Genomic DNA, 144,179 nt, shown 5'->3' on the forward strand with positions numbered 1-144,179 from the left:
AAGACCATGCAGCTACCCAGAAAACATGTCCACGTTAGCACGATGTGGGCCCAATCTGGGTGACAATATTAACGCCACATAGACTGCCCACATTGGGCCGATGCGCCTTTGCTCATCGGCTCCACATTGGCCCAGTATTGGCAGTCCATATCTGATGAGGGCAGCCCTCACTTTGCCTGAATATATATATATATATATATATATATATATATATATATATATATATATATATACATATACATACAAACCCCCTACAATTTTTTCCATGACATACCAAGTTAATACGATATCTGAGTGAGAGTGACAAACAAAATCAATGGGGGTCTCCATGGAGGTTAGGGCCCATGGGCATGAGCCCTGAGTGCCCAGTCGATAATTCGACCATGATTACTACATGTTTAGAATCTAAAACATTATAGCTTCTTCTTCGATGAGGTTTAACAGCGGTTGGCGGCAAGGTAGCCTAGTGGTTAGAGCGGTGGACTAGTAACCGGAAGGTTGCAAGTTCAAACCCCCGAGCTGACAAGGTACAAATCTGTCCTTCTGCCCCTGAACAGGCAGTTAACCCACTGTTCCTAGGCCGTCATTGAAAATAAGAATTTGTTCTTAACTGACTTGCCTGGTAAAATAAAATAAATAACCGCCACCTACTAGACTGGAGTACAACTCCCTTATACTTTGCTTGAAAAAATAAATAAATACACAAATACCCTACCATCTAACACTACACTCACAAACAAATCTAAAAACAACACCACCCTACTCCACTATTTAAATCTATTTAGTCCTACCTCAGGCCAACAACCTGAAAGGATGGGACACCACCACTTAACACACCTTGTAACTCTTCTGATGTCAAGTCTCGCACACCCATATACCTCTCTGCAGCTGCCACTACATCCTCAATCTTCCATCCCTGCAGTACAGTTGATAACCATTGCTATAAATGCTAAAATCCAATCTTACTGAAACATATATCACTTGTTGGCCTATCCCTCTGTACTGGTACAGATCTACTACTGACACCACTCCACTCAGATCCCTAACCCTTGTCCCTTGACCCATCTTCCTCTACTTTTTCACTGCCTCAGCATACGACAACTTTTGCACCACTCTAAACCTGGAAACCTCAACCTGCCTCTTTCTCAAGGGACATATCTGATCCCCACCCCCATGGGCACCCCTACAATTAACATATACCACTTCCTTCCCCAATGCTACCTATTCCTTTGTCTTATGCCCTTCTGAACACTTCTGACACCTAGGAACCTCACTCCTACAGACTTTTACCACATGCACATAAGCTTGACACCTTTAACAACCGATTCCACAGCACCCAACACTGTTTTCACCCACCCTGAAACCACAAATGGATCAGCCTAAAGGCAAGGGTCCACTTTTTCAAAAACAATTCACTCCTACTGTCACAGACTCATCTTTATCCTGACCCTCATTGCAAGCCTCGGGCTCCAAGAACACCATACCTACCCCCTCCGATACTTCGCCCTCATTCACTTCAGCTCATTATGTCTTCAGCTCACTATGCTTACACTTTCTGCCATTCATCTTTAACAAACCATCTCCCCTTTTGTCCGCCATTTTTAACCGACTCAAGCTCACCGTCTTCCTCCCTCTCTATTAGACCTCCTCTGCCTCTCTTTTTCCCTCAAGTCCTCCTCCGTATTCCAAGTATATGTCTCCTTATGATAATACTGCAATTCTCCTGTCATACATCTTGTTCTTGCATTCTCAAGGGACGCCATTTAACCGGCTGTCACAATCTCCGTACAATCAGCACGAACCCCTCGGGATGTAACGCTCAACAGTGTATTCCACTTATAATGCACTGCATCGTCTTGATGTTATTTCTTTATTAAAAACTATCGCAACGCTTATCAATTTCAAACAAGCGCATTCTTCCAAACAACATCTCGTGTTGATAGCTCACCGAATGTGATTCAGCCTGCCTTCTCTGTGAAAATTATTCCTGCTGATGGAACAAGACCGTACTACTCTAACCTTCAACAGTAAGTTGAGACCCCCGACTGGTCGCCTATGTCGACTTATGGCTAGGGCCGGCTCTGCAGGTAACTAGTATCTGCACTGTAAAACCAGAAGTTCTGGCTGCTTCAGTTAAGAAACTGAAATAGCTTAAGTGAGCAGTACTACCTTCATATGAGTAATACAAGTGCAGTTTGTTTTAGTACAGTGTACTTACATTTAACACCCCCACTAAGCCAGGCCTCCAATCATTTCCCGGTGTGCCTTGGCTCTTTAAATTAATTGTAGAGTTACCAACCATGACTGAATTTGCTGGTGACAGAGACATTGTTGTTGAATTAATTTATTAGTGAGTGAGTTCCTAGGTGAATATTATCATTGAAACATTTTATATATTGTAAGGCCTAATGCAGTGGCCTGAAACTCATAGTATGAAGGTCACATCAGGCCTTGCAAGAAGTGTTGCAAAATTCCACAAGATTTCCAGTAATCTTCCAACCAGGAGTTCTGGAAAACCTGGGAAATGTTTCAGAATTTTGCCACCCTAAATCTAAATGGAATCTAGCCAGTGTTACGCTAACCAACAGTTGACATTTGAATTCACCCACAACCCACATACAGTTGAAGTCAGAAGTTTGCATACACCTTAGCCAAATACATTTCAACTCAGTTTTTCACAATTCCTGACATTGAATCCTAGTAAAAATCCCCTGTCTTAGGTCAGTTAGGGTCACCACTTTATTTTAAGAATGTGGAATGTCAAAATAATAGTAGAGAGAATTTTTTATTTCAGCTTTTTTATTTCTTTCATCACATTCCCAGTGGGTCAGAAGTTTACATACACTCAGTTAGTATCTGGTAGCATTGCCTTTAAATTGTTTAACTTGGGTCAAACATTTTGGGTAGCATTCCACAAGCTTCCCACAATAAGTTGGGTGAATTTTGGCCCATTTCTCCTGACAGAGCTGGTGTAACTGAGTCAGATTTGTAGGCCTCCTTGCTCGCACACGCTTTTTCAGTTCTGCCCACAAATATTCTATAGGATTGAGGTCAGGGCTTCGTGATGGCCACTCCAATACCTTGAAGTTGTTGTCCTTAAGCCATTTTTGCCACAACTTTGGAAGTATGCTTGGGGTCATTATCTATTTGGAAGACCCATTTGCGACCAAGCTTTAACTTCCTGACAGATGTTTTGAGATGTTGCTTCAATATATCCACATAATTTCCCTCCCTCATCATGTCATCTATTTTGTGAAGTGCACCAGTCCCTCCTGCAGCAATGCACCCCCACAATATGATGCTGCCCCCCCGTGCTTCACGGTTGGGATGGTGTTCTTCGGCTTGCAAGCATCCCTCTTTTTCCACCAAACATAACGATGGTCTTTATGACCAAACAGTTCTATTTTTGTTTCATCAGATCAGAGGACATTTCTCCAAAAAGTACGATCTTTGTCCCCATGTGCAGTTGCAAACCGTAGTCTGGCTTTTTAATGGCGGTTTTGGAGCAGTGGCTTCTTCCTTGCTGAGCGGCTTTTTCAGGTTATGTCGATATAGGACTCGTTTTACTGTGGATATAGATACTTTTGTACCTGTATCCTCCAGCATCTTCACAAGATCCTTTGCTGTTGTTCTGGGATTGATTTGCACTTTTCGCACCGAAGTACGTTCATCTCTAGGAGACAGAACGTGTCTCCTTCCTGAGCGGTATGACGGCTGCGTGGTCCCATAGTGTTTATACTTGCGTACTATTGTTTGTACAGATGAACGTGGTACCTTCAGGTGTTTGGAAATTCCTCCCAAGGGTGAACCAGACTTGTGGAGGTCTACAATTGTTTTCTGAGGTCTTGGCTGATTTCTTTTGATTTTCCTTGGATGTCTCACAAAGAGGCACTGTGTTTGAAGGTAGGCCTTGAAATACATCCACAATCCTCCAATTGACCCCAATGATGTCAATTAGCCTATCAGAAGCTTCTCAAGCCATTACATCATTTCTGGAATTTTCCAAGCTGTTTAAAGGAACAGTCGATATAGTGTATGTAAACTTCTGGCCCACTGGAATTGGGATACAGTGAGTTATAAGTGAAATAATCTGTCTGTTAACAATTGTTGGAAAATTACTTGTGTCATGCACAAAGTAGATTTCCTTGCCAAAACTATAATTTGTTAACAAGGAATTTGTGGAGTGGTTGAAAAATGAGTTTGAATGACTCCAACCTAAGTGTATGTAAACTTCCGACTTCAACTGTATATAATGACTGCCAGAGTTAGGAACTGTAGGAGGAGACACTAAGCCATTTAAACTGGAATGACAATTTCAGCAACGGTGCAAAAATGAAATGATTGGATTAGTTTAGAAATGTTTTATTTATCTTTGTGTAGCATAACATTTAATCCATCAATCACTCAATGTACATGCAAAAACACAGATATTAAAAACTATTCCAAAACATCAACCTTCAATGGATCATGCTGGGGAAAAAGTGCATTTGTTATCATTAAAAAATGTATTTGGTGTGACTTTCATTTAGTTTTGAGTCAGAACCATATTTAAGTAATAATGACCATTCATTGACTTTGATTACAACTTACCAGAAGTATTTGAGTTAAAAATGCCTTGGGGTTTACAGTGTGCAACAAATTATATTTAAGAAAGTAACCTATCCAAAGCGCTCATCTCAATTGTTGAACTTAATTTGCTGTCCAATAGGTGGTGACACGTTGTGTTATAGTGACCCTGCCACTGTGACTTTATGATCCAGCAGTGGCTTCCATCAAAGGTGAGACTTAAAAGAAACAGCTTTTGGTACTTTCTGTCCCCAACAGGCATCCTTCTGTTGATCTCGTCATGTCCTTGCAGACTTGATTTCTGTTCTATCATCCCTTGTGGTCACCGGTCAAAACCACAGAATGTTTTAGCCTGGTGGTCCAGTCCACCATGCACACAGTCCCTAAAAGGAATGCCCTTAAACTTTGTGTCCTTTCTACACAAGATACTATGTTCTCATACACAAAGCACTTTACCAAACTATTACAGTAGGGGAGAGTGGGGTATGTTGAGCCATTTTTTTTACTTTCAGCATCACTACATCAAGTGGAATATAGTATCCTTTCTAACAAAGATATATTTATTTCAGGATGTTGTGTATCCCTGGAAATCATCTGAATTAATGTAAACATAATAGTTTGAAAACTGCATTTGAGTGTGTGTGTGTTATGTTGACAGTCCAACAATAATTATGTCCTCCATTTAACTTGTGTATAATTTGGCTTCCAGCAAGGCTACTGTATGTGCAGTCGACAAAATTAAAATGGTGGCTTAAGTTATTAAACTGAGCTATTTTAATAATTGTCAGGAATTCAAGGTTGTCGGAGAGGCGTGGATTAACACGATGCACAAAGCCTTCATATCCACTCTGATCTGATCCCTCACTCTCTATCATTTGCTCTCTCTCCCCGATGCCATCATATCTCTCTCTCTCTCTCTCTCTCTCTTCTCTCTCTCTCTCTCTCTTCTCTCTTCTCCCCCCAAAGGCTCAGGCTCCTCTGGCCGGTACCCTGTCGTTTCTTCCTTGTGCGGCAGCGGGATATGAAGCATCACCATGGGTTTCATGGAATTCTACCTTGAGATTGACCCCGTGACCCTGAACCTCATCATCTTGGTGGCCAGCTATGTCATCCTCCTTCTCGTTTTCCTCATCTCCTGCATCCTGTACGACTGTCAGGGGAAGGACCCCACCAAGGAGTACGCCCCCGCGCCCCCTGCGCCACCCAGCCAGTCACCCATACGCCTGGTGATCATGCAGAACTCTCCTACCTCGTCTCGCTGTGAGCGGCAGAGCAGCAAGAGTCAGACCCAGAACCAGAACAACACGGCTCCTCCAGAACCCAGCAGGAACGACTACGAGCCACCAGCGCTGACTCCCACCCCCGAGCTGGGGAGGGAAAAGAGAAGCACCCTGGTCTGACAAGGAGAGGGGAATGAGGTGGTGGGTCCATGACTGAAGAGAAGATAGATACTAAGTACTGGAAATAGACAATGAGGAGGAGAGAGAGAGGAGAGATTTGGTTGTATAGACAAGGACTGGACTGGACTGGATGTCATTAATTGCTGCTGTTTTGTATTTTCCTTTTGATATCGCTGAGGGGAAAGCTAAGAAGGTAAGCAGGCAGTTGTTGTTGGTGTGTGTGTGTGTGTGTGTGTCCCTTTTGCCCTCAGAACAGCCTCAATTTGTCGGGCATGGACTACAAGGTGTTGAAAGCGTTCCACAGGGATGCTGGCCTATGTTGACTCCAATGCTTTCCATAGTTGTGTCAAGTTGGCTGGATGTCCTTCGGGTGGTGGACCATTCTAGATACACACGGGAAACTCTTGAGAATGAAAAACTCAGCAGTGTTGCAGTTCTTGACACACTCAAACCAGTGCGCCTGGCACCTACTACCATACCCCGTTAAAGGGTACTTAAATCTTTTGTCTTGCCCGTTTAACCCTCTGAATGGCACACATACACAATCCATGTCTCAATTGTCTCAAGGTTTAAAAATCCTTCTTAAACCTGTCTCCTCCCCTTCATCTACACTGATTGAACTGACATCAATAAGGGATCATAGCTTTCACCTGGACTCACCTGTTCAGTCTATGTCATGGAAAGAGCAGGTGTTGTTCCTAATGTTTTTTTTACACTCAGTGTAGTTCAAAGTTGGCATTGGTGAATGCAAGTAACAAAAAATGTGTCAATCCCTAATGCATATGTTTTACACTGGGTTCCCCTGTCAAATCAATCAATATATCCAGGCTGTTACCACAGTGTGTGAGTCATCAATGTGATTGGTTAATTGAACACATTTGTTTAATGGAAGGAGACATGCATGGAAACATTAGCCCAATTCCTTTTGTGGGATGTTTGGAAGAACATGCAAATAGAATAGTGATATGAGACAGTAAAGTGCTTTTAACCTTAAGTCTTGCATGCAGGTGTGCCCTGGCATGTAGGGAAGCTGCAGTAAGGGAATCCCCCACCCACATGTATGCTCACAGACATGGAGACAGATAAACAGACAAACAAACTCACGCACACACACACACACACACACACACACGCACGCACACAATTTGGCATGCAAAATTTGATAAATGATGAATGATCGGATAGACACACAATGAATGCATAACAGCAATCCAAGAAGAGGCAGACAGTGAGACACTGGGGGACCACTCCCCTATGATAAGAACATTCAGTGACCACCAGACCCTACTATCATCCCCAACCCCCACTACTATAACAAGTCTCAGTCTCTAAGCCGTCTGCTTCTGTTGAAACCTGTCCATCCTTGGCCCTCCAAATCCTGCTTTATCCCGCAGGCACAAACCCCATCAGCAAAATGAATGTAGCCTGAGAGCACAAAGCCTCCCAGTCAATGAATGAATGCATGTCTGGCTTCACTCTGTCAATGATTGAAGTATATTAGGTTTTAACATATGAGCGTGATGTAAAAGCACTGTGAAACATTGGCTATTGTAAAAGAGTTAAAGCCAGACGCACTTTCATCCAGAGTGACTCATGATAGGTGCATTCATATAAGGAGGCTAAAAAACAGACCCACCGGATGTGTTCCAAATGGCACCCTATTCCCTACATAGTGCACTACCTTTGACCAGAGCTCTGGTCAAAAGTAGTGCACTATATATGGAATAGGGTACAGCTCTGATCAAAAGTAGTGCACTATATAAGGAATATGGTGTATTGAGACACATACACATTTATGGTAAACATTTTTATGAGGGGCTTTCCAAAAAGGCAACCTTGCATATTTAAATAATCTGTTTTAGTGATCAAAGGAGTGAAGCTATTTCAAAGAGGAGCACTTTGAAAGCCTCAGTTCTGCGATAATTGTGTCATGTTGAATTGTACGTTTCCTCCATGTTATGTCCCTAAGCCATCAGCAGTAACGTCTGGTGCCCGCTGGGACAGATGTGGACACTTTAGCATATAGATAGTTTTACTTACACAAATGCATGTGCTACCAGGGACCCCTGTGGCAGTTTAAAATAGAGATGTAGTGTGGATTACATAAAATAAAGAGCATGACTAGAAGAGACATGACTAGAAGAGAGACGCCTTAATAAAAACATTTCAATTTGAACTACTACCCCATCTAGTGTCCGTTTAAAAGCCTAACATTGGGCTTTTCTTGTAGTGTCCAGTGTTACATCTGATGTTCCGTAGTTGCTTGCCCTGCCTTGTCCATATTCCCCATCGCTGATCCCTTGTAGGTGGCAGCCAGCTGGAGAATTCGCTTGAACCCTGCAGCTTGTCAGAGCTCAACTTAGCCAATAGCCATCATATTTGCCTTAACTGCAACAGGTGTAGGATCTTAATTTGATCACCCTGTTTTGCAGGAAATGTAAACTTGTAGTGTATTCAAGATTTTAAAAGGCTTCTAAGTTTGTAATGTCCACTTAAAAATGTCAGACTTGATTTGCCCTAACTACAAAAATGCAATTCTGCAGCTTAACAAAACGTTGGACTAATTACACAATAGCACTTGCATTGTAGCCTGTTTTGACATTTTTATTATGAAATTGCACTTATCCAGCCTACATGCTTGTAAATACCCTTTGCTATGTTAATATGTGATCTTGTCTGAATGTTTTATGACTGCTGCAGAATGTCATTAATGCTTTCTGAATCTGAAAAATCTCCTTTACTTATAATCCACCCAATAGTACACATTTTCTGTTGCTGCGGGATTATTTTCCTGCTGTTAGAAATTACTCAAATGAATATCCTACACCTGTAGTTACAGTAGCTAACATGCATAAAGTAAGGTTTAGGGCTAGTGTTTGGGTTAGCTCGCTAGTTAGTTTCGATGCTGTAATAGCTTGCTATATCATCTCTACTAATGCATCAACTGAAGCTATACATCAGTTGAAGGTAATGTCTCCTCTCGCTGTCTTTCCCCAGGGCAGCAGACCAGTGTGCAGTCATCACCACTCAGAAACCAGAAGATCTCGGACATTATGGAATCACTCTTCTCTCCTGTTCACCCCATCGCTACACCGTTGGGCATGAATATGTCAAAGGGCCAGACAACGATGCCCTGCCACACCTCACTAAGAAGGAACCACCTTGAGATCAGAATCTACAGTACACGTATAATGAAGGAACTATGAACTCACAGAGAACTGCAATACCTACAATACCGTTCTCTTCGTCCACTGGAAAACGACATATTCCATGCACCTTTTCTGCTGTAATTCTTGAAAAATAATTATAGTGTCTAGCTTCTTGGACAAAACAGTGTCTACATTGTAATTGATATGCTGCACTTGAATGACAATGACTGTTTAGGACTAGGTGTACAACTCTTTCAATGAATGCCAGGCCCCTTGGCAGCTAGCTACTGTACTAAATGGAAATTTAGCTGACACTTTAATCCAAAACAGATTAAAGTTAATACATATTCAGAATATGTGGTCAATTGTGGGAATCAAACCGTCAACTCAAACCAATCAACCAACGAACCAACCAACGAAACAATCAACTGACTAACCAACCATTCAACCAACTAACTAACTAACCAAACATCAGAACCATTCAATTGGCTTGTTCGACATCGCAGCTGACAGTGCAGGTGACTGCCGACTGACTGATCTACAAACCACCTTGCATCACAAACAACTACTCATTATAATTTGTAGATCAGTCGGACAGTTACAATTTATCCAGGATACATTATGGTTTCGCAAAGATTGTCTATTATATTCACGATTGTCGATCGACCGCTCTAACAATAGAAATACATGTCCTCAAAGATGAAAGGCAGGTGGGAGGAAGCTAGATAAGGTGGGACCATTCTGGCCAATGAGAGGGCAGATATGCGTGTGAACAACAGGCCATAGAGCTAGATAGAGGACTCATATTTGTATCTGTGGTGTTATAGCGTCTGTGACAGCATGGGCAGCACCATTGAAACTATGTCCATTTCAAGGTAGTCCACTTTCTTATTCATCGGCTGATTGCTCCCAACTCATAGGAATCCCCACATAGTTGACAACTTTAAAATGGTGGAAGCCCTCAATGGCAATATGCATTTTAAGACAGGTTATGTCCATCATGAGCCATCCATCTGTCTCTATCACAACAGGCATAACTCCAAAATAAAGTTTTTTTTTTGTTGAAATGCCAGTTGCGTCCACTTATATCAGTGTATTTGAGACAATTGAACCATTATGAAACTTCTATTAGATCAAATAAGCCTCAGGTAGAAAATTAGCAATTCAATTCGACACTCTCTCATTGACCTCCATACAAACATTTCTAAATTCGTGGGCTTATTTTTCGTAGACAGCTTCGCCTCTTTCTCTCTGGCCATTGTCACTACATGACTATCCTCCTCTGCTGGGCCACAACAAGCCTCAGTCATGTCAAGTCATTTGCTCTGCCATGAGATTGCCACGACTTTGAGTCGCAACAGCTTCCATGTAGTCCAGCTACTTTATGGAATCTGGGGGAGTCTTTGAGCCACAATGGTACATCAGTTTCCGGTTAGACCAGCTACTTCCTTAAAACTGGTGGGGAGGGATATAGAGACTGACATTGACTGGAGCAGGATGTGATGTGACTGTCCTCCGCTCAGCCACATCAAGACTCAGTCACATCAAGTCATCCACTCTGCCACGACTTTGAAAAGAACCAAGTCAGAGAGTCCTGCCACCGAGGGACTCGACATGCTAAAAAAGCCTCTTACGTAAAACATTTTTTTATTTGAAATACTATGGCCTTCTCAGCTCGGTTCCCATCAAGACCAACCAATGACATGACCAATCACAGCACCCCATTTGCAATGTGAATTGTAGCAAATTATATTTCCCACGGGTTTGAGGAATTAGTCAGACTCAACTCCACAGAGTATTATAAAGCGAGGGCTATGTATTCCTTCTGATATCTGCTCTGCTTTTGTCCTCTCTGCAGGGTTACAAACATTTACTCTTCTAAACAGACCAATTTGTTTTGGTCATAGTCTGGGCTTGACATCAGTGGTAGTGGTACTAATAAGGTGTGGACATCAGTTAAGTGACTTAGTCTTGTACGGGAGATGTGTGTGGCACACAAGAGGGAGGATTTAAAATCAAATTTGACTTGAGCCAATGTTCAAGTGAACTTGGTAGCCTGGGTCGTATTCATTTGGTATGAAATGGAAGCAAACAGGGAGGGACTACCTGGACTTTTTCAATAAGAAACGGTATTAGCTACATGTACACTAATGAATAAAACCCAGGTTTTGGGAAGGCGTTATACATATCATGTAAATTACTAACTGTTGCTCTCAAAATACAGAATATAATTTATCAAATGTAATTTTTGTGGTACATTATTACTATAGTGCATGAATATATAGCACATTAAAAGTATCACAATAGTATGACTCGTCCAAGACCCTCTAAATAATATTGTATAAAAAAAAAAGAATAACTAAACTAGTTCCTGTGTTTGTGTAGGCTACATAAGGGAGAAAAAGAAATACATTCTACTGCGTCAGAATTTCAAAATGACTATACCAAACCAGCATTATACAGTACATATAACACACACACACACAGAGTACAGTAGTAGGCTATGCTATGGGAGTGGAAGAGAGACTTTTGGAAACAGTATGACATCTGATACTTTAAAAAAACAAGATCAGCTTTAGAGACATTTCTTTCTATGCTTTTTTCCCAAAATGTATGACATGCAGATGGTTATTGAATCCTATCTTGTCTTGTTGCTTTTTTTCTCGCCAGATGTCATAACGTGAAACCACCGAATTGAACCAAGAGGTAGATTGGTTCCAAATCGACCCGCCTTTTTTCATCACCCAAAGGAACACATAACTAGCAGATGATATCAACTGTTTTATTGTGATCATGAGAAACATAATCAAAAAGACAGCATGTAAGTGCCCTGGGGAACCCATCATCTGGGGAACAAATGCACACACAAAAACAAAAATCACACAAAAGGAACAAATGAACATGAGATTTAACATACAGTACAAGTCAAAAGTTTAGACACACCTCATTAAAGGGTTTTCTTATTTTCTACATTGTAGAATAATAGTAAAGACATCAAAACTATGAAATAACACAATAATAACACATAATAACACATATAAATTCTTCAAAGTAGCCACCCTTCACCTTGATGACAGCTTTGCACACTCTTGGCATTCTCTCAACCAGCTTCACCTTGACTGCTTTTCCAACAGTCTTGAAGGAGTTCCCACATATGTTGAGCTCTTGTTGGCTGCCTTTCCTTCACTCTGCGGTCCAACTCATCCCAAACCATCTCAATTGGGATGAGGTCAGATGATTGTGGAGGCCAGGTCCTCTGATGCAGCACTCCATCACTCTCTTTCTTGGTCAAATAGCCCTTACACAACCTGGAGGTGTGTTGGGTCATTGTCCTGTTTAAAAACAAATGATTGTCCCACTAATCCCAAACCAGATGGGATGGCGTATCGCTATAGAATGCTGTGGTAGCCATGCTGGTTAAGTGTGCCTTGAACTCTAAATAAATCACTGACAGTGTCACCAGCAAAGCACCCCCACACCTCCTCCTCCATGCTTCACGGTGGGAACCACACATGGTGGAGATCATCCGTTCACCTACTCTGCGTCTCACAAAGACATGGAGGTTGGAACCAAAAATCTAGTTGAATAGTTGATGTTGAGATGTGTCTGTGACTTGAACTCTGAAGCATTTATTTGGGCTGAAATTTCTGAGGTGCAGTTAACTCTGGGTCTTCCTTTCCTGTTGGTGGTCCTCATAAGATCCAGTTTTTATTTAACTAGGCAAGTCAGTTATGAACAAATTATTTTTTTACATTGACAGCCTACCCCAGCCAAACCCTAACCGGGCAACGACGCTGGGTCAATTGTGTGCCGCCCTATGGGACTCACAATCATGGCTGTGCTACAGCCCGGGTCAAACCAGGGTCTGTAGTGACGCCTCTAGCACTGAGATGCAGTGCCTTAGACTGCTGCGCCACTCAAGAGTCCCAGTTTTATCATAGTGCTTGTTGGTTTTTGAGACAATGTGGAAAATTGTAAAAAATAATAATAATTTAAAAAAAACTCTTGAATGAGTAGGTGTATCCAAACTTTTGACTGGTACTGTGAGTGTTTGTTTTTGGGACATTACATTATTCTATATCAAAACTACATACAAGTAAGAATTTAAAGACATCCAGATATCAATATTTTCTTAGACTACAGCAAATGAACAGTCCAACAAAACATACAAGACAAAATGGCCTGTCGGTTTCATTTGTAATGTGGTCTTTAGTAATGTCCAGGCAAAGTATCTAAAAAACTGCTTTTGTTAAAAGTGAACAAGTTCTTAATATACATAGTTTATTTTTAAAATACACAAGAAATACATATGTTGGGAAAAATACTGTACAAAAACATGAATATCTTTGTATAAACAATAAAACCTTTAATATATCAATATATCCTTTGTATACTGAAATGTTTTGGTCTGTAGTAAAGATAAAGTGATTAGGGTATATTCCACCGTACTGTATAGGCAACACCATTCAGTCGCCCCAACGTACTGTGTGACTTATCAGAGGAGGCTGCTGAGGGGAGGAAGGCTCATAATGGCAGAAACCGAGCAAATGGAAAGGCATCAAACACCTGCAGACCATGTGTTTGATACCATTCCACTGATTCCACTCCAGTCATTACCACGAGCACGTTCTCCCCAATTAAGGTGCCACCAACCTCCTGTGTTTGTTATATACTGTAGTACATCTGTTACATTCATCTCGTTGGGTCACAGATAGCATCTGTGCAGTGTCCATAATAGGACAGTCTCAGTAGGACTTCTTTCAATCTGAGCAGGACTGAGAGGCTGTCTTAATACGGACACTGACAGAGAAAAGTCATGCTCGGGAAGAGTAAAAGAAAATGATAACATCTATTGTCTATTGCATGGATGCTGATAATGTTCAAATTTGAATGCTTGAAGAGGAAATAAAAACATGCCAGATTATATGTAAATAATACAAGTAATTACAAATTAAATAAAGAGGGTCGTTCCATGCGTGTCTGTGACAGTAAGCTTGGTAGATAGGAGACCAAGACCCTACTGCTTTATGGGCTTATTGCTTTAGCTTCTGACAGTTCGTCTGTACAACACGGTGAAACAACGATCTGGTGACAGGTAACTTGAAACAACCTGTGTTAACAAAGTTATAAATCACACTGTCAAAACCTACAAGCTCTCACAGTCTACGTCACAATAAGACGTTCATACATGTTTCTCAATCGTCATATTTCTAAGTTGTTCCAAACGTCAAATTTCAAAGTGTTTAAGGTTAAGTTTAGGCATTAACTCTGAATGGTTAAGGATAGGTTAGGGATAAAACAAAAATATAAAAACATCTATCGCTGGATTCAAACATGCAACCTTTGGAATCAGAGGCAGATGCTTACACCCATCCGCAACATCTTAGCAAAACCAAAACCTACTTGTTAGTAACAGGGCTCAATGTTGCCCCTTGGCTGTTTTCCACATCATCTCCCGACGTCCTCAGACATAGACGTCAAATACTGACTTGTATCACGGGTGACCTGCCTGGTCATAACACTGCCATATGAACGAAATGAACAAATGACAAAGCTGACATCATAGAATGCTAGCCTGGATGCCAGTCTGTCTCTGTGTTAGCTAACATGCTGTTGCCTAATGAGAAACAGTTGGGTACCCAGGCTAGCGGCATGTAGGCATTAGAGAGGTTTCAAAGTGTGAGCAGTGCAGTCATTCTTTACATCAAGATTCTACACGTTACAAACAGCTTATCTCTGTCAAAGCATAAGAAAGGGGGAGGTGGATTAAAAAGAAAGCTGGATGAAGTGGGACAGGTAACGACAGCGGAGACATCTCAGCTGACAACCTATATTTACAGTATGGAAACCATAGACAACCATGGCAACCACAGACACAAGATCATCAACAGACGATAACAGATGTTATGGATCAAGAGGGAGTTGGATAAGGGTAGGTAACATAACATTCAACATACATATTCATAAAAAAATTAAATGCCACAGTAAACGCTGTGGACAATATGTACAAACCACCGTGTAAGGAAAACAAATAAAATACATTAGCCATGTGTGGATAAATTTATATAAGAAAGAAAATAATCAAATTAAAAAACACATAGCCCAGAAATAAAGGAAACACATTCCGTTTGATACTCACACTTTACACAACGTTAGCCGCTTTCACTCTAAAGTGCCAATCAGAGACAGACATGGGTGAGATAAATGGGGGGATTGATTGGGTGGTTGTCTCAGACAGCTGTAAGCTCAGCCTCTCAGCCTCATATTTTGTGTGTGTGTGTGTGTGTGTGTGTGGTTGCTATCTGTGTTTGAGTGTATTCTGTCTCAGTCCCATTACAGAGGTCCGTGTGTGGCCTGGTACTTGACCACTATGTTTTTGGTGCGCCCCAGCTCTCTCCTCAGGTCGCCCACCTCCATCCTCAGTGCTGAATTCTCTTTCTCCAGGAAACCCGCTCGGATGGCGATCTGGTTCTCTTTGAGCCGACGGGCGTCCCGTGACCTCTTGGCAGCCACGTTGTTCTTCTTACGCCTCACCCAATACCGGTCATCCTGCTCGAGAGGTGCAAGGGAAGAGAGCGGGGAGTTAGAAGAGGGGAAATGTCCCACTGGGCAAAAACTGATTGAATCAATGTTGTTTCCACATAATTTCAACCCAAAAAGTCTGTGATGAAGTTGAATCAACATGGAAAACAAATTGGATTTGCAAAAAGTCATCAACTTAAGGACATTTTGTCCTTTTTCACCCAACTTTGAACTTAAATCCAATGACGGTGAATTGTTTAGTTGATTTTACGTTTAATGTGAATTTGTTGACAACTCGACCAAATGTAAATCAAAACTAGATATCGAACGGACTTCCGTGCCCAGTGGCACAGTTAATTATAAACTCCTGAGAGCTCATTTATAAACGTTGCGTATGTACAAAAAAACATTAATGTACCAGTTTTCACACAAAAAGTTGCCATTTATACAAACTGAACTTAAAGTGAGAATGTGCTTAGCTTCCCACAAACTTTAGAATATGCAAAATTTTTAGTGGTTAACGTATTGCATTGCAAGCAGGCAAGAAGCCTGGTATTTTATGCAAATGTGGGATATGATGACATACTTACTCATAACAAAAATATAATAACAGGATTCAATAATATACCGTTAGTGAGAACAGCAAAGATGCATTTGTTGCATCCTAAAGTAGTTAGAAACAGGCATCTATAGTACATTTGGAAACTATTCAGACCCCTTCGCTTTTAACATTTTGTTACGTTACAGACTAATTATAAAATGATTAAAACATTTTGTTTTCTTATCAATCTACACACAATACCCCATAATGACAAAGCATTTTTAGAAATGTTTGCAAATGTATTAAAAATTAAAAACAGAAATAGCTAGCTTATTTACATAAGTATTCAGACTCAACATTTTGCTCAGGTACATCCAGTTGCCATTGATGATCCTTGAGATATTTCTACAACTTGATTGGTGTACATCTGTGGTAAATTCAATTGATTGGACATGATTTGGAAAGGCACAGAACCTGTCTATATAAGGTCCCACAGTTGACAGTCAAGTCAAAGCAAAGACTAAGCTATGAGATCGAAGGAATTGTCCTTAAGCTCAGAGACAGGATTGTGTTGAGGCAAAGATCTGGGGAAGGATACCAAATCATTTCTGCAGCATTGAATGTCCCCAAGAACACAGTGGCCTCCATCATGCTTAAATGGAAGAAGTTTGTAAGCACCAACACTTTTCCTTGAGCTGGCAGCCCGGCCAAACTGAGCAATCGGGGGAGAAGGGCCTTGGTCAGGGAGGTGACCACGAACCAGATGGTCACTCTGAAAGACCTCCAGAGTTCCTCTGTGGAGATGGGAGAACCTTCCAGAAGGACAACCATCTCTGCAGCACTCCACCAATAATGCCTTTATGGCAGATGGAAGCCACTCCTCAGTAAAAGGCACGACAGCCCGCTTCAAGTTTGCAACAAAAGGCGCCTAAAGGACTCAGACCATGAGAAACAAGATTCTCTGGTCTGAAACCATGATTGAACTCTTTGGCCTGAATGCCAAGTATCACGTCTGGAGGAAACCTGGCACCATCCCTATGGTGAAGCATGGTGGTGGCAGCATCATGCTGTGGGGAAGTTTTTCAGTGACAGGGACTGGGAGTCTAGTCAGGATTGAGGGGAAGATGAACGGATTAAAGTACAGAGAGATCCTTGATGAAAATCTGCTCCAGGGCTCTCAACCTCAGACTGGGGTGAAGGTTCACCTTCCAACAGGACAATGACCTTAAGTACACAGCCAAGACGAAGCAGGAATGGTTCCGGGACAAGTCTCTGAATGTCCTTGAGTGTCCCAGCCAGAGCCCGGACTTGAACACGATTGAATATCTCTGGAGAGACCTGAATATAGTTGTGCAGCGATGCTCCACATACAACCTGACAGAGCTTGAGAGGATCTACAGAGAAGAATGGGAGATATTCCCCAACTATAAGTGCGGCAAGCTTGAAGCGTCAAACCCATGAAGACTCAAAGCTGTAATCGCTACCAAAGCTGCTTCAACAAGTTACGGGTATGAATACTATGTAAATGTGAACTCATTTTTTTTATACATTTGCATTGTGTGTAGATTGAGGAGGGAAAAATAACTATTGAATCCATTTTATAATAAGGCTGTAACGTTAAAAAAATGTGGAAAATGTCAAGGGGTCTGAATACTTTGAAGGCCCTGTATTTCCTTTCTATGATCATTGCAGAATAAATCATTTTTCTGACTATGATGGTTTCATACTTGCCAAGTAGCTTATAGGCCTAGAACGTCCCATCTCTCATTTAATTGTACCCACTTTAAAAAGGTTAAATATAATAAATTCCTCACCACATTTTCTGGCCATGATGGGTTCATATTCTTGAAGAAGCTTTAACCTACAACAACTGACCCTGGCATCTCTCATTTCATTTGGCCTATTAGACTATTGTTAAGTATTTTGCTCTATGCATCCAAAAGGGAGCGCAGTTATTAATATACAGTAGAATTTAACAGACAGTTCATATACAGTAGAATTTGACAGTTAATATTTTGCTTTGAAGTGCGTAGGCTATTTTTCTTTTCGAGTAGACATACTAGACAATGTATAAAAATGTGCGGCCAGTGCAGTATATTTAGGATTGGGAAAAAGTTAACGCAAAACATCACCGATTTCAAATGATCCGTTTACAGTTCCACAGCCATTTCCAATAGTTTTTCCTCTTTCAGAAACAGCAAATGTTACTGTAAAAATGTAAAACATTCTACCAACACCTCCAGAGACATTTGATCAAGTTGGCCATTGCTATTTCCTTTAGAAAGTAACTTGGCCTAATTCCAGTCATTCCAAAGTATGCAGTAAATAAGGGCATTACTGTCACCATAAAAGGTGGAGTTTTAATGCTCATTCATTTGTGCATAGTTTCAGCACTGATTTTTAACGGGCAACATGTACTTGCTTTGATACCATATTTATATTAGAGCATTTTACTCACCAAGAGCTGCCTGTAAGATAATGCCAAATTCATGGCAACCCCTTTACAGCGTTGCTTAGGATAACTGTTTTGGTACACAGCAACAAGCCAAAGGAAAGTTGGCTAAAGCTACCAATCCAGTTAACCCGCTTATATGAAATATGTGAGGTTTTTTAAAATTATAATATTGGTCATCTGGGGTCTTATGTATAACCGGTGTGTATGTATGTTATGTGCAAAGTTTATAAATCTCAATATTTGTGTGCAGTCTTTTTAGAAATGGCACAGGCAGATATTTAGTGTGAAATGTACACACCGGTTATACATAAGACCCCAGATGACCAATATTATAATTTTAAAAAACCTCACATATTTCATATAAGCGGGTTAACTGGATTGGTAGCTTTAGCCAACTTTCCTTTGGCTTGTTGCTGTGTACCAAAACAGTTATCCTAAGCAACGCTGTAAAGGGGTTGCCATGAATTTGGCATTATCTTACAGGCAGCTCTTGGTGAGTAAAATGCTCTAATATAAATATGGTATCAAAGCAAGTACTGGGCAATGACACACAGTACAATACCGTAAAATTTAACAATGAAAAAACGCAGTGGAACTGGCTTTGAGGTCCAGAGTTGAGTTTGAGGGATCTTTAAAGTATATTTTAAAATGGATTCTTTGGGATATTTACCTGGTACCAAAACAGGTCAAACACTGTAAAGGGGTTACATTTGGCAGTAGCTTACAGGCAGCTCGTAGCAAGTCAAATTATGCATTTCATATTACAGTACACCTACTGTAATATAAATACAGTATCACAGTACAAGGACATCATAAAATTGGCTGTATTATACTGTAAAAAAAACGTAATGCCACTGTAATCAGAATAAATTATGAATGGATGAATGAATTAAAGAAGGAAGGGGTTTGTATTTTACTATAATTACAAGGGATTGGTGCAAGCAGGCTGGCTGCTTGATAAAGTGTTTACACATTACAGAATATTTTGTGTTTTATATCACTTGACCTTCTAGGGGCCTTAAAGGCTTCCAAACTGGCCAAAACTAAAAGGCAAAACACAGCAAAATGCTGAACAATTCAAGGTTTAATACTTACTGCCACTCTAATCTGTCATCTATACATTTTCAATAGAGGGAGCATTATAACATGTGAGCTAAATTGGTACAGCATTCTCACTCCCGGGTGCAACAATTATAGCCTCTTAAAAGGCACACCTCAAAATACGTTAATGAGCCAGAAACAACAATACCATGCACCCACTAGTGGTCAAAAGGTCCAAAGATACAGTACGTTCACTCTGTGAAAAATCACTCCGTGAAATTAAACACATCCATTTGCTAACATAATGCTCTCCCATTAGAAAATGACCCCTCCTCTCTCTCTGGCAGCTAGTGGAGTTTTCCCCATAACCTTTGTATGCCTGCACAATCAGCTTTCAGTCAATGTACTAAAACCATGCATGGATCCACCTTTATGTGAACAAACTTAAAAAGGCAAATCCCCTAAGTCTTTCACACTCACACACCTTGTTTTCATATGGCTTTAGTGTTGTGAAACCAGACTATAATCAGTATTAATGGCTCTCCGTCTACATGCCATTCATTCACTGTGATTATCTATAAATAATAGATGAGTCAGCGTTATGACCAACTCTACCTGTTACATAATCAGGGATAGCACAGCGCTAAGTAATCTGATAGATTAGATGACACACACACCTTCATGTCATCAGGGAATAACACCTTGCGAGCCTTCTTGAACATGGGCTGTGGTTTGAGCTCCTCGGGGGCAAACTTGCATTTTCGGGGGTCGAACATCTCCTGTCCCGGTACACTGGACAGGGCCAGGTCAGCAGGGTCGGGCTCATAACTCATCGGCACCTGGATGGACTCTGGGTCGATGGGGCTGGGAGTGTTTCTGGATGGCAGGGCTAGAGAAGGGGAGGAAGACAACAGGATGTTAGAGACATGGAAATAGGCTAGAGAAATGTATTTGATAGAATTATAGAAATGACCTCTGCATACGTTTTGGGTTGGTGTGTTGGTGCACTATTTTCAAGACATTCATGAAAAGTGACAAATTGAAAGTAATGCATTTTTATTCCCAGCACCACAAACAATTGCACTGTTATTATAATGTATCCAATAGTAGTGGCAAACAGTGGCCACCATGGGGCGCAAGACACAAAGCTAACACTCACAACCTACACCAAAATTTGCCATTGTGTGAAACATACCAGTGTGAGTACCTACATTTCCCCTCTTTTCCCTCCAATTCCCATCCAAAAATAAACTCTGAACCAACTACTGGACAGAAGCACATCGGTTCTAAAATGGGTATGTGGACAGGGCTCATATTATAAATCTCTATCCACTTGTCTCTTACACAAACATTATGCATGTATGTATATTTGCATTGAGTGGAGACTGGAGGCCAGCTGGTGGGAGATGGAAGAGAGAGAAAGATAGTGCCAGAGGCCCTGCTCCTTTTCAAATGACATCTGAACCTCATTCTCAAATCAAAGTTTATTGGTCAAGTGCCCAGGATACAGAAAAGCCCTACAGATCTGAACCTGATGTGACGACTAGGCCCTTCTCTAACTGAGCTGAGGTATAATAGTTGTATATGTATTGCACTTGCATTCAAATTCACATTTAATTTATAATCACACTAACAAGTGTCCAGGAGGTGTACTTGTACTTCAAGCTGCCTTGCGCTACAGAAACAGGAGACAGCCTCCTGCCTCTATGGGCTGTTCTGGTTTACTCTACAGAAACAGGAGACAGCCTCCTGCCTCTATGGGCTGTTCTGGTTTACTCTACAGAAACAGGAGACAGCCTCCTGCCTCTATGGGCTGTTCTGGTTTACTCTACAGAAACAGGAGACAGCCTCCTGCCTCTATGGGCTGTTCTGGTTTACTCTACAGAAACAGGAGACAGCCTCCTGCCTCTATGGGCTGTTCTGGTTTACTCTACAGAAACAGGAGACAGCCTCCTGCCTCTCTGGGCTGTTCTGGTTTACTCTACAGAAACAGGAGACAGCCTCCTGCCTCTCTGGGCTGTTCTGGTTTACTCTACAGAAACAGGAGACAGCCTCCTGCCTCTCTGGGTTGTTCTGGCTCAGACAGGGCTTACTTGGTCAAGACTTTCTTATCTACTTAACTAACCGCTACCTCAGGCTCAACTGCTACCAGAGAGAGTCGGCTGGTGGACGAGATTAATCACACTGATTCGGTCTGAGATTTACAGTATCATAGATCTATACCGGGATGTACAGAGACAGATTTGGCCTCCAGTGCAGATAAAGATTTCACTTCAATCAAGAGAAGACAACATTTGCTTCTTAGAAGTGAGCAAAGCACCTGCTAATCAGAAGTGCCTGAGACGAGTGACTAAGGAACAGAACATTACACTAATTAGCTAAAGGGATGCACTGAGAGAGATTTGACGTCCAGGTGAAGATTTCACTTCAATCAAGAGAAGGCAATCTGCTTCTCAGAAAAGTGTCTTGGGCTACGTGTGTAAACACAGCCTAATTCAGATCTTTTATTTGCATACCTGATATTTAAAAATAAAAAAATGGATTCAGATCTTTTAAATATTTTCAAATACCCCAACAGTTTAAGGAATTGTTTACACAGCCACCCTAAGAACCAAATTCATCTTTTTTTCTGACTATCAACACTCAGTTTTACATGTGACCAATATCAGATTTGCACATTCACACTGATCTATCCTCTGAAGTAGCACACAGATGCAATGCTCATTTCCTGTCATTGTCCTTTAAATTCTAGGGTGGTTGTCATGGTAATGGAAGGTAATGTGCAAAACAAATACTTCAGAGTAAAGAAATCTAACCTGAGCATCCAGACTGAAATCAGGACGAGAGCCACATAGGCTGCGTTTACACAGGCAGCCCAATTCTGATCGGTCAGATTGGTCAGATCAGGTCTTTACCCAATAATTGGGCAAAATATCAAAAGTGGGCTGCGTGTGTAAACGCAGCCATATAGATGTTTAAGTACTTCTCTTCTCTCAGAAGAGAAGTACTTAAAATGAGTGACTTAAAAATAGAACATTGCACAATTAAGCCTTGTTCAAACTGCAGGCCTTAATGCTCAAATCGGTTTGGTTTTTGAAATCTGTTTTGGAATATGACTGTCCAAACAGCAAGTTACAAGTGACCAAATCGGATCCGTGTGTGTTCAGACAGCAGTCATTTGCTGACATGGCTACACTCTTTGTCATAGTAATATCGGGTGTGCGCGCAGAGGTGTAGGCTGATTGGTGGTGGTGCTGAAGGTGACAACAATGTCTGCTTTGAATGTTCAAAATCATAGTGTAAGAACACTTTTAAAGCCTTGAAGGATAAGATAATCCAACTTTTAAAACAAGTCATTTTTGGCTAGCCACAGCAGTCAACTATCTATCTAGGTGGCTGTTGAGCTTTCTAGCACATTCACTAATTTGTTTGTAAACAATTAACACGCTAGTTAGCTACCACGTGTTCTTGTCAAACTGTCAGAGTAGCTAGCAAGCAACAAGATATGCTAAATAACAATCTAAAAACCATTCGAGGGCAAATAAATCAGATTTGACCGCTCAGACACAAGTTTCTCAGCCAGGAATCAGAATTGTATCCGATTTCAAACCACACCCCCAAACATCTTCCCGCAGTGGTGGTAGGGGTTGGAAGAGAGTAGTCTGACTGGCCTACATGCCGTTTACATTCTGTGGTTGGTTATTGTTGGTCCATATGTCGTATAGGTTAGATCAGTGGTTCCCAACTCCGGTCCTCAAATATCCCCAACAGTACACATTTTTATTGTAGCCCCAGACAAGCACACCTGATTGAACTTGTCAACTGATCATCAGGCCCTCAATGAGTTGAATCAGGTGAGTTTGTCTGGGGCTACAACCAAAATGTATGCTGTTGGGAACTGGAGTTGGGAACCACTGCATTAGATTCTACAATGTGTGTTAGATGGGTTCACGTGAGGTACCCCTGCTCATACTTCTGATCATGTCCCAGTTCAGGTAAGTAGAGCACAGTATGTACCTAAAACACAGATATTACACAGAGACAAGCCCAAGTCCAGGCAGCCTGAAGCGGTGTGTCTGCATTCTGTGTGCAACACACTTACGGGTCACACCATCACAACATCTGTTGAACTTCACACCTTTTCCATTCTGGGTTTGTGGCCTCTTCTAAGGAACCTAATAAAGCATTCCTACACTCTATTCGTACTGGGCCTGCATTTTAATGGGGACACAGACACGAAGGACTGTGACGGATACATGAGTCATCTTTTTCCTTCTCGTCTATTTTTATGTTGACATAATTTGTTCTGAATTTTGACACCCTCAGAATGCATTGGTTGGCTCATCCCAACCCATGGCCAAGTATGAAATGAACAGACAGCTCTACACTGCATCTATTGATTTACTCGTCGATTACGAGGTGACAATAAAATATGCTGCTGGACCCCTCGAGGTGACAATTAACACGGTTTAGAACTGCAATAGCAACTCTCATAAAAGTTGTCCTCTGTGACTCAGCTGGTAGAGCATGGTACTTGCAACACCATGGTTGTGGGTTCGATTCCCACGGGGGACCAGTGTGAACATGCAAATGGATCCACTCACTACTGTAAGTTGCTCTGGATAAGAGCGTCTGCTAAAATAGTGTACATCTAACACCTTATTAACATGGTGACTAGCAGGTGTATTGTATTTTCACTTCAAATGATTGAGATTAGTATGATCGCAGGGCTTAGGGGGAATATTTTCCCTAGTGACAAAAGGCAGGGAAAGGATGAATTGTATGGTGTACTGTAGGCGTGCACATTCTTGCCCCTGCTCCTCCTGGTTTCCCTGTGTGTTTTGGTATGTATGCAAGGTGTGCATGTGTGTGTTTTACACACCTGTTCTGGTGAGACTACGGAGACAGTTCTGTGCGCCCATGCTTGTGTGTACCAACGTCGATGCGCTGGCATGGTTGCTAAGGTCGATCACCGAGGGCGACGGTGTGGTCGGGGCTTGTGACCTACTTGACGTCTGGTGCTGGGACTGTGATTGGTGCTGGTTGCGGTGGACGGCGGTGGCGAGATCAGACGGAATGCCATTTTCCGACAGGAACTCGTCCAGATCCATGTACTCCAGCTGGAAATTGTCCTCATCGTAGGGGAGAGTCTTGTTCCACAGCGTGGGGCCAAGGAAGGCTGACTGTGGGGCACTCCTCTCCTCATCCAAATTCTTCTCCTTCTCACGCTCCTTCCCAAACCCTAGAGAGAACACTGTTAGTACCAAGAAATTTTTTTAAAACAATGCTGCTCTATCACAAGGCTTGTATTATATTGAATATGCAGCATATTTATTTCAGTTTATTGTATCTGTAATTTGGGAGAATAAAGTATCCGCTGTGGCAAGGCTATTCAACTCTTCCCTTGTGAGGTCTGGAGCCTTCTGGTTTTTTGTTCTACCTGATAATTAATTGCACACACCTGGGGTTCCAGGTCTAAATCAGTTCGTGATTAGAGGGGAACAATAAAAAAAAAAGCAAAAGCAGTGGAACTGGCTTTGGAGTCCAGAGTTAACATTTTGAGGGCTCTATGGTATCCACCAGCTCATTTTCAGGGTTAGCTGGTTTGGATAACTGTTTTTTGAGGAGCAAAAAAGCTAGTATCTGGAAGTGAATCCCTGTACCTGCTTTAATAATGTTACTTCATAACAATATCTATCACCCAAAGTATCATGCTTGCAATCAATGAATCCATTGTACCAACATACATCACTGACAGCCACTGTGTTAGCGATATGATTAATTACATTCATTTAGGAGTAATAAAGTGAAGGGATAGTTAATTGCTAGCTAATTAACTTGTCAAGTGTTTGTCAGCTGACTAATATCTGAAAACATAGCTACTGTAGTGGTGGGGATGGTTTGGCCAAATACAGATATGCACACCTTGGAATTTCCTCAGAAAATGATTCCAAGTATGTAACCAGGTAAAGACAATGAAGCAAATCATTATCAATTTGATCGAACATTTCTAAAAATCCATGTATAGCCTAGGCCAGGGGTATTCAACTCTTACCCTATGAGGTCCAGAGCCTGCTGATTTTCTGTTCTACCTGATAATTAATTGCACCCACCTGGTGTCCCAGGTCTAAATCAGTCCCTGATTAGAGGGGAACAATGAAAAAACGCAGTGGAACTAGCTTTGAGGTCCAGAGTTGAGTTTGAGGGATCTTTTAGGTATATTTTAAATGCATTCTTTGGGATATTTACCTGAAGCCAAAACAGGTCAAACACTGTAAAGGGGTTACATTTGGCAGTAGCTTACAGGCAGCTCATGGCAAGTCAAATTATGCATTTCATATTACAGTACACCTACTGTAATATAAATACATCTAATTTATTGGTCACATACACATAATTAACAGATGTCATTGCAGGTATAGGGACATTCTAGAAATACGTTATCAAAGCAAGTACTGTGTAATGACATAGAGTACAATACTGTAAAATATTCTGTATTATACTATAAAAAGGTCAATACTACCGTAATCGGAATTCATAAATGGATGAATGAATGGAATTCATTGAGGGGAGGGATTGTTTGTATTTCACAGTATTTTATTGTAATTACATGGGATTGATGCAAGCAGGTTGTCTGCTAGGTCAAGTATTTACACATTACAGTAGGTATATTAATGAATATTTGGTGTTTATATCATTTGTACTTATAGAGACTTTAAAGGCTTCCAAACTGGCAGTGGCTAAAGGGCAAAACAGACCAAAAGGACATAGCAAAATGCTCAACCATTTGAGGGTTAAAACTAGATGCCACTCCAATCTGTCTCCTAGACAAATTTACAGGGCACTATAACCACATTACACACTCATCTTCTGCACATCTATCACTTCAGTGTTTAATTGCTATATTGTAATTTTTTTACCACTATGGCCTATTTATTGCCTTACCTCCCTTATCCTACCTCATTTGCACACACTGTATATAGACTTTTTTAAATTGAATGTATTGACTGAATGTTTGTTTATTCCATGTATTGTTATTCCTGTGTTGCTGTTTGTGTCCCACTGCTTTGCTTTATCTTGGCCAGGTCACAGTTGTAAATGAGAACTTGTTCTCAACTAGCCTACCTGGTTAAATAAAGGTGAAATATATATATATATATATATATATTTTTTTTTAAATAGGAGTTCAAATTGTACAGCATTCTCACACACAGGTGCAACAGATATGGCCTCTTACAAGGAACGCCTAAAAATATGTTAATGAGCCAGAAACAACAACACCATACACCCAATAGTAGTCAAAAGGTTTTTGGCACTCCAAAAATACTGTACTGTACTGTATTCTGTGTGGTGGAATTACAGTACCATTCGAAATACAGCAATTCTTTGCCCAGGCCACAACATTTTCTCACAATTAACTATAATTTACAGTATGCTGCAGTAAAAAGTTTGGGTATTTTACTGTTGATAATACCCCAAATAACCGTATAATTTACAGTTTTCTGTTACTTTGTAGATACAAGTAACTTATCCTATAAATAAACTACACAATAATACATAAATAAACAATGGAATTTAAAAGAAAATTATATTTCTATACATATTAGAATAATTTCAATTTAAGATAATTTGTTCTATAGACTTGGAACATAATATAATAATTAAAAATACTTATTTCTTACCTTCATTTTGGTGTTCATGTTTGAGGAAGGGTAGCTTCATGGGGTTCTCCAATAGAGACTTCAGTACGCAGTGATTCGACGCAGGTAGAAAACTTGGATTCACGTTGAGATGCCTGGACATGATTTTATCCATCACTTCTTCCTTTAGCTGTAAAAGAAAATGCACTAAACCTGGTCCTGGGATATAATTATGCAGATAGGCTAATACAAAATATGAAACAAAACAAATAAATCTAAATCACAAGAATAGGTCGATTTAACCTGTTCAATTAGCCTAACTGGAGACAAAAATTAACTCAGTGGTCAGATTGCGTGCAAAGCTGGTTCCAGTGCCACCGGCTATTCCAAAATCGTCTGTCGTCTGCAGCAGAAGACTGATAGCGTTCAAGAAGACAGATAGCGTTCACCCATTCCATTCATACCATATGTGAGAACCGAGGTATGTGACGTCAAACCCTGAGAGATACCGCCCCTCTTTCCTCGGGTGTGTGCGTGCGCGCGCGCGCTCGGGTGTGTGTGTGTGTGTGTTTCCCGACCAATTCATCATTACAATGAATGAGGCCAGTGTCAAAAAGTGATTAAACGCCACTCAGAAGTTCATTCCGGTCTTTATTCGGTCTGTCGTGAAAGTTACCTATGTGCTACTACAGTATATTATAATATATCTAGTCTTGTGCCCTGTGGCCTATAATTTATCATAATGTTTAACAGGGTTCAAAGAAGCAGACATTGCAGGGCTATTCATCACCAGAATGCGCACAGAGAGTAATAGGCCTATTGGCATAATATCCGAGTTTGTGTGTAGAAAATCTAATTAAACTGTTATAACATTATGTAGGCATAAATTGGCCCTTGTTTCATAATAGGTGCAAGGTGCCATCAGTTTTGAATCCCTTGTTCTCTATGAGAAACGCATCCTCATATGTGAAACACATGACAGATTCGCTTTAAATTAGGCTATGATTTGTTCCCACATACATACAAGAACAAGTGCATTTTGAGACTATTTAAAAGCGCTTTCGTCATGTTTCAAACGAGGAACTGTGAGAGCGCATTTTTTTTATATACAGAGCGCTTTTTTCGTCGGTCACGCTTTGAACGCACGGAACAAACCCTGTTCACCCGAGAACAGAGGGGAATGATTGGTCACGTGCGTGGGCGCGGTTGACCTACTTTTGCCCAATAGCAGAGCGAGATATCCTGCGCTCGCTGCTCACCCCCTCCCTAACCGGTTCTCACAACCCCTCATGTGCCTTTGCCCAGGGAGAAAAACAACTCAATCTCACACAGTACTGGGGAAGAAAAAAGGGTCCATACTCCTTGAAATAAGCCGTTTAGGGCTACAAATGAACAACTGCAGGATCTTCAACCTGAGTGTTGTCTTCTGCTGCCAGAATCCTCAACCGCACCAGATCAACTGATCTCATCACAGCAGTAGTGGTACATGGGTAAAATTACTGAGGAAACCAAGCCAGAAAAAATGACATATTACAAACTTTTTTGTGGTAATTGCTTGTTTGCTCTATAACCTGGTAATTCATCTGCCTTGCAATCGTGATATATAGGCCTAATGCCGAGAAAATTAGAAGACACAGTGTCAGAATAATTTCAAACACACCTTTGTTTCTAAACAAAAGCGGAGAACAACTGTCCCATGAAGTCCACAAAGCATTTTGCACGTAACAAATAGTTACATGACCTACAGCATGGTCAAGCAAGTTAATGTTTCCAACATTTTCAGACTACTAAACAACTATTGATTTAGAACCATGGAAAGTTATCAAATGTTGCAAAGAAAACAGGAGCTGCTTCCATTATTTCAGCACCATTTCATCTTCAACATCATCAAATCACCTATGTCTAATACAGTGACAACTAAAATATATAAAAAACAATGTAGTCCAATCAACATAAGCTAAATATGATGTGACTGTTCATGGTACTGATTTCTGTCTGTCTGTGTGTGTTTGTGTGTGTGTTCGTGCAAGTAGAAAAAAAACATGTTGACACCCTACTTGTAGAGAAATGCCAATGCCATCCGCCTCTCTTTCATGTTGACAAAACGATCTATGAATCTGTTATACAGTACATGCTTTTATGTTTTGTTTTCCTAGGCTACCTGGCAAAAAATCTTGCTCGCTAGCCTAACTTCCTGTCATGGGCAACGTTAGCTAGTTAACATTAGCCTTCTACATCTAGCTACGTATTGAACTTCCATCCTCTCAGGCCAGGGGCACAATGTATGAATGTATGGTTAGATCAGAATCGGCGTTATAATCATTGGTCAGTATGGACAATGAAGTAAAACAACAATTCCGAATCCCTAACTCCATCCATGGAAATTTAGGAAAGAGACAATTTTAGCTAGCTAGCTATCCACCGGAGGAGATGCAACAATTCAAGTTGTTTCTGTCAAATCCGTATTGCTCTTGATATGATGTGATTGGAGTGAAGCCAAATTCAAACTGGCTTCCCATTATACTTTTTTTTTTGGTGCGCCAGGACCATTCACAGTTGAGCTCACTAAGTTTAGCTCAAGTTGGCTATTATTTAGGCTATTATTGGCTATTATGATTGGCTTTTATACTTTTTTTTATCAAGTGAGGCCAAATGCTGGCAAGCTTCACTTGAAATCAATGCTACGGGCACTGTTTTGCTCGCTTGGATGCTTTCTCAAGTGAAATACATTCAGACTCTTGTGAATTGAAAGAACATTATAAAACACAGAGAGACAAAAGATAAATGACTTTTTTAAAAAATGTATTGGCCCATTTTTTGGGGAAGTCTTGCTTCCCTTGCCATCCATGAATACACCCTACTGCATCACAGCAATCCTTATTCCTGGTGGAATTACACTTAGGCAGAAGAGGCAATTGTCTCAGTCCTGGACATAATGCAAATAATAAATCAAATAAATCTGCTTGAGGCCCATGCTCCACTCAATGCATAATGAATAAATAATTACCAAAACACCCATCAAAATCTGTCTGTTTAAAGCAGCAAATCAGCAGTAGAAACAATAACAAAGCGGGCTTCCCGCTCTTGGTTCAGTAAAAAGCTGAGGGTCAAAAGAAACGTAACCACTCAAATTCATAGACAAAGCTATGGATGCAAGGACTAACCATCCATGATATCAACATTATAGTTTTAACCATGTAATGAGGTGTTTGTTTACATTGACTTTGTTTCCAAACATTGGAGTAAAACAAGCTTATATTTTGGTTACTGTGGGGTATGACAGTTGAACTAAGCTTATAAGGCATTTATAAGTTATATTCTTCAAGAATCAATGGGTACATCATTATTAACAACAATTTATGTAACAACTACTGATTGCCTTTTTAAGCTAAAGATGTCAGTTTTTTTGCATGACTCTAAATCCACCGCAGCTGCCAATGTCGGCCTTGTTATTTGTCAGACCAGGAGACATCCTGAAAATGGGTCTTCTCATGAAGACGCCTTTATGGAAATATGAGACTCTCATGAACACTGTAGTGTTCTCCGTGTCACGGGACTTGTCTGAAGGTAACCCGGAAAATGAATGGAAGTGAATAGAGAATTTCCAGGTAAAAAACCAATTCCACGATAATTAAAAAATATAAATAATTCCTGAGCTTTCTTATCTCTTAGATATAAGACAGACACTTCCAAACATACTTCCTTTTGATAAAATGTTGGACTATCTGTTTTTCCATGTATGAATCTGGTAACACAATAAATATTTATTTTGTAAAAAAGACAGGTGCTACTGATAATACGATAGTTGAGGACATGTATGTGTAGCCCATGTATCTGATGCTATCTGGCCAAAAAGATGATGGCATGTCATACTTCTTTTGACCAGGCAGCATCAGATACAGTGGGGCAAAAAAGTATTTAGTCAGCCACCAATTGTGCAAGTTCTCCCACTTAAAAAGATGAGAGAGGCCTGTAATTTTATTCATAGGTACACTTCAGCTATGACAGACAAATTAGAAAAATCCAGAAAATCATATTGTATTTAGTCACCTACAAACAAGCAAGATTTCTGGCTCTCACAGACCTGTAACTTCTTCTTTAAGAGGCTCCTCTGTCCTCCACCACGTTACCTGTATTAATGGCACCTGTTTGAACTTGTTATCAGTATAAAAGACACCTGTCCACAACCTCAAACAGTCACACTCCAAACTCCACTATGACCAAAGAGCTGTCAAAGGACACCAGTGTACTATGATAAGTGTACTATGATAAAAAAATTACAGACCTCTACATGCTTTGTAAGTAGGGAAACCTGCAAAATCGGCAGTGTATCAAATACTTGTACTCCCCACTGTATACACAGAGTTAAAAAAGGGCTAAAAGTAAAACAAATTGACCTGTAGATGTTTTTCAAATCCTGATATATATACTGTATTTATTTTCAGTTCATAGCAACTACACATTTTCTTATTGTGCAAGCTATAGTCCTCTAATGGAACACTTGCAGACACATGCACAGATAGGGTTCAACCAGTGCCTGAGATCTTGCCAGTGATGATGTCAATCAAATTTCTCAGGAGTCATTGTCACTACTCTTGCTTAAAATGTGTGGCAAGTGTTCGGTATAGGCCTATCGCCTGTGCAAAAAAATAATTCACTACAGATGCAGTTGAAATATTATAAGGAATTACATATTTTTTGTGTGGGTGGGGTGGAGGGGGTCATTTTTAGCACCTTCCCCTCACAAAGATCTTTGCATGGCGCTGAACACTTGAAACAGTGAGTGGGCGATTCACTGCATGTACAATATTCCCCTGAGCTCTCAGTCTCTCTCTTGCTCTTTCTATTGTCCCGCCCTGACCTTAGTTATCTATGTTTTATGTATTATTTTGGTCCTGTCTAGGGTTTTTGTATATCTATGGGGGTTTTGTATGTCTAGGTAATGTAGGTCTATGGTGGCCTGAATTGGTTGCAAATCAGAGGCAGCTGTTTATCGTTGTCTCTGATTGGGGATCCTATTTAGGTTGCCATTTTGGTTTTGTAGGCTATTGTCTATGTGTTGTTTCTGGTCAGCACTTGGTTGATATAGCGTCATGGTTGTTTAGTGGTGTGTCTTTATTAAAATAATTATGTGTTCATATCACGCTGCGCCTTGGTCTCATCAATACGACGACCGTGACATCTCTTCTTTCTTTCTCTCTCCTTCTCTCTCTTTCTTTCTCATCTCTCTCCCCCCAGAATGCAAATTCAGAGAGTTGGACGGATGTAATTTTTAAGCAGACTAGAAATCATTTCAGACAGAGAGCCCTTTCACATGATTTTGTTTTAATCAATCATAAGATGTGGCAATTTAGAACAATGCAATCTATTAGGAATGTTCTATATGTCCTTAAGGTCAAAACGGTCTTGTTTTTATGACATCTTCCTAGTACACACACTCTAATCCACTATATTGTGCCTGTACCAATAACAGATTGAAAATAAGATTAGCATGAACAGAATGACCTAAATCAGCCAGTTTGTTATGTACTCCAAGATCTTGATCCTACTTTGCCCTGCACACACACACTTTAGGCCCCTCAAACTCATCTCTGGAATCGACACCAGTCCCACTGCATTTTTTCATTGTTCCCCGCTAAACAGGGACTGATTTAGATCTGGGACACCAGATGGGTGCAATTAATTACCAGGTAGAACAGAAAACCATCAGTCTCTGGACCTTGTAAGGTCAGAGTTCAATAGCCCTGCTCTAGGCTATCTGATAACCCTTTGTTGTGCAATGAAATTAACTGAAAACACCGATTGTGGTTTGACACAGATTTGGCTTCTTTATTTGACAATAAAACATAGCTGGCTGAAGGCCAGCTCTCAAACTACATTTGGTTCTGAGATGCCGAGATTAATTTTGTTTTATAGTTATTTTTACCAACCTTCTCTGTCTCCGAGGAAACTATTTGATCACTACCTTCATTCACTGCTATTTATGGTTCATTTTTTAATAACAGCAACTTTGTCAAGAGAATGAAAATGTTGTGCCAGTAATATAACAAAAGGCTGAAACCGCAGCAGTCTGGCATAAAATGTGTCCCAAATGGCACTCAGGTTCCTTTATAGTCCACTACTTCTGACCAGGCCCTGTAGGGTGAAATTCTGACCAGGCCCCATAGGGTGACATTCTGACCAGGCCCCATAGGGTGACATTCTGACCAGGCCCCGTAGGGTGACATTCTGACCAGGCCCCGTAGGGTGACATTCTGACCAGGCCCCGTAGGGTGAAATACTGACCATGCCCCGTAGGGTGACATTCTGACCAGGCCCCGTAGGGTGACATTCTGACCAGGCCCCATAGGGTGACATTTGGGAGGCAACTCTGACTCTGGTTTTAGTGGAATCTCTAGGAAAGCAAGACCAGATGTGTCTCCTCCCAACTAAAGCAGTCAGTCGTCAGTCAGTCAGTCAGTAGCCCGAACACCGTCACTATAGAACTATGGGGCTGTCGGAAGACTGATCACAGGTAGCACACACTTATACACACACACTTGTTTTTTCTATCCTCGTGGGAATCTAACATTTATTTACTATTTTCCCTAACCATAATCTTAACCCGTAACCCTAAACCACTTACCCTAATTCTAACTCTAACTCTAACCCTAATTTTAAAATAGCCTTTGTCCTTGTGGAACCGTGGGAAAGGGATCATTTTCCTTCTTTTACTATCCTTGTGGGGACTTTTAGGGATTTTAGGCCCCCACAGGGATAAAAGAACAAGACCACACACACACATTCTCTCTCTTTCTCTCTCATTCAAAGTTCTGTGTTGCATAGAGCCTTGACGAGGAGTAATTCTTCAACATTTTATTTGATTAACTTCATTTACAAAAGTCACCTAGACAACAAACAAACCACAATTGCTTTAAAGTCCCAGTTAAATGTGGATGATCATTGGAAAGATCTGTATCTACTATGAAGTGCAGGTAGCACACAAGTAATGATATGCAGAACACTGGTAATGGTTGGTTAGACATGAACACAACACACTTGGGGCTCCCAAGTGGCGCAGCGGTTTAAGGCACAGCAGCTCAGTGCTAGAGGCGTCACTACAGACCCAGGTTTGATTCCAGGCTGTATCACAACCTGCCGTGATTGTCCCATAGGGTTGATGCACAATTGGCCCAGCATCGTTAAGGTTTGGCCGGGGTAGGCCGTCATTGTAAATAAGAATTGGTTCTTAACTGACTTGCCGAAGTTAAATAAATAAAACACTTGGGCTGCATTTACACAGGCAGCCCAATGATGATATTTTGCCTAATTATTGGCAAAATATCTAATTGGTTAAAAGAATTAGGCTGCCAGTGTAAACACAGCCTTAAAGATCTTTAACATACTGTTTTATTGATTGCATAATGAGTTGAAAGCAATTCAGGACTCTGAATGGACATGTTATTGCAGAATTTTGAGCAACTGGATAAAGATAGCAACGCTGGGCTCAATTAGTGAGTTAAAGAGTTAAAGAACAGGTTAACTTACAACAGCAAATATGATGATGTTCGATAACTACCCTTGCTATTATATGCTTTCGTTCCTTAATTCTTATTAAAACATGAGTTAGGCTGAGCTTTCAACAGCAAACACTGGTCTATTGTGACTCAGAGACAATTCTGAGTTCGGGAATGTTGACCTCTCGGAATGGCATTTAAAGGTGCAGCTCAAGGAGCAAACAGAAGAAAAAAAACGAAAGCAAAGATAAAGTCACTTCACCGACCTTTTCTGCTTTGGAAAACAAAAATACTAATTCTGAACCTGGTTTCAAAGGATGAAAAGGGGTTGTGACATTGTTTGAGATGAAAAGAGTTAATAGGAAAAGAGAAAGAATAACATAAATAATAGAGAGGAAGGTGGAGAGGCAATTCCAGTAACTCCGTAAAAAAAACACAGAGTGAGATAATAAAGAATCATCATTCAACTCCATTGAACCGGGAAGCTAGGCTTGTGCAATTCATTTGAACATAATTCACTTACATCTAGTTTCGCTGTAAAAAAAAAACAAGTTTCCAACCGCATATTCACCAGAACAGCTAATGTAATGCCATTTAATGAAACACTATGTATAGCTAGTTATATGATTTTAAGGACACAAGGTGTTTGTTGGGGCACCTAAAGGGTTCCAGCTAGTTGTCTCTGTATCCACCTCTATGGTTCTTCAGAGTCTCCATTTGTACAGGAGGACAGGCTGAATGACAGGTGTTTCAGAGCTGCCTGAGGGGTATAGTACGAAGCAGGTTGGAGGAGTTAGCGAGGTAACTTTGGTCAACTCTGATTTCAACTCGCGATAACCGTTGATACAAAAGTGGCTCACCTTTTAGCCAGGTACATTTCTAAGGCAAGGAATCCTTCAGAACTCACAGCTAACTCCACTTACCCTGCATGAAATGATTGAGCCACGAGTTGAGAACCAATTAAATCAGATTCCCTCCCTCTTGCAAAGATTGCATCATCATCCCCTTCATTTGAGGAAGATGACTGATTACATATTTTATTAATCAAATATTTTTCTGTGTAAATGTCATTATTTACACATTTTTTTTTCCATTTTTTTTATTATTTTCACATTGTACTTTTAGTAATGGCATAATGCATTTTAAACTTCACACACAGTAACAGTTTTGTATGACTTAGCTAATAAAATTATTTTATTGATAGGAGAGGGGAAAGGGGGCTTGTGGTTGTGGATTGATGAGCACACCAAAGCACACCCGAGTCAGCATTAAAGATCAATTATAAAATAAAGACAGCACTTCTAAAAGCCTATTTCCCCACATAGCCTACGTATTTTTCACAATAACTTTTCTTTCAATTTGATTTCGGCAGAAATTCAAATGTGGCACTGACTCGCTCATGGATTGATGTTTCAGCATTGTCTCAATGAAGAGTTCTGCATTCAACTAACCATGTGTGACATGCATGCGCAGTTACAAGCCTGCTAGAGCTAGCGGCAGGCAGACGAGCAATATCAAATCACATTTTATTGGTCACATACACATATTTAGCAGATGTTATTGCAGGTGTAGCGAAATGCTTGTATCCACCGTGGTAGTACGGATGAAGCCTGAGCTGTAATGTGAAGCTAACTGAAGCTGGTTAACAACCCGGAGTAGATCTAGCTTGCTTCGTAGGATTCCCTTCAGGTGTGTTCTTTTCTTCTCTTGGGGAGGTGCCACTACAGAACGTTGAGATGTAAATATAATGTACAGAGATGCCTGCCAGGCCTGTCTATTCTCCAACTCCAAGACACACATGATATCTAGTCTATGCATTGCAATACACGTCTATATAAAGATTCTGTAATGTTATACCCTATTGAATCTGCCCCCCTTTTCTCTCAGGCATCCTCATAGCCAGGCTACAGGTCATTGGATGAGTCCACGATGTTGTCTGCGCCACATAACTGGCACAAGGCAGCAATAGGGCACAGAGCAACACATCACTCTCAGGTCATCACCCCTGAGCCCTGTTCTATTGAAGGGATCAACCTGCTTAACATCTATGAGCTTCTAACCCTAAATAACATCAGTTTAGTGAGTGTTAGTGTGCACTGCTCATGTGGGCTGTGTAATGTTGTGGGTTAGATACTATAGGTACGGGTTGTTTGACATGGACAGACAGAAGGACACATTCAGAATTACAGAATGCATAGGTGTCATTGAACAATGGTAAAAATACACAGGTGTCATTGGACAATGTTAATGAATAATGTTGGTCAGACATAATACTGGTGCACACAAGCCTGGGCATCTGACAGTTCCTGTAATCAACAAAGCAACTGTTAGGTAAGACAACAAGTAGACTAAAGCGGACACAGACTTAGAATACTAAGGTCAGGGCGTGACAGGAATAGAAACGGGGTGTGACTTTGTCGAACCTTGTCACAACATTGATAGGTATTGATTAATTATGTAGCTGGGGTTCAATAGATTATTTTAATGATGTACGTTTCTTTGTTGTTTGTTGTTGTTAACCCTCAAGCTCCCAACATAATTCACGTACATTGATTACCAACGGGGGTCATTTTTACCCCAATAAGAAACTATTGGAAGAAGCAACAATCATGGCAAAATATCCTTAAACATGATTCATTTTAAGTAAATAAAAAAATTACCAAGACACTGTTATTTTATCAAAATTACAGTTAATTTGCTTATTCTTTCAAACGAAAATATGCAGAAAAAGAATGCAAGGTTATTTTGCATTTTGTACGGGATCATCAGAATCACCTTTATTCTCTGGACCCAGTTATAACCATAGGTGAATACATAAGGTGCTCCATCTCTGGAGGTGATCTGTCTATCTGGTCAAAATCATTAATACAGGTCCCCTCCACCGTCTGATGATATGTACTGTACAACTTGATATTGTGACTCCAGAGAAACCGGTTTTCAAATTATGACTTTTTTTTAGATTTGCCCTAGTTTTACCCTAAAAAACTACTTTTTTTGAAAATACACACCAATACAGCCCTCTTTATAGATTCAGAGCCTATCTGAGCTAAAGTAATTTTGAACACAGTCCCCTCCCCCATTTCACAGTTGGATTCAGGAGGCGGGATTATTAAGGGGTTAGGGTGACATCACCTTAACTCTCATTTTAATACACCAATGATAACATGACATTCTCTTACCTAATTTAAATAAGTACCGCCTTGTAAAGAACATCGGAGAAGGCGTGTTTGTGGAGGGGTGTGGTTTCGCTACTGTTATTTTCACTGTCATTTTCCTGTTTTATTTATTTACTTACTTACTTATCTATTGTTTACCTAATACCTATTTTTTACTAACAAATTGCGCTGTTGGTTAGGGCTTCTTAATAACTTCTTTGGGATAGGGGGCAGTATTTTCACGTCCGGATGAAAAGCGTGCCCAAGGTAAACTGCCTGTCACTCAGGCCCAGAAGCTAGGATATGCATATAATTGGTAGATTTAGATAGAAACCACTCTAAAGTTTCTAAAACTGTTAAACTGCTCAGCCCCCTGTACTCCTTGTTCACCCATGACTGCGTGGCCATGCACACCTCCAACTCAATCATCAAGTTTGCAGACGACACAACAATGGTAGGCTTGATTACCGACAACAACGAGACAGCCTACAGGGAGGAGGTGAGGGCCCTCGGAGTGTGGTGTCAGGAAAATAACCTCTCACTCAATGTCAGCAAAAAAAGAGATGATCGTGGACTTCAGGAAACAGCACCCCCCTATCCACATCGATGGGACAGCTGTGGAGAAGGTGGAAAGTTTTAAGTTCCTCTGTGTACATATCACTGACAAACTGAAATTGTCCACGCACACAGACAGTGTGGTGAAGAAGGCGCAACAGCACCTCTTCAACCTCAGGGGGCTGAAAAAATGTGGCTTGTCACCGAAAACCCTCACTAACTTTTACAGGTGCACAATTGAGAGAATCCTGTCGGGCTGTATCATTGCCTGGTACGGCAACTGCCGGCAAGGGTCTCCAGAGGGTGGTGCGGTCTGCACAATGCATAACCAGGGGCAGACTACCTGCCTTCCAGGACACCTACACCACCCGATGCCACAGGAATGCAAAAAAGATCATCAAGGACAATAACCACTCGAGCCACTGCCTGTTCAACCTGCTTCCATCCAGAAGGCGAGGTCAGTACAGGTGCATCAAAGCTGGGACAGAGTGATAGAAGCTATTTTTCAATCTCAAGGCCATCAGATTGTTAAACAGTCACCACTAGCACAGAGAGGCAGATGCCTACCATCAGACTTGATATCATTGGCCACTTTAATAAATGGAACACTAGTCACTTTAATAATGCAACTTTAAAAATGTTTACATATCTCGCATTACTCATCTCATATGTACAGTTGAAGTCTGAGGTTTACATACACTTAGGTTGGAGTCATTAAACCTAGTTTTCAACCACTCCACAAATGTCTTGTTAACACACCATAGTTTTGGCAAGTTGTTTAGGACATCTACTTTGTGCATGACACAACTAATATTTCCAACAATTGTTTACAGACAGATTATTTCACTTATAATTCTTTGTATCACAAGTCTAGTGGGTCAGAAGTTTACATACACTAAATTGACTGTGGCTTTAAACAGCTTGGAGAATCCCAGAAAATAATGTCATGGCTTCAGAAGCTTCTGAAATACCTGTGGATGTATTTCAAGGCCTACCTTCAAACTCCGTGCCTCTTTGCTTGACATCATGGGAAAATCAAAAGAAATCAGCCAAGACCTCAGAAAACAATTGTAGTCCTCCACAACTCTGGTTCATCCTTGGGAGCAATTTCCAAACGCCTGAAGGTACCACGTTCATCTGTACAAACAATAGCACGCAAGTACAAACACTATGGGACCACGCAGCCGTCATACCACTCAGGAAGGAGACACGTTCTGTCTCCTAGAGATTAACGTACTTCGGTGCGAAAAGTGCAAATCAATCCCAGAACAACAGCAAAGGACCTTGTGAAGATGCTGGAGGATACAGGTACAAAAGTATCTATATCCACAGTAAAAAGAGTCCTATATCGACAAAACCTGAAAGGCCGCTCAGCAAAGAAGAAGCCACTGCTCCAAAACCACCATTAAAAGACCAGACTACGGTTTGCAACTGCACATGGGGACAAAGATCGTACTTTTTGGAGAAATTTCCTCTGGTCTGATGAAACTAAAATAAAACTGTTTGGCCATAATGACCATCGTTATGTTTGGAGGAAAAAGGGGAGGCTTGCAAGCCGAAGAACACCACCACCGTGCTTCACGGTTGGGGTGGCAGCATCATGTTGTAGGGGTGCATTGCTGCAGGAAGGACTGGATGCACTTCACAAAATAGATGGTATAATGAGGTAGGAAAAGTACATGGATATATTGAAGCAACATCTCAAGACATCAGTCAGGAAGTTAAAGCTTGGTCGCAAATGGGTCTTCCAAATAGACAATGACCCCAAAGCATACTTCCAAAGTTGTGGCAAAATGGCTTAAGGACAACAAAGTTAAGGTATTGGAGTGGCCATCACAAAGCCCTGACCTCAATCCTATAGAACATTTGTGGGCAGACTCCGTTACACCAGCTCTGTCAGGATGAATGGGCCAAAATTAACCCAACTTATTGTGGAAAGCTTGTGGAAGGCTACCCGAAAAGTTTGACCCAAGTTAAACAATTTATAGGCAATGCTCCCAAATACTAATTGAGTGTATGTATACTTCTGACCCACTGGGAATGTGATGAAAGAAATAAAAGCTGAAATAAATCATTCTCTCTACTATTCTGACATTTCACATATTTAAAATAAAGTGGTGATCCTAACTGACCTAAGACAGGGAATTTTTACTTGGATTAAATGTCAGGAATTGTGAAAAACTGAGTAGAAATGTATTTGGCTAAGGTGTATGTAAACTTCCGACTTCAACTGTATATAATGTATACTGTATCCTTCACTATCTATTCTTTACTATTTGTTGCATCTTAGCCGATCTGTCACTGCTCATCCATATATTTTATACTTATATATTCTTATCCCATCCCTTTACTAGATTTTGTGTATTACGTAGGTTTTGTTGTGGAATTTGTTAGATATTACCTGTTAGATTCTGCTGCACTGTCGGTTCTAGAAGCATATGCATTTTGCTACAGTCGCAATAACATCTGCTAACCATGTGTACGTGACCAATACAATTTGATTGGAACTGATTGAACTTGGCTTTCTGGCTTTTATTTCTGTATCTGCAGCTGGTTCTAACATAGAGAACCAGGAGAGTGAGTCCCTCGTGCCCAGAGACAGAGCACAAGCTCTGGCCTCGGAAAGAGTAGTGAGAGGAGTCTGGCCACATGAAGTAGGGAGGGCTGAATACTAGCTTTGTCAGGGGACTTTGCCCCTAACATCCTGGGGCAGTGGACTGAATTCATTTGACTGTTTCTGAGAAATAAAGCATCAAATAAAGCATTAAAGCTGCTTACAACAAACACCTCAGAATGTCATAGAGAGATTCATTAAGAAAATAAGGGAGAGAGGGAGAGGAGAAAGGGGGGATGTGAAATGACCAATAGAGGATCATTGTGCTAGGCTCAGGTTAAGGAGATAATTGTGAAGTGTATGTGTGTGTGTGTGTGCACATGTTTGTGTGTAGTGACTGTAAGTACGTCACTCATTGACTGCTTAATCCAATATTACAGCTAATAACCCTGCTGGCTCCTCCGGGCCCTTACCAATCCCCAGTCCCTCTGCTCCTCATCACTCCTTCCCCTTCCAACTGCCTCTCCTGTGAGGGGAATCAGCTAGGCCTAATTGCCTTCCCTCTCACTCTGCTCCAGCCCTGGATAGCTCCTCTCCTCGGTCACCCTAGTGTCACTCTGGCCTCCACAGGCGGCATGGCCCATAATGGGTCTGAGTAATGTGCTTCTCCAGAAGAATATGAACAGCTGCCATACTTACAAAGTTAGAACACACATACACAGAATGAGTCTGATGAAAATGTGAGCTGTGAGCATCCCCTCCCCTCCTCGGTCACACTCTGCCCAGGCTGCAGGACACTTTTCAGTCAGCATGTTGCTAATACACTTGCATACACACGCAGACACACACACACAGCATGTTGCTAATACACTTGTATACACACGCACAGCCACACACACACAGCATGCTGCCTGACACATACTCAACATGCTGCTTGTACACACACACACTCTCTCCACTTTCTTGTCGGGTTGCCAAGAAAAACAATGCCAAAAGGTGATTACAATATTTCAGCTGAGGGAGGAGAAGTGACACAGTAGGTGTAACACATAAAGCCAGCCGTGTGTTTTGTTGTTATTAGTGTCAATATTTAATTCTGACTCTATTAAGGAGGTGCGGCATGGACCATATTAAAGGGGTGCAGCAGGATCTAACATGGGAGTGTGTAAAGTTCATCTTTGAGTGTTTAATGATGACGATGTCGGTGTTAGGATGGACACAAAGCTATTAAAATAGAAGGACTACACCTGAGCACTTGTGAGGGAAAAAGAGGCAGAGAACTGAAAGAAAAAGACCTAGGGATAGAGACAGAAAGAGATGGAGAGGGAAATATACAGACATATATACAAATACAGAGGGACAGAGAAGATAGATGACTACCTGTAGGCGACAGCTCCTCTGTGTGTTAAAGCTCCTGGGGAGTTTGGGTCCCTGCCCTTGCATTCTACCTCTGCGTTTGGAGGAGTGGTGCCCCATCCATCAACATCACTCTGGGACAAAAGAGCTAAAGCTGCCAAGTGACAACTCACTCACAGCTTAGATGATAATTGTTGCAATGATTACTATACTGAGCGCAGATTCATGACTGTCATGCTTGCAACATTACTACAAAGGAAACTGCTTTTGTATCTCAAATACTTTTTATTGTGCTCCTAAATGTCTTTGTGTGCACCTAAATTGTTCTACATAGGTGCACATGTGCTCCTTGTAAAAAAACGTCAGCGTAGAGCCCTGTGGGGTTAGGATTAGGGGTAAGCCTCGTGTGTAAACATTTGCATAAGACTGATAGATGGAGGAGCCTTTTTTGGGCAAGGACCCATGTACACACATATGTAAGCAGTGTGTGTGTTTGGCTACAGGAGACAGGAAGTAGTTGTGGCTGGCATGCAAAGACTCATCAGGATCACTAACCACCACAAGGGATTGGGGTAACACTGCAGCGCACAGTGGACATTGGCTGGTGATATCCAATAAACTTATACATGATTAGTCAACAAAGTTACTTGAATAACAAATTTGACAGACAGGGACTGGCTGGCGTGCCAAAACTCATGATTACTACGCTACTAAGTAACCAGCATAGGATCGTACAGAACTAACCTGTATCGTCTGGGATGCTATATGACCTTGTAAAGGAGTATCCTCCATTCTAAATCTAACCCTAGCCCTAGGTTCTTCTTGCACCTGAAATCTATCACATTATATCATTAATAACAGATGGTAGAAGTCAAGGACTGACAGGATCGACAACCCATTTAGAGGGAGAAGATATTGTAGTTTATTTGCATCATGTACTTTGTGATAGTACAAGACAAATATACAGTATCCACATTAACAACTTTAGTCATTCAAATAATTTCATGTTTTAATACCAAAAGGTATTGTATGAAATATATTGTAATCTTCAAAAATTCCAATGTGAAATGAAATTGGTCAATATCTTGATAAATGCTTCAGCCTGTGGAGTGATCAGAAAGGGTTGTTTCATGTGATTTGAGATTGACAGGATGTATATAATCAGTCATGATCAGAATAATGCAAATTAACTTTTTATCGGGAGGATTTTTGTTAATTTTGATAGTTGATAGTTGATAGTTTTGAAAAAAATCGATCCATGGGCAAGTCTGTACCACATTTTAATTTGTGCCAAAATCTAAATAAAATAAAAGTTATCTTGCAAATTCAGTAGGTTATTGTGTGAAATAGACTTTAAGAAGTGCAGTCTTTATTTTCTTGCTTTGGTGTGTTTATTAATGTACAAGCACTTTTACCCCTCAACCCAATCGATAAAATCATTTGATAAAGTCAAACAAAAGCGTGAACTTTCAAATGCATCCTGTCATTACTAAATGGGTAATGTGATAGGTATTTTAATATGACTATTTTTATCCAAATAACAAATATATTTGATTAATAAAATGTTTCAGAGAGGGAGGGCAATCTGATTCCATTGGTCCTCAACTCGCGGCTCAGTACTATCAATCAGAGCAAGTGGAGTTAGCTGTCGGTTAGATTGCCGCAGAGCAGGTAAGTTCTGAAAGATTCGTTGGAAATTTACCTGGCTAAAAGGTGAGCCACTTTCGTATGACCGGTTATCCAGAGTTGAACTCAGAGTTCACCAAAGTTAGCTCGCTAACTCCTCAAACCTGCTTCGTAGTAAGGGGCTCAGGTCAACTCCATTCAATTACAACCTTTGCGCAAACAGCACTGTGTGATTAGGTTGAGTGTGTGTGTGCGCGCATGTGTTTAGAAGGGCTAGGTAAGTAGGTCAATCCAATATCAGGCGACCCAAAAAGTGTGTGTGTGTCTCAGAAAGACCATCTGGTTGAAACCTAAGGTAAGATGGTTTTCTCTCAGCAATACATACTGTAACAAGCAACACTGACCCCAGGGAAAATGACTAAGATTTGGATCTGGGGAAAGGAGGAGATTGTCCAAAGGTGCAAACACACACACACACACACACTTAGATAAACGTCTGTTGTTTTTGTAACGCTAGATCCATTGAAACAGAAGCTCATGTCTTGCTTTACCATGGGTTACACAACCACAACAGGGATGATCATTTTCATCAACTGTTCAGCCAAAGTAAAACATTTCACGTTCTAGATGGAAATAATCAATTGGGCAACATTTTATCAGGTAAAAATTAAAGCCTGCCTCCTTATCCTTCAATGGAGATGTTTCAGTATACAGTGCATTCAGAAAGTATTCAGACCCATTGACTTTTTCCATATTTTGTTACATTACAGCCTTATTCTAAAATTGATTAAATAGTTTGTTTCCCTCAATCTACACACAATACACCATAATGACCAAGCAAACACAGGTTTTTAGAAATGTGTAAAAAACAGAAATATCACATTTACATAAGTATTCAGAACCTTTACTCAGTATTTTGTTGAAGCACCTTTGGCAGTGATTACAGACTTGAGTCTTTTTGGGTATGATGCTACAAGCTTGGCACACCTGTATTCGGAGAGTTTCTCCCATTCTTCTCTGCAGATCCACTGAAGCTCTGTCATGTTGGACAGCTATTTGCAGGTCTCTCCAGAGATGTTCGATCGGGTTCAAGTTGGGGCTCTGGCTTGGTCACTCAAGGACATTCAGAGACTTGTCCCGAAGCCACTGCTTTGTTGTCTTGGCTGTGTGCTAAGGGTCATTGTCCTGTTGGAAGGTGAACCTTCGCCCCAGTCTGAGGACCTGAGTGCTCTGAGCAGGTTTTCATCAAGGATCTCTACGTACTTTGTGCCATTCATCTTGCCCTCAATCCTGACTAGTCTCCCAGTCCCCGCCGCTGAAAAACATCCCCACAACATGATGCTGCTGCCATCACCATGCTTCACCTTAGGGCTGATGCCAGGTTTCCTCCAGATGTGATGCTTGACATTCAGGCCAAAGAGTTCAATCTTGGTTTCATCAGACCAGAGAATCTTGTTTCTCATGGTCTGAGAGTCCTTTTAGGTGCCTTTTGGCAACTCCAATCGGGCTGTCATGTGCCTGTTACTGAGGAGTAGCTTCCGTCTGGCCACTCTACCATAAAGGCCTGACTAAGGCCCTTTTTGGTACCCTTCCACAGATCTATGCCTTGACACAATCCTGACTCGGAGCTCTACAGTCAATTCTTCAAACTCATGGCTTGGTTTTTGCTCTGACATGCACTGTCAACTGTGGGACCTTATATAGACAGGTGTGAGCCTTTCAAAATAAATTCCAATCAATTTAATTTTCCTCAGGTGGACTCCAATGAAATCATTATATAAATAATACATTTGCAAATATTTCAAAAAATCTATTTTCGCTTTGTCATTATGGGGTATTGTTTGTAGATTGATGAGGATTTCTTTTAAATACATTTTTTAATATGCCCTCAATGCTCATCACTAAGCTAAGGACCCTGGGGCGAAACACCTCCCTCTGCAACTGGATCCTAGACTTCCTGACGGGCCGCCCCCAGGTGGTAAGGGTAGGTAACAACACATCCGCCACTCTGATCCTCAACACGGGGGCACCTCAGATGTGCGTGCTCAGTCCCCTCCTGTACTTCCTGTTCACTCATGACTACATGGCCAGGCACAACTCCAACACCATCATTACGTTTGCTGATGATACAACAGTGGTAGGCCTGATCACCGACAACGATGAGACAGCCTATAAGGAGGTGGTCAGCGACTTGACCGTGTGGTTCAAGGACAACAACCTTTCCCTGAACGTGATCAAGACAAAGGAGTTGATTGTGGACTACAGGAAAAAGAGGACCAAGCACGCCCCCATTCACATCAACAGGGCTGTAGTGGAGCAGGTTGAGAGCTTCAAGTTCCTTGGCGTCCACATCAACAACAAACTAACATGGTCCAAGCACACCAAGACAGTCATGAAGAGAGCACAACAAAATCTATTCCCCCTCAGGAGATCCTCAAAAGATTTTACAGCTGAACCATCGAGAGCATCCTGACGGGTTGCATCACTGCCTGGTATGGCAACTGCTTGGCCTCTGACCGCAAGGCACTACAGAGGGTAGTGCATACGGCTCAGTACATCACCGGGTTCAAGCTTCCTGCCATCCAGGACCTCTATACCAGGCGGTGTCAGAGGAAGGCCTTAAAAATCGTCAAAGACTCCAGCCACCCTAGTCATAGGTACGGCAAGCGGTACCGGAGAACTCTCTGTTATTATCTATGCATAGACACTTTAACAACCCTACCCGCATGTACATAATTATCTCAATTACCTCGACACCGGTGCCCCCGCACATTGACTCTGTACCAGTTCCCCCTGTACTTAGCCCCGCTATTGTTATTCACTGCTGCTCTTTAATTATCTCTATTTTTTTTATAGGTATTTTCTTAAAACTGCATCGTTGGTTAAGGGCTTGTAAGTAAGCATTTCACTGTAAGGTCTACTACACCTGTTGTATCCGGCGCATGTGACAAATCACATTTGATTTGATTTGATTTAATAAGGCCGTAACGTAACAAAATCTGGAAAAAGTCAAGGGGTCTGAATACTTTCCGAATGCACTGGAAGTGCCTAAATGATCTTTTATCTACTGTACTTAGATTTTTGTTTATGCATACATGTGTATAAAGATGTAGGATCTTAATTTGAGCCAGTTTGATACAGAAGGAAAATAATCCTGCAACAACAGGAAATGTGAATTATTGTGTGGATTATAATTAATGCACATTTTTGTAGAGGTTGATACTTTTTTCGAAATGGAAAATCAAGTCTGAAATTTCAAAGTGGAAATAACAAAGTTCAGAAGCCTTTTAAAACATCAAATACACTACAAGTTATATGTTTCCTGCATTGCAGAAAAGTTATCTTTCAACAGGGTGATCTAATGAAGACCATACACCTTTAGATGACAATGTATAATAACTGATACCAATAATGTATAGATGTTGTATAAATAACTTTTTTGCCCGCTTTGAGGACAATACAGTGCCACTGGCCCGCAACCAAAACAGGCGGACCCTCCTTCACTGCAGCCGAGGTGAGTAAAACATTTAAACGTGTTAACCCTCGCAAGGCTGCAGGCCCAGACGGCATCCCCAGCCGCGCCCTCAGAGCATGCGCAGACCAGCTGGCTGGTGTGTTTACGGACATATTCAATCAATCCCTATCCCAGTCTGCTGTTCCCACATGATTCAAAAGGGCCACCATTGTCCCTGTTCCCAAGAAAGCTAAGGTAACTGAGCTAAACGACTACCGCCCCGTAGCACTCACTTTCGTCATCATGATTTGCTTTGAGAGACTAGTCAAGGACCATATCACCTCCACCATACCTGACACCCTAGACCCACTCCAATTTGCTTACCACCCAAATAGGTCCACAGACGATGCAATCTCAACCACACTGCACACGGCCCTAACCCATCTGGACAAGAGGAATACCTATGTGAAAATGCTGTTCATCGACTACAGCTCAGCACCCTCCAGTGCCCTCCAAAATCGTCATCAAGCTCGAGACCCTGGGTCTCGACCCCACCCTGTGCAACTGGGTACTGGACTTCCTGACGGGCCACCCCCAGGTGGTGAGGGTAGGTAACAACATCTCCACCCCGCTGATCCTCATCACTGGGGCCCCACAAGGGTGCGTTCTGAGCCCTCTCCTGTACTCCCTGTTCACCACTGACTGCGTGGCCACGCACGCCTCCAACTCAATCATCAAGTTTGCGGACTACACAACAGTGGTAGGCTTGATTACCAACAACGACGAGACGGCCTACAGGGAGGAGGTGAGGGCCCTCGGAGTGTGGTGTCAGGAAAATAACCTCACACTCAACGTCAACAAAACTAAGGAGATGATTGTGGACTTCAGGAAACAGCAGAGGGAACACCCCCTATCCACATCGATGGGACAGTAGTGGAGAGGGTAGTAAGTTTTAAGTTCCTCAGCGTACACATCACAGCCAAACTGAATCGGTCCACCCACACAGACAGCATCGTCAACCTCAGGAGGCTGAAGAAATTCGGCTTGTCACCAAAAGCACTCACAAACTTCTACAGATGCACAATCGAGAGCATCCTGTCGGGCTGTATCACCGCCTGGTACGGCAACTGCTCCGTCCACAACCGTAAGGCTCTCCAGAGGGTAGTGAGGTCTGCACAACGCATCACCGGGGGCAAACTACCTGCCCTCCAGGACACCTACACCACCCGATGTCACAGGAAGGCCATAAAGATCATCAAGGACAACAACCACCCGAGCCACTGCCTGTTCACCCCGCTATCATCTAGAAGGCGAGGTCAGTACAGGTGCATCAAAGCAGGGACCGAGAGACTGAAAAACAGCTTCTATCTCAAGACCATCAGACTGTTAAACAGCCACCACTAACATTGAGTGGCTGCTGCCAACACACTGACACAACTCCAGCCACTTTAATAATGGGAATTGATGTAAAATATATCACTAGCCACTTTAAACAATGCTACTTAATATAATGTTTACATACCCTACATTATTTATCTCATATGTATATGTACATACTGTACTCTGTATCATCTACTGCATCTTTATGTAATACATGTATCACTAGCCACTTTAAACTATGCCACTTTGTTTACATACTCATCTCATATGTATATACTGTACTCGATACCATCTACTGCATCTTGCCTATGCCGCTCTGTACCATCACTCATTCATATATCTTTATGTACATATTCTTTATCCCCTTACACGTGTGTATAAGGTAGTAGTTTTGGAATTGTTAGTTAGATTACTCGTTGGTTATTACTGCATTGTCGGAACTAGAAGCACAAGCATTTCGCTACACTCGCATTAACATCTGCTAACCATGTGTATGTGACAAATACATTTGATTTGATTTGATTTGTAATGCATTATAGATGACTCAAGTACTGTACCATGTTGGTCTATGCCTGCTTTTAGTGTCATAAAACTCTATTAGAGTGGTCCACAATGTGGTTATTAAAATCACTCATACATTTTTTTTAACCCTAACTAACACGTGGGGTCGCCCAATATTAGATTGTCCTAGTTATTGACCTACTTACCTACCCCTATACAACACACATACACAGACCCCTTGACTTTTCCCATATTTTGTTACACGCTTACATAACACAAAATGAACACAATAGATTTTCGATTATGCCAATGTCCTCTTAAAAATGATCAAACACCAGAAAGGACTTCCTTTCACATAACTGAATTTCCTTTCACATAAGCACTGAATATCGTTAACGCCCTCAGAAGGCAGACAGATGATAAAAGGAATGAAAAATGGTAGAAGTGTAACGAAACAGTCTAGCAGCCTCTATTCCTACCATACATTTTCTAGTTCACTGACTCATTAATCAAGGACAGTACATTTGTATTTGTTTTGTTTAATCTGAAATTCACCTGTGATTACCAGAAATAACAACTGAGAGAAAGACTATGTCCCAATGGGCACCCTATTCACTATGTTGTGCACTATATAGGGATTAGGGTGCCATTTGGGACTCACAAGAGAAAGACTCGGCCAAAGCTAAAGTGATGAAACACCGGCTTGGGTAGAATGCTGTGTTTTGTTCAGATGATCGTTTACACACCCCAGATTCACCATGACCCATTGGCCTCAGGTGAGAGGACAGAGATTGTTAAAGGAACAATATTGTATCTGTCTCATTATGCTGTCTGTGAGAGCATGACCCCATCTCCATTTTTCATTTTCTTATTCTACTACTTCTATGAGTTGGTAAACAACCTGAAAGGGTGCAGTGTGTTGTTTGAACAAGTAAAACAATTATGGAATGTCTGCACACAAGTATAATTCATTGGCTGATACCTCCTGATGACCTAGATGGAAGTACGTGATCCTTCCTTAACCCATAGGATGTCCCACTCAGTTGACTACTTCAAAATGGTGAACGTCCTCAATGGTGCTGCCCATGCTTAAACAAGCTTTGGGGCACTGGAGTCTTCTAAGGGTGAGAGTTAGATCACCTAGCTGATTGGCTGCTTCACCTTTGACTGGGAAAGTTCAAGAGGGGTCAAGTGCCTTGTTGCAAACAGGATGCCTGTATTGACACTGGAAGTCTATGGGTATCTGCTAGCATAGAAAAGCATGCTAGCAGATAGCTCAATGACTGGAAGTCTATGGGTTAACGCTAGTTAGCATTGGCTCGTGAAATTTTTTATAGGTAATTGTCAGAGGCGGTCTCATATTGTTACATCACCAACATTTTGAGAATAAAGGTGCTAACATGGCGTCCATTCTAAAACCTGGCCAAACTCTTAATATACTGCATGGCTCTGCTTCTCCCTGCTCATAACCTGGCAACACATGGCGCTGGAATAGAACTGAATGAAACAATCGGAAACAGTTTACTCTTATATGGTTCCTGATACAGTTACTGTATATTGTACTTCCTGAATAATCTTGTTAGTGATGATGCAAATATTTAATTTGTTTGGGATAGAAGCTGTTTTTCAGTCTCTCGGCCCCAGCTTTGACGCACCAGTACTGACCTCGCCTTCTGGATGATAGCGGAGTGAACAGGCCGTGGCTCGGGTGGTTGATGTCAATGTACACGCCGAGGAACTTGAAGCTTTCCACTTCCTCCACTGAGCTTCCCGTCGATGTGGTTAGGGGCGTGTTCCATTTGCCATTTCCTGTTTTGTTGACATTGAGTGAGAGGTTATTTTCCTGCCACCACTCTCCCAGGGCCCTCACCTCCTCCCTGTAGGGTGTTGCGTCTTTTGTTGGTAATCAGACCTACTACTGTTGTTCCATCAGCAAACTTGATTGAGTTGGAAGCGTGCGTGGCCACGAAGTCATGGGTGAACAGGGAGTACAGGAAAGGGCTGAGCAAGCACCCTTGTGGGGCTTCTGTGCTGAGGATCAGCAAAGTGTAGGTGTTGTTCCTACCTTCACCGCCTGGGGGTGCCCCGTCAGGTAGTGCAGGACCCAGTTGCACAGGGCGTGGTCGAGACCCAGGATCACAAGTTTAATGATGAGTTTGGAGGTTACTATGGTGTTGAATGCTGAGCTGTAGTCAAGGAACAGCAGTACCGGAGTGCCAAGTCTTGGACAAAAAGGCTTCTCAACAGTTTTTACCCCCAAGCCATAAAACTCCTGAACATCTAACCAAATGGTTACCCGGACTACTTGCATTGTGTACCCCCCCCCCCAACCCCTCTTTTACACTGCTGCTACTCTCTGTTTATCTTATATGCATAGTCACTTTAACTATACATTCATGTACATACTACCTCAATAAGCCTGACTAACAGGTGTCTGTATATAGCCTTGCTACTCTTTTTCAAATGGCTTTTTACTGTTGTTTTATTTCTTTACTTATCTACACACACACACACACCTTTTTTTCACACCATTGGTTAGAGCCTGTAAGTAAGCATTTGGCATACGTGACAAATAAACTTTGATTTGATTTTGTCCAGATGGGATAGTGCAGTGTGCAGTGTGATGGCGATAGCATCGTCTGTGGACCTAATGGGGCGGTAAGCAAATTGAAGTGGGCCTAGGGTGACAGGTGGGGTGATATGATACTTGACTAGTCTCTCAAAGCACTTCATGATGACAGAAGTGAGTGCTATGTGGCAATAGTCATTTAGTTCAGTTAGCTTAGTTTTCTTGGGAACAGGAACAATGGTGGCCATCTTGAAAATTGTGAGGACAACACACTCGGATAGACAGCGATTGATTTAAATACAGTTTAAGTCGGAAGTTTACATACACCTTAGCCAAATTGCTGGGATAATTACTTGTGTCATGCACAAAATAGATTTCCTAACCGACTTGCCAAAACTATAGTTTGTTAACAAGAAATTTGTGGAGTGGTTGAAAAACGAGTTTTAATGACTCCAACCTAAGTGTATGAAAACTTCCGACTTCAACTATGTCCGTAAACACACCAGCCGTCTGGTCTGCGCATGCTTTGAGGATGTGGATAGGGAAGTAATCTGGGTCAGCGAAGGTTAACATGTTTAAATCTTTTACTCACGTCAGCCACGGAGAAGGGGGGGTGCAGTCCTTGTTAGCGGCTGCGACGGTGACACTGTATTATCCTCAAAACGAGCAAAGAAGGTGTTTAGTTTGTCTGGAAGCGTAACGTCGGTGTCCGTGATGTGGCTGGATTTCTTTATGTAGTCTGTGGTTTCCTGTAGACCCTGCCACATACGTCTCGTGTCTAAACCATTGAATTGTGACTCTACCTTGTCCCTGTAATGGCATTTTGCTTGCCTTGCGGAGGGAATAGCTACACTGTTTATATTCAGACATATTCCCAGACCTCTCTCCATGGTCAAATGCGGTGGATCGTGCTTTCAATACTGCGCGAATGCCACCATCCATTCACCGGTTCTGGTTAGGGTAGGTTCGCCATGAAACACTATCAGAAAGACTCACCCTCTGTTAATAGATAGTGAGAAAGTTCTAAAAAGAAAACATCACTCATCAGTGACTTGATAAGCTGACTTAGCTAACGTGGCCTGCCTGCTCAGTGTGCTTGCTAGCTACTACTATCTAGCTTAATTGACAAACACAGAGACGGAACATCGCTAGCTATCTAGCTAGTGATTTTGAGCACTGTTAAACAGCGTATAGCAGCTTGTGCTTTACTTACGAACGTTTGACAGCTTGTTGATGAAGTTGTAGACACGTTCTCAGAAATCAGTCCTGAGCGCAGTCTGCAGCAGCTGACTAGACGATACTGTCTGCAGTGCACTGACTTGTTTTAATGTATGTTTTGTAACATGAGAAATACTGCACCCAACACCTTATTTAGAGGTAAAATTGTGTGACTAAGACTTCCTCTGCAAAAAAAATATATATATATATATATATATTTTTCAGTTCTGCCCACAAATGTTCTATAAGATTGAGGTCAGGGCTTTGTGATGGCCACTCCAATACCTTGACTTTGTTGTCCTAAAGCCATTTTGCCACAACTTTGGAAGTATACTTGGGGTCATTGTCCATTTGGAAAACGCATTTGCGACCAAGCTTTAACTTCCTGACTGATGTCTTGAGATGTTGCTTCAACATATCCACATAATTTTCATTTCTCATGATGCCATCCATTTTGTGAACTGCTGCAGCCCCTCCTGCAGCAAAGCACCACAACAACATGATGCTGCCACCCCCGTGCTTCACGGTTGGGATGGTGTTCTTCGGCTTGCAAGCCTCCCCTTTTTCCTCCAAACATAACAATGGTCATTATGGCCAAACAGTTCTATTTTAGTTTAATCAGACCAGAGGACATTTCAAAAAGTACCATCTTTGTCCCCATGTGCAGTTGCAAATCGTAGTCTGGCTTTTTATGGTGGTTTTGGAGCAGTGGCTTCTTCCTTGCTGAGCGGCCTTTCAGGTTATGTCAATATAGGACTTGTTTTACTGTGGATATAAATACTTTTGTACCGGTTTCCTCCAGCATCACCACAAGGTCCTTTGCTGTTGTTCTGGGACCAAAGTACATTCATCTCTAGGAGACAGAACACGTCTCCTTCCTGAGTTGTATGACGGCTGTGTGGTCCCATGGTGTTCATACTTGCATACTATTGTTTGTACAGATGAAGGTGGTACCTTCAGGCGTTGGAAATTCCTCCCAAGGATGAACCAGACTTGTGGAGGACTACAATTATTAGTTCTTGGCTGATTTCTTTGGTTTGACATCATGGGGAAATCAAGGAGGCACTGAGTTTGAAAGTAGGCCTTGAATTACATCCACAGGTACACCTCAAATTTACCCAAATGATGCCAAATAGCCTATCAGAAGCTTCTAAAGCCATGACATCATTTTCTGGAATTTTCCAAGCTGTTTAAATGCACAGTCAACTTAGTGTATGTAAACTTCTGACCCACTGGAATTGTGATACAGTGAATTATAAGTTAAATAATCTGTCTGTAAACAATTGCTGGAAAAATTACTTGTATTTTGCACAAAGTAGATGTCCTAACCGACTTACCATAACTATAGTTTGTTAACAAGAAATTTGTGGAGTGGTTGAAAACTGATTTTTAATGACTCCAACCTAAGTGTATGTAAACTTCTGACTTCAACTGTGTGTATACAACCATCCCAGATCTACATATTTTGCTGTGAAGAGAATCATTAGATCACTTGTTTTGGTACTACCCATATCTATCTTGTTTTTGGTTGCAGGTCCAGGAATGGCAGAAAAACTGAAACATTTACTAGGAGGACTGCAAATAGCACTGCTGGGTGATTTGAAGTCATTGTCATTCAATCAATAATATAATAATACTCAGCAAAGGTGTTTATCTTTCAATCTGTAGAAACTATGAGAAAAGAAAGGTTCAGCACCTCCCGAGTGGCGCAGCGGTCTAAGGCATCACTACAGACCCAGGTTCGATCCCAGTCTGTGTCGCAGCCGGCTGCGACCGGGAGACCAATGAGGTGGTGCACAATTGGCCTAGCGTCGTCTGAGTTAGGGGAGGGTTTGGCCGGCCGTGATGTCCTAGTCCCATCGCACACTAGACACCTGTGGCGGGCCGGGTGCACGCACGCTGACTTCAGTCACCAGTTGTACGCTGTTCCCTCCGACACATTGGTGCGGCTGGCTTCTGGGTTAAGCGGGCAGTTTGTCAAGAAGCAGTGCGGCTTGACAGGGCCGTGTTTTGTAGGACGCATGGCTCTCGACCTTTGCCTTTCCCGAGTCTGTTGAAGCGATGGGACAAGACTGTAACTACCAATTGGATATCACGAAAAAGGGCAAAAAAAAATAATTTTAGGTTCAGCACAGTAGAAAATATATGGCAGATAGAAATCTAAACTGGATGGTCTTCAGAGATAGATAGGAGGGGTTGAGTAGCTCAAGGCTGGGACTAAAAACCAACAAAAGATAACTAATGTAAAATATACTGTCAGTGAAATGTATGTAGTATGTTTAAGTATTATTTTCCATTAGTTTACTCCAATTACAGGAGGGGTGCTTGAGTTAGGGGGAAATAACATAAAAATATAAAGATATGGGGGATTGCAGACAATTACATTGACAGAAGCCAATCTATCTGCAATATTAAAGCTGATGTTTAAAAAAATATATTTTATAAAAAATAAACCACTGCACTAAATTACTATCGCCCCATAGCAATCACATCTGTCATTATTGTCAGTGCTTTGAAAGGCTAATCAAGGGCCATTACCTCCACCATACCTGACACCCAAGAGGAACATTATGTGAGAATACTATTCATCGACGGCAGCTCAGCTTTTAACACCATAGTGCGCTAAGCTCAGGCCCTTGGGTCTGAACTCCTCCCTGTGCAACTGGTTCCTAGAATTCCTGGTTCCTAGAATTCCTGACGAGCCGACCCCAGGTGGTGAGGGTAGGCAACAACACCTCCGCCACACTGATCCTCAACACGGGGGGCCCCCCCATGTGTGTGTGCTCAGCCACCTCCTATACTCCCTATATTCCATTTTGATACTGCTACATTGCTATTTGGGTTGTTAATTGGATTCGTCCTTCCATTCTTTTTTGTATTTTTCTTTACAATGTATTTCTTTACATTGTAATTGCTTGAGATTTGACTACATTGCTAGGAGTTAGCAACATAAGCATTTCGCTGCACAGCTATTACACCTGCTAAACTGTGTACGTGACCAATAAACTTTTATTTGATTTACTCCCCAACACTGATGGTTAGCTACTGACTTGATCACAGGTGTATGTATGATGAAGTTTTGTATTGACTAAGGTCTTATTGTACATTTCTAGATACACTTGTACAAACATATCTATAGGAAGTAGAACATTGCATTGCATTTCATGTTGCATGAAAGATCAGTCTGTCCGTCCACTAGACGATGACTACAGAGAAAACTTGAGTAAATATGGATGGAACACAACTCCACTGGACAGAGGCTGAACATCGAGGTTGCTTAACACTCAGTCCCTGGTTCATTCAACTCCACTGGACAGAGGCTGAACATCGAGGTTGCTTAACACTCAGTCCCTGGTCCATTCAACTCCACTGGACAGAGGCTGAACATCGAGGTTGCTTAACACTCAGTCCCTGGTCCATTCAACTCCACTGGACAGAGGCTGAACATCTTGAGGTTGCTTAACACTCAGTCCCTGGTCCATTCAACTCCACTGGACAGAGGCTGAACATCTTGAGGTTGCTTAACACTCAGTCCCTGGTCCATTCAACTCCACTGGACAGAGGCTGAACATCTTGAGGTTGCTTAACACTCAGTCCCTGGTCCATTCAACTCCACTGGACAGAGGCTGAACATCTTGAGGTTGCTTAACACTCAGTCCCTGGTCCATTCAACTCCACTGGACAGAGGCTGAACATCTTGAGGTTGCTTAACACTCAGTCCCTGGTCCATTCAACTCCACTGGACAGAGGCTGAACATCGAGGTTGCTTAACACTCAGTCCCTGGTCCATTCAACTCCACTGGACAGAGGCTGAACATCGAGGTTGCTTAACACTCAGTCCCTGGTCCATTCAACTCCACTGGACAGAGGCTGAACATCGAGGTTGCTTAACACTCAGTCCCTGGTCCATTCAACTCCACTGGACAGAGGCTGAACATCGAGGTTGCTTAACACTCAGTCCCTGGTCCATTCAACTCCACTGGACAGAGGCTGAACATCGAGGTTGCTTAACACTCAGTCCCTGGTCCATTCAACTCCACTGGACAGAGGCTGAACATCTTGAGGTTGCTTAACACTCAGTCCCTGGTCCATTCAACTCCACTGGACAGAGGCTGAACATCTTGAGGTTGCTTAACACTCAGTCCCTGGTCCATTCAACTCCACTGGACAGAGGCTGAACATCTTGAGGTTGCTTAACACTCAGTCCCTGGTCCATTCAACTCCACTGGACAGAGGCTGAACATCGAGGTTGCTTAGCTGCTGTATTGTCTTTAATTCTGCTGTCTGATACTCCAGTGCAAGGATTTCATTCATTTCCTTACAGGCTGCTCCACTAAAAAAACAACTATTGAGATTATTTATAGTAACTACAGAGGTGGGTTGGTGTCGGTTTTCCAGTTGGTTTTGGTTGGCTTGGTAACTATGGAGGTTGGCTTGGTGTATGATGAGCTGATTGGTTTTGGTTATCCGGTTGGTTTTACTTGGCTTAGCAACTAGGTGGTTTGATGTCGGTTATGCGGTTGGTTTTGGTTGGCATAGTAACTATTGAGGTGATTTGGTTGGTTTGGTGCCTGTTATCCAGTTAGTTTAGGTTGGTTTCAAAACTACGGTGGTAATTGTTGAGCTGATTGGATTTGCATGCTAGGCCAGGGATAGAGACGATATGCAGGCATGCAGCAAGTCGACTCGCAGCAAGTCGACTCGTAACACGACGAGTCAAGATGATAGATCACTTACAGCCCACCTCGAGGATGGCTCTAACAGTTCGTGTGAGTTCTTTAGCCTCTGCAGCTAGCATAGCCGTCGTCCACTGGGACTTCTTCCCCACGCGGGCTCCCAGGGGTTGAGAGGAAGCGTCGGGCTTCATGTCACCAGAGCTGCAGAGAAACAGACAGGTATAGAGTTAACCTTTCAAGCTTACAGCACTTTTACACAGTTTTTACCATGGCTGTATTCATTAATCTAGCAAGAGAAAACTCTATGGATATTGGCTTTCACCTGGAATTGTCAATTTATGTCTGACATAAAATAATGATGAGATAATAAGGATATGGATAGGCTAGATAGGATGAAGTCAGAAGTGATGCAGGAAAATACTGTACTCTTACTTAGGGATGTTATTGTAAAGAGTAGATGACATAGGCTGTACTACAGTTGGTTGGGAATATGGTGGCATGATGGCAAGTGATGACACGTCATAGCTAATATTTCATAACGGAGTAGAGCCTTGTCTCAAGTTAAGCAGTTGGTTACAACTATGAGCGTTGTGGAGACCAAACAAAACTAGCATAGTTGTATTGTGGGAGCATCTACTCTCCTTATTTGACCTAGATATTCTGTGTGTATGTATTGATGTGGAGGCTACGTGTGCCTTTTTTAAATTGATGTAGTTCTGTTCTTGAGCTGTTCTTGTCTACTAATGTTCTGTTTTATGTCATGTTTCATGTTTTGTGTGGAAGAGAAGCTGCTGCTTTTGCAACAGCTAATGTGGATCCTAATAAAATACCCCCTCCCAAAAAAAAGAATACCATAGTCTGAATTCAATAGTGTTGCTAGAAAATTCCACAATATTGCTGACCTTGGCACCTAAATTGCTGGAAATTATGATGCTGCTGTAAAAATAGTTATTGCCACAGTTAATGGGGGATATCAATATTAGAGAAAGAGAAAGTAATTGTCTGACAGTGACTGATTAAGTAATTATAATTATCTTTGTTATCCATTACCGAGGTGTAAACAACATGTCAACCTACATTTCATCTGTTACAACTACTGCCCTACAAACGACCAGGAACACCTGCAGTTTTAGGAAGAAAACATATTGTCAAAAGTGTTTATCTAACAAATGGTCTGGTTACCTAAGACAGAAGGTTACTTTAAAGTCCAATGCAGCCATTTATGAATCGCTGAGCTGACTAGGTGAAAAATCTATTTAGAAGGACATTTAACTCTAATTGTTCCTGTAAGATAAGAGAGTCTGTTAAATGACTAAAATAGTCTGAGTAGGGAAGGGTATACTGGCTGTTGTTGGCAGAGAGGTTTGGAAATCTCCTTTCTTATTGGTCTATTAACTCATTTACTCCATCCCACCAAAACAGCCAGAAATTTCAGGCGGTCTTTTCAAACAACTATTATCATCATTTTCACAATTTCACAGTGTAATTCCAACCTCAGTGTGGAAATGTATATAAAACAGGAAAATCACATTTTTGACTGCACTGGATCTGTAACATAAAAACGAAAGTTAATCCTTAACCCCTTAACCTACCTAAACTTAGCCACATTTGCTAAGAAAATGTTTACCACAAATGATAACACAAAAATATGTATGATACTCTACGACTGCTAATATGTATGATACTGTACAACCACTGGACCATTTGTAACATATCATTCAAAATGGAGGGACATAAAAAAATAACTATAATATCATGCAAATGGGTACGAGACAGCATTGTTGTCACAAATCCATGTGAGACTGACTGGACAGCTATATTGAGGTTTTCCAGTGACCTACAGATTGACAATAGAACACTGGGTAGGGGGTAGCACAGGGGGTCTTTGTAAAAAGTGTTTCAAACTGACACAGACTACTGCATGTTACGTAGTCAGACTTACAAAACAGGACATTGTCTAGGTCTTCAGAGGGCCAGAACTAATCATCACCCCACGGTGTTTGCTAATAACTGCACAAACTGCAGCTCAATACCCAAGTGGAAAGTAAATATATTTAAATATACTTATATCATCCTTGAATATATTTAAGTATATAGAATGTTCATAATATACTTTAGTATATTTAAAATAATCTAAATTGGAAAACATTACATTTAATACATACATTTAATGTCAACTTTAGTGTTTTATTAGCTTTTAAGTATATTAAAATATGCCCATTAGAGCATTAAGCGGCACCTCACTTGCGATTGGTCAATAAAAAATGTATAATTAATGGTTTATGTTTTAAATGCTCATAAAAGTGTGGTAAATGTGTAGATTTTTCTGTTTCAAAAATATATTGTTCAAAACAAGCTGTTCAGTTACTTACTACTCTGCCCCTAAGTGACTGTCAGCAGTGGCAGCTCCGCCTCCGTGGGTGAACAGGCCGTGCGAACATTGCTTGGATTGTGTTGCCAGCTGTTTGCTATGAGGGTGAATAGTCCAAATGAAATCACAGGAATTGAGGAACTCCTCAGCATGTTGCATCGAAGGACAGAGCGATACAGTAGCTGGAACCTTTATCGTGGATCTGGTAGGGATTTTTTGGGATTGTTTCCCACTGTTAGGGTCCTGTGTGGCTCAGGTGGTAGAGCATGGCACTTACAACACCAGGGTTGTGGGTTGGATTCCCACGGGGGACCAGGATCAAAAAGTATGAAAATGTATGCACTCTGGATAAGTGTCTGCTAAATGACTAAAATGTTGTTTATCAGGTTCTACTGTAAGTGACATGGCGACATGTGTCGACTACAACAGCATAAAAGCAGGTGTTTTACAAAGCATGATCAAATGAATGAGCCAGCTACAGTAATATTGAGAAATAGTTTGGTCAATTTTCTTGGGTCACATAAACCTTTGATAAGCAGCTAGCTATTGCTAGCTAGTTAACACCCATGTCAATATCCGCAGCATCGGTATGTTTGTTGCGTTCTCCCAGGTTCACTCGTTCGTTCATGATCTTGGCTGCAGGTTTTAAATAGTATCATCTAATCCAGTGGTTCCCAAACTTTGTATTGTCCCCTACCCCTTCAAACATTCAACCTCCACATGCATACCCCCTCTAGCACCAGGGTCAGCGCACTCTCAAATGTAATTTTTTGCCATCATTGTAAGCCTGCCACACACACATTATACGATACATTTATTAAACAAAATAATGAGTGTAAGTTTGTCACAACCCAGCTCGTGGGAAGTGACAAAGAGCTGTTATAGGACCAGTGTACAAATAATAAATCAATAATTTGTCTTTTTTTAACCATCTTACATATAAAACCTAATTTGTTCATCAAAAATTGTGAATAACTCACCACAGGTTAATGAGAAGGGTGTGCTTGAAAGGATGCACATAACTCTGCAATGTTGGGTTGTATTGGAGAGAGTCTGTCTTAAATAATTTTCCACACACAGTCTGGGCCTGTATTTAGTTTTCATGCTAGTGAGGGCTGAGAATCCACTCTCGCATAGGTACGTGATGCAAATGGCATCAGTATCTTAACAGCGCAATTTGCCAAAGCAGGATCCTCTGAGCGCAGCCCAATCCATAAATCTGTCAATGGCTTCTGATTCATTTCAATTTTCACAGAACCACTTGTGGCAATTTTGATGGACTGGAGGCAGGGCATGAAGGGATAATGAATCCAGTTGTTTGTGTCATCCATGTCTGGAGAGTACCTGTGTATTGCCCACCCAACTCACTCAGGTGCTTCGCTATATCACATTTGACATTTTCCATAACCTTGAGTTCATTTGCACACAAAAAAAATCATACAATGATGGAAAGACCTGTGTGTTGTCCTTGTTAATGCAGACAGAGAAGAGCTCCAACTTCTTAATCATAGCCTCAATTTTGTCCCGCTCATTGAATATAGTCACGGAGAGTTCCTGTAATCCTAGATTCAGATCATTCAGGCGAGAAAAAACATCACCCAGATAAGGCATTCGTGTGAGAAACTCATCATCATGCAAGCGGTCAGACAAGTGAAAATTATGGTCAGTAAAGAAAACTTTAAGCTCGTCTCTCAATTAAAAAAAACGTGTCAATATTTTGCCCCTTGATAACCAGCGCACTTCTGTATGTTTTAAAAGCGTGACATGGTCGCTGCCCATATCAGTGCAGAAAATACATGAGAGTTCAGGGGCCTTGCTTTAACAAAGTTACCCATTTTCTCTGCAGTGTCCAAAACATATTTAGAGCTGTCAGGCATTCCCTTGGCAGCAAGAGACTTTCAGTGGATGCTGCAGTGTACCCAATTGGCATCGTGAGCAACTGCTTGCACACACGTTACCACTCCACCATGTCTCCCTGTCATGGCTTTTGCACCATCAGTACAGATACCAACATGAGCAGCAGCTACATACAGACCGTTAGTGGAATTCCTGTGAAAGAGTAATGGTTAATGTGATTGGATGTTAATTATTTGACTAGGCTACCTGTATTTGACATTGTGTTGTTATTTTGCTGAACCCAAGATGGTTTCATTTTATTTTTGGCAGTGAAATGAGGCTACTCAGGCAAGGAAAAAAACCTCACCCAAATGTATAGCCCCGTTAGAAAATATATATATTTTCCATATATAGGGTCTTTTTTTTTATACATGTATTTAATAAAAAATGTTAATCACATTTTTATTTGGCGGAACCCCGACGGCATTGCGCATACCCCAGTTTGGGAATACCTGATCTAATCTGTTCAAAACAGCAGCAGCATGTGCAGCAGTGGTCATTCGGTTATTGAGATGCAAAAGTGAAATAGGTGTATTTATGCTGCTGTTCAAATGCACAGATTGCTTTACATATCTTCTCAAATAAACTTCTGCTAGTTCGAAAACTTGTCTTCTTCAATTCAGGGAAAAATAAACATCCTCTCACTGTCAACTGCGTTTATTTTCAGCAAACTTAACATGTGTAAATATTTGTATGAACATAAGATTCAACAACGGAGACAAACTGAACAAGTTCCACAGACATGCGACTAACAGATATTAAATAATGTGTCCCTGAACAAAGGGAGGGGGGGGTCAAAATCAAGTAACAGTCAGTATCTGGTGTGGCCACCAGCTGCATTAAGTGCCTCTCCTCCTCATGGACTGCACCAGATTTGCCAGTTATTGCTGTGAGATGTTACCCCACTCTTCCACCACGGCACCTGCAAGTTCCCGGACATTTCTGGGGGGGGAATGGCCCTAGCCCTCACCCTCCGATCCAACAGGTCCCAGACCTGCTCAATGGGATTGAGATCCGGGCTCTTCGCTGGCCATGACAGAACACTGACATTCCTGTCTTGCAGGAAATCACGCACAGAATGAGCAGTAAGGCTGGTGGCATTGTCATGCTGGAGGGTCATGTCAGGGTGAGCCTGCAGGAAGGGTACCACATGAGGGACGAGGATGTCTTCCCTATAACGCACATCTTTGAGATTGCCTGCAATGACAACAAGCTCAGTCTGATGATGCTGTGACACACCGCCCCAGACCATGACGGACCCTCCACCTCCAAATTGATCCCGCTTCAGAGTACAGGCCTCGGTGTAATGCTCATTCCTTCGACGATAAACGCGAATCCGACCATCACCCCTGGTGAGACAAAACAGCGACTCGTCATTGAAGACCACTTTTTGCCAGCGACGGTGGGTTTGTGCCCATAGGCAATGTTGTTGCCGCTGATGTCCTCCTCTCGATACCCCTAAACAATGAGGAACATTGGGTGGAAACCATGTGCTTTCGTGGTACCGCCGTTGTGATACCCGGACCACACCATTGACCGAACCACTTGGGAGCACTGTTGCCACAGTAAATGCTTGGGGAGGAGGGCCCTGAGAACACACACCTTCTCCCGGCCTCCAGCTAGGGTCACGAGATCTGCCTCTTGCCCCTCACCGCGCAATAATCCGCTTTCACCGTGCTCTCCTTCGATCCAGCACGGTGTCTGTGCCAGGACGACTGACGCTGCCCAGAAGCACCAATATGCTAAAAAAAAACGCTTCTGGCCCGGACCCTTTCCTTTATGCCTCGGAAACTGTTGCGTCACCCCTGCGAAGGACTTTTGTTTGTCCTCGAAACAGGCCTGTAAGGACTCCATAGCCAAACAACTCTGTTGGTAAAACTGTCCCTCTCAGGAATCCAAGATTACATCAACTAGAGGTGGCCCTGAGCCTCCATACTTTTCCACACAGCCAGGATAGAACAGCGGGACAGACACAGCACAAAATCAGCCATAGCATGGCTTTCATCGAGAAGCTCTGGAGCCGGCTTCCCCCACCTCCATGGTCTTATTCAGCTCCTGTAGCAAAACGATATGATACATCTGCAGCATTGTGACCACATTCAACGACCAGGCCGTCACACCGTCACCCTGGTACACTTTGTCCAGCTGATCCGCCGAGAACCGGCACTGTTTATTTGGAAGCACAGTGCTAGGATTTGTTAGCCTCTGGAGCTAAGTAACTCGCTAGCTTTCCATCCATTGGCAGTGTGAAAATGAGCCCGGCCTCCTCTATACCCTCTACATTTATGAACTCACCATAACCTGATAGTATCAGTCTGGCTGAATAAGGGGAATCCCAGGTCGCCTTTAGCTCATCGGCAAAATCTTTAAACAGGTAAGTGACGCTTCACAGCTGCAAGGACAGGAGGTAAATACATTCCCCCAAACCTGCCGGAACGCCGCTGCGGGGGAGAAGATGGCCAATCCACCCCCAGGTGATCTGCTGCACTATGACACAGCTCCATCAAAGGTGAATTAACCATCAATAGTTCACTCTCCCCCGCCGAATGCAAAAAAAACATTGTTTCACAAGTGAAAGTCCACATCACATGTGAAGTGATCCAAAAAACACATGGTTTCAAATGATTTCACATGAACAAAACATGTGGAAATATCATGTAAAATCAAGCGTTTTTTTCGTAAGGGTGTATACACTGTGAATGAATGAGATTATCTGAAAGATAGCCCACTATTGAAGAAAGAAGCAGAAGAAGCAGACATGATTCACTAGAAATGTACACAATGCACATTCTTACCTACAGCTCTTCACGGGACCATGGTTTTCAATGAGGAAGTCTTGAACATTCTAAATGGGAAGGAATGTAAACGTATTAAAAACGTATAAACGTATTATTTTAGTTGATATATGCGTCTCAAATGACACTCCAATTTCCTATGGTACACTACTTTTGACCAGGGCATATACATAGGGCTCTGGTCAAAAGGGGTGCACTATATTTTTTATTTTATCTTTATTTAACTAGGCAAGTCAGTTAAGAACAAATTCTTATTTGTAGGGAATAGGGCGCCATTTGGGACACATTAGACACTACCACTTTTCTGAACACTACAACCGTATTTATCAGACATGGGTTCAAATACTATTAAAGTATTTAAATTACTTTCACATACATTTCAAAGTAGATATTTGGATTTTAATATTTTGAAATACAGTTGGAAAATATTGGCATGTATTTGAAAATAATCAAATACACAGACAAGTGTATTTTCAAATACACATATTAAAATACTCCCATGCATTTAAATCCAGGTCAGTTTGGTTCAAGGGGTATTTGCTATGTTTTTGGAAATAAGTATTTGAAAATATTTTAAAGTAGTATTTATAGGAAATTATTTGAAAAAAATTGTTCAAATAGAAGTAGTTGATTCAGCTACAATTTTTGAAAATACTCAAATACACTAGAAAATACGTATTTGAACCCAGGTCTGCTATTTATAAACTTGTCATTATTCAGAGATGTAAATGCTAATTTCAGTTTGTCTTTATATTTCTGTATTTTCTTTCTGAGGATGTGAATGATATGAATTCAAATCTGTTTCTCCTTCTCAAATCGGTTTCTCTTCACACATTGTAAACTAGATATGAAGTAATGGTCTTCGAGAGAGAGTTAGTGTTGACATTCAGTAATCACAGTACACACACATACAGTACCTCCACGAAGTTGAGCAGTTTTCCCATGGACACCTCAAAGCCCTTTTTGTCCCCTTTGTTCTTACGTAGTTGACACTCCAGAACGGCCACTCTCTTCTTCAGCTCCTCCACCTCATCCTATCAGGAAGGACATCACACTAGGTCATCAGCAGGGGTTCTACTGAATGGCCTGCATCTGGATGGGTTTTCATTCAGAAATTGAAAGATTGTCTGTATTTTTATTTTATTTTTTATTATTGTGATTAAATCGCATTGTCTGAAAGCGTTCAAAATACACTGAAAATGTCCAAAATACATACAGCTAAAAACAACAATGCGATGTCAAATCAAGTTGACAGTGAGGTTAAAGTGTGATTATCAATATACCAAATTTTATAACAAACTTTAAATTACAGCTCAATTTGAGCTAAATCAGAATTTGTGATTCGTCTTGATTAATCACAGCAAATCCTGGGATTAACAGCCCTAATTTTCAATAAAATTACATATTTTCAATAAAGTGTCATTCATTGATGATAGTTAAATTATTTATAAACTATATCAAAAGTTTGTATTGACTTTTCTGTGACTGCCAAAAGTGTGATACGTTTCATGTAGGCTACGTGCCAAAAGTGTGATACGTTTCATGTAGGCTACGTGCCAAAAGTGTGATACGTTTCATGTAGGCTACGTGCCAAAAGTGTGATACGTTTCATGTAGGCTACGTGCCAAAAGTGTGATACGTTTCATGTAGGCTACGTGCCAAAAGTGTGATACGTTTCATGTAGGCTACGTGCCAAAAGTGTGATACGTTTCATGTAGGCTACGTGCCAAAAGTGTGATACGTTTCATGTAGGCTACGTGCCAAAAGTGTGATACGTTTCATGTAGGCTACGTGCCAAAAGTGTGATACGTTTCATGTAGGCTACGTGCCAAAAGTGTGATACGTTTCATGTAGGCTACGTGCCAAAAGTGTGATACGTTTCATGTAGGCTACGTGCCAAAAGTGTGATACGTTTCATGTAGGCTACGTGCCAAAAGTGTGATACGTTTCATGTAGGCTACGTGCCAAAAGTGTGATACGTTTCATGTAGGCTACGTGCCAAAAGTGTGATACGTTTCATGTAGGCTACGTGCCAAAAGTGTGATACGTTTCATGTAGGCTACGTGCCAAAAGTGTGATACGTTTCATGTAGGCTACGTGCCAAAAGTGTGATACGTTTCATGTAGGCTACGTGCCAAAAGTGTGATACGTTTCATGTAGGCTACGTGCCAAAAGTGTAACTGGTGATATAATTATGGTCCAGGTAAAGGTCTCCCGAACAGGATGGAGAAAACCTGGAACGGGATCACAGACCAGAGGATTGGGGATCTGGTGCAGACTCACACAGTATGGAAGGGTGAGGAGTGACAGGAGGGAGAGGGAAAGCAAGGGAGAGAAGTTAAGAATGATGAGATGGGTCTACATTTATTTTACTCACACAGTGAAGGAGTAAATCCTGCCGACTTGGACAGGAAGAGGGGGGAAATCAGGAGCAGACTTTTCTCAGCACAGGGGAGAGGGAGGAACCTGGAACGGACTCACACAGGGAGGAAAGGAAGGAACCAGGAGCAGGGTCCAGCAGGGTTTGGGTGGACTCGACACACTGGATGACAGGATGGACAGAAGGAAATACAGACAAATGGAAGGAAGGAAGAGGAAGGAAATACATCCTTTGAAGACAGGGGAAGAGAGAGAGTGTGAGAGAAACAGAGAAAAAGACACATACAGAGAGACAGATACAGATAGAGAGAACAGGGTATAGTAAGGCCCCTCAGATCTAGCAGAGCTCCCTGTGGTTGAGACCTTACACCAATATAATAATACATGCTTTTGAGGAATAGACTGTTAATTATTCCAACAGGGGAATGTAGTGTAGTCTGTTACGTCAGTCTGGGCATGGGTTTTATGCTCAACAGAGAAAGAGGAAAGAGAGATGGGGGTCTCAAATCCGAGAATGGCGGTTGACAGGTTTAATGGCAATTCTGCTTCTCAAAAGTAGTCTCTGGTCCAAAGTAGTGCGCTATGGGGGAAAATAGATATGTTAAAAAGTGTGTAGGCTATAGTAGCTCTGGTCTAAAGAAGTGCACTACATGGAGAATAGTTGCTCTGGTTAAAAGCAGTGGTGGAAAAAGAACCCAATTGTCATACTTGAGTAAAAGTATAGATACCTTGATAGAAGGTTACTCCAGTAAAAGTTACCCAGTAAAATACTATTTAAGTAAAAGTCTAAAAGTATTTGGTTGTAAATATACTTACCCTCTTGAAGCTAGGGGGCACTATTTTTATGTTTGGAAAAATAACGTTCCCAAAGTAAACGGCCTATTTCTCAGGACTAGATGCTAGAATATGCATATCATTGACAGCTTAGGATAGAAAACACTCTAAAGTTTCCAAAACTGTAAAAATACTGTCAGTGAGTATAACAAAACTGATATTGCAGGCGAAAGGCTGAGAAAAATCCAATCAGGAAGTGACTCTTATTTTGAAACCCCTGTGTTCCTATGCGTCCCTATTGCCCATTGAAAGGGATATCAACCAGATTCCTTTTTCTATAGCTTCCCTAAGGTGTCAGCCTTTAGACATAGTTTCAGGCTTTTATTTTGAAGAATGAGCGTGAACGACCACATTGCGTAAGTGGACAGGTGGGGACTCTGAGTGATTTGTGCGCAAAAGAGAGAGGCGGCCATTGTTATTCCCGGTCCTAGTGAAAAGCCAACTGTCCCGGTTGATATATTATCGAATAGATATTTGAAAAACACCTTTAGGATTGATTATGAAAAACGTTTGACATGTTTCTGTGTACATTATGAATATAATTTGGAATTTTTGTCTGCATTGTCGTGACCGCTCTTTCCGGTGGATTCCTGGGCATAACGCAACAAACTAACGGAGGTATTTGCATATAAAAAATATCTTTATGGAACAAAAGGAACATTTGTTGTCTAACTGGGAGTCTCGTGAGTGAAAACATCCGAAGATCAAAGGTAAACGATTAATTTGATTGCTTTTCTGATTTTCGTGACCAAGTTACCTGATGCTAAGTGTACTTATTGTTTTGTTATGCTATCGATAAACTTACACAAATGCTTGTATTGCTTTCGCTGTAAAGCATAATTTCAAAATCCGAGACGACAGAGTGATTAACAAAAGGCTAAGCTGTGTTTCGCTATATTTCACTTGTGATTTCATGAATATGAATATTTTCTAGTAATATTATTTGACTGTTGCGCTATGCTATTCAGCGTTGCTGATGACAAATATACCGGATCCGGGATGGGTGGTTCTAAGAGTTAAATATCAACAGTAAATGTAATTGATCAAATATACTTAAGTATCAAAAGTAAATGTATAAATCATTTCAAATTCCTTATATTAAACAAAGCAGACAGCACCATTTCTTGTTTAAAAAATTTACTCAGACATAATTTACAAATTATGCATTTGTGTTTCGTGAGTCCGCCAGATCATAGGCAGTAGGAATGACCACATGTTCTCTTGATAAGTGTGTGCATTGAGTAAAAGGTACATTTTCTTTAGGAATGTAGTGAAGTAAAAGTTGGCAAAATATAAATGGTAAAGTACAGATACTTAAGTACTTTACTCCACTGGTCAAAAGTAGTGCAATACACGGGGAATAGTGTCTCTGGTCAAAAGTAATGCAATAGGGATTATAGGGTATGATTTGAGAACCATTTTGTTACCTTAGCCTGGCCGGGCTGCTGCTGTTCGTTCCTCTGGGCCTTGAGCTCGGCTATCTCAGCCTCCAGGAGATGGATCACCTCCTCATAATCCATCTCCATCCCCCTGGCCTGCTTCTGGGCTGCTACAGCCAGGTGGATCCGGCTCCGCAGAGCACGGCTCTCATCTGTCCCAGACTTTACCTCCTACCAGGGAGAGTGACGAGGAGAGGAGAGTCAAACAGGCACAGGAATATGCTGTAGGTAAAAGTTCAGTGCACTTTGAACTTGTGTTGGAACATTTTACTGCTTGAATGAATGAGAAGGATTCTACATTATTTATTTAGAAACTGTGCTTTGCTTTAATTTGTCTCTTAAATTATTTTGTCCTATTTCAGAGGCATTTTAGCTTTCTTTTGTAATTCTGTGCTAGAGGATAAAAGTGTTCTGAGGTGTGTGACACTGACACCCACAAACAGGTCTCCAGTGGTGGAAAATGTACTGATTGTCATACTTCAGTAAAAGTAAAAGATACCTTTATAGAAAATTACTCAAGTAAAAGTCACCCAATAAAATACTACTTGAGTAAAAGTCTAAAAGTATCTGGTTTAAAATGTACTTAAATACAGTGGTGGAAATGTGTTGATACTTGAGTAAAAGTACAAAATAAATGCTATACATCAAAATCCTTATATTAAGCAAACCAGGCGCCACAATTGTCCTAATTTTTTTTTACGGACAGGCGGGCACACTCCCACACTTTTGGGTGTTATCCCTGATGTATGGAGTAAAAAGTACCTTATTTTCTTTAGGAATGTAGTGGAGTAAAAAGTAAAAGTTGTGAAAAATATAAATAGCAAAGTAATGTACAGATATCCCGAAAAACTACTTATGTAGTGCTCCAAAGTATTTTTACTTCAGTACTTTACACCACTGCAGGTCTCCCTCACTCATCACCAGCTAGAGCAGAGTCAACACGCTAGAGCAGAGTCAACACGATAGAGTAATCAACACACTAGAGTCAACGCGCTAGAGTGGTGTTAACGCGCTAGAGCAGAGTCAACACGCTAGGACAGAGTCAACACGCTAGGGCAGAGTCAACACCTGCCCAGGGACTGCGGTTGAAAATTAGCCGGTTGGCTAAAACCGGCACTTTTACTGAAATGTTGATTAATGTGCACTGTCCCTGTAAAAATAAAAATAAACTCAAACTCAAACACGCTAGGGCAGAGTCAACACGCTAGCGCAGAGTCAACACGCTAGAGTACAGTCAACGCGCTAGAGTACAGTCAACACGCTAGAGTACAGTCAACACGCTAGAGTACAGTCAACACACTAGAGTGGTGTTAACAGGCTATATCCGAGTCAACACGATAATCAACACACTAGTGTTAACACGCTAGAGTGGTGTTAAGACACTAGAGTAAACATGCTAGTGACACATGATGGATGATGGGACTACCTTGGAGAGAGAGACAACCTGACAGACTAACCTACATAATTACATAAGGTTATGTAATGCTCTACATAGAAAATTCCCAGTAGTTTTTCCTGACCACTTGACCTGAAAGAACTCCTAGCCGTACCTGATACTATGATAATACGGTAGATAATTGACACAGAAGGCTCACATGTGTTGTGGCCAATCTATACAAGCTGTAGCGGAATATTGAGTTGCAGTTCATGGTTAACAAAAAACGTGGGATGGTGATGCCTCTGAAGACTTAAAAAAAACACTGTTTCGTAAGCCTAGTGGCATAACATGCATTAGTCTGTCAGTTAGTTCAAAGTTCAAACCCTCTAGCCAATGTTCTATTATCAATATGTAGGTATGTGGAAAACCTCAATATAGCCGTCCAGTTATAAAGTCTCAGATGGATTTATTTATTTTCTTCCACAAACTATTTCTCTGTGTGATTGTGTGTGCCTGTGGTCAATGCTGATCCCTGCTGTTGGCTAAAAATAAACACCTAACTCTCTGTGACCTAGATCTCCCCTGGTGTTCCCTACATGGAACACGTGTGCACACACACACACACACACCAGTAAATGGGCACATACACATGCACACATTCATTGACTTGCCCCACACACACACACACACCAGACCATCTGTTCCTGTGACTGGAATACTGGGAATTCTATATATTCTCAGAACCGACGTTCAGAGAACAGAAGGAGAGAGAGCGAGAGAGAGCGAGAGAGAGCTAGAGAGCGAGGGATAAGATCACTTAAGCTGGGATACATCTCACAGTCATGTGATAGAGTTGCCCGAGTTAGCAATGACCAACAGCATCAGTACACAGGAAGGGCACGATAGGGCAGAGCAACATACAAGCTGTAACTCTAAACACTGCGTAAGCCCTCAATATTGTATCTTTATATACTGTTAGTCTGTGTCTCTCCTTTTCCCCTCAGCTCTACAAAAGAGCCTTAATAAAAGATCTAACCAAACCCCATGCAAACTGATCAAACATGGATTTATCAGATGGCGTTGTAAACCTTCACAAAATAGCGACAGCAGGACATGTCCCTGAATCTATTCAATACATAATTCAGTTGTTTTACTAGTAAATGATGTATTTTCTTTATCCGCTTGTGTAATGTTTGTGTGCTGGCTGGGATGACAGCAGGGATTTAGTTCTGTAATGCTGCTACCCTCTGAGCCTGAAGCTGCTGGGTCTGCAGGGAGCACTATACAGAGCTCTTAAAGGCAGCATCCCAAATGGCACCCTATTTCTTATATTGTGCACTTAGCAACAGTCATCAAAATTGTTAAAAAGGTTTTAAAAGCATTTAATATATTTGATCCCAGGCAGTGTCGCGACCAGGAGACCCATGAGGTGCCGCACAATTGGCCCAACGTCGTCCGGGTTAGGGGAGGGTTTAGCCGGCCGGGATGTCCTTGTCCCATTGCACTCTAGCGACTCCTTGTGGCATGTCGGGAGCATGCATACCGACTTCCGTCTGCAGTTGTACGGTGTTTCCTCCAACACGGTGCGGCTGGCTTCCGGATTAAGCGGGCTGTGTGTCAAGAAGCAGTGTGGCTTGGCAGGGTCGTGTTTCGGAGGACGCATGGCCCTCGACCTTCGCCTCTACAGAGTCCGTACAGGAGTTGCAGCGATGGGACAAGACTGTAAATACCAATTGGATATCACGAAATTGGGGAGAAAAAAAAAGAGGTAATAAGTAAAAAATATATTTCTAATTAATGCAACAGCTGGATAGTGTGTGAAGATACTCCAAACTTTAAGAAATGTTATAATCCTCAGATATTGACTGAATTATTACACATAAAACATTTTACTGGCACAGACAAATAATGGAGTTTTACTTTTATTAGAATGCACTAATTTATACATTTTCTTATGGTAACAGTTATTTTTTATTATATTCTGTGTTCATATAAAGATAATTATGTGTGCCTAATTTACATATAGTATATTTGCATATATGCGTAAATTAACATAACGGGGAGGAACAGGGCTGCAACACTTGTGCCATCTTCCCTAACTGCACTGTCTAGACTGCCTCAATAATTACTGTTGTTGTCTTGTTCACTTGCATAATTCAACAAGTGTGTTAATAGCAGGATACCCTCAGATTCAAAATCAACACGCTTGGCTCTACATTATACCTATCTAAACATACTTTACATTGTTTGTGAGAAAATACATAATATCGCTATAATCCAAGTGTTTCTTTCCGTTAGTTGCCTTCATTTCAGCGCATCTAATTTGTAAACATTTCAACTGTATTAAATTGACTTTTTTCAATTCCACAAAAAATTAACACCCATCAAGTTATCTTTGTTCTCTTTCTTCTGATGCAAGTGTCGAGACGGTGAGTTAAATCCCAGACAAAGCTTTAGCGTTCTTGTGGATTCAACGGAAAGGCAATGCGTCCTTTTGAGCTCATGTGTTTGATAGCGGGAAAAAAACAGGCACAAGCAATTCCCTTAGGGGCAAGGTTTAATTTGAGGAAGAAAACTCTCCAATGGTGGTCCTTGAATCAAATAACGCATATGTGACAAAGTAGATGATAATTCAAATGTATATAAAGCGTTGTAGAAAAATATAAAAGCAAAGTGTCGGTACCATGTTACATGAAATGAAATTTAAAAAATACTAGAAATGTTCCATACGCACAAAAAGCAGAAGCTGATTAAAAAGCACATTCATTACACAGGTGCACCTTGTGCTTGGGACAATAAAAGGCCACTTTAAAATGTGCAGTTGTGTCATACAATGTAGTCACAGATTGCAATGCTGACTCCAGGAATGTCAATCAGAGATTTTGCCAGAGAATTGAATGTTAATTTCTACCATAAGCTGACTCCAATGTTGTTTTAGAAAATGTGTCAGTACGTCCAACCGGCCTCACAACAGCAGACCACATGTAACCACACCTGCCCAGGACCTCCACCATCCTGCTTCGTCATTCTGATTGGCTGGGCCTGGCTCCCCAGTGGGTTGGCCTATGCCTTCCAAGGACCACCCATGGTTGCATACCTGCCCAGTTATGTGAAATCCATAGACTAGGGCCTAATTAATTAAATTCAATTGACGGATTTCCTTATATGAACTGTAACTCAGTTAAATCTTTGCAATTGTTGCATGTTGCGTTTATATGTTTGTTCAATATACATGTACACTACCGGTCAAAAGTTTTAGAACACCTACTCATTCAAGGGTCTTTCTATATTTTTACATTGTAGAATAATAGTGAAGACATCAAAACAATGAAAAAACACATATGGAATCATGTAGTAACCAAAAAAGGTGTTAAACAATTCTAAATGTATTTCACATTTGAGATTCTTCAAATAGCCACACTTTGCCTTGACAGCTTTCCACACTCTTGGCATTCTCTCAACCAGCATCATGAGGTAGTCACCTGGAATGCATTTCAATTAACAGGTGTGCCTTCTTAAAAGTTAATTTGTGGAATTTCTTTCCTTCTTAATGCGTTCGAGCCAATCAGTTGTGTTGCGACAAGGTAGGGGTGGTATACAGAAGATAGCCCTATTTGGTAAAAGACCAAGTCCATATTATGGCAAGAACAGCTCAAATAAGCAAAGAGAAACGACAGTCCATCATTACTTTAAGACATGAAGGTCAGTCGATATGGAACATTTCAAGAACTTGAAAGTTTCTTCAAGTGAAGTCATAAAAACCATCAAGCGCAATGGTGATACTGGCTCTCATAAGGACCGCCACAGGAATGGAAGACCCAGAGTTACCTCTGCTACAGAAGACAAGTTCATTAGAGTTAACTGCACCTCAGATTGCTGCCCAAATAAATGCTTCACAGAGAACAAGTAACAGACACATCTCAACAGCAACTGTTCAGAGGAGACTGCGTGAATCAGGCCTTCATGGTCGATTTGCTGCAAAGAAACCACTACTAAAGGATGATCTTTGCATGTTTATTTCACACCGTGAAGCATGGAGGAGGTGGTGCTATGGTGTGGGGGTGCTTAGTTGCTGACACTGATTTATTTTGAATTCAAGGCACACTTAACCAGCATAGCTACAAAAGCATTCTGCAGCAATACGCCATTCCCATCTGGGCTTAGTTGGACTATCATTTGTTTTTCCACAGGACAATGACCCAACACACCTCCAGGCTATGTAAGGGCTATTTTACCAAGAAGGAGAGTGATGGAGTGCTGCATCAGATGACCTGGCCTCCACAATCCCCAGACCTCAACCAAATTGAGATGGTTTGGGATGATTCGGAACGCAGAGTGAAGGAAAAGACTGTTGGAAAAGTATTCCAGGTGAAGATGGTTGAGAGAATGCCAAGAGTGTGCAAAGCTGTCAAGGCAAAGGGTGCCTATTTGAAGAATCTCAAATATAAAATATATTTGGATTTGTTTAACACTTTGGTTACTACATGATTCCATAGTTTTGATGTCTTCACTATTATTCTACAATGTAGAAAATAGTTTAAAAAAGAAAGAAAAACCCTTGAGTAGGTATTCTAAAACGTTTGACCGGTAGTGTAAGTGTAGCCTACATGTCTATGTAATATAGCCTCTAGTAGCAACAATTATTTATGTTGCAGAGGCAGTAGCTTATGTTGGGTCTGCAGGAGGGACTCCGACAAGAAGCTCGTCATGTATTCGTAATCTTTATTTAAAATGGTTTGCTTGTACTTCTGCCCAAACCTGGTCCCGGAGGGCCAAAACACTTCTGGTTTCCATCCTCTCCTTTTAAAATCAGGGACTAATTCAGATCTGGGACACCAGTTGAGTGCAATTAACTATCAGGTAGAAACAAAAAACTGAAATGTTTCAGCCCTCCGGGACCAGTATTGGGCAGCCCTGGTGTAGAACTTAATCTGATAACCAGGTAGTGACTACATAATATGCAATCAGTGTCGTGACGAACATGATGTACAGGAGGAAGATAGAGGGATATGGAGAAACCAAATAAATATGTTACTATCCTAGTGCCTGTTGGGATATATTACATTTGGAAATTGATCTGTGTGCTTTATGCTTCAGAGGATGAGTCCCAAATGACACACTATCCCCTAAGTGCACTACTATGGGCCTAGTCAAAAGTAATGCACTATATAGGGAATAGAGTGTCATTTGGGATGCTACCAGAGAGAAGAAGAGGTGTGCTGTGTCAATGACTCACAATACAGGGAGGATCTATTTAGGGTGCACCCGCCTCTATGTTCACTGTAGGCTCACACATTATACAGTAACCCTACACGGTGCCGTCCGTAGAGAGAAAAGATGCTTAGGAATGATGACGACATGCATGGAGGGGAAGTTTGAGAGAGTGTGTGACTGCTCTAGGGTCCCGTAGCGAATTAAGGAGTTCATAATGAGGGGTTTGTTGGTTTCAGTATGTGACGCTCATGTGGTTGGGTGTATGCAGTATGTGATGCTCATGGGTTATCAGTTTATCACCGTGTCCGAATACCCCTTGATGCATTCTACCATAAATTACAGGGTTTTTGGGTATGCAAAAATAGAAAGTGTTACAGCATGTGAAATGTCAAATGTAGTAAATGCCAGGATGTCATACTAATTTTGGCTTTTCATCTACTAGAATTCTCCGCACACGGTTGAGGAAGAGAATTGTCTTTCTCTACCCACGTGTGTTTGACAACAGCTGATAATCAGATAAGGGGACGTGCTGTACAAAAAAAAAACGAACGAATGGCGGGAATTAACGCAATTACACATTAGGGGCTCCCGAGTGGCGCAGCGCATCTCAGTGCTGGGGGCGTCACTACAGACCTTGGTTCGATTCCAGGCTGTGTCACAACATGTCGTGATCGGAGTCCCATAGGGTTGCGCACAATTGGCCCAGTATCATCCGGGTTAGGGTTTGGCCGGGGTAGGCCGTCATTGTAAATAAGAATTGATCTTAACTGACTTCCCTAGTTAAATAAAAAAAACATGACGCATTCTTAGTATGGATGAGCTTAGTTTATATTCGTTGCTTACTGCGTTTTTACTAAAAAGTACGTTCTAAATAGTATGTAGTAAGATTAGTACAGTACACAGTATGTCGTTAGTAAGTAGTAGGCAAGGCAGATTTCAGACATGGTCATCCACAAGACAAACCTGGACAATCTTGTATGAAGTCCACAGTCTAAGACCAAGAAAACACCATCGCTTGCTGAATATAAACTGTAATCTAGATACATGCATTTAAAAGACTGCATGCTAGTCCTATGCTACCTCTTCACGACCGGTCATTAACAAAACGTCAGTTGGACTCAAGCACAGGAGGTTGGTGGCACCTTAATTGGGGAGAACGGGCTCGTGGTAATGACTGGAGTGGAATGGTATCAAACACAAACACATGGTCTGCAGGTGTTTGATGGCATTCCATTTGCTCGGTTTCTGCCATTATTATGAGCCATCCTCCCCTCAGCAGCCTGATATGGCCTCAAGTGTCTGGTTTGTTCTCTGCTTCTTCATAAGACAAAGAACCCTACAGAATAAAACGCATGTATGTAAGTGTGCATGCTTGTGCAGAGCGCCCTCTGGTGAATGGGCAAACTACGCACCCCCCAAAAAAGCTCAACAAAACCAGCTAACTTCCAGTAAGTGAGCTTCAGATGTATGTGTAAGGTCAGATAAAGTATACTAAAATCACCTGTTTGACCATGTTCAGCTCTTCCTGCATCTGCAGGTGATGTCTCTCTGACTCTGCCAACTGCTCCTGGAGAATGTAGAGACACGGCAAGAAAATTAAAAAAAGTCTATATATTCTCTAAAGTCTACACACAAATGTTCCTGTTGTCTGACCTACTAATGTTTGATTTTTCTAACTCCTGTGATACCTGTAGTTTCTTGATCTCTCTCAGAGCCTCGATGTGGTCTTTCCTCAGTCTCTCCATCTCCTCCAGGTCATCAGAGTCAGACAGTGAAGGCTGACAGATAAAGGACAACAGGGACATTAGACAGAGACAGTGAAGGCTGATCTAACCGTGAAGGATGATCTGGAGAGACAGGAAGACAGAAGGACATGAATAAAGGCTCTACTTCACACAGTCACAGCAACGGAACATGGGATAACAACTTGTCAAAGGCTTTACATCAAACAGGCATTACCAGCATGCATAGCATCAACACAGGAACACATCATTAAAATAACATGTTACTACATGATTTAGTTACAGCCTGTATTACACTCTCACACACACACACACACACACACACACACTACAACACAGGAACACATCATTAAAATAACATGTTACTACATGATTTAGTTACAGCCTGTATTACACTCTCACACACACACACTACAACACAGGAACACATCATTCAAATAACATGTTACTACATGATTTAGTTACAGCCTGTATTACACTCTCACACACACACACACTACAACATAGGAACACATGCATATAGGCCAGTGGTTTTCAAACCTATCCTCAGGGACCCCTAGATATTTCACAACTGTGTTGTAGTCCTGAACTAGCTCACCTGATGCACCTAACATGGGCTTGATAATTACAGTAGTTGACAAGTTGAATCAGGTGTGCTAGCTCTGGAACAGTTCAAATACATGGAACAGATGGGTGTCCCAACATATGGGTGTCCCAAAACCCCTAATAGATTGGTTACTGAAGACTTTACTGCAAACATATATTGTACAATCACACTACTACACACAATCACCTTCAAGCAGAGCATCAACAGGTCGACATCCATAACCACTACTACACTTTACACATGGATGTTTACTACAGCAATGCTACAATAGAGAAACACTGTTAGTGCAGGGATGGGCAACTCTAGTCCTCAGGGCCTGATTGGTGTCACACTTTTCACCCAGCCATATAGCTGACTAAACTAATTGCATTCTAAACTAAAGACCATGATTAGTTGATTATTGGAGTCAGGTGTGTTTGCTGGGGCTGGGGCAAAAGTGTATCACCAATCAGGCCCTGAGGACTAGAGTTGCCCATCGCCACCTTAGCGTAAGACAGAGCTGCAAATCATCATACCCATTTAAAATTTTGCAGTCTGATGTGCACTTAACCAACTACAATGCATTAGCTTTGACGTCTTCACAGAAGAAAACCCTAGAGGCTAAAGTGTACAGTATTAATATCTCCTACCGTGTTGGTAGGTGACTCTAGGAGACTGGAGAGGTCATCTGACACGAACCTGGAGCCTTGACCTCCGACCAATGACTCCTCAAACTGAAGCTTGAACAGCTCCCGTGTCAGTGTCTCAAAGTCTGCACACAGAGTAATAACATGTGTTTTATAATCACAATCTATAAATATAGATGCTCGTTGCATAATTTTGTATCGCTGAAAAACACATAAGAAAAGACTGTTGCCTGTTGTTAAAGTTTCAATAGAAACATGCTACATTATACATACAGTTGAATTCGGAAGTTTATATACACTTAGGTTGGAGTCATTAAAACTCGTTTTTCAACCACTCCACAAATTTCTTGTGAACAAACTATAGTTTTGGCAAGTCGGTTAGGACATTTACTTTGTGCATGACACATGTCATTTTCCCAACAATTTTTTACAGACAGTTTAAGAAGAAAAAAAGCAAATCAGCCAAGACCTCAGGAAAACAATTGGAGACCTCAAGAAGTCTGGTTCATCCTTGGGAGCAATTTCCAAACACCTGAAGTTACCATGTTCATCTGTACAAACAATAGTACGCAAGTATAAACACCATGGGACCACGCAGCCGTCATACCTGTCATGGCCATCAAAAGAACTAGACCAAAGCGCAGCATGGTGAGCATACATATTCCTTTTATTTAGGATGACGCCAACAATAAACAACACAACTGTGACGCTTAAGGGCTATGTACCACAAACAAAGTTAACTACCCACAATCACAGGTGGGAAAAAGGGCTGCCTAAGTATGGTTCCCAATCAGAGACAATGCTAGACAGCTGTCCCTGATTGAGAACCATACACGGCCAAAACAAAGAAATACAAAACATAGAAAATAGAACATAGAATGCCCACCCAAATCACACCCTGACCAAACCAAAATAGAGACAAAAAAAGCTCTCTAAGGTCAGGGCGTGACAATACCGCTCAGGAAGGAGACACGTTCTGTCTCCCAGAGACGAACGTATTTTGGTGCAAAAAGTGAAAATCAATCCCAGAACAACAGCAAAGGACCTTGTGAAGATGCTGGTGGAAACAGGTACAAAAGTATCTATATCCACAGTTAAATGAGTCCTATATCGACATAAACTGAAAGGCCGCTTAGCAAGGAAGAAGCCACTGCTCCAAAATTGGGCCAAAATTCACCCACTTATTCACCCACTTATTGTGGGAAGCTTGTGGAAGGCTACCCAAAACGTTTGACCCATGTTAATCAATTTAAAAGGCAATGTTATCAAATACCAATTGAGTGTATGTAAACCTCTGACCCACTGGGAATGTGATGAAAGAAATAAAAGCTGAAATAAATCATTCTCTCTAATATTATTCTGACATTATACATTCTTAAAATAAAGTGGTGATCCGAACTGACCTAAAACAGGGAATTTTTACTTGGTTTAAATGTCAGGAATTGTGAAAAAAAATGTGTTTAAATGTACTTTGCTAAGGTGTATGTAAACTTCTGACTTCAACTGTATGTATTGTAGAGGAAGTTCTCTGGATGAAAGAACATTTATTATAATGTCCTCTTTCAATAAAATCAGCAGACTTGTGTGGTCAAGATAACCCACATGAAAAAATACTTGAAGTATACTATGGTATAAATACAATAGTATTCACTGTAGTGCTTTTGCATACTTGACTGTTGTATTCACTGTAATGTTTTTCCAGATACTGTGGTATTTACTGTAGTATACTGTAGTATTTACAGTTTACTATTGTATACATACTGTAGTAAAGAAAACTGTAGTGTATTCTATAGTAATTAATGTAGTGTTTTTGTAGATTGTAGTATAGTGCAGTATTTAACTGTAGTGTTTTTGCAGACTGTACTACACTATAGTATTTACTGTGGTGTTTTTTCAGGCATTACTGTAGTATTTACTATCGTGTTTTTGTTGTATTATCTTTGACACAAACACGGAGGCTTTCTCCATCTGGAAACCTACTGGAGAAATACTAAAAGATCAAATGTTCCATAACTTGTAGGTAGGACTGGGGTCTGGACAGATAATTCAGCACTTCTGCTCTTTTGTATAACCTGTAGAGATTATATAATACAGTTTACTGTAGAATTCTATAGTACGTGCTGTAGTATTCTATAGTAAACTGTAGTATTTTTTTCATGTGGTTGCTGACACATGCCAGATCTTACAATGCCTGGATAGGTATTTTACCTATCAACTAACCACATTATATGTTTTGGCAATCTGGTGCCCGACGGCACAGTCAATGAAATTACATGCAATCATGGGTTGATGCATGCAACGTCTGAGCAGGAGAACGCGACCAGAGATAGTGAACGTGTTAGCTAAGGTAAAGTGGTAAGGTACAGTAAATGTCAGCGTTAGAAAGCTAAGGTAAAGGTTAATTAAGGAGCTAGTGTAATGTTGGATGTGTTCAAGTTAGAGTCAACATAAAGATCAGGGTTAAAATGAGGGTACAACTGTAAAAATGACTCTGGATCAATTAACATTTTTTGCATCAACTAGTTTTGAATTAGGTTCTCAATGAAACATTTTTTTTTGTTGAAACTAGGGTTGAAAAATTACAGGAACTTTCAATAAATTCCCTGGTTTTCCTGAAATCCCAGTTGGAGGAATCCCAGAATAAGAGGGAAAAGGCAGGAAATCCAGAAATATCCAACCAGGATTGCTGGGAAACCAGGGAATTTATTGAAAGTTCCCAGAATTTTGCAACCCTAGTTGAAACCAAATACACTGCTAAAAAAAATAAAGGGAACACTAAAATAACACATCCTAGATCTAGATTCGTAATAAATACTTTTTCCTTTACAAAGTTGAATGTGCTGACAACAAAATCACACAAAAATGATCAATGGAAATCAAATTTATCAACCCATGGAGGTCTGGATTTGGAGTCACACTCAAAATTAAAGTGGAAAACCACACTACAGGCTGATCCAACTTTGATGTAATGTCCTTAAAACAAGTCAAAATGAGGCTCAGTAGGGTGTGTGGCCTCCACGTGCCTGTATGACCTCCCTACAACGCCTGGGCATGCTCCTGATGAGGTGGCGGATGGTACCCTGAGGGATCTCCTCCCAGACCTGGACTAAAGCATCTGCCAATTCCTGGACAGTCTGTGGTGCAACGTGGCGTTGGTGGATGGAGCAAGACATGATGTCCCAGATGTGCTCAATTGGATTCAGGTCTGGGGAACGGGCGGGCCAGTCCATAGCATCAATGCCTTCCTCTTGCAGGAACTGCTGACACACTCCAGCCACATGAGGTCTAGCATTGTCTTGTATTAGGAGGAACCCAGGGCCAACTGCACCAGCATATGGTCTCACAAGGGGTCTGAGGATCTCATCTCGGTACCTAATGGCAGTCAGGCTGCCTCTGGTGAGCACATGGAGGGCTGTGCGGCCCCCCAAATAAATGGCACCACACACCATGACTGACCCAACGCCAAACCGGTCATGCTCGAGGATGTTGCAGGCAGCAGAACGTTCTCCACGGCGTCTCCAGACTCTGTCACGTCTGTCACATGTGCTCAGTGTGAACCTGCTTTCATCTGTGAAGAGCACAGGGCGCCAGTTGTGAATTTGCCAATCTTGGTGTTCTCTGGCAAATGCCAAACGTTCCTGCACAGTGTTGGGCTATAAGCACAACCCCCATCTGTGGACGTCGGGCACTCATTACCACCCTCATGGAGTCTGTTTCTGACCGTTTGAGCAGACACATGCACATTTGTGGCCTGCTCGAGGTCATTTTGCAGGGCTCTGGCAGTGCTCCTCCTTGCACAAAGGCAGAGGTAGCGGTCCTTCTGCTGGGTTGTTGCCCTCCTACAGCCTCCTCCACGTCTCCTGATGTACTGGCCTGTCTCCTGGTAGCGCCTCCATGCTCTGGACACTACGCTGACAGACACAGCAAACGTTCTTGCCACAGCTCGCATTGATGTGCCATCCTGGATGAGCTGCACTACCTGAGCCACTTGTGTGGGTTGTAGACTCCGTCTCATGCTACCACTAGAGTGAAAGCACCACCAGCATTCAAAAGTGACCAAAACATCAGCCAGGAAGCATAAGAACTGAGAAGTGGTCTGTGGTCACCACCTGCAGAACCAGTCCTTTATTGGGGGTGTCTTGCTAATTGCCTATAATTTCCACCTGTTGTCTATTCCATTTGCACAACAGCATGTGAAATTTATTGTCAATCAGTGTTGCTTCCTAAGTGGACAGTTTGATTTCACAGAAGTGTGATTGACTTAGAGTTACATTGTGTTGTTTAAGTGTTCCCTTTATTTTTTTGAGCAGTGTATATATGATTAAATTCCGACTTTTATGTTTGATTACTAACAAACCTAGTTGCAACCTATTTCTTTCAACACGCAACTTACCTTTCCCCTTTGGTTAAACTTAATAAATAACATAAATACAAAATAATATATACAGTACCAGTCAAATGTTTGGACACACCTACTCATTCAATGGTTTTTCTTTATTGTTACTATTTCCTACATTGTATAATAACTATTGTATAATAACTATGAAATAACACATATGGAATCATGTAGTAACCAAAAACGTGTTCAACAAATAAAAATATATTTGAGATTTGAGAATCTTCAAAGTAGCCAGTCTTTCCCTTGATGACAGCTTCGCACACTCTTAGCATTCTCTCAACCAGCTTCATGAGGTAGTCACCTGGAATGTATTTCAATTAACAGGTGTGCCAGGTTAAATTTGTGGAATTTCTTTCCTTCTTAATGCATTTGAGCCAATCAGTTGTGTTGTGACAAGTTAGGGGTGGTATACAGAAGATAGTCCTATTTTGTAAAAGACCAAGTCCATATTATGGCAAGAACAGCTCAAATAAGCAGAGATATGACAGTCCATCATTACTTTAAGACATGAAGGTCAGTCAATGCTGAACATTTCAAGAACTTTGAAAGTTTGTTCAAGTGCAGTCGCAAAAACCATCAAGTATGATGAAACTGAGAACCGCCACAGGAAAGGGAGACCCAGTGTTACCTCTGCTGCAGAGGATACGTTCATTAGAGTTACCAGCCTCAGAAAGGAGACTGCGTGAATCAAGCCTTCATGGTTGAATTGCTGCAAAGAAACCACTACTAAAGGACACCAATAATAAGAAGAGACTTGCTTGGGCCAAGAAACATGAGCAATGGACATTAGGCCGGTGGAAATCTGTCCTTTGGTCTGGAGTTCAAATTTGAGATTTTTGGTTCCAACCGCCATGTCTATGTGAGATGCAGTGTAGGTGAACCGAAGATCTCTGCATGTGTAGTTCAGACCGTGAAGCATGGAGGAGGAGGTGTGTCTGGTGTGGGGGGTGTTTTGCTGGTGACACTGTCTGTGATTTATTTAGAATTCAAGGCACACTTAACCAGCATGGCTACCACAGCATTCTGCAGCGATACGCAATCCCATCTGGTTTGGGCTTAGTGGTACTATCATTTGTTTTCAACAGGACAATGACCCAACCCACCTCCAGGCTGAATAAGGGCTATTTGACCAAGAAGGAGAGTGATGGAGTGCTGCATCAGATGACCTGGCCTCAAACAATCACCGACCTCAACCCAATTGCGATGGTTTGGGATGAGTTGGACCGCAGAGTGAAGGAAAAGCAGCCAACAAGTGCTCAGCATATGTGGGAACTCCTTCAAGACTCTTGGAAAAGCATTCATGAAGCTGGTTGAGAGAATGCCAAGAGCGTGCAAAGCTGTCATCAAGGCAAAGGGTGGCTACTTTGAAGAATCTAAAATATATTTTCATTTGTTTAACACTTTTTTGGTTACTACATGATTCCTTATGTGTTGTTTCATAGTTTATGTCTTCCCTGTTATTCTACAATGTAGAAAATAGCCAAAATAGCCGAAAAACCTTTGAATGAGTAGGTGTCCAAACTTTGACTGGTGCTGTATATATACACACAACCTCTTTTTTCTTCATGTTGTACTAAGTAGATTTTTACTTATCGAAATTGCTTCAATTGTGGTGCAAGCAATTCCATCTAAAAACCTGTTAATCAAGATATGACATTGGTTCTTTAACATTAAATAATGACTCCAAACACTTTCTTTACATAAGACTTTCACAGTAAAGGGACATACCACAGCTGCTCTTTCACGGTGTATGTCAATTAATATGTTATTAACATAGGCCTATAATATGTGTCATAAAGATCGACTGTTTTCTAACTACTTGCAAATACGAGCATTTCTGCATCTCCCCGGTAGAAACGCACCTTTAACATTTCCTGGTTGTGAGCAAACCACAATATCCAGAATTTATAGCAATAGCAAACAACGTTGAGAATGGGTGTCAACAGGTAGCTAACGTTACTTGCTGGACCAACCACTCGTTCATAGTACATCAGCTTGCGAAGCACTATTTATTTTTGTGTCGACAACAACTGTAAAGTTTAGTCATGAATTAGTGCTCAGTACCTTGGATGTGCAAACTACAAGCATGCAGACTGCTGGGGTAACGTTTCATTGATTACCTTACTAAGGTGTCGAGCAGAGGTAATTTAGCTAATTTAACTAACTAGCGAATTTGTTTATCTAAAGCAAAATCTAGCTTGCTCGCTTTCATAATACTCTGGCTAGACATTGCAAGGCAAATCAATGTAATTAGCCAGCTGCTATCTGGCAATGTGATTTGTTACGTTGCAAGATAACGTTAGCTATATTAGATTATGTTAGCTAAAGCCTACCGGACCATATCTAACCATTTGCTAGCTAGCCAACTAACTACTGCAGAGGCTAACGTGACTGGTCTATGTGTTCTATTTCCAGAGTCCGATCCAATCAAGATCTGCAACAGCATCAACAGCAAGCTCAGCACCAGGAACTAGTGTTACGGCCCTACTACACTCCAGCCATCGGACGTCCGGCCTGCCATCAGCCATTGAGGGAACGCTTCCTTTGAAATCAATGAAAGCTGCTATACTGCCCACATTACGTCACACCCAATAGATAGATTAGCTGTTAACATCACAAAAATGATACGCTCGCTTTAAATGGGGCAGAAGTCCGTGTTGTTGTGATTCTGGATGGCCAGATAGCTAGCAACAAAGACAATAATCTACCATCTAGGGAATCGTAGGTGGCTCATTTCAGCTAGTTTTATCTTGTACTTGATAATATGTCTTGTTTTGAGGTGTTTTGACTGATGTCATGTCAATGCTTACATGGCAAAAAATTTGCTGGCCAGCTAACCAGCAATTGTAACAATGTATTTGAGAGACAATAAGTGCTCATTGTGCATATGTATTTATGATTTCAATAAACATTGGAGATGAAATGTTTACATGTTGTCAACAATCTAAGACAACCCTGTCTATTTGGCCCCATAGCGCACGCGTTGGATTCTCTTGTCTACAGCAGCGTCCAAGGTCAAGAATCGAGGTTACAATTCGATGGATGACGCGTGCGTTCATCTTGTGAATGGAAAAAAATAGATTTTGGTTGGTTTCTGGTGTAGCAGATAGAACGTCACATTGACACAATGCTGATTGCAATGCGTGTAGTGTAGCTGACTTATAAGTCAATTTTGCTAAGTCTTTCCATGACTCCATGATGAGCAAATAAATATGCTGGAGCTTGGCATCAACATGGTCCGTGTCTTGATGTCATAGTTGGTGTGTTTATAAGTAGGCTACAACTTCTACTGTTGTTCTCTCTGTATGGAGGCTTAGTTGATTGTTTATGCTTGAAGTCTAAATTGGAGAAAAGCAGAATAAGGATGGGATGGTGTGGGTGACTGACTGGTGTCTGTTGGGGATGGGTATTGTGTGTGAAGATTAGTATGCATGACTCTATTGACACAAGGGGGATAGGTATATATAGTACCTTGTTTCAGTGTGTATTGATGGGGACAAAGTAGTAAAATGTTGGCTAATCACAGACTACTGCTGATGATTACCGTGACACCAGTTTCAACCGTAGATTATTTAGACCCATTGGATGAGACTTTCAGCAGGGAACAAGTTCAAGATCAACATCATCTGACTCAGAAGAGGAAGAGACTGCACGGGGCTGGCAAGAGAAAGTGTCTGAGTCCAAGGTCATGGAACTCATGAAGTTCTGCCAGACCAGCTGCCATTGCCCAACAAGATGAGGTTCACCAGCCGAATAACATTTTGCCAACACCTCATACATATTCAGTTAGACTGATGTTGTAATGTAATATAGAACAGTGTTGCCCAACACTGGTCCTCGAGCACCCCCAACAGTACACGCTTGCATTTTAACCCTGGACAAGCACACCTGATTCAACTTGTCAACTAATCATCAAGCCCTCAATGAGTTGAATTAGGTGTGTTTGCCATGGGCTACAACAAAACTGTAATGTTGGGGGTACCCGAGGACCAGGGTTGGGAAACTGATATAAAAAGTCTAGTATACTCACAACTGCATTGTGGTATAGATATTGCTAACTGTACATATGTATATAATGGTGTTTTATATAATATGTGTTACAAGTGTACTGACAAGTGACTAAATGGTTCCAGCTGCATGAGAAACCAATAAAGTGTTGACTTCAACTTTTGGATCAATTTGTGATAGTCATTAAATGTATTTGGAAGTAACTAGCTACAATATTAATGCTAAAACAAATGATGCAGGGAGTTGGTGTATCATTTCAACTTAGTTAGTTGGCAAGTAAACATGTTTAAAAAAAACAGTACATTACTCTGTCAATGTAGCAAATAAGTAGACAACTCAAAATGTATTGGTCACATACACATATTTTAGAAGATGTTATTGCAGGTGTAGCGAAATGCTTGTGTTTCTAGCTCCAACAGTGCAGTAATATCTAACAATAGACACAAATCTAAAAGTAAAAGGATGGAATTAAGAAATACAGTGCATTTGGAACGTATTCAGAATCCTTGACTTTTTTCACATTTTGTTACGCTACAGCCTTGTTCTAAAATTGATTAAATAGTTTCCCCCCCCCCTTCTTATCAATTTACACACAATACCCCATAATGATAAAGCAAACACAGATTCTGAATTTTACACATTTATTAATAAAATAAAAAATTGAAATATCACATTTACATAAGTATACAGACCCTTTACTCAGTACTTCGTTGAAGCACCTTTGGCAGCGATTACAGCCTTGAATCTTCTTGGGTATGACGCTACAAGCTTGGTACACCTGTATTTGCGGAGTTTCTCTCATTCTTCTCTGCAGATCCTCTCAAGCTCTGTCAGGCAGAATGGGGAGCCTCGTTGCACAGCTATTTTCAGGTCTCTCCAGAGATGTTCGATCGGTTTCAAGCCTGAGTGCTCTGGAGCAGGTTTTCATCAAGGATCTCTCTGTACTTTGCTCTGTTCATCTTTCCCTCGACCCTGACTAGTCTCCCAGCCCTGGGACATCCCCACAGCATGATGCTGCTGCCACCACCATGCTTCACCTTAGGGATGGTGCCAGGTCTCCACCAGACATGATGCTTGGCATTCAGGCCAAGAGTTCAATCTTGGTTTCATCAGACCAGAGAATCTTGTTTCTCATGGTCTGAGAGTCCTATAGGTGCCTTTTTGGCAAACTCCAAGCGGGCTATCATGTGCCTTTTACTGAGGAGTGGCTTCCGTCTGGCCACTTTACCAGAAAGGCCTGAATGGTGGAGTGCTGCAGAGATGGTTGTCTTTCTGAAAGGTTCTCCCATCTCCAAAGAGGAACTCTGAAACTCTGTCAGAGTGACCATTGGGTTCTTGGTCACTTCCCTGAGGTGGTGCACTGTCAACTTTGGGAGCTTATATAGACAGGTGTGTGCCTTTGCAAATCATCTTCAATCAATTGAATTGACCACAGGTGGACTCCAATCAAGTTGTAGAAACATCTTCAGGATGATCAATGGAAACATGAGGCACCTGAGCTCAATTTCGAGTCACATAGCAAAGGGTCTGAATACTTATGTAAATAAGGAATTTCTGTTTTCGCTTTGTCATTATGGGGTATTGTGTGTAGATTGATGAGGAAAACAATTATTGAATCAATTTTAGAATAAGGCTGTAAAGTAACAAAATGTGGAAAAAGTCAAGGGGACTAAATACTTTCCGAATGCACTGTATATAAATATTAGGATAAGCAATGTCAGAGTGGCATTGACTAAAATACAGTAGAATACAGTATATACATGTGAATTGAGCAAAGCAGTATGTAAACATTATTGACTAGTGGTTCATTATTAAAGTGACCAGTGATTCCATGTCTATGTACATAGGGCAGCAGCCTCTAAGGTGCCATCACTAGCCGGCTAGTACTGCGAAGTTGCTTAGGAGCTAGAAGCAGAGTTGTCATGTATGTCGGCGCTATCTTGCTCTTTCATGGCTTGTATTCAAGACAAAGTTAATTTGCTCTAGTGACCGAAATGAGTTTACACAGCAGTATGCAGGAACAGTTATGGCAATGTATGACATACAGTGGGGCAAAAAAGTATTTAGTCAGCCACCAATTGTGCAGGTTCTCCCACTTAAAAATATGAGAGAGGCCTGTAATTTTCATCATAGGTACACTTCAAATATGACAGACAAAATTAGAGAAAAAAATCCAGAAAATCACATTGTAGGATTTTAAATTAATTTGCAAATTATGGTGGAAAATAAGTATTTGGTCAATAACAAAAGTTTCTCAATACTTTGTTACAGTGCCTTGCGAAAGTATTCGGCCCCCTTGAACTTTGCGACCTTTTGCCACATTTCAGGCTTCAAACATAAAGATATAAAACTGTATTTTTTTTGTGAAGAATCAACAACAAGTGGGACACAATCATGAAGTGGAACGACATTTATTGGATATTTCTAACTTTAACAAATCAAAAACTGAAAAATTGGGCGTGCAAAATTATTCAGCCCCCTTAAGTTAATACTTTGTAGTGCCACCTTTTGCTGCGATTACAGCTGTAAGTCGCTTGGGGTATGTCTCTATCAGTTTTGCACATCGAGAGACTGACATTTTTTCCCCATTCCTCCTTGCAAAACAGCTCGAGCTCAGTGAGGTTGGATGGAGAGCATTTGTGAACAGCAGTTTTCAGTTCTTTCCACAGATTCTCGATTGGATTCAGGTCTGGACTTTGACTTGGCCATTCTAACACTTGGATATGTTTATTTTTGAACCATTCCATTGTAGATTTTGCTTTATGTTTTGGATCATTGTCTTGTTGGAAGACAAATCTCCGTCCCAGTCTCAGGTCTTTTGCAGACTCCATCAGGTTTTCTTCCAGAATGGTCCTGTATTTGGCTCCATCCATCTTCATCAATTTTAACCATCTTCCCTGTCCCTGCTGAAGAAAAGCAGGCCCAAACCATGATGCTGCCACCACCATGTTTGACAGTGGGGATGGTGTGGTCAGGGTGATGAGCTGTGTTGCTTTTACGCCAAACATAACGTTTTGCATCGTTGCCAAAAAGTTCAATTTTGGTTTCATCTGACCAGAGCACCTTCTTACACATGTTTGGTGTGTCTCCCAGGTGGCTTGTGGCAAACTTTAAACGACACTTTTTATGGATATCTTTAAGAAATGGCTTTCTTCTTGCCACTCTTCCATAAAGGCCAGATTTGTGCAATATACGACTGATTGTTGTCCTATGGACAGAGTCTCCCACCTCAGCTGTAGATCTCTGCAGTTCATCCAGAGTGATCATGGGCCTCTTGGCTGCATCTCTGATCAGTCTTCTCCTTGTATGAGCTGAAAGTTTAGAGGGACGGCCAGGTCTTGGTAGATTTGCAGTGGTCTGATACTCCTTCCATTTCAATATTAGCGCTTGCACAGTGCTCCTTGGGATGTTTAAAGCTTGGGAAATCTTTTTGTATCCAAATCCGGCTTTAAACTTCTTCACAACAGTATCTCGGACCTGCCTGGTGTGTTCCTTGTTCTTCATGATGCTCTCTGCGCTTTTAACGGATCTCTCAGACTATCACATTGCAGGTGCATTTATACGGAGATTTGATTACACACAGGTGGATTGTATTTATCATCATTAGTCATTTAGGTCAACATTGGATCATTCAGAGATCCTCACTGAACTTCTGGAGAGAGTTTGCTGCACTGAAAGTAAAGGGGCTGAATAATTTAGCACGCCCAATTTTTCAGTTTTTGATTTGTTAAAAAAGTTTGAAATATCCAATAAATGTCGTTCCACTTCATGATTGTGTCCCACTTGTTCTTGATTCTTCACAAAAAAATACAGTTTTATATCTTTATGTTTGAAGCCTGAAATGTGGCAAAAGGTCGCAAAGTTCAAGGAGGCCGAATACTTTCGCAAGGCACTGTATATACCCTTTGTTGGCAATGACAGAGGTCAAACGTTTTCTGTAAGTCTTCACAAGGTTTTCACACACTGTTGCTGGTATTTTGGCCCATTCCTCCATGCAGATCTCCTCTAGAGCAGTGATGTTTTGGGGCTGTTGCTGGGCAACACGGACTTTCAACTCCCTCCAAAGATTTTCTATGGGGTTGAGATCTGGAGACTGGCTAGGCCACTCCATGACCTTGAAATGCTTCTTACGAAGCCACTCCTTCGTTTCCCGGGTGGTGTGTTTGGGATCATTGTCATGCTGAAAGACCAAGCCACATTTCATCTTCAATGCCCTTGCTGATGGAAGGAGGTTTTAACTCAAAATCTCACGATACATGGCCCCATTCATTCTTTCCTTTACACTGATCAGTCGTCCTGGTCCCTTTGCAGAAAAACAGCCCCAAAGCATGATGTTTCCACCCCCATACTTCACAGTAGGTATGGTGTTCTTTGGATGCAACTCAGCATTCTTTGTCCTCCAAACACGACGAGTTGAGTTTTTACCAAAAAGTTCTATTTTGGTTTCATCTGACCATATGACATTCTCCCAATCTTCTTCTGGATCATCCAAATGCTCTCTAGCAAACTTCAGACGGGCCTGGACATGTACTGGCTTAAGCAGGGGGACACGTCTGGCACTGCAGGATTTGAGTCCCTGGCAGCGTAGTGTGTTACTGATGGTAGGCTTTGTTACTTTGGTCCCAGCTCTCTGCAGGTCATTCACTAGGTCCCCCTGTGTGGTTCTGGGATTTTTGCTCACCGTTCTTGTGATCATTTTGACCCCACGGGGTGAGATCTCGCGTGGAGCCCCAGATCGAGGGAGATTATCAATGGTCTTGTATGTCTTCCATTTCCTAATAATTGCTCCCACAGTTGATTTCTTCAAGCCAAGCTGCTTACCTATTGCGGATTCAGTCTTCCTAGCCTGGTGCAGGTCTACAATTTTGTTTCTGGTGTCCTTTGACAGCTCTTTGGTCTTGGCCATCGTGGAGTTTGGAGTGTGACTGTTTGAGGTTGTGGACAGGTGTCTTTTATACTGATAACAAGTTCAAACAGATGCCATTAATACAGGTAACGAGTGGAGGACAGAGGAGCCTCTTAAAGAAGAGGTCTGTGAGAGCCAGAAATCTTGCTTGTTTGTAGGTGACCAAATACTAATTTTCCACCATAATTTGCAAATAAATTCATTAAAAAATCCTACAATGTGATTTTCTGGATTTTTTTCTTCTCATTTTGTCTGTCATAATTGAAGTGTACCTATGATGAAAATTACAGGCCTCTCTCATCTTTTTAAGTGGGAGAACTTGCACAATTGGTGGCTGACTAAATACGTTTTTGCCCCACTGTATATACAGTAGGAGGAAAATATACTACTATCGCCTATATTAAACACTACAGTTCTACTAAGGGAATATTTGCATATGGTGTGTTTGGGTGGTGCAGTGTGGAGTTCGGAGCCACTTTGATACAATGGGAGATTGTTGTTATGGGACCTTCCACATCTTCCCTTAAGTCATCAACTTCATTGTATCCAACAGACTGTCCATCATGTGAGGGATAAATTGCTTGAATGGCACGAACAACACACACAGGCAAGGGGATTCAATACCCTCTGCCTAGCTTCTCTACCGCGTAAAACAAACTCCAAAAATAATCTGTAAACCACCAATCTATTGTCTGTAAGAGAATGACAAAAACGCTATTAGACTTTCATGGGCAATCGTTGTGTAATTACTTACTTCTTACTGTAGCAGCATGGTGTAAAATATGAGACATCTCACAGACAAATGTGAGCAAGCTATTTAGCTACAGCACACAGGTATAGTTACTCCAAGACTAATCTGAGTCATAAAGCCAAAGTCAGTCCTTTACTCTTCGTTATCACCAGATGCACATCACCAGATGCACTGAGGCTAGCTAGGCTAGCTAGCTATAATGTTAGGCTACAGTACATTTTGGGTATAGCAAACAAAGCTAGCTAGCTCAACTTGGCTAGCTTGGCTTATAAATGGTACTAGCAAGCCCCGTTATGGCCGAATCGATCACAAAATTATACTGTACTGAACAACACTGCCTCGTGTAAAAAGATTTTATATTGCCATCTAGCTACCGACAGCAAAACAACTTACTCGTTTGTCATTTGCCCTCCTGGTCCAGCTGGTCTATGCTGCCATCTCCAGTTGATCTGGGAAGTTCATGTGTGCATAGAAACATTGATGGTCTGTCACACACATACGATCCATGAGGTTTGCAGTGACCCTCTCCAGTAAGAACTGTCCGCGATCAAATTCGTTGCAGCACAGACTTATTTTTTCTGTCAGCATGGCTGGACAGCACCGGCAATTCAGCATTCACAATTCTAGTTCTCTCTCAACTCTGCGTCAGTATATTACAGCTCAAATGAATAGCACTATATGTCCCTATGTAAAATAAAATCAGACTGTTTTGTAGTCAAGCTCTTCTTGGAAAGAGGAATCATCAGAAGCAGCCATTGTAATTATTTAGCAATCTTGGATAGACAGTGTACATTAACATGGCTCCTGTGAACCCGTAGAAACTAGTACTGCCCCTGTTTTGAAAAGCCTGCCTTTGAGGGTGGGAACACAATTGGACAAGGAACTAGGGCTACCGTCAGGTTGCAGTCTTTACAAAGCCAGGTAAAACGTGTCAACCTAGATATCCTGCAATGTCGTGGCATATAAGAACATCGTTGAGACAAGTCCAATGGCTCTATTGAAGGCGGCCAACCATATCTACTCACTGCAAGCGTTTTTATCCCAATCGGTGAACACAAAGGCCACAATAATTTCCACAAAACTCGACCTCATTCCCTTTTAGATCAGACAGCAGGCTCAATCAACCGATGACGCAATTAGTTGACCTCTCCCAGCGTGAAAATAAACAAATACCACTATGGTACATAATTATGTCTGAAACGCCTCTCATCAATCATAATTATGTAGGGAGACTGGAACACCCCAAATAATGTCTAACGGTGAAGTTTCACTTTATCTGGTTACAATATTGTAACCAAATGGTGACCATCTCACCAATGGAAACCTTCCCAGGCTCTTTAGTAACACAATACTTACACAGATGTACTGTAATTTAAGATTCCGTGCAGTCAGTGAACATTATAACAATAAAAAAACATCTCAACAGAAGACATTACCTGGAATGATTCACTCTCAAGAGTGGCCAAACAATTAAGTAAAAGCCACCCCCCCTTCAATAGGCCACGCCTCCATCTCTTCTGGTAGGCTGCCGCCGCTACATTGCACCCACCACTATTCAATGTGAATGCACATGAGGTGTTGAAAGTGTTATAGGCTTGGATGTGGTTTGCCTTGATTGGAATCCTCCTCGTTGGTCAGGATGTGTTGCCCCTGTCGCATGGTTAGTTCGTCGTTAGTTTCCCCTGTGCTGGCCCAGTGCTCCAGTTAGCATGAGAGATGTTGGAATCCTTTTTAAATTCAAGTCTTGTCTCACCTGCTTGGTTTGCTCCACGTTTATTTGCACTCCCCTACCTACGTTGGTGTGGGTTTTGTTTTCCTTTAGTTTCTGATATCAGGCAAATCTACTGGGTGTGTGTTAAGACCACATTAACACAAGTTTGCTTGGTCAGAATCCAGTCTGTAGGCACCCCCATGGATGCCTTTCAGAACCAATTTTAAACCCGCACCTTTTTCGTTCTGGTTTTCAACGTCATTTGGTAGTTCCCTATTTCTGTTGAGCGACGATTTTTGGTTTCTTATTGGGGAACTTAACAAAAGCAATTTAGAAGCTTTCATTCAATTTTTTAAAAATCACATGTATCTATACAGTATAGTTTAGATATAGTTGGAGATGATATGTGTTACCTGTGTATGGTTAAGGGTCAGGTAAGGTAAGGGGTTATCTTGCCTGCGTAGAATAATAGTTAGGGTCAGGTAAGGTTATGGTGAAGTGTAGTCTTACCTGTGTAGGCCACGGTCAGAGCAGGGTTAGAGCTATGGTGAGGTAAGGTTATGGTGAAGTGTAGTCTTACCTGCGTAGGCCACAGTCCCAGCAGGCTTAGGGTTAGAGTTAGGATCAGGTAAGGTTATGGTGAAGTGTAGTCTTACCTGCGTAGGCCACGGTCCCAGCAGGGTCTGTTCGCAGTCTGGCCCTCAACGTCTGTCTCTGTGCCTCCGTAGGATTCAGTCCTAATGCATCCAGAGCCTGCCAACACACACACACAGAGTTTACACACCCCGTATCAAAGACCCTCACACATTTATACACACATGACTACACACACAGAGTAGTAAACACACGCACACCTAGTGTGCTGAATGTGAATAGTGCCTATCGATTTTCCAATGATGTTGTGGGAGAGGGATTGGAGCAGCTTGGACAACATGCACCCCAACGCGTGCGCACACACACACACACACACACACACACAGTAACATGGACATTGGCTTGACTGTACACTCTTAGAAAAAAGGGTTCCAGGTAGAACCCTCTGTGAAAAGGGTTTTTACGTGGAAGCCAAAAGGGTTTTACCTGGAACCAAAAATGGTTCTTCTATGGGCACAGCCAAAGAATCCTTTTAGGTTCTAGATAGCAAATTTTTTTCTAAGAGTGTAGGTATCCATTTGATTAGGCCAGAGCAAATGACTGGCCAGCAGCAGTAATAGCTTATTGAGCAAAGCCTCTGCAGGGAGGGGTCAAAGTCAACACAATCATTACACTGCAATGACCCTAGCATCAAACCACATCCATACTGTACACATACATCTACAGACACACCAAGACAATCACAAACATTCCTACACACATACTCACAAATCCTCAGGTACAGGCACATACAGTCATACCAGTGGAGGCTGCTGAGGGGAGGACGGCTCATAATAATGGCAGGAACAGAGCGAATGGAATGGTATCAAACACATAGAAACTGTGCTTCTACACCTGCATTGCTTGCTGTTTGGGGTTTTAGGCTGGGTTTCTGTACAGCACTTTGAGATATCAGCTGATGTACGAAGGGCTATATAAATAAATTTGATTTGATTTATGTGCTTGATACAATTACACACATTACATTCCAGCCATTACCACAAGCCCCTTAAGGTGCCACCAGCCTCCTGTGAGTTATACAGTTATTATTTGTTAAACAAAAGCTCTTTCTCTGAACTATTGTATTAGTACCTTTGTTTATGTGCATACAATATATCTCATTGTTTGTCATTTTTATTTATAGTCTTTTTTGCTCTTTATCAAGGGTGCCAATCATTATGGATCTGACAGTACAGTTCACCAATACACGCTAACATATACACACACACACACACACACACACACACACACACACACACACACACACACACACACACACCTGCTCCAGCCTCTCCAGTTTGAGGCGACTGATGGAGCTGAGGGAGCACTTCCTGTGTGGTGTGTGCTGGATGCTGTTTGGCTGACAGGCAGGGTAGGATTCTGAGTATCGGGACACAGGTGAGGTGTTAATGTATCTCTTCTTTGACGTTTATGACTTATGTTTATTGCATTTACATGAGAGAGAGAGAGAGAGAGAACAGGTCTGCTGCGTTCAGTACATAAAAATCTAATAGAACGTTCAATTGAACGGAAACGTTACTGAACTGAACGACCAGTTGAAAAACGGGGAGGGGTTGGGTTCAAAATGCAGACCTGCTCTTTAAATGCATCACTCGTTGCTTCAAGCCACACCCCAGCACACCCACCAAAAGGAGAAAACGTATCTCAAAGTCTTTTCAGTGCAAGTGTGTTGTTCAGTTAAAAACGCTCAGCGATGTAGCAAACGTTTAAGTGAACTGAACGCACCCCAGGTGTAAACAGACAGTATCACAGAGTCTGGAGCGAGGCATAATTAGAGAGAAAGGCACAGAGGAGAAAAGACAGAAAGAACGAGGGAGGAAATTACTATTCTGATGGACGGCTCTGCTTCACAGCTTTTCAAACCCCCACATTATATTTGTTAAAAATCTACCAAGCTCACGACATAGCAAGATGATAGACATATGCAGTTCTTTGTACAGTCCTCTGACAGACATATACAGATATAGTCTTCTGTAGCTCTGTTGATAGAGCATGGCGTTTCCAGCGCCAGGATAATGGGTTTGATTCCCGGGACCACCTGAACATAAAATGTATGCAAACATGACTGTAAGTCACTTTGGATAAAAGCATCTGCTAAATGGCATATGTTCTTATCATTATTATAACAAATTGAAAGTGGTGAATCGAGGTAGTTCAGGTCATTATTATAGGTAAAGAAGGTAGACAATGTATGTAAAACAGTTTTAAGTTACGTTGACAAATGCAGTAAACGTTTAAAATGTGTGCACAGGAGTCATATCTGATTAAGTGGCTGCACCAACTGAACATTAACATTCTGGGCAACACTTGAAGGAAGCCTATCTGTCACAGAATTCTTCCTGGGAAGGAGAGGTGGACCAAAACGAAGTGTGGTTATTTTTATACATCTTTAATAAAGATGATAACTTGAACAATGTATAATACAAAATAAGAAACGTGCAAAACCGAAACAGCCCTATCTGGTGCAACAAACAAAGACAGGAACAATCACCCACAAAACCCAACACAAAAGAGGCTACCTAAATATGGCTCCCAATCAGAGACAATGACTAACACCTGCCTCTGATTGAGAACCATATCAGGCCCAAACACAGAAACAGACAAAGACATCCAACATAGAATGCCCACTCAGATCACACCCTGACCAAACAAAACATAGAACATACAAAGCAAACTATGGTCAGGGTGTGACACTATCTGCCAATCATTCACATCTCTGTATCAACTGATCATTAACATGCTGAGCAACACAGAACATCCAGACAACATCACTCATCATACCAAAGCCGCTCGAAGAACATTATTCTGAGAAGGGATTCCATCCGGAAGATGACAGTGTCTTGTTTTTGAGTGTGGGACGAAATGTCCCCTAGACTGTGTAGACTAGACATCCAAGGCCAGATTAGCCTTTTTCCACCTAATAGACATGTCTTGTTTTGACAGATTCAGATGAAGCGTCTCCCACCTCACTCGATCTCCTCCTTCCTGGCTGCACGCCACACCACGCTACATCTGTCCTACCAGTCTACACAGCCAAATCTCCAGTGTTAAAAAACAAAAACAGAGTTAAATTAACACTGAAAATGTAGGCCCCGGAAGTGTTACATTAACACACTGCTAAGTGTAAAGCCTAATTCAAATAGTAACACTCTCAGTGTGAATTAGATTTTTTTTTACACTGGATAATTTGCTGTGTATCTTCTCTATGTACCAACGCAACAGTCTCTGATAGATCTGATTTTAGGTTCCCAAATGGCTCCCTATTCCCTATATACTGCATTACTTTTGACCAGGGCTCATATGGCCAACTCTAGAAGACAACATAGGGCATTATAGAGCAGAGTAGAATATACTTCATTTTCTCACAAGGGGCAACTTTGGTACCCCACATAACCTTACAGAATTGCTTTGAACTGCTTAGAGTGGTATAGAACAGAGTAGAGCAGAGTACATTTCTTTAGAACTGTACAAGCCAGCTCAGTGAAGTAAAACTGCCTAGAAGAATAACACAGAACAGATACACAACAACGCACAGAACAGTTGTGAACCCTTGAAATTACACAGAGACACACGTGGAGCGATGTGTGCGTGTGTGCTTGACAAGATATCATGTTAGAACTGGTTTCAAATGTAGGTTTCAAGTATAGGTCACATCATTACTTGGGCTGGTTGTTTGCCTGACTCACTGACTGAGTTTATGACATGGCTCTGTCCTGTGTAGAGAGATAAGGGCTAAAAGGCACACCCTCATTTGACTATTATCTCTTCTTTACCACCTGCTGTGACCAGTTTCACAGTATAGTTCCCACCTGGAGGTGTGAGTCCCAAAGGGCACCCTATACCCTATATAGTACAGTACTTTTTACCAGAGCCCTATGGACCCTGGTCAAAATTAGTGCACTGCATAGGGAATAGAGTGCCATTTGTGATGCATTCAAAGTGTAGGTGTACTGTATGGGAGGGTGGGACTGGGACACCATGTTCCCAAATGTACATCAACAACTAAGAAATGTCAGAATAGTTATATTAGCCCAGAGGCAAATGTGAAGGTGAGACAGAGAGGGAGAGAAGAAGAAAGAAGGAGAGAGAGAGGCTGAGAGAAAGAAAGGCTAAGAGAGAGAGGCTGAGAGAGAGAGAGGCTGAGAGAGAGAGAAATAATTGGAGGAGCGAAAGAGAGAAAAACAGAGACAGAGACACAGAGATGATAGAGAAGTAGACAGATCTCACCAGGCTTGGCATCTGTGGTGCTGGGACTCTGACGGGGGGAGGAGACACACGTCTGTTCTGATCTCATTCGAACCTGCAGGACACAACCACACCAACCATTAATACTATGTAGGAGGAATAACCATATTCACAGAAGACTGGTGTGAGTGGGTGTGTGTGTTGAACTTGTGTTCGAGCCTCAGACTCTAACTTGGCTAAGGTTGACAGATGGTAGAGTCTCGCTGGCGGGGTTGGGGGTGGAGGTGATCTTGGGCACCACCAGGGGAACCCCAGGGAGGGCTGCAGGGAGTGTGGTTCTCCTGTGCTGGAGCAGTGATGCAGGGGGAGGCAGGGCCCCCAGCACAGCCATGGTCTCTCTCCTGATGGGGGGCACTGCGGGGGCTCCGCTGACTGGGCCCTGGGGGGTGATAGGGCTCTGGGGGCCACTGCTGGAGGAAGCAGAGCTGGAGGAAGACCTGTGTCTCATAAACGCTATCTCCACCGTAGGGTCTGGTCTGAAGAAGGACAGAGAAATGAGAATGGATTGGAATACTTTTAAAGTAGTAAATATGGATACATCCCAAATGGCACTATTTTTTACCAGGGCCCATAGGAATCAAGTCAAAAGTGGTGCACTATTTAAAGAATAGGGTGCCATGAACGCATCCTAGGTTACAGTTCACACAATTACTACAGTAGATATGTTTACTCTTCTTCTACTGTATCTTTATACAGGAACCCCTTGAAAACAAGGTGGTAGACCTTAGGAGGTTTATCATGCAAATACATATTCAGGTAAAGTCATACAGGTGCGCCCCACCTGAGTTTGGTGCGTGTCAGGATACTTCTAGCCTCCTCATAGGTAACTCCAACTAACGACTCCTTATTAATCGACACCAGCTGATCTCCTGGCTGTAGTCTACCGTCCTGGAATGCAGATAGGCTAATGATATTCTCTATAGTTTGACTATAATAAACATGGTCATTGTCAGTTGAACCAACACATATTTTTCCTGTCTCACACTTTATGTCTTCCCACAAAACCCCATGTAAAAACCCATGAATAACACCTGATTCCCCCTGTATCAAAAGGTAAACATAGTGACAAGTCACCCTCTGGCAGTCTCCTCCGGGTATTATTTCCTGAATCAACACCATTGGTCCCTCGGCTCGGTTAGCTCCGCCTTTTATGATGAGGCCCAGGCCTGTTCCCTTTGAGATGCATATCAACTGAATGATGCTGTCGAGAGAGAGAGGTATATAATAGGACAGGGAAAGAGAGAAAGGGGCAGTCAGGGAGAGAGGAAGAGGAAGTGAGAGTGTGCAGTATATCTCAGACTAGCACACAGACTGTGAGCATGATTAAATAAACACACAAAAACACATCGGTTTCATTCAGGCTGTCCCTGAACAAATCTCTCTTCCTTTGTATTTGTATCTTTCTCTATCTCTCTCCTTCTATACATGTGAGGGTTTCTCTTCTGTCAGAGAGCAACGTGACTGTTCAGCATCATGCACACATTCAATATATTGTTTTGTGTTACACAACTAGATCTTATATAAAAGGATATCAAGGATAAACTGTTACAACCTTTCAATCTATCTTAGTGACACAAGGACATCAGGGATATATAACCTGGCCATATATCTATCTGGTTCTCTGGAAAAAACCTTCTGTCTGGATTTTAAATTATGAGGACAAACAGACAGTGACAACAAGTGCAATATTCCCGGTGCTTCAACTGTCTCGTTCTATTTCTGCCTGACACTTACTTGTTGAAGACGTGCTGTGTAGGGGTTGTGTTAGGTTTCGATGTGTAGGGGGGCCCAGTGGTATAGAGGGGTCCAGGGGTGTAAGGGGGTCCTGTGACCCCCTCTTTAGGGCTGAGGAGCTGGCTGGTGGGACTGGTAGATCTGGAGGAGGAAGAGGAGGAGGCCGTGTCTGTCTTGCCTCCTGGGGGGGGGGGGAGTGAGAGAGAGAGAGAGAGAGAAGAGGTTTGTTACTTCCGATCGATGACATACATTAGTACAGGAGCCAATAATGAATCACACATTGTGAGGTGTAAAAACAGCTCTTTTGATTAGCATAGAGAAACACCTCCACACGTTAGCCACATTGTTGCCCAATGTTCTCATGCATATCTCAAGGTAGGATTCAGTGCTCTATTATTTTAAATAATGCCGTGTTGAATTTGAGTGTCGGTGAAAGGATGTTTGGAGAGGGAGGCGGATTGCGAGAGGAGCTGGGCCAGCACTCAGTTGGAGAAGGTGAAAACAATTGTGAATACGGATGAGAGTAAGGATTGTGAAAGGGAAAATGAATGAGAATTAGGAGTGTGAAAGTAGGAAGATAATGGTTAAGAGACTATAGTGTTACATGGAGATGAGGAGGGGAACGGGACAACCAGGTCTTAGGTACAGTGGATGAGTCCCAAATGGCACTCTATTCCCTATATAGTCCACTACCTTTAACCAGGGCCCTTTTCCCAAATGGGAGCCATTTGGGACACAAAGGTCCTAGGTACAGAAACTCACCTGTAGAAAGCTGTGTAGGGGAGACTCTCCCTGAGCTTCCTTTAAAACTGCTTTGAGAACCATACTTATTCATCAACTCTATGAACTCCCGCCTGGAAGACACACACAAACACAGACCCACGCTGTCAATTTACCCATAGAAACAGTGCAGTAGATCTCTGTCTCCCTCCCATGGTCAGAGAGACATTTATTCCCAGTGACATCTGACGGGCGTGGGCTCATTAAAAGTGACTTCTTTGTCAGTGGTTGAGATTAGGATTATTTGAGCTATATCAGATCAGGCTGCTAATCCAGTTTAATCTTGCGGTAAAGAGTCTACTGTCTTAAGAGTTCAGGTAAAGAGTCTAGGTGCTTGGAGCCCTTGTTGGAGCCCAGCCATAACCTTATAAATATGTCTTGGAGAGAGGGATTGACCTCTTGCCATCAACTGTCTGATCTGGGATTCAGTTTTGTGTCATAGACACTAAAAAAATGAGGGTTCCTTGAGAGTTCTTTGTGGAACCATACTGACCCAAAGAACCCATTGAGCCCTTCAGTGATTGTTTGCACAGGTTCTTTCATCTTTTGTGATAATTCAAATATAGTGGTGGCAGCTTATTTGAATATTTTGGGGTGTGGTTTACTCACAACTCTTTTTGTGCAACGGTGAATGAGACTGTCATTCTAGTTTATCTAATCTGTAGGTTGTTCACCTTGTTTTTTTCTGGATGAGAAGGGTCCACTTCAGGAGCCTGGATAGTCTTCTGTCCCTAATATGTCAGCTTGTATATGTCTAGATGTCTGGCGGTTGGGCCGTTGGGTGTGACTGTAATGTGGCTGACAAACAATGAAAAGCACAGAGCCTAGCAGAGTGCCAGGTCCCTTTATGTCAGGCCCGGTGTACAATACAAGGTGAGACGTGACAGGAGAGAGACAGAGGACGGAGACCTTTCCTCAGCAGTTAGAACTAGAGTCACAGAGGATGCTATGGAAGTTTTTAACTTTAACCAGCTGAATGACTCATCACAACATTCTGAGGTAATATTACTGACCTGGCTTTGAGACTGTTGTAGTCCAGTCTCGAGACCACATATTGAGTGTCTCGGTGTCGGATACATTTGTACTCGGTCTTGACTCGGTCTCGAACAATAAGGACTCATAATTACTTCCCGAGACGAGCGGAGTAAAAAAAATCATAATTATCAGCTTCCGTTCAGTCAGCGCATAAAACTGCGTATTTCTTGAAGCATTCGCTAAACAGCCTTTATATCTATTATAGACGTTTGCGCAGTGGCGAACCTATAGGCCTTCGGGTTGTGACAGATTCGTGATTATTTTAAAAAAGCAACCGTAATATCAGCGCACTCACATAGGAGAATGCACTTTTTGTAAAACACAAAATGGTGTAACGTTAGTGGATGGTATAAGCAGCTATAAACCATATACCCACTTTTTTTCAGTGGGCTTTGCGTATATACTTCTTAATCCTTACGGATGCATATCAAAGTAGTGTGGTGGAGGTATACGATTTATCAATGATGTAGTACAAAAGAGAAATCATGCACAAAGTAGCCTGCACAATTGCAAAGGACGTGAAATATATTCACATGCGCGCCGCACACAAAGCCTAGGTTCAACGGAATATCATCATCAGGCAGCAAGTGTGCAGCTCACAGAAGAATGACATCGGTAGCCGGTAGGGTAGGAAATTATATATACCAGTATGCAAACCAGCTATTGAAAAAGTTTAGTGCGAAGTGTTGGTTAGTAGGCTATTTTTATGCACAATTGTCATCATGCGTTGCGTGCATCAGGGGCGTAGACATGGATGGGCCTGGGTGGACAGAGGCCCACCCACTGGGGAGCCAGGCCCACTCAACCTGATTGATGTTGTTTGTGGTATTGTTGTGGACCTAGAAGGAAAAAAATGTATGGTCTATTAAAAAAAGTGCTTTTGAGAGTGGATTTTTTTTTTGAAAAACATAGGAAAGCATAGGTTTTTTTCACACAGGGTGCCATTCCTTCACTGGGCAGGCCGTTTGGGAACTTTATAGCAAAATTAGAGTATACCCACTTCTCCAGGCACCACTACACCACTGCATAGGACCGATGGAAAGACAGCAGTCACACACAGCATGATGTTAAAGGATAAGCAGTCCATAAGCTTGGACATAATCAGCCAATAGGTTCCAATCATAAGAATATAAAAACACGACCATTAAGCATTTCCCAATCGAAATTTACAACTATTAATTCCCATTGCAAAAAGCATGTCAAGTTTAGCACACAAAGTAACTGGTGACCTGAAGTTTAAAGTAGAACTGACAGCATTTTAACTACTTTGTAGATATCAAACAAACAAACAATCATAATATTAGTCAAAAATATCAAATTCCCAGTTTATGCTACAAAACTAACTATAAGAGGTTTTAAAAATAGGTTATATTTGATTCAACATTCCATGAGGTAAACTAAAGCATTGTTGGCAGAATAGATGGATGCAGTTCAATGCATGATTGATATAATTCACCAATACATTTCTTGGTAGTCCAAAAAATATTGCTATCAGGTTGTAAATCATAGCTGGCCTGGTTCATCGTTTCAGTTTTAATGACTCGATATTCTGGACAAAAACAGACAAATGTAACTAATGCTGGGAATGTTAATACAATCAAACTAGCAAGGGCAATGATCACAAGTCAGTCATAACGTGGCTAATATGCTAGCGTATCTATGTAGCAAGCTAAAAACATGGAGCCTAATGGTAGCTAGATCGCTAGCTAGCTGCTAGGAGGATGTCATGTCATGCCATTGGAGGAGTGGGTGAGTGACTGACTTTTCCCCCTCATATCATTTTTTGGTGGGTCTACACAGCTAGAGATGCAGGTGTTATTTGATTAGATAGCAAGAACTTGATTGACTGTTATCCAGTTAGTGTATATTTTGCGTTCACAAATTCACGATGGCTATTTACAGTCAGTAAAAAGCAGCTATCTTGCAAGCTAGCCAACTTTAGCCAGTTAGCTTGGGTGCTTGGTTGGGACAAGCATGCATTGGCAGGCAAGCTGCAGAAGGATGAGGCGGCTACAATTCCCCATCGTTTATCAGTGCAAATCTGACTGTAAATTACAAAAACTGTGTTTTTGTAAAAATGGTCCGACCCATTAAGTCTTAATTTTTGTTTTATAAATCCTTAGCCCTTCTCTGCAGGTGTAGAATGCCCATTGTTCCCCACTGTGTATGGGTTAGTAATAATTTGTAGAGTGGCTCTATTTTCCCTCAGCATGCATGTTTTCACTATTCTAAAGGTCTAAAGAATCCATGTTGTTCTGAAATATGAACACAGAAATACTGGATATTTTGACCTCTTATTATGGTGGTGATTTGACAAAATTACAATCATGGTCTTGAATTTTAATTTGCATTTTTCTGGTCTCGGTCTTGACTCGGTCTCACCCCCCCTCCAGTCTTGGTCTTGACTCAGACTCAATTTGCTCCAGTCTTGGTCTTGAATCGGTCTCACTTTAGGTGGTCTCAAAAACAACACTGCTTTGAGCTCTGTTTCAGAGCAGCTCTGCTTTCAGATCAAGTCTTGATTGATGAACTTTAGTTGTTTCTATAGATCACTTTGGCTATCTCTCATTGGCACAGGTTGGTAACTGCATCATTCGAATATAACTATGAAGTATTCTGAAAAGAGTGCCAAATTCAATAGAAGCAAACACCCTTGCAGCTATGAATGAATGTGCTTTATCTGTCCTGTCATAAGCCTTTTTCTGAATCTGCGCATTTGACATATGTATGCACACATGACTATAAGTATCTTTGGATAAAAGCGTCTTGTTAATGGCATGTAGTATTATATTATTTATACATCAAGGCCTCAAACACTGTTACGCAACACTCTACCTTTCTTCCCTAAACTCTCTGTTTCTGTCACCCTATTCCCTATATAGTGAACTATTTTTGACCAGGGCTCTGGTTAATTTAAGAATATAATATTATTATTACATTATATATGACAATACAATATTAGAATAGGGCACCATTTGGGATGCCGTGTCTGTTTATGAGCGAACACTACCAAAGCCCCTTAATGTTCTTACTGTATTAAGCCTATTTTTAGATTGATCAAAAACAAATCAAGGGGTTTATCACCACTCAGCTCCTAACAAGATTAAGCCTCGTTCAGTAGTGACAACAATGATGAAGTACTCTGATGTAGTGCACCCTACCATACATCGACTACATACAACCTCAGAGGCTAAGCACTACACTGCAATGGAAAACTCATTTATACAGTAATTTTAGATATTATCAACCATAAAACATTCTAAAATGTTTAACAACAGCATGCTGTAAAATGATGGCGCATTGTGAGAATATTGCTGTATTTCGAAAGGTACTGTAATTCCACCCCACAGAACACAGTACTGTACCATATTTTTAGAACATATTTTGAGGCGTGCCTTGTAAGAGACAATATTTGTTGCACCTGTGAGTGAGAATGCTGTACCAATTTTACTCCTATGTGTATACTTCTTTAAAAGTATAATACCTTCAATCTGACGGTATTGTACTGTATGTCATTACACAGTACATGCTGAAGTGACCGTATTTATATTACACACTGTTGTGCTATACAGGGCTCATGTGGAAAAGACACCTCCCTGTCAAAAAGTTTAAAAAAAAATGTCAGTAGGTGTACTATAATGTGAAATACAGCCACCAAGCTGCATGTAAGTTACTGTAAAAATAGTAGGGCATAGACTCCACACTTGAGGTCTCTCAGGTTCTTCTCAGAGCAAAAAGGTCCAGTGATTATCATAGTGTTACTCCTTCACACAGTGACACAGCACAAATCAGACAAGACTGTGTGTTGCATTTTTCTTTTCTGTGCTTGGAGGTCAGGATTGGAACTTTTAAGAGTTTGAAATGATTGGTTAAATGCTCCAAAGTATAAATAATTTCTACATACATACATACATACATACACATACATACATATATATATATATATATATTAAATAAAGTCAGCCTTGGTTACCTGCTTTCATCGTCCCTGGCAACCATCAGAGACATGTGATTGGAGGCTGACGCTGATCGGAGGATATCAACCGCCCTATAGGACCACAAGAGAGAGGAGAGCAGTTTTAACACAACACCCAGGTTTAGGAAACTATGCGTCTCAAATGGCACTCTATTCCCTTTATAGTGCACTGCTTTTGACCAGGGCCCATAGGGAATAGGATGCCATTTGGAACACTTTCAGACACAGTGCATTCGGAAAGTATTCAGACCCCTTGATATTTTCCACATTTTGTCCTCATCAATCTACATGCAATACCCCATAATGACGAAGCAAAAACAGTTTGACATTTTTGCAAATGTATAAAAAAATTATTTAAAAACAGAAATACTTTATTTCCGTAATTATTCAGACCCTTTGCTATGAGACTTGAAATTGAGCTCAGGTGCATCCTGTTTCCATTGATCATCCTTGAGATGTTTCTACAGCTTGATTGGAGTCCACCTGTGGTAAATTCAATTGATTGGACATGATTTGGAAAGGCACACACCTGTCTATATAGGGTCCCACAGTTGACAGTTCATGTCAGAGCAAAAACGAAAGCCTTGAGGTCGAAGGAATTGTCCGTAGAGTTCCAAGACAGGATTATGTCGAGGCACCGATCTGGGGAAGGGTACCAAAAAATGTCTGCAGCATTGAAGGCCCTCAAGAACACAGTGGCCTCCATGATTCTTAACTGGAAGAAGTTTGGAAGCAGCAGACTTCCTAGAGCTGACCGCCTAGCCAAACTGAGAAATCGGTCAGGGAGGTGACCAAGAACCCAATGGTCACTCTGACAGAACTCCAGAGTTCCTCTTTGGAGATGGGAGAAAATTCCAGAAGGACAACCATCTCTGCAGCACTCCACCAATTAGGCCTTTATGATAAGAGTGGCCAGACGGAAGCCACTCCTCAGTAAAAGGCACATGGCAGCCTGCTTGGAGTTTGCCAAAAGGCACCAAAAGACTCAGACGATGAAAAACAAGATTCTCTGGTCTGATGAAATCAAGATTGAACTCTTAGGCCTGAATGCCAAGTGTCACATCTGGAGAACACCTGGCACCATCCCTACGGTGAAGCATGGTGGTGGCAGCATCATGCTGTGGGGATGTTTTTCAGAGGCATGGACTGGGAGACTAGTCAGGGTTGAGGGAAAGCTGAACGGAGCAAAGTACAGAGAGATCCTTGATGACCTCAGACTGGAGCAAAGGTTCACCTTCCAACAGGACAACGACCCTAAGCACACAGCTAAGACAACACAGGAGTGGTTTCGGGACAAGTCTCTGAATGTCCTTGAGTCGCCCAGCCAGAGCCCAGACTTGAACCCAATCAAACATCTCTGGAAAGACCTGCAAATAGCTGTGCAGTGACACTCCCCATCCAACATGACAGAACTTGAGAGGATCTGCAGAGAATGGAGAAACTCTCCAAATACAGGTGTGCCAAGCATGTAGTGTCATACCCAGGAAGACTTGAGGCTGTAATCGCTGCCAAAGGTGTTTCAACAAAGAAAAGGGTCTGAATACTTATGTAAACAATTTTTTTAGACATTTGCAAAAATCTTGAAAAACCTGTTTTTGCTTTGCCATTATAGGGTATTGTGTGTAGATTGATGAGGGGAGTAAAAACTATTTAAACCATTTTAGAATAAGGCTGTAACGTAACAAAATGTGGAAAAAGTCAAGGGGTCTGAATACTTTCGCAATGCACTGTAAATACAGTAGACATACACATCATAGCCCTTTATGTACATAATCCAGTTGTTTTTTATGCAACGTGTGGCATTCAAGTAGATTATTTCCGTGCTTCTATGTCTGCATTGCTTGCTGTTTTGGGTTTTAGGCTGGGTTTCTGTATAGCACTTTGACATCTGCTGATATAAAAAGGGCTTCATATATACATTTGGTTTGATTGATTGAAAACATGTTTGAAAGACAAAAGTCAATGAAACATGCTTTAGAGACTAATAAGTTAAGAATCAGTAAGAATAAACAAGAAATCTTGTCATTCACACCTTAGGTTCAGAGTCTACCACTGTGCACTACTGACCTACCTCTCGTTGGTTACTCGTCCTCCTAAACTCATATTATTGACTTCCAAAACGAGGTCGCCCGTTCTAAGCCGTCCTGGAGTAGAGAGAGAGAGCATTTTGCCATCATCAGCAACAGAGGATGTTTATCAACTAGGGCTGTCAAACGACATAAAAAATAATATTGAGTTAATCACCCCCCAGGTGGTAAGGGTAGGCACAACACATCTGCCACGCTGATCCTCAACACTGGGGCCCCTCAGGGGTGCGTGCTTAGTCCCTTCCTGTATTCCCTGTTCACCCACGACTTCGTGGCCAAGCACGACTCCAACACAATCATTAAGTTTGCTGACGACACAACAGTGGTAGGCCTGATCACCGACAACGATGAGACAGCCTATAGGGAGGAGGTCAGAGACCTTGCATTGTGGTGCCAGGACAACAACCTCTCCCTCAATGTGAGCAAGACAAAGGAGCTGATCGGGCCGAACATGTCCCCATTAACATCGACACGACTGATGTGGAGCAGGTCGAGAGTTTCAAGTTCCTTGGTGTCCACATCACCAATGAACTATCACCAAGACAGTTGTGAAGAGGGCACGACAACAACTTTCCCCCTTAGGAGACTGAAAAGATTTGACATGGGTCCCCAGATCTTCAAAAAGTTATACAGCTGCACCATCAAGAGCATCCTGACCGGTTGCATCACCGCTTGGTATGGCAACTGCTCTGCATCTGACCATCAGGCGCTACAGAGGGAAGTGTGTACGGCCCAGTACGTCACTGGGTTCTATATAGGACCTATATACTAGGTGGTGTCAGAGGAAGGCCCCAAAAAATGTCAAAAGCTCCAGTCACCCAAGTCATAGACTGTTCTCTCTGCTACCGCACGGCAAGCGGTACCGTAGCGGCAAGTCTTGGAGCAAAAGGCTCCTTAACAGCTTCTACCCCCAAGCCATAAGACTGCTGAACAATTAATCAAATGTCCACCTAGACTATTTACATTGACCCCCTGTCACGCCCTGACCTTAGTATTCTTTGTTTTCTTTATTATTTTGGTTAGGTCAGGGTGTGACGAGGGTGATATACAGTGGGGCAAAAAAGTATTTAGTCAGCCACCAATTGTGCAAGTTCTCCCACTTAAAAAGATGAGAGAGGCCTGTAATTTTCATCATAGGTACACTTCAACTGTGACAGACAAAATGAGAATTAAAAAAATCCATAAAATCACATTGTAGGATTTTTTATGAATTTATTTGCAAATTATGGTGGAAAATAAGTATTTGGTCAATAACAAAAGTTTCTCAATACTTTGTTATATACCCTTTGTTGGCAATGACAGAGGTCAAACGTTTTCTGTAAGTCTTCACAAGGTTTTCACACACTGTTGCTGGTATTTTGGCCCATTCCTTCATGCAGATCTCCTCCTCTTTACAGCCAAAGCAAGACAAGCATTTGTGTAAGTTTATCGATAGCCTAGCATAGCATTATGCCTAGCTAGCAGCAGGCAGCTTGGTCACGATAATCAGAAAAGCAATCAAATTAAATCGTTTACCTTTGATGAGCTTTGGATATTTTCACTCACGAGACTCCCAGTTAGACAGCAAATGTTAATTTTGTCCCATAAAGATTATTTTTATAGCCGAAATACCTCCGTTTGTACTTCACGTTTGGTTGAGAAATCCACCGGAAACTGCGGTCACGACAATGCCAAAAAATATTCCAAATTAGATCCATAATATTGAAAGAAACATGGCAAATGTTTTTTATAATCAATCCTCAAGGTGTTTTTCAAATATCTATTCAATAATATATCAACCGGGACAGGTGGCTTCTTAGTAGGAAAGAGAGAAACAATGGTTGCATTTGTCTATTATGCACAAATCACTCAGAGCTTTCAGCTGACCACTGACGCAATGTTGTCGTTCAGGCTCATTTTTCAAAATAAAAGCCTGAAACTATGTATTGTGACACTAGACACATTAGTGAAGCCATAGAAAAAGGAATCTGGTTGATATCCCATTCACTGCTCAATAGGGACGCATAGGAACACAGAGCTTTCTAAATAAGAGTCCCTTCCTGATTGGATTTTTCTCAGGCTTTCGCCTGCAATATCAGTTCTGTTATACTCAGACAATATTTTTACAGTTTTGGAAACTTTAGAGTGGTTTCTATCCTAAGCTGTCAATTATATGCATATTCTAGCATCTTGTCCTGACAAAATAGCCCGTTTACTTTGGGAACGTTATTTTTCCAAAAATTATTATAGTGCCCCCTAGTTTCAACAGGTTTTTAAGAGCATGTAAGAAAGCATTGCACGGTAAGGTCTACTACACCTGCGCTATTCGGCAGGTGTAATATAATACAGCTATTAAATATAGCCTAAGCTAGGTTACTTATCCATGTTCCTCAATGTGAACTAGTCAAAAGCTGCTACTACAAGAATTGGGATCATTTGCTTAAAGTAATTGGCCAGGGAAAATCACACTTTTAAAAGTTCATATTCTGTTAACTCATACTCAAATAATGCTGTTGACTCATCCTATACTCGTTTTTGTGGCCAAAGCATACATTGGAGAAAAAACTCCACCTCAAACTTGTATCTCAAACAGACTGTTTCATGATGTCATCTTCCTGAGGAGGATGAGCTGGCCAGTGTTCTATTATCGTTAATATTTTTTATGACCGGTATACGCCCACATCATTCTGTTGTTGGGATACAGCCACACCATTCCAACACAGAAAAGCAGATTTTTAACATACTTAATAAATACAAAATTGGAGGGGAAACTATATCACTCTTATTTTTTATTTCCTTTGGTATTTCATAGAAATGTGGAAACACTGGATAGTTACTTTAAATGTTTTGACCTGAGAACTACAACAAAAGCAGTAGCTAAATGGAATGGATGTCCTGTTCTGATTAAAATAATTGTGGGAAATTAGTTAAATCAAGAAGCCATGGCATTGTAAACATTCTCGTTTGGTTAGCTAGCTAGCTAACATTAGCATAACTAGTTAGCTACTTCTGTGCAAATTATGTTTTTGCTGTTATTCAAAGAAATGCCTGGGAATGTGTTGATGATTGAACTTTCTGTAAGTTTTCCTTTGAAATTGTTGCTCAAAAGCTGCACGCATAGTGGCAGCTCTCCAGGAGCTGTTATCTGCCAAGACTAAGAGCACACAGCACAGCCAAGGGGGGCAGTGTTCTGGTCTAGAAGCACGGTTTAGACTGCTCCTACAGTTTTGCTTCGGTACTGCAGTTTATCTGACACCCGGCCCAGAAAGACAATTTCCATAGACGGCCACATAGAGAAGTCAGAAGTCAGAAAATTCCTAATAAGACACTTTAGACTTCACTTTTGTGCACAAAACATCCATTGAATTTTTCTAATAATTGTCGCTGAGGTCAATTTTTTTCCCATCACATACAGCCGAAGATATTAAAATGTTATATTCATCCAATGTCTGTCATTTTTTGGGATGATGTTGCTGCTCACGCTGTGCGCACTGAGTGCTAAATTAAATGTTTGTCTGTATAAACTGGATGCAACCTGGATATAGATGGTCCATACCTTGGACCCAATTAATATTACACCTCAGTGAGCACAGAAGAACGTGTGTGTGTGCTGCGCGTAAAACAGACTTGGGTGAATAAATGGAGATGCCATTAACAGCTTCAAAAAAATTACAGCATTAAAAATGTAAAAAGTTAACTGTAATTAATGCTTTAACTTTGACAGCCCAATTATCAACATAGTAGTAAATGATACAAAACACACAAAAAAACAACAACCAGACATTAACGTACCATCCTGAGCAGCCAGACCTCCCGGTAACACCCGCTTGATGAAGATCCCAAACTCTTCCCGTGTTTGATCTCTGTAGCCACCTATGATTTTCAACCCTGGATGAGAAACAAGGGACAGAAGTAAGGTTAAACTTTATACTACAGGTCAGAAGTTTTAGAACACCTACTCATTCAATGGTTTTTCTTTATTGTTACTATTTTCTACATTGTAGAATAATAGTGAAGACATCAAAACTATGAAATAACACATATGGAACAATCTAGTAACCAAAAAGTGTTAAACAATTCAAAATATATTTTATATTTGAGATTCTTCAAATAGGCACCCTTTCCCTTGATGACAGCTTTGCACACTCTTGGCATTCTCTCAACCAGCGTCATGAGGTAGTCATCAGGAATGCATTTTAATGAACAGGTGTGCCTTCTTAAAAGTTAATTTGTGGAATTTCTTTCCTTCTTAATGTGTTTGAGCCAATCAGTTGTGTTGTGACAAGTTAGGGGTGGTATACAGAAGATAGCCCTATTTGGTAAAAGACCAAGTCCCTATTATGGCAAGAACCGCTCAAATAAGCAAAGAGAAACAACAGTCAATAAGGAACATTTTAAGAACTGAAAGTTTCTTAAAGTGCAGTTGCAAAAACCATCAAGTGCTATGTTGAAACTGGCTGTCATGAGGACCGCCCCAGGAATGGAACACCCAGAGTTACCTCTGCTGCAGAGGATACGTTCATTAGAGTAACCAGCCCCCGGAATTGCAGCACAAATAACAGACACATCTCAACATCAACTGTTCAGAGGAGACTGCGAATCAGGCCTTCATGGAATTGCTGCAAAGAAACCACTACTAAAGGACACCAATAATAAGAAGAGACTTGCTTGGGCCAAGAAACACAAGCAATGGACATTAGACCGGTGGACATTTGTCCTTTGGTCTGAAGTCCAAATTGGAGATTTCTGGTTCCAACCTCTGTGTCTTTGTGAGACGTGGTGTGGGTGAACAGATGATCAACCGCATGTGTATTTCCCACCATAAAGCATGAAGGAGAAGGTGTTATGGTGTGTGTGTGCTTTTCTGGTGACACTGTCTGTGATTTATTTAGAATTCAAGGCCCACATTAAACAGCATGGCTACCACAGCATTCTGCAGCGATATGCCATCCCATCTGGTTTGGGATTAGTGGCACTCTTTGTTTTTCAACAGGACAATGACCCAACACACCTCCAGGCTGTGTAAGGGCTATTTTACCAAGAAGGAGAGTGATGGAGTGCTGCATCCAACCTAGCCTCCACAATCCCCCGACCTCAACCCAATGGACATGGTTTTGGATGAGTCATACCGCAGAGTGAAGGAAAAGCAGCCAACAAGTGCTCAGCATATGTGTGAACTCCTTCAAGACGGTTGGAAAAGCATTCCAGGTGAAGCTGGTTGAGAGAATGCCAAGAGTGTGCAAAGCTGTCACCAAGCCAAAGAGTAGCTATTTGAAGAATCTCAAATATAAAATATATTTTTATTCATTTAACACTTTTTTGGTTACTACATGACTCCATATGTGTTATTTCATAGTTTTGATGTCTTCACTATTATTCTACAATGTAGAAAATAGTAAAAATAAAGAAAACCCCTTGAATGAGTAGGTGTTCTAAAACTTTTGACTGGTAGTGTATATGAACCACCAGTAGATAAAATCTATGGGGTCTTCTATCGAACTAGCAGATAGTACATTTAGGGCAATTTCGAGGTACAATATCGGAGCTACCATTATTTGGAAAGTTGCGGTGTGTTAGCTAGTTTTTGCGGGGGGAAATGTTACTCTTAGACTTGCTATAATAAACATTCATTGCTAGGGCCAAGAGTTTTTCCTTCACAACCTGACCAGGGAAACCTCTGGGCCCCAGTTATAGCCTGATAAAACATTATACATGTATACACTCACTGTAGCTACATGTATTCATAATGCACATCACATACGAGGTGAAGTTCTATACTGACCCAGTCCTTTCTTGCAGTCACAGAACTCCAATCTCTCGATGGCCCGGTTGATGCCGTGAGGTCCCATGATAGTCCTGGAACACACAAACACCTCTGTCACGTCGTCCCAACGTTTACCATTTGAAAAAGAAATATTAAGCCCTTCCCTTCCTCGTCGACTGAGAAAGAAGAATACTTATGACAGATAGAAGGAGAGAATGGAAGAGTTAAGGGAAGAGATAAACCAAGAGAGAAAAAGTGGCGACCTCTCACAGCCACAGAGTTCATTGAATGAGCTTTCGTCTTCGGTCTCGAGGTGTAATTGAATCATAGTCCAAAGAATTTCGTTAGAATAGGTTCCGAGAGCAACACCAATTAGTTCCATAACCAGCTGTGGATTGGCTTTAGAGACAAGCTGGGATGAGATGTGTCAGGAGCTGCCGCAAGAGTGTGCAGAGAGAGTGTGCGTAGGAAGTGTGCGGTCTGCGGAGCCACCAAAGTGTCTGGCGAGTGTGTCTGAGCGTCCAGAGTGGCTGCAAGTGTGTGTGGTGAGTTTAAGGTGAGAGTGTGTGAGGCGGGTGTGCGTTGGGAGTGTATGTGGGGTCAGAAGCAGCAGCCAGACACAGACTGACAGGGTTTTAGCATCAGGGGAAAACAAAAACACACTGTCTCATCTCTTCATAGGGAATTTGACTGGCAGAATCACATCAGCTCAGGCTGTCCAGACCAATCTCCCTATGAGCCATTCTCGGCATTAAAATGCACCATATGACAGTAATAACCAAGGACTTAGCCCAATCTGAAAAGAAGATTTGTTGTTGAGAATTAATGCCATTATGCTGGTAAATTGTACAAGGTCAGAAGTTTTTCCAGGATAGCTCATGTGATCAGGGAAATGTTTTCCTCGCCCTAATTATTTCATATAGTAAGGTACAGGAGCTTTTTTCTGAATCCGTCAACAGGAAAAATTCCTGGCCTTATACTGTAAACAGTATGCAAGCTGTGTCACCAATAGGAGTAAATAGGTTACAGCAGCAAAGAGCTTCTAGATCTTTTAAATTATGAAAAAGTAATTACAGTCTAAACGGGTGCATTAGGTATTGGAAAACGCTGCTGCCAATCTGCAGACCTGGGAGGACAGGACAGGCAGGCGAGGTAATCCTCTGGACAGACACACACAGGAAGAAGCAGAGGACAAAGGCTTTGGGCTCAAACTAGGGCAATGGATGACTACAGTCAATACAATTGTTTCAAACGTAGTGTACACACAGACGTTGACATCAGGTGCACTTTAGGTGCTAAATGAACAGTGAAAATATATATTTTCCAGACATCAAAAATATATATTTTCTGGACGTTGAAAATAAGCATTTTCCGGACTTTGAAATAAGGTGCATTTTAGGTGCTTAATGAAAAGTGAAAATACATATTTTACGGACGTCAAAAATACGTATTTTCCAGATGTTGAAAATACGATTTTTCTGTAATTGATTCTATGGCCAAATTTCAACTGCACATACAGAGCATTTGGAAAGTATTCAGAGCCCTTGACTTTTTACACATTTTGTTATGTTACCACCTTATTCAAAAATGGATTAAGTAAAAAAAATGTCCTCATCAATCTACACACAATAGCCCATAATGACAGGATTTTAGAATAAAAAAAAAAACTGGAAAACATTATTCACGTAATTATTCAAACCGTTTGCTATGAGGCGCATCCTGTTTCCATTGATCATCCTTGAGATGTTTCTACAACTTTATTGGAGTCCACCTGTGGTAAATTCAATTGATTGGACATGATTTGGAAAGGCACACACCTGTCTAAAGAAGGCCAGTTTTATTGCTTCTTTAATCAGAACAACAGTTTTCAGCAGTGCTAACATAATTGCATAATTTCTAATGATCAATTAGCCTTTTAAAATTATAAACTTGGATTACATAACACAATGTGCCATTGGAACACAGGAATGATGGTTGCTGAAAATGGGCCTCTGTACGCCTATGTAGATATCCCATTAAAAATCAGCCGTTTCCAGCTACAATAGTCATTTACAACATTAACAATGTCTGCACTGTATTTCTGATCAATTTGATGTTATTTTAATGGACAAAAAGTTAGCTTTTCTTTCAGAAACAAGGACATTTCTAAGTGACCCCAAACTTTTGAATGGTAGTGTAAGTAGGAAAAATGTATGTACAGCAGTAGTTACATAGGATGAGCTATGTCAAGAATACAGCATGTATTGGGAATGGCACCGGAGGAGATGGCTGCCGTTTTACGGGCTCCTAACCAATTGTGCTATTTTGTGTGGTTGTTTGCAACTTATTTTGTACATAATGTTTCTGCCACCGTTTCTTATGACCGAAAAGAGCTTCTGGATATCAGAACAGCTGTCACACCCTGACCTTAGTGTTCTTTGTTTTCCTCGTTATTTTGGTTAGGTCAGGGTGTGACATGGGTGATGTATGTGTTTAATCTTGTCTAGGGGTTTTGTATGTTTATGGGGCTGTGTCCTTTCTAGGTGTTTATGTAAGTCTATGGTTGCCTAGATTGGTTCTCAATTAAAGGCAGGTGCTTATCGTTGTCTCTGATTGGGAACCATATTTAGGCAGCCATGTTCTTTGGGTATTTGGTGGGTCAATGTTTCCTGTGTCAATGTTTCCTGTGTCAATGTTTCCTGTGTCAATGTTTTCTGTGTCAATGTTTCCTGTGTCAATGTTTCCTGTGTCAATGTTTCCTGTGTCAATGTTTCCTGTGTCAATGTTTCCTGTGTCAATGTTTCCTGTGTCAATGTTTCCTGTGTCAGTGTTTCCTGTGTCAGTGTTTCCTGTGTCAGTGTTTCCTGTGTCAGTGTTTCCTGTGTCAGTGTTTCCTGTGCCACATGGGACTGTTTGCCAGTTCACTTTGTTGTTTTGTATTTGTGTTCATGTTAAGTTTTCATATTAAATACCATGGACACTTACCACGCCGCATATTGGTCTGATCCTTGTTTCACCACTTCAGAGGAAGAGGAGGAAATCTGCCGTGACAACAGCGATTACTCACCTCGAACGGGACAACGATTTGTTCTTTAACGAGTCAGACACAAAGCATTTACTCCAGATACCAGACCAGGCCCAAATCCCTGTCATTCGCATGAAGAAAAGACGACGAATACAGGGGACGCAGGTCTGGGTGCCTTGTTAGAATTCGTCGGCGAGTGGGTAACCCGCCTCCACCATCCATCATATTGAACAACGTGCAATCATTGGAGAATAAACTGGATGAGCTCCATTCAAGACTATTAAAAACTGTAATATCTTATGTTTCAAGAGTTGTGTATGAATGACGACATGGATAATATACAGTTGCCGACAGAACAGCTGACTCTATTAAGACAACGGATGTCGGTCTGTGTCTATTTGTCAATAACAGCTGGTGTGCGAAATCAAATATTAAGGAAATCTCTACGTTTTGCTCGCCTGAGGTAGAGTATCTCATCATAAGCTGTAAGCCACACTATTTACCAAGAGAGTTTTCATCTATATTTTTTGTAGCTGTCTATATACCAGCACACACCGAGTTGTATAAAGCCATAAGCAAACAAGAAAATGCTCATCCAGAGGAAACTTAAATCCGTTTTAACCCCAAAAAATTGTGTATGTTTTTTAAAACAATTTATTATTTTTTTCTCCACAATTTCATGATATCCATTTTTTGTCTTCATCTGAAGTACTTTGAAAGGCTGATCATGGCTCACATCAACACCATATTTCTGGAAACCCTAGACCCACTCCAATTTGCATACCGCCCCAACAGATCCACAATTTGCACACAGCCCTTTCCCACCTGGACAAAAGAAACACCTATGTGAGAATGCTGTTCATTGACTACAGCTCAGCATTCAACACCATAGTGCCCACAAAGCTCATCACTAAGCTAAGGACCCTGGGACTAAACACCTCCTTCTGCAACTGGATCCTGGACTTCCTGACGGGCCGACCCCAGGTGGTATGGGTAGGGAACAACACATCTGCCACGATGATCATCAACACGGGGACACTGCAGGGGTGGGTGCTTAGTCCCCTCTGGTACTCCCTATTCACTCATGACTGTGTGACCAAGCATGACTCCAACATCATCATTAAGTTTGCTGATGACATGACGATGGTAGGCCTGATCACCGACAACGACGAGACAGCATGTAGGGAGGAGGTCAGAGACCTGGCAGTGTGATGCCAGGACAACAACCTCTCCCTCAACGTGAGCAAGACAAAGGAGATGATTGTGGACAGGAAAATGAGGGCCAAACATGTCCCCATTCACATCGGTGGGGCTGTAGTGGAGTGGGTTGAGAGTTTCAAGTTCTTTGTCTTCCACACCACCAACAAACTATCATGGTTCAAACACACCAAGAAAGTCGGGAAGAGGGCACGACAACGCCTTTTCCCCCTCGGGAGACTGAAAAGATTTGGCATGCGTCCCCAGATTCTCAAAATGTTCTACAGTCGTACCATCGAGAGCATGCTGACCAGTTGCCACACCGCCTGGTATGGCAACTGCTCGACATCCGACCTTAAGGCACTACAGAGGGTAGTGCATACAGCCCAGTACATTACTGGGGCCAAGCTTCCTGCCATCCAGGACCTTTTATACTAGGCGGTGTCAGAGGAAGGCCCAAAAAATTGTCAAAGACTCCAGTCACCCAAGTTATAGACTGTTCTCTCTACTACCGCACAGCAAGCTGAAACCAGAGCGCCAAGTCTAGGTCGAAAAGGCTCCTTAACAGCTTCTACCTCCAAGCCATAAGACTGCTGAACAATTAATCAAAGATTTGGCATGGGTCCTCAGATCCTCAACAAGTTAATCGAATGGCTACCTGGACTATTTGCATTTTTTTACTTGGAGCTCTGCTACTCACTGTTTATTATGCTGTATATCCATAGTCACTTTACTAGCCTGTACCACCGCACATTGACTCGGTACCGGTACCCCCTGTATATAGCCTTGTAATTGTTATTTTATTGTTGCTCTTTTATTTTTTACTTTCTTTACTCAACAATTCTTAACTATTATTTTTCTTAAAACTGCATTGTTGGTTAAGGGCTTGTAAGTAAGCATTTCGAGTAAGGTCTACTACACCTGTTGTATGTGACAACATTTGATTTGATGTACGTATAAAGTGAGTAATCAATTTGATGAAATTCTCTGAGATCAAATAAAATGTCAATGGAATAATATGGCATGAATGGTAATTGTATCTGTATCTAACTACAGAAACTATTTCAGAACAACAAACATTATGTAAACATTATTAAAGTGTAAAGTTATTAAAGTGATGTTCAATAACTATGTACTTAGGGCAGCAGTGTCTAAGGTGCAGGGCAGGGTACCGGGCAGAAGCTGGCTAATGATGGCTATTTAACAGTCTGATAGCCTGTTTTTCATTCTCTCGGGCCCAGCTTTGATGCACCTGTACTGTCTCCACCTGCTAGATGGTAGCAGGGTGAACAGGCTGTGGCAGGTGTGGCTGAGGTCCTTGATTCTGTAGTTGTACTGGTGGGCAGGCAGTGTGACCCCAGTAATGTGTTGGGCTGAGCGCACCACCCTCTAGAGAGCCCTGTGGTTGTGGGCGGTACAGTTGCCGTACCAGGCAGTGATATAGCGTCACAAAATGCTCTCAGTGGTGGTTCTGTAGAAGTTCATGAGTGGCCAAGACACATTTCTTCACCACAGTGTCAGTATAGAGGGACCATTTCAGGTTCTCAGGTAATGTGCATGCCAAGGAACATGCCACTCTCAACTCTCTACACTGCAGCCCCTTTGGTGCTTTCTCTGCTGTTTCCTAGAGTCCATGATCAGTTCCTTTATTTTGTTGACTACAATAACGTTCTCAGTAATGGTTACAGATGTTCTCCTTGCTATGAAAGTGATATGTTGTTGTTTATCTACCTTAGTGGAATGCACTGATTGTAAGTAAGTCACTCTGGATAAGAGCATCTGCTGAATGACAAAATATAAATATAAAAAAAACACATGCAAAGCATGCTGGGTGTTATTCTATTGAGCTCCTCCCCCAAACACATATCCAAATGGACCAAAATCCAAATCTGAATGAATCATAGACGTTTAGGCTGTTTCACAAGTTGGAACATCACAGTACAGTATGGCATGGTACAGCACAGTAGAGTTTTATTCAGTAGAGTACAGTACAGTAGAGTGTAATTGAGTAGAGTACAGTACAGTATGGTACAGTACAGTTTAATTCAGTACAGTACAGTATAGTTTAATTCAGTAGAGTATAGTACAGTTTAGTTCAGTAGAGCAGAATACATTAGAGTAAAGTAGGGTACAGTACACTATACTTTACTGTACTCTACTGTATTGTACTGTACTTTTCTTTACTGTACTGTGTACTGAACTGTAATATGCTGTGCTCTACTGTACTGTATTGTGCTGTACTGTGCTGTTCAAACTTGTGAAACATAGATGTCTATGATTGCTTCAAATTTGATCCGGTCTGGACCAAATCTGAACCAATTATAGACGTCTATGTTTGTCTATGTCTATGTTTGTCTGTGGACATTGAAATCAAGTCCAGACCGGACCAAATCTGAACCAAACGTATATATTTGCCGACCTTTCACTCATTTGTGCTTTACTTGGATGACAAGAAACCACCTTTTTCCGTATTTCTACGGCCTATGTTGGCCCTGCTCAGGACTCTGTATTGAACTGACCCTGTAAGTAGCAGTGGAAAAGGGTTCGACATTCCAGATTTAGGAAGAGCTGACCTGGTTTTCTGACTTTCCTCTCCTTCCTCTCCCCCTCTCCTCTGCCTCTTCTTTCAATTCCTATTGATTCCCTTCCCCTCCTCTCATTTAATTTCATCAATACCACCTCCTTTTCCTGTCTTTTATTTTCCTCTCCTGTCTTCCCTCCTCTCTCCTTTTCTCCTCTTCTCTCCTTCTCTCCACCCCTACACATCTATCCTTTCCTCTCCTGTCATTTCTGTGGTCTCCTCCAGCCCCCTCCCCCCTTCCCCTCCCCCTTTCCCCTCCCCCTTTCCCCTCCCATCTTGTCCTCTCCTCCCTCTTCTGCTCTTCCCCTTCCCCTTCACAACAAAAGCCCACATTTCTAAATTTAACCCAGGAGATTACACTGACCAATAGACAATGACCAAGATGGACAGTTACTGTCTTCAAAGTCTCATAGCAAGATATCTAAACAGCTATTGTTCATGAAACCTACAAAAGACTATTATAAAAACACCCTATAGCCTACATTACCACATATAGAACCCTTTATTAATAAACAGCGAGTGAGTCATTATAGTGCGTTATTGGCGGAGTAGCGACGAAACAGCTCCGTTCTTCCTCCTGCTGCAACAGTAATATGGTAATACAGGATAGGCCAGCACCGGTCACAGGGCTCTAGCTGCTATAGGCTACTGGTTTGGGCAACTGGTGGCCCTCCCCCTTTTGTAGGCCCGCGGACAAATTTCCAACCCAAATAATAATAATATATATAAAGTACCAATAAAAAGTTTGGACACACCTACTCATTCCAGGGTTTTTCTTTATTTTTACTATTTTCTACATTGTAGAATAATAGTGAACACATCAAAACTATGAAATAACACATATGGAATCATGTAGTAACAGTAACCAAAAAAGTGTTAAACAAATGAAAATATATTTTATAATTGAGATTCTTCAAAGTAGCCACCCTTTGCCTTGATGGCAGCTTTGCATACTCTTGGCATTCTCTCAACCAGCTTCATGAGGTAGTCACCTGGAATGCATTACAATTAACAGGTGTACCTTGTTAAAAGTTTATTTATTTAATTCTTAATGCATTTGAGCCAATCAGTTGTGTTGTGACAAGGTAGGGTTGGTATACAGAAGATAACCCTATTTGGTAAAAGGCCAAGTCCATATTATGGCAAGAACAGCTCAAATAAGCTAAGAGAAACGACAGTCCATCATTACTTTAACTCTTTTGGGATAGGGGGCAGCATTTTCACTTTTGGATGAATAGCGTGCCCAGAGTGAACTGCCTCCTACTCTGTCCCAGATGCTAATATATGCATAGTATTAAAAGTATTGGATAGAAAACACTCTGAAGTTTCTAGAACTGTTTGAATGATGTCTGTGAGTATAACAGAACAGCAGGCGAAAACCTGAGGAAAATCCAACCAGGAAGTGGGACATCTGAGGTTTGTAGCTTTTCAAAGCTTGGCCTACCGAATACACAGTGGGATATGGATAATGTTGCACTTCCTACGGCTTCCACTTAATGTCAACCGTCTTTAGAGACTTGAATGAGGATCCTCATGAGACCTGTTTGAGTCAGAGGTCTGGCATAGTGCCTTGGTCTCATGACGCGCGCTCCCGACAGAGTTACCTCTCGTTCCAGTGCTTTTCTTCAGACATAGGAATTCTCCGGTTGGAACATTATTGTCAAAGCTGTCATCAAGGCAAAGGGTGGCTACTTTGAAGAATCTCAAATATAAAATATATTTTGATTTGTTTAACACTTTTTTTGTTACTAAATGATTCCATGTGTTATTTCATATTTTTGATGTCTTCACTATTATTCTACAATGTAGAAAACAGTACAAATAAAGAAAAACCCTTGAATGAGTAGGTGTGTCCAAACTTTAGACTGGTACTGTATGTTATCTTATTAGGACATTAATTATCTGGACGCAGTGCTAGTGACGATAGATTCAGTGGATTAAACCACAATGGCCTAGTAGTATTGTGCCGTGGTGGTCAACAGAGATCACAGACACTGGACAGAGGAACTCTGCCTAGAAGGCCAGCATCCCAGAGTCGCCTCTTCACTGTTGATGTTGAGACTGGTGTTTTGCTGGTACTATTTAATGAAGCTGCCAGTTGAGGACTTGTCAGTTTCTCAAACTAGACACTCTAATGTACTTGTCCTCTTGCTCAGTTTTTCACCGGGGCCTCCCACTCCTATTTCTATTCTGGTTAGAGCCAGTTTGCGCTGTTCTGTGAAGGGTGTAAAACACAGCCCTGTACGAGATCTTCAGTTTATTGGCAATTTCTCGCATGGAATAGCCTTAATTTCTCAGAACAAGAATAGACTAACAAGTTTCAGAAGAAAGGTATTTGTTTCTGGCCATTTTGAGCCTGTAATCAAACCCACAAATGCTAATGCTCCAGATACTCAACTCGTCTAAAGAAGGCCAGTGTTATTGCTTCTTTAATCAGAAAAACAGTTTTCAGCTGTGCCAACATAATTGCAAAAGGGCTTTCTAATGATCAATTAGACTTTTAAAATTATAAAATTGGATTACCTAACACAGTGTGCCATTAGAAAACAGGAGTGATGGTTGCTGATAATGGGCCTCTGTATGCCTATGTAGATATTCCAAAATCTGTTGTTTCCAGCTACAATAGTCATTTACAACATTAACAATGTCTACATTATATTTCTGATCAATTTGATGTTATTTTAATGGACAAAAAATTGCTTTTCTTTCAAAAACAATGACATTTCTAAGTGACCCCAAACTGTTAGTGCAAATATAAACTCAGCAAAAAAAGAAACATACCCTTTTCAGATCTTTCAAAGATAATTTGTAAAAATCCAAATAACTTCACAGATCTTCATTGTAAAGGGTTTATACACTGTTTCCCATGCTTGTTCAATGAACCATAAACAATTAATGAACACGCACCTGAGCAACGGTCGTTAAGACACTAACAGCTTACAGACGGTAGGCAATTAAGGTCACAGTTATCAAAATGTAGGACACTAAAGAGGCCTTCCTACTGACTCTGAAATATACCAAAAGAAAGATGCCCAGGGTCCCTGCTCATTTGAATGAATGTGCCTTAGGCATGCTGCAAGGAGGCATGAGGACTGCAGATGTGGCCAGGGCAATAAATTGCAAGACAGCGCTACAAGGAGACAGTACGGACAGCAGATCGTCCTCGCAGTGACAGACCACGTGTAACAACACCTGCACAGGATTGGTACATCCGAACATCACATGTGCGGCTAGGTACTGGATGGCAACAACAACTGTCCGAGTTACACCAGGAATGCACAATCCCTCCATCAGAGCTCAACTGTCCGCAATAGGCTGAGAGAGGCTGGACTGAGGGCTTGTAGGCCTGTTGTAAAGGCAGGTCCTGACCAGACATCACCGGCAACAACTTTGCCTATGGGCACAGACCCACCATCGCTGGACATCCTCCTCCCTCATGTGGTACCCTTCCTGCAGGCGTGATTTCCTGCAAGACAGGCATGTCAGTGTTCTGCCATTGAGCACATCTGGAACCTGTTGGATCGGAGGATGAGGGCTAGGGCCATTCCCCCCAGAAATGTCCAGGAACTTGCAGGTGCCTTGGAGGAAGAGTGGGGTAACATCTCACAGCAAGAACTGGCAAATTTGGTGCAGTCCACAAGGAGGAGGTACACTGCAGTACTTAATGCAGCTGGTGGCCACACCAGATACTGACTGTTACTTTTGATTTTGACCCCCCTTTGTTCAGTTTATGTCTCAGTTGTTGAATCTTGTTATGTTCATACAAATATTTACACATGTTAAGTTTGCTGAAAATAAACACAGTTGATATGAGAGGACGTTTCTTTTTTTGCTGAGTTTATATATATATATATATATATATATATTAATAATAAAATGCTTTCAGTATTAAACGACTAAAACCAGATATAAAGTATGTAGAAAAAAGATAACGGAGCTATGTATTTTTATAAATAATATAATCTTTGAGAACTAACAACCAGAGAATGAAAAATTCCAAAAATGTCATGGTATATTTTAGATTTTGTTATACATTTTAAGTCACTCAGATAGCAAAAGAACAAGGCAAAAGCCATGGCAAAATGTGTAGAATTGCAGAAAACTAGCTTTAAACTGTCAAATGTTCTCTCCACCCCATGACAAAATGTGCAGAATTGCAGGAAATTAGCTTTATAACAGAAAAATGTTGTCTATGCAGCCAAGAGGCAGGCCTGTGAAATGTTTGGTCGGAGACCGCACCATTGGCCATGCCCACTACCCTGCTCCCCCCTACAGTAACTCTGCCACTGCTGCTGAAAAATATCCTAGGGAAAACACTGATGATTGTTTTCAATCAAAATGGTAATAAAAAAATACAAATAAATGCTTCTTAGCTAGAGCAATTTCTCAAGCAAGAATTTTGCTAGGGCTGTCTGGGAGTGGTCTGAGTGGGGAGGAGAAAACTGAAAACTAGCTGTTATTGGCAGAGAGGTTTTCAACTCTTTCTTATTGATTAATTAGCTAATTTGCCACCGGTGATGTCACCAGGTTGGCCAAAACTCCCTCCCACCAAAACAGGCTGAAATTCCAGGTGGTCTTTTCAAACCGCTCTTACGCTGTAAGGGCATTATGATCATTTTCACAATTTCACAGTATTATTCCAACCTCATAGTGTAGAAATATATATATAAAAAACTGGGAAATCACGTTTTTGACTGCACTGGGACTTTAAAAGAGTGAGGAAGAGGATGATTAATTAAGCAACAGAGGATGAAAATGAGAAAGATGGACATACCAATAAAGTAGAGATAGCCCATCGAATCGTTCTGCCTCCTTAGGCAGCAGTGGCATCGCAGGGAAAGAGAAACTGAATCACTTTCTCTCACAGACAAACACACACACACGGACAGAGGGCGATAAACTGACACCCACACAGACACACACACACAAATATTACAGAGCCATGGAAGATGACATCAGTCAGTTGTTTGGAGGGAGATGAGATGAGGCACTAGCAGTTCAAACAGGGTCGGTGCTGTGTAACTGCAGAGAGAGAAAGAGACAGATTGAAATCCGCCTAGACAGAGAGAGAACACGCCTGCCTACCTTTACCACTAATCCCTCCTGATACCCGTCCATCACTGGCTGCCTCCCCTCACCTCTCCTTCCACTGTCACTGGGCGTCAGGGGCGTCAGCGTTACACACACAATCTAAGAAACACACACACACGACACACCCATATACTCACCTGAGCTGTACCTCTGTCCAATAAGCTATCATGGAGAGACAGATTTTTATTTTTATTTTTTTTATTTTTATTTCACCTTTATTTAACCAGGTAGGCTAGTTGAGAACAAGTTCTCATTTGCAACTGCGACCTGGCCAAGATAAAGCATAGCAGTGTGAGCATACAACAAAGAGTTACACATGGAGTAAACAATTAACAAGTCAATAACACAGTAGAAAACGAAGGGGGGGTCTATATACAATGTGTGCAAAAGGCATGAGGAGGTAGGCAAATAATTACAATTTTGCAGATTAACACTGGAGTGATAAAAGATCAGATGGTCATGTACAGGTAGAGATATTGGTGTGCAGAAGAGCAGAAAAGTAAATAAATAGAAACAGTACGGGGATGAGGTAGGTGAAAAGGGTGGGCTATTTACCAATAGACTATGTACAGCTGCAGCGATCGGTTAGCTGCTCAGATAGCTGATGTTTGAAGTTGGTGAGGGAGATAAAAGTCTCCAACTTCAGCGATTTTTGCAATTCGTTCCAGTCACAGGCAGCAGAGTACTGGAACGAAAGGCGGCCAAATGAGGTGTTGGCTTTAGGGATGATCAGTGAGATACACCTGCTGGAGCGCGTGCTACGGATGGGTGTTGCCATCGTGACCAGTGAGCTGAGATAAGGCGGAGCTTTACCTAGCATAGACTTGTAGATGACCTGGAGCCAGTGGGTCTGGCGACGAATATGTAGCGAGGGCCAGCCGACTAGAGCATACAAGTCGCAGTGGTGGGTAGTATAAGGTGCTTTAGTGACAAAACGGATGGCACTGTGATAGACTGCATCCAGTTTGCTGAGTAGAGTGTTGGAAGCCATTTTGTAGATGACATCGCCGAAGTCGAGGATCGGTAGGATAGTCAGTTTTACTAGGGTAAGCTTGGCGGCTTGAGTGAAGGAGGCTTTGTTGCGGAATAGAAAGCCGACTCTTGATTTGATTTTCGATTGGAGATGTTTGATATGAGTCTGGAAGGAGAGTTTGCAGTCTAGCCAGACACCTAGGTACTTATAGACGTCCACATATTCTAGGTCGGAACCATCCAGGGTGGTGATGCTAGTCGGGCATGCAGGTGCAGGCAGCGACCGGTTGAAAAGCATGCATTTGGTCTTACTAGCGTTTAAGAGCAGTTGGAGGCCACGGAAGGAGTGTTGTATGGCATTGAAGCTTGTTTGGAGGTTAGATAGCACAGTGTCCAAAGACGGGCCGAAAGTATATAGAATGGTGTCGTCTGCGTAGAGGTGGATCAGGGAATCGCCCGCAGCAAGAGCAACATCATTGATATACACAGAGAAAAGAGTCGGCCCGAGAATTGAACCCTGTGGCACCCCCATAGAGACTGCCAGAGGACCGGACAGCATGCCCTCCGATTTGACACACTGAACTCTGTCTGCAAAGTAATTGGTGAACCAGGCAAGGCAGTCATCCGAAAAACCGAGGCTACTGAGTCTGCCGATAAGAATATGGTGATTGACAGAGTCGAAAGCCTTGGCGAGGTCGATGAAGACGGCTGCACAGTACTGTCTTTTATCGATGGCGGTTATGATGTCGTTTAGTACCTTGAGTGTGGCTGAGGTGCACCCATGACCGGCTCGGAAACCAGATTGCACAGCGGAGAAGGTACGGTGGGATTCGAGATGGTCAGTGACCTGTTTGTTGACTTGGCTTTCGAAGACCTTAGATAGGCAGGGCAGGATGGATATAGGTCTGTAACAGTTTGGGTCCAGGGTGTCTCCCCCTTTGAAGAGGGGGATGACTGCGGCAGCTTTCCAATCCTTGGGGATCTCAGACGAGATGAAAGAGAGGTTGAACAGGCTGGTAATAGGGGTTGCGACAATGGTGGCAGATAGTTTCAGAAATAGAGGGTCCAGATTGTCAAGCCCAGCTGATTTGTACGGGTCCAGGTTTTGCAGCTCTTTCAGAACATCTGCTGTCTGGATTTGGGTAAAGGAGAACCTGGAGAGGCTTGGGCGAGGAGCTGCGGGGGGGGCGGAGCTGTTGGCCGAGGTTGAAGTAGCCAGGCGGAAGGCATGGCCAGCCGTTGAGAAATGCTTATTGAAGTTTTCGATAATCATGGATTTATCAGTGGTGACCGTGTTACCTAGCCTCAGTGCAGTGGGCAGCTGGGAGGAGGTGCTCTTGTTCTCCATGGACTTCACAGTGTCCCAGAACTTTTTGGAGTTGGAGCTACAGGATGCAAACTTCTGCCTGAAGAAGCTGGCCTTAGCTTTCCTGACTGACTGCGTGTATTGGTTCCGGACTTCCCTGAACAGTTGCATATCACGGGGACTATTCGATGCTATTGCAGTCCGCCACAGGATGTTTTTGTGCTGGTCGAGGGCAGTCAGGTCTGGGGTGAACCAAGGGCTGTATCTGTTCTTAGTTCTGCATTTTTTGAACGGAGCATGCTTATCTAAAATGGTGAGGAAGTTACTTTTAAAGAATGACCAGGCATCCTCAACTGACGGGATGAGGTCAATGTCCTTCCAGGATACCCGGGCCAGGTCGATTAGAAAGGCCTGCTCACAGAAGTGTTTTAGGGAGCGCTTGACAGTGATGAGGGGTGGTCGTTTGACTGCGGCTCCGTAGCGGATACAGGCAATGAGGCAGTGATCGCTGAGATCCTGGTTGAAGACAGCGGAGGTGTATTTGGAGGGCCAGTTGGTCAGGATGACGTCTATGAGGGTGCCCTTGTTTACAGAGTTAGGGTTGTACCTGGTGGGTTCCTTGATGATTTGTGTAAGATTGAGGGCATCTAGCTTAGATTGTAGGACTGGCGGGGTGTTAAGCATATCCCAGTTTAGGTCACCTAACAGAACAAACTCTGAAGCTAGATGGGGGGCGATCAATTCACAAATGGTGTCCAGGGCACAGCTGGGAGCTGAGGGGGGTCGGTAGCAGGCGGCAACCGTGAGAGACTTATTTCTGGAGAGAGTAATTTTCAAAATTAGTAGTTCGAACTGTTTGGGTATGGACCTGGAAAGTATGACATTACTTTGCAGGCCATCTCTGCAGTAAACTGCAACTCCTCCCCCTTTGGCGGTTCTATCTTGACGGAAGATGTTATAGTTGGGTATGGAAATCTCTGAATTTTTGGTGGCCTTCCTGAGCCAGGATTCAGACACAGCAAGGACATCAGGGTTAGCAGAGTGTGCTAAAGCAGTGAGTAAGACAAACTTAGGGAGGAGGCTTCTGATGTTGACATGCATGAAACCAAGGCTTTTTCGAACACAGAAGTCAACAAATGAGGGTGCCTGGGGACATGCAGGGCCTGGGTTTACCTCCACATCACCCGCGGAACAGAGAAGGAGTAGTATGAGGGTGCGGCTAAAGGCTATCAAAACTGGTCGCCTAGAGCGTTGGGGACAGAGAATAAGAGGAGCAGGTTTCTGGGCATGGTAGAATATATTCAGGGCATAATGCGCAGACAGGGGTATGGTGGGGTGCGGGTACAGCGGAGGTAAGCCCAGGCACTGGGTGATGATGAGAGAGGTTGTATCTCTGGACATGCTGGTAGTAATGGGTGAGGTCACCGCATGTGTGGGAGGTGGGACAAAGGAGTTATCAGGGGTATGAAGAGTGGAACTAGGGGCTCCATTGTGAACTAAAACAATGATAACTAACCTGAACAACAGTATACAAGGCATATTGACATTTGAGAGAGACATATAGCGAGGCATACAGTAATCACAGGTGTTGAATTGGGAAAGCTAGCTAAAACAGTAGGTGAGACAACAGCTAATCAGCTAGCACAACAACAGCAGGTAAAATGGCGTAGACTAGGCAACGGGGCCAACAGATAAAACAAACAAGCAGAATGGAGTACCGTGATTTATGGACAGTCCAGCGTGCATCAGCTATGTAGCCAAGAGATCAGTGTCCAGGGGGCAGCGGTGGATGGGGAAGGGAAGCTGGACTGGCGAGTGTTATCCAGGTTAAAAAAACGAACAATGACTAAATAGCTTGTAGCTAGTTAGCTGGTTAGCTTCTGGAGGTTCTTGAGTGTGTTCTAAAAATAAATAAAAAATAATAGCGATTCCGTATCACATTGGGTGAGGCAGGTTTCCGGAAGGTATAAACAAATTAAAAGTCAAAAGAGATAGAAAGTAAATATGGGTCCGGTGGGCGTTTGGGACGCGGCGATTCAGGCGGTTAGCAGGCCTGTGCTAACAAGCTAACAGTTTGTAGGCCCGGGCTAGACAAGGTAGCAGTTAGCGGACCGGAGCTGGACAAGCTAGCAGTTAGCAGGCCGAATTAGCAAGCAGGGAGATAGCGAGGGCTAGAGAGTTAGCCTTTGGGGGACGTCGCGATGGGGTGAGTCTGTTTATTCCTCTTCATGCGGTGACATCGATAGACCGGTCGTGGGCCCGGGTATTGTAGCTCAGGAGTATGCTACGGTGGTAGCGCAGGCCGGGCTAGCTTCAAGCTAAGTGGGTGGAAACGCTAGCCAGGGGTAATCGTCCAGGGTTGCGGTTTAGCTAGATAGCTAGTTGTGAAGATCCAGCGTATTTGGAAGCTTAGGTTTAGCAAAATGTTTTTAAAGGGATAGCTATGTAAAAAACGAAAAATATGTAAAAAAACGAAAAATAAACTAAATATAAACAAAATATACAGGGACACGACACGACAGGACGACTTACTGCTACGCCATCTTGGATTCCAATAGTCCGATGGACTAAAAGGAGGGAGAACAGAAAAACAAATAGGTAAAACTACGCAACCATGCAATTAGGGAAAGAGAGGTGGAATAAAAATGTATGAAAAACAGAAAGGAAAAGAAAGACAACAATGCTAAATTGAGGTCCCTGTGGAGAGAGAGCCTAATGGGTAATACTAAACTACTTTAATTCCCTGCATCCCTGTCTACTACAGCTAGTCATTTACTAGGATTCGATTGATGCACCAGCGCGTCAATCTAATTGACATCATTAAAAAATCCAAATCCATCTATTTAAGCCTATGGTTTAAACTCTAGATGTATCTGGTGTTTTGTATGGGATGCGTCTCAATCCACCACACAAACAGGGCTGTTTGTCAGACCAGCAGACATCACGAAAATAGGTCTTCTCACAAAAACATCTGTTTGGGATGAGACCCTCACAGACATGATGGTGTTCTCTGTTTTTCTCTACGACCACCACAAGCGTCACAGGACTCTCTGAAGATAACCCAGTACCAGTTTAACTGATGGAAGTATGGAAGTAGTTTTGTGCCAACAAATAAAGGGGTTAAAAATGTGTCAAAAATATATATATTTCCTGAGCTTTGTTATATCTCCTATATAGGACAGACGCTTAAAAACCTTATTCCACATTATTTATTTTTGATTGTCTTTTTTGCCATTTATGAATGTGTTATTCAATGTATTTCTATGGGCTATAGTAGTAAAGGCCAAATTCAATATTTCATCCCATTTTTATTATACTTTTTTCTACCTACTGGCGTCCTAACATTCCATATCAAATAACTAAATGATCAATGGTACGACCATCTTAAAACAATTCCATAAGTTATCTTAGCAGACCCCCCGCCCACCACCAATTTTTATTTATTTACTTTGAATACATATTTATTCAAAAACAATGAGGACTCGGTATGATGTGGTTCTTTACCATCTTATGTGGACAGTGGCTTCACTCTTGTCGTATATTCACTCATGTGATCTTCTCTTGTCACTTTTCCGAATGCTTTTCCAACATTACTTCAGTCAAATTCTGATCAAATAAACAAAAATATCCCAAAATACAAAATAAAGTTTTACTTGTCGTATTAGGACTTTTAGTTGGAAGGTTGAAACCAAACATAATGTTTATTAACAGCAACCTAATTCTGCAATCTTCTTTTAAACAGTGATTAAACATAGGCAGTGTCAACCCGGTCTCAGAGCATTTTGTATTATTCTGTACGTAAATCCGACATACTCAATTTAGTATGACATGTTTCGTATGGTATGTATTAATTTGTGTATGTCCATTATCCATTTGTATATGTGACAAATTGCAATTCGTATGATATGTTACAAATTATGTGGCTAACGTTAGCTAGGCTAGAAGTTAGGGTTAAGGTTAGGAGTTAGGCAAGGGTTAGCTAATATGCTAAGTAGTTGCAATGGAGCTAAAAAGTAGTAAGTAGTCAGCAAATTAGCTAAAATGCTAAAGTTGTCCATGATGAGATTTGAACATGAAATCTTTGAGTTGCTATACATTTGCGTTGTACACCAACCCGACCAAAAGTAAAAACCCGACCAAAAGTAATGGTGATGGACTGCGCTATTAGTATGCATAGGAGGCCTACAATATTGAAGTGCTATTCTGAACAGTTTTAAATCAATGTACAGGTAACTGCCAAAATAATGAATACACCTGAGTAAATGAAGTGTTTGCTTCCACACAGGTGTGGTTCCTGAGTTAATTAGGAAATGAACATCCCATCATGCTTAGGGTCATGTATAAAAATGCTGGGCAGGCCATTATTTTGGCTACCATGGCTATGCTCCCATCCAAAGGGCACTAGTGGTCACAATGTAAACCGTATGCCATGGCCAGCACAGTCACCAGATCTCAACCCAAATGAACACACATGGGAGATTTTGGAGCAGCACCTGAGACAGCGTTTTCCACGACCATCAACAAAATACCACATTATGGAATTTCTTGTGGAAGAATGGTGTCACATCCCTCCAATAGAGTGCCAGACACTGTGCATTGAAGCTGTTCTGGCTCATGGTGGTCCAACGTCCTATTAAGACACTTTATGTTGATGTTTCCTTTATTTTGGCAGTTACCTGTAGCTATACTGTTTGTAATTGTTAAAGTTTGTCAAATCTATGTAGCCTAGCAAAGGTTCTTAGGATAGGCCTAAGGCAGGGTCAAGACCTAATCTTGGCACTTCCGGTCGCGGAAGTCACAAGAATTAGGTTGTGTTGCATGCATCAACCAATGGTTGCGTACCACATCATCGATTTCGCCGTCGGGCACCAGATTGCTATGACATACGATTTGGTAATGTTGCGTTTGTGCCAAGTGGGAAGGTGGTATTTACCACATACGACTGTGAAGCATCCACTTGAACGCCCCTCTAACTCGTAATTACTGGTGGGAAACTCGTCTGTCATCCTTGCGCGCCAACCTCTCCCACATGCTGAACTCTGACGTAACCTACTAAGGAAATGGCCTCTAAAACCATTTTCAGCAGTTAAATGTAACAAAACATTCTTTATAAAATAATTTTGCACGCCCAATTTTTCAGTTTTTGATTTGTTAAAAAAGTTTGAAATATCCAATAAATGTCGTTCCACTTCATGATTGTGTCCCACTTGTTGTTGATTCTTCACAAAAAAATACAGTTTTATATCTTTATGTTTGAAGCCTGAAATGTGGCAAAAGGTCGCAAAGTTCAAGGAGGCCGAATACTTTCGCAAGGCACTGTAGCAAGGGTCTTTAAATGAAAGATCCAGGCAGCCTCTCGTCATAAACCCATACAAGATTACTTTGAATATAGCCAAAGGGAGCGTGATAAGATCATTGTTTCGGAGTCCCTTTTTTGACATGCCGGGAGGTAATTCTTACCTCTCGAAATAACTGTTACATTTATCTAAGCGCCAGATGAGAACGCATCTACATATAGTCACTCTTAGTGATTATGTGCGTGAAGGCACTATTCCACGAGGACTCTGGTGGCAAAAAGAACGATAATTGGGACAGCCCGCAGATGATTTCTGTGAGCGCTGGTGTGCTATCCTGAACAAATGCTCTATTGATTTAATGGCATTAATTGTTGACCAGTTGGAAAATGATTTTATTGAAATGGATAACACGGTTAAAGACAAACGCACAGCTCTACAAATAGCTGTTAATGATAATGGCATATTCAATGAACTGATAAATTAACCAAGCACTCCAAGACAAGTGGTCTACAGAAATAAAGAAACATAAAATCAATTCAACCAAGACAAAAAAGACAAGGCCGAGGATAAAGTCTACTTCTGGAGAAACCCTGACAAAGGAGGTTCCTCCTCTCCATGGCAGACGCAGGAGGGATGCCGCTTACTTCGATCCACCCCCGTCTGACCAACACTCTACAACCAGCGCCTCATCGGCTTCCAGTGGCAGTTTTTTATTCAACGAGAGACCGGGCCGACCGAAGGGCGGAGGTGGCCGCAGGCACGCTCATCGACGAGATGCCGCACCCGACGGGGTAAGAAGAAACGACTTTCAGAGGCAGAGGGGACCATTCAGACCGTACCAGAACCCACAGGACTGAGTGTCTTTAATTTATCAAGCAAGATATTGAGCCCTGCCCATGTCTCCTTGCTTTGTAAAGGACACCAGCAGTATGATCTCTATCATTGAATCTCTTGATCCTCTCCCTGAGAATACCTTGTTAGTTACTTTTGATGTTGAGTCGTTATACACAAATATTCCACACTAGGGTGGTATTGAAGCTATGGAAAATTTTCTTCTGCAACGTGACCCTAATTAACTGCCTTCCAGTGCCTGCATTATAACATTGGCTGAAATAGTACTCACACACAACTACTTCATGTTTCTAAATGATGTCTTTATTCAGACGAAGGGTACTGCTATGGGATCCCCCATGGCTCATAACTATGCTAATTTGTAGGTAGGTTATATGGAGAAAGTCTATTTTCAATCCTCTCAAATGTTTTCTTGCCTAACATCATTATTTGGAATCGTTATATTGATTATATTTTTTTCTATGGAGGGGTGATGCGAAACAGCTCCAGGCATTTTATGCTTTTCTTAACTCCTGTTCTGATCATTTGAAATGTACTATGCAAACTGATTTGACGTGTATCAGATTTCTTGATCTTCTGATCTTGTGTGACAATAATGTTCTATACACTGATCTTTACAGGAAACCTACTGATCGTAACTGTTTGTTGAGGACTGACAGTTGTCACCCACTTCCCTTGAAAAATTGTTTGCCCTACAGCCAATTCTGTCTAATCAAAAGAATTTGCAAAAAACATTCAGGTTTCGACAGAAATATGGCTGAGACGCAAAGACGATTCAAGGAGAGGGGGTACAAAATTGATCAGATTAATATTGCCATTGAAAAAAATCCTAAACAAAACGAGACATGACCTTTTAAGGTCAGTCTCTCAAAAAGACACATTCTTGCGTTCTAACTACCAGCTATTCAAAGTGCTCTGAAAAAATTAAGGGAATTGTTCACAAACATTGGCACATTCTAAAATCCGATGATAATCTCGGTAATGTGTTTCGGACCTTCCCTTGGTCATATTCTCACGGGGCAGACATCTCAGAGACCAATTGATACACTCAGATTTAGCACCCCAAGATATTCCTGAACGGATTTACCTTTTTTGTATGCTGTTCTTTATATACCATTTTAATATTTGAGAATTAACCAATGATATTAGGCCACACTTGGCCATGATTACAGACACCTGTGTGTCTTTTGACACTATATAAACGAGTCATACCGCAGTGTTTGTGAATATACCCTGATGAAGACAGCTTGGCTGTCAACGTTGGTATTACATTTTTACATCTGAGCTCCTAGAGTGTGCGGCTCTCTTTTATTTTCAAGTTTTCTACTCCGCTAGCCAGCACCTCGTCTAAATAGGTGTGCGTTTCTTTTTCTTCTAGATTGCAGCAGCTCGTTGGCCATGAGCCAATCTGCGTTTCTCGACGTGCATCCAACTGGTATTTACTGCTCCACACACTGATAATTACTACCTTCCCACATGGTTATCAATGCAGCATTAGCTGATACGTAAAATACCTATCCAGGCGTTGTAAGATCTGGCATGCATCAGCAACGTCTGATCAGGGGAACACGACCACCTGGCTGGCTTTCGCTAAATCCACAGCCAGCTGTGAATATTTACAGATTAACACATGCGCCATCATTTTGGAGGAAACCGGTGGCGATCATAGACTTAATATATAGACAACGCTAGTGCCCAAAAGCCTGTTTTAGCATGGGCAGTGCTATTGAGGACTTTCACCATTTTGAAATAGTCAACTGGTTGGGACTTCCTTTGAGTTAAGGCAAGATCACATAATTCCATCCAGGTCATCAGGAGGAATCAGGCAATTAATTATACTTGTGAGGAAACATTCCATAACTGTAGGTGGCAGTAAATTTCCAACCTTGGCTTTATACCTGTTCAAACAACACACTCCAGGTGGCAGTATGCACCCTTTCAGTCTGCTTACCAACTCATAGAAGTAGTAGAAGAATAAACTGTACTACTTTTAAATTAAGATTGCCTAAATGGCGCTGCCCATGTGCTCACAGAGGGCATAATGGGACAGATACAAAGAAGAGTCCTTGAAGGTTAGTGCTATCCAGGGTCCTTGGGATGTCCCTACCTTAATCCTTACCATAACCATTTTAAATGTCAACTTCAATGGGTAGGGAAGTCCTAAGGATCCCAGGTTGCAAGGACCTTGACTATCTCTATGGTGGTGGTGCAGTCTCCTTCATACATGCACCCAATCAGAGCACACAAGCAATTAATTCAGATGGAACAATATGCTCACAGTACAAAATCACATGATTACCCACCATTTTCTGCAATTCATGGAGCCACCACCCTGTTACAGTTTAATAGCTGATGAATTATATCAAAGATTATGTATATACTGACAAGACACATGTCGCTCCGCACTAACAATGGGAGTAGTCCACAAAGCTCACGGCAGACTGTCTAGCTCCTGCCTATTCTTTCTTTGGCTTGATAAATACATCTAATTTTTCACATCCTTTTTTTAATATTCGACGAGGGTTATTGACGTCAACTGCCTGTATTTAATGGAGAGAGATGTGGTGGTGTAAAGTACTTTAGTACTTTAAAGTATTTTTACTTCTTAATCACCCTGTCGTCTCAGATTTTGAAATGATGCTTTACAGCGAAAGCAATCTTTTTTTGGTATCTGTACTTTACTATTTATATTTTTGACATCTTTTACTTTTACTTCACTACATTCCTAAAGAAAATGATATACTTTTTACTTCATACATTTTCACGGACACCCAAAAGTACTCGTTACATTTTGAATGCTTAGCAGGACAGGAAAATGGTCCAATTCACGCACTTATCAAGACAACACATGGTCATCCCTTCTACCTCAGATCTGGCGGACTCACTAAACACAAATGCATCTTTTGTAAATGATGTCTGAGTGTTGGAGTTTTCCTCTGGCTATCCATACATTTTAAAAACAAAAAAAATGGTGCCACCTGCTTTGCTTAATAGAAGGAATTTGAAATTATTCATACTTTTACTTTTGATACTTCTTGAATTTATTTTGGGCAACAGACATATACAGCAAAATGTGGACCCAGAGGATATCACTTGTAAGTATTAATTAAAACATTATTTCCAAAGTGATCCTCTGGTAAAAACAATAACACAATGATTAAAAGACAATACAAAATTACACAACCATACATTCATTTATATTGACATCCTAAAAAGTGTCACTATGCACTGCACTTATCCCTAACCTTAAAAATCAAACATATTAATTTCACAATAAAACAATTTATTAATTGCACATCATTCCGATCCTTCAAATACGCCTGGCCAGCAGTAGGGGGCACAAGGAGCAGTGGAGTGGTTTCCCAACAACCTTATCCAAATGGCAAACTTAAGTATATTGTAACGACCCTGAGTTTATAAGACACTGTCGCACGAGCATGCTTTTGCGGCACAGTCGATAGCACGCCGGACCTCGGGCTAGAAGGTCGAGGGTTCGAGACCTGCTCCCTGCTGTTTCATTACAATATTTAGAACCAAATACTTTATTTATTTTTATTTATTTCACCTTTATTTAACCAGGTAGGCTAGTTGAGAACAAGTTCTCATTTGCAACTGCGACCTAACTTTTACTCAAGTAGTATTTTACTGGGTAACTTTTACTTGAGTAACTTTCTATTAAGATATCTATAATTTTACTCAAGTATGACAATTGGGTACTTTTTTCACCACTGGAGAGATGCTACTAGCGTCATCCCATGAATATGCATAGCCATCTCGAGATCAATATAAACTCTAATATAAAGTGTTTTTTTCCAAATGTTTCCCGGGATGTCACGTCAACTACTTAAATCAGTACAACATAAGCATTACAAAACGAAACGTATATTCAATCAAATAAACCTCACGTAGCAAATAAGCCATTCATTTTTTTATTGACGAAATTCGGTCGACACTCATTGACCTGCATAGAAAAAAATCCTTGCTTGGTGGGCGAAACAACTAAAAAACGCCACCTGCTGGAGGGAGTCAGATTTTCAGACGAATTGGGCTTCTCTCTTCAGCTCTCATTGCATTCAAGTCAACAGTCAACTTCCCACAGGTTTTCTCTGAATACATTTTCTGCAAGCAAAGGCTGTACAGATTTAGCATTTCAGAGCTATTCCAATAATTATAATTGGGAATGTGTGTTAACAAGTTGTGAATGCGGGTTAAGTAGCCTACTACAGTAGCTGGCGAAGGAGAAATACAGACCATCTAATGTAGCTTTTAGTACTATTACCTGTGTTGAATGCATTTCCTCTATGTATAATCATATTTGGAATTTGGATGTACTAATTTTCTAAGTGATCGTGTGTTAAATAACTAATTATTGTCAAAAAAGGTTGAGGGAAGGGGAATGGCTGTCGGTGTGGTCATGAGGTGGGAGTAAGATGGAGGACATGGAAAAAAAGGAGAAAAGTGGAACATGTTTTGAGTGAATATGGAGTGGTGGATCACACAGATCTTTTGTAAGAGCTACAGAAGGAAATTTAACATGACGAGAGTGAGGGTGAATTAACTGCGGTGGCAGCTTCGGTGAAGACCGCTGAGTTTGAGCATCATCTTGATGATGACAAAGATATTCCTGGCCCAGTGGGAGTGAGATTTTTTGCCTTATGGATCTGATTCCTAGATGTGTGGTACCCATGGTGCTGGCGATCAGAGGTGTCCAATGAGAGAAAGGCAGGTTGAGGTTGCCAGGATCAGAGTAGTCCACAAAGGTGTCCTATGCTGAGGTAGTGAAGAGAGTAGTAGAGGAAGATGGGTCCAGGGTGAGGGCTCTTAAGAGGATCCCTATGAGTAGGCCGAGGCCAATAGAGTGATCGGAATAACCTGTGCTTCGTTAAGGTTGTTTTTCTTTGGTGCTCTTGGCCATGGTTGTCAAGTACTGCAGGAATGACATGTAAATCAGAGAGGATAGATGTGGTGGCAGCTGCAGAGAAGTACTTGGGTGTACAAGATGTTTTGAACAAGATCAGATGGGGCCAAAGTAATGGAATAGTTTTGAGGTTTTAATGGGTGCAGGGTTAGTTGGTAATTTTGTATTTTTTTCACAAAGTGTAATGAATTCATACGGTACTACAGATTAGTAGGCTGATACACTGCCAATACAGTAGGTGGCGGTAGGCACCTAAAACATTTGAAGAAAAAGAAGAGCCAGCGGAACAATAGCACTGCCTGGAACCTATGATTATGGTCCTCGTATCAAGGGGGACGTTAAACCGCTGGACCATGCTTTTCTTATGTTTTGTAATGTACAATCCAAGGTTGTGTGGGAGCTGAATTTACTTGGTGAGTTATCAACACTAAACGAGACCTTGGCGGCATGAGCAGGTACGATTTATATGTAGTTTGTTGCTACCAAAGCAATTTACCCGTAGCTAGCTACATTAGCCTGCGCATGTTTACTAATGAATAATTGTTTCCTATGGATTTTTTTTTTTTTTTTAAACGAACAGTAGTTAGCTAGTATATGTTATATTGTGTAGCTAAATTAGCGAGATAATATTAAGGGGTTTCTCAATGCTCTTTCACATCGGCTGTATTGAGAATATTCTGGCCAACCATGTCTGTCTTTTTTTCACAGCTCAAGCGGTAACGTTACTCTACTGTTATGTCTTGTTAGCTAGCAGATTGTAACTGCTAATGATGTTCCATTAGCCTTACATGATAAGTACCATTTGGCGTAGCACTGAATTTTCGACCGACCTTAACTTTGCGATAACTTCGTTCTCAATTCGGTCAAACGCGTATCTTCTAACATGTATGTCCTTTTCCAGTTGCAGGTTTTTCGTTTGAATTCAGAAAATGCTCCGTTATTAAATACGTACTATACAGAAATCGCTCTTCCTTTTCCTGGTTGTTAAAATTCGAATAATTCCCATATCTGTACCTGTACTTTACATTACTATTTATATTTTTGACAGCTTTTACTTTACTACATTCCTAAAGAAAATGATGTACGTTTTACTCCATACATTTTCCCTGACACCCACAAGTACTTGTCTAATTAGTCTTTCACTATTGTCTGATTCGCGCATTTATAAAGAGAACATTCCTGGTCATCCCTACTGCCTCTGATCTGGCAGACTCACTAAACACATGCTTCGTTTGTAAATTATGTCTGAGTGTTGAACTGCGCCCCTGGCTATCCGTAAATAAACAATTAAAAAATAATCGTGTCATCTGGTTTGCTTAATGTAACACATTTTAAATGATTTATACTTAAGTACATTTTAAACCAAATACTTTTAGACTTTTACACAAGTAGTATTTTACTAGATTACTTTTACTTTAGTTATTTTCTTTTTTAAGGTATCTTTACTTTTACTGCAAAAAATGTATTTTCAGCTCTTTGAAGCTGGTGTACCAAACTGAAAGTAAAACACGCAAAAACGGAAGTTACGAACGGGAAGTATAGAAGTAATGCACATTGAACATATACCGCTTCTTAGACTTGCTTTCAATATGAGTGACAGATCTATAATGCGCATTTGTATGTGCATATGGCTGGGTCGCCCAAAAAGTTACATATTGCAGCTTTAAAGAAATCAATGTTTTGTTCCATGAACTAATCCAACCTTGTACTCCACCTTAATTGGGGAGAACGGGCTTGTGGTAATGACTGGAAATACATCAAACACAGCTATTCCATTTGCTCCATTCCAGCCGCTATAGAGCTGTTCTCTCCTCAGCAGCCTCCTGTGGTTGATGAAAGTCGAAAGTCGGACACTGATGTGGATTTCCACCCGCAAGGTTCAGTGCAACATGACAGTGTTTATAAAAGTTGTCTCCAACCCACATATCACACACTCAAACTGAAAATGTGTGTCTATTGAACATAAATTGGTGAGAGACCATTATATTACATTCATTTCTACATATCCACTGAATACATGAATTGCGGCAGAGTTGGTTCCTGCTTGTCACGTCTTTGGTCATGTTCGCATCAAAAACACTTTAATGATTGATTGACAATAGAGCCTCCTACAATGCAGGCGATGAATGTTTATCCCCATAATGCAACACACTTTAAAAGGCCGACTTGACAAAACTGAAAAGCTTGAAAGAAGATATTTAAATAGTTTAAATATACATTTATAAATGGGCAAGATGGCAGCATACACATTGTTGGATTACTTCATGGAGCAAAAAAACAAACATTTATTTTAATAACTGAGCTTTTTCTAAATTCAAACAAACCACCTGCAACTGAACACTGATATTTTAAAAGTTATGTTTGGGCGAATCGAGAACGAAGATCGTATCGCCAACTTAAGCTTGTGGAAAATTCTGTGCTACGCAAAACAGTACTTGTCCTGTAAGGGCTAATGGAGCATCACATTAGCTAACAGATTGCAACAGACTAATGTCTTACTAGCTAGCGAAGGGTTTTGCTTCCTTGCTTTACCAAATATATGTTTCATAAATTCCGTTTTTATCTGTATTTTTACCAGTGACAGGTTATTGTAGTGCAGTGAACCGGCATTAGCTACAGTTGAAGTCAGAAGTTTACATACACCTTAGCCAAATACATTTAAACTCAGTTTTTCACAATTCCTGACATTTAATCCTTGTAAAAATTCCCTGTCTTAGGCCATTTAGGGTCACCACTTTATTTTAAGAATGTCAGAAGAATAGTGGAGAGATATTTCAGCTTTCATTTATTTCATCACATTCACAGTGGGTCAGAAGTTTACATACATACTCATTTAGTATTTGGTAACATTGCCTTTTAAGTTGTTTAACTTGGGTCAAATGTTTTGGTGACTTTTGGCCCATTCCTCCTTACAGAGCTAGTGTAACTCAGTCAGGTTTGTAGGCCTCCTTGCTCACACACGCTTTTTCAGTTGAGGTCAGGGCTTTGTGATGGCCACTCCCATACCTTGACTTTGTTGTCCTTAAGTCTTTTTTTGACAACTTTGGAAGTATGCTTGGAGTCATTGTCCATTTGGAAGACCCATTTGTGACCAAGCTTTAATTTCCTGACTGATGTCTTGAGATATTGCTTCAAAATATCCACATAATTTTCCTCCCTCATGTCATCTATTTTCTGAAGTGCACCAGTCCCTCCTGCAGCAAAGCACCCCCACAACAGAATGCTGCCACCCCCGTGCTTCGCGGTTGGGATGGTGTTCTTCGGCTTGCAAGCCTCCCCTTTTTCCTACAAACATTATGATGGTCATTATGGCCAAACAGTTCTATTTGTGTTTCATCAGACCAGAGGACATTTCTCCATGTGCAGTTGCAAACCGAAGTCTGGCTTTTTTTTATGGTGGTTTTGGAGCAGTGGCTTCTTCCTTGTTGAGCGGCCTATCAGGTTATGACGATATAGGACTCGTTTTACTGTGGATATAGATACTTTTGTACCTGTTTCCTCCAGCATCTTCACAAGGTCCATTGCTGTTGTTCTGGGATTGATTTACAATTTTCACACCAAAGCACGTACATTTCTAGGAGACAGAATGTGTCTCCTTCCTGAGCGGTATGACGGCTGCATGGTCCCATGGTGTTTATACTTTCATGCTATTGTTTGTGGAGATTAGCGTGGTACCGTCAGGCATTTGGAAATTGCTCCCAAGGATGAACCAGAGGTTGATTTCTTTTGACTTTCACATGATGTCAAGCAGAGGCACTGAGTTTGAAGGTAGGCCTTGAAATGCATTCACAGGTACA

At 41.5% G+C, this 144,179-nt stretch overlaps 3 protein-coding genes across 6 annotated transcripts in view; 1 reads left to right on the forward strand and 2 right to left on the reverse strand.

Annotated features, from left to right (window-relative positions):
* Positions 1–11,883: 11,883 nt before the first annotated feature.
* hlfb (HLF transcription factor, PAR bZIP family member b) lies at positions 11,884–27,796 on the reverse strand. 2 transcript variants are annotated; one of them, XM_020495546.2, is made up of 4 exons: positions 27,357–27,796; positions 24,557–24,916; positions 20,352–20,563; positions 11,884–15,664 (listed from the first exon to the last, which is right to left on the reverse strand). In XM_020495546.2, exons 1-4 carry the CDS (start codon positions 27,487–27,489, stop codon positions 15,449–15,451), a joined length of 921 nt encoding a protein of 306 aa, XP_020351135.1. In that variant the 5' UTR covers positions 27,490–27,796; the 3' UTR covers positions 11,884–15,448. The 2 variants fall into 2 exon arrangements, with proteins under 2 accessions (XP_020351135.1, XP_031691277.1); XM_031835417.1 differs by having other exon boundaries at positions 24,557–24,928; positions 27,357–27,762.
* A 28,373-nt stretch (positions 27,797–56,169) lies between these two features.
* LOC109899146 (syntaxin-binding protein 4) lies at positions 56,170–115,383 on the reverse strand. 2 transcript variants are annotated; one of them, XM_031835418.1, is made up of 19 exons: positions 115,183–115,383; positions 113,193–113,288; positions 109,406–109,478; positions 107,332–107,406; positions 102,306–102,397; positions 101,544–101,724; positions 100,884–101,010; positions 100,591–100,697; positions 99,982–100,285; positions 99,792–99,864; positions 96,823–96,923; positions 95,567–95,663; positions 79,139–79,260; positions 77,849–77,938; positions 77,662–77,727; positions 69,557–69,739; positions 65,834–65,950; positions 64,917–64,966; positions 56,170–58,055 (listed from the first exon to the last, which is right to left on the reverse strand). In XM_031835418.1, the coding sequence occupies exons 1-19, from the start codon at positions 115,247–115,249 to the stop codon at positions 57,908–57,910; spliced, it is 2,169 nt and encodes a 722-aa protein (XP_031691278.1). In that variant the 5' UTR covers positions 115,250–115,383; the 3' UTR covers positions 56,170–57,907. The 2 variants fall into 2 exon arrangements, with proteins under 2 accessions (XP_031691278.1, XP_020349789.2); XM_020494200.2 differs by lacking the exons at positions 113,193–113,288; positions 115,183–115,383 and adding an exon at positions 110,937–110,985.
* A 25,278-nt stretch (positions 115,384–140,661) lies between these two features.
* The window catches only part of cox11 (cytochrome c oxidase assembly homolog 11 (yeast)), a 10,911-nt gene continuing 7,393 nt past the window's right edge, over positions 140,662–144,179 (forward strand). Inside the window, exon 1 of one of the 2 annotated variants that reach the window (XM_020495545.2) lies at positions 140,662–140,837. The gene's annotated coding sequence lies outside the window, so the exon portion shown is untranslated. The remainder of the gene's footprint in view (positions 140,838–144,179) is intronic. The other variant, XM_031835419.1, reaches the window with a different exon arrangement.

Source organism: Oncorhynchus kisutch, linkage group LG11 (genome assembly GCF_002021735.2).
Source record: "Oncorhynchus kisutch isolate 150728-3 linkage group LG11, Okis_V2, whole genome shotgun sequence".
NCBI lineage: Eukaryota > Metazoa > Chordata > Actinopteri > Salmoniformes > Salmonidae > Oncorhynchus > Oncorhynchus kisutch.

Coding starts and splice junctions, on each gene's coding strand:
- LOC109899146 (XM_031835418.1), bottom strand. CDS start 115,249: ATGGGACCTCACGGCATCAACCGGGCCATCGAGAGATTGGAGTTCTGT. Junction 113,289..115,182: donor TGACTGCAAGAAAGGACTGG/GTCAGTATAGAA, acceptor TTTCTCATCCAG/GGTTGAAAATCATAGGTGGC. Junction 102,398..107,331: donor GCCAGGGACGATGAAAGCAG/GTAACCAAGGCT, acceptor TGTGTCTTCCAG/GCGGGAGTTCATAGAGTTGA.
- hlfb (XM_031835417.1), bottom strand. CDS start 27,489: ATGGATAAAATCATGTCCAGGCATCTCAACGTGAATCCAAGTTTTCTA. Junction 24,929..27,356: donor ACATGAACACCAAAATGAAG/GTAAGAAATAAG, acceptor TGGTACTAACAG/TGTTCTCTCTAGGGTTTGGG. Junction 20,564..24,556: donor CCGTAGTCTCACCAGAACAG/GTGTGTAAAACA, acceptor CCCCTTCTCTAG/CCCTGCCATCCAGAAACACT.